The following is a 144,179-nucleotide window of genomic DNA, read 5'->3' as shown; positions in this document are numbered from 1 at the left end:
ATAGAAATAAACAGTGACAAAAACAAAGACAACAAAAAAGGAAGAGAGAAAAACAAAGACAGGGAGAAAAAAGAGAGAACTAAAGATAATTAAAGAAGGCCGCCCCGCGCTACAGAGAAATATAGAGAAATAGAAAAACAGGCTGCCCAGCGAGCGGCGACGGGACCGAGCTTCGATGTGCCAAGCTCTGCGCGGCTTAGTGCAAACTACTCGCATTTTTTTATTCATAGCCGCGATCGCCTTATGTGACAGAGTGACGGAAGGACAGTTTTCTTGTTGAGTCGGCATAGAAATGCTCAGGCATTAGAAAAACCTAAAAGACACGAATGAAATAGCCCAATGCACCGGCCGCCAGCCCCTGAAAACAGTTTCAAGTGCAGGGAACCCACGAATGTGCCGAAGTACACGGGACGCAGTGCTTTCGCGAGAGACCGAGACCCCTGGTTTGTCACAACGAACGGGGACTTGCTGGACCTTCATTACATTTCACTTTTTGTCTACAATTCTCTTGTCTTAGCACTACTGATTTCTGTAGCTTTGTACTTTATATATACACTCCAGGCACTTGTGCAAAATTATAAAGTATGTTTATTCATCACATGTTTGACATCGCATATTGTTTCCTCACATTCAGGAATCTCAAGTCACTTCACAGACTAAACTGCAAAAGCTTTTGTTGCTCCCTTTGGGCACTCCTCATTTTGGTTAGACTTCACGAGCAAGCGGAGCAGCGTGAGCAGACAAAACATACTCCCTCTCATTAAAGATAATCGCGCCATACGTTGACTGGAAATGAAGCTATCCTTGGCTTTCGTAGCGAGGGCGTTGAAAACGGCTTTATTAAATTCGAAACCACTCTATGACCAGCTCATACAGCGCAGTAGACAGCTTCTGCTCGGCAAGGTAAGAATACTTTGCTTATAGATCTGCTCATGCAGTTAAGGACTTCTCATATGCATAGGTACACAACTTACAGCGTTTCTCATTCAACATCACAGGGCTTATTTTTATCGAAGCATCCATGGAGCTGGCGCTTCGCTCAAGTTCCGTTTCCTTAGGTGTACCAGGTATATACACCTACAATTAATGGAATCTTGCTGAACCTGACGTAGTTCCGCGCGAGCTGCGGCGCCATCTTGTTGGATGTCTTATAGTCAGGGTGTCGGAACAAAATGTTTTTCGTTTTGGTTTTAGTTTCGTTCCACCGCAAAAAGTTCCGTTTCGTTTCTGTTCCGGAACGAAAAAAAAAATGTTCCGTAACGGTTCGTAACGGTTTTTTTTGTATGCAAAAATTTGAAGTTAAGGTAACCATATAATCAACATTGCATTTGTGATGTAGTTACTTGTGATGTAGCGGAAGTAACTGTACCACGAATTTCTACCAACTAGCACAAACCAGTATTATTAAGTCATAGTATTTATTTTCTCAAAAGACAAATACGAATTTTTTAGCGGGTTCAAGGCTTTGTGTCAAGGGATTGAGCACGATCTCAGAAGCAGCACGTGATTGAGTGTACTATCTGTTGTGTGAGACCGCTGTTCTGATAAAAAGATCGCCAGGCCTGCGCGGAACACGCGTATAGTCACAACGAAAGCTGGAAGAGCGGACTTTGTAGAGCCCGTTGGAGAGTCTCTTGGGCAATAATACAAGTAAACATGCAAGGTACCTACTGCGCCATAAATCATCCCAATTTTTCTGAAGTAGAGAAGTTCCCACTATGCCATTTTTCGTCATTCTTCGGAGTCTCGTGGTACACGCTACACATCTGTAAGGCATTATGTGCACTTTGTGCTATGACTGATGATGATAAAGAATTATGGCTGAGCACTTTGCAGTGGGTCGGAAGAAGTGTTGCAGAATGGGCGCCTCCATTCCATTTCAATTCCATTGCGGGGAATTAGAACTTGCCCCAATTCCATTCTTTTCAATTCCTCGGAATGAAAAAATTAGCTCATTCGCACTCTGGGAGTGGCCGGGCAGTTCAATTCCATTCCTGTGTTTCCTCAACGTAGGAAAGGCATCTTGATAGTTTTATCGAGTTAAGAATGAACGCCCCATAAACCTGATGTCATCAGATGCATTAAGAACTGCAAAAGTACGCAAAACACGTTACCAAGGTCGAGGCATAGTAGCTTGGTGACATATCTCGTGCAGTAGAACCACTCTAAATTCCCATAGGGGCAGTTCTCCTGCAACCTGTAGTGCATGGTCAGCATGTTTGAACGAATAGTGGTGTTTTAATATTGTTTATGCTTAAATGTGTTAATGTTAAAATGACGACATAGCGTAGTTTTATGCTGACGAAAGATGTATTCAAGAAGACTAAGCAGTTCTGCCACGCGTCTGGAGCGGTCGTGAATATGGAGAAAACTAAGATTTGGTTAATGGGGAATCAGACCCTCTAGATCTGCTGGTATTAGTTGGAACGGTGCACCGCTCGGGCACCTTGTGCCTTTGTATCGAATACGGAACACTGGGTCGCACTGCTCGTTAGCACTCACGCTTGTCAAGCGCGCCTCGCAAGTATGGATGTGTGAGGAGAACTTTCTGTGTTCGCCGTGCGCAGGTGTGCAATGTCTTCCTTGTCGCAAAGGTTACTTACGTGCGTCAGGTACCAAGCAGCTCGTGAAATAGAGATCAGGCTGTGCATAGTGTATTCGCCACTTTCGTGTGGGGGTATCGATGTGAACCAACGCGCAGGGGTAATTTGTTTCTCCCTTCGGTATCTGCTGGGATAATGCATTTCTTTGTACACTAATTTACGCCTTGGTTTCTAGTAGGCACGCTGCTTATAAATGTACCGTGCTTGTAATCAGCCAAGCTATTTTAAAAATACTGCTTTATTGTTAATTTCGAGGCTCTGACTTACTAATGTTTGAAGTTTGAAAAAGAGCACGTAGATGAAAACGTGCTCTATTTTCGGAAAAAGACGTAATTCCATTCCCATTCCATTCCGGGCAAAAGGCGCTTAATTCCATTCCCCATTCCATTCCCCCAAGCGTTGTCCCCATTCCATTCAGGGGTCGCGATACTGTGGAATGATTCCGGAGTCATTCGAATTCTGATGGGGCAACTCCGCAACACTGGTGGGAAGCATTAAACAACACACTCTTTGCGCTATTAGCATTGTGTGATGACCGGTTGTTTATTTTACTCTTCTGCCACGCTATATTACATATGTTAACACGATTCCTTGCCCGACATGACGCCTGTATCGAGTATTTTTTGCGATGGAGTTACAAGCACCAGCGTGGCACTGTGGTGGAAGACCCGACTGCCACGCAGAGGGCGCCGGTGGAAATCCCATCCTATCCTAGAAATTTGTTTCTAATTTATTTATGTTTTCATCACACGATAGCGGTCACGGACACCGGCGGCGGCGGCGGCGGACAACTATGGCGCCTAAATCAGCTGTTGTGCTCTCATAACAGCTTTCGCTGTAACAAACTTCAGCGCCGACAATGCCCTCTCTATGCTGGTCTGCGTGACAGGCGCGCAGAAGTCCACTTGCGTTAATATAAACATCTCTGCTTGCCACTGGTTTCGTTTTTCGCACAATTTCAGCATATTTTTTATTTGGAATTCCTGCCTGAGGCACGCGCTAGTACTGTACCCTGAGATATGCTCACATTGCATGAGCTCAGTTGCAACGGGTTGCGAAGTTTTCTCGTGAACCGAAAAACGATTGAAAAAATTTCGGTTTCACTCCGGAACGAAATAATAGATAAAGTTTCGGTTACGTTTTCGTTCCGGTCGAAAATATCGTTTTTTTTTTCGTTTTTCGTTCTCGGTTTTCGTTCCGTTCCGACACCCTGCTTATAGTGCGCTTCACGCGCACCTCTGAACACAGCAGCGCCCCTATAGTGGTCGCCACTGCATTTAGTGCGCTTCGCGGGCGCCTCACTGGTACGGCACTCGTCACACTCTTCCTTGCGATTAGCCCCAACGGCTCTCGCCCTTCTCTTTTTTCTTGCGCTCGCTCTGGTGAACGTGCGAAGGTGCAATATTGTAGCGAGTAGGCTTCCTGCTAGCAGAACCCATGGACCGCTTCTGATCGGAGATCATACATTCCGTGAGATTGGGGCGCCGTCGTAAGTGAAAGGCCATGTAAACTTTATAACTATGATAATTAACGGCCGCTCTACCTGCCATACGGCAATCTTACGACAGTCATAAATGCGGAGCAAGAGGTCCCTGGTTCGATTCCGTGCTTCGGAAGCATTTTTCTGAATTATTTTTCTTTGGGGCTTTTATATATATATACATACTTATACATACACGGTGCATGACGGCGGCGACGGCGACGGCAAAATCCAGCCGAGACTGTCCATATAATTGCTATCGCAATAAAAGAAGGCATGCGAATGAAAAATTTCCCGGTGTGGTTCTGCGTGCAGCTCGGCGCTTTTTTGCCGGCAAATTGCCCTTGAATATGGAGTTTATATTGCCACGTGCGTTTCTTTATCACTTTTGCTATATTCGGTTTTCGGCCACAAAGACTGCCAGCAACGCTCAGCGCGAACCGCGCCTCATTGTTCGAGAACCTTCACGATCATTGTAGATCGTTTTGTTAAGATTGCGCGCAAGACGCGCACACTCGAGCTTATTCTAGAAATTGCACGATAGCCAGCGATAACGCTGGAATATTCGACGGCACATGTTTAAATGCCGACGCGCTTCACCGCTGGTTAGTTGATCGACGGTCGACGCTCTGTACGCCGCTATCCGTGCATACAGTGTGTATTGCTGTAAATTACCTTTCCGTTTCCCGGCCACAAGTTTGCCAAATAAACAGTTCCATGTTGAAAACGCCGACTGCTGTCTTCGTCGACGTCACGACCACGTGACAATATGGTCGTTTTCTGTTTTCAAATCTACTGTTGACGCTGCACGGTATACTTTTGGTGTGTAGCAAGCTTGTGCGATTGCGAGTTTACGCTAGATACTGTCTAGAGATCGCGCGGCAGACTGTCACTTCTACGGGTGAGCCGATGATAGTCGACGTTTTTATGAGCCCACTAGAGAAACATCCTGCGCTAGCGTCGCGCACGGAGACCTTAGGTGGCCTCGTCTATATCTGGTGGTGCAACTTGAGAAACCTCGCGACAAGGGAAAGAGTTCAATCAATCTGCGCATACCTAAAGCCGATGCATTCTTACAAAAAGTAGAGCATTACATTAGATGATCGAGATGGGAATTTCAGCAGTATATTCGTTCTCTAAACTTTCAAGCACTCCTAACAGCTTTGTAGTTTCATACAGCTGCCAAAGAAAACGGTGACAGGGCGCTCCGAGGTGTCGGCATCTGTCGAATACCTACACCGTATTCCAGGGACGTTTATGTGTTGCAGCATTGCACACGCGACGCCAACACAGGCCAACACTTTCACGCACGTTTAGCTCGTCGGCGTTTTCTGCGCGGCTGTTGATGAGATGTGCCAACTTTCACTAAGCGAGAGCTGCTTTCCAGCCTAAGTATCCTTTGAGCCCTTCAACGTAGTCGTAAGGAGCAAAAGTACTGCGAAAAATTGAGGCAGCTACGTACTAGTGGTGCGAAGACTGAGGTAACAGCGGAGCTGGTGCGCTTACCCTCCTCTGTTCCCTCCTCCTCATCCTCACTTCCCTTTCCGACCCCTTGCTTTTCAAGGCTATGCTATGCTTGACACTGTACCATCCTCCTCACGCTGACATCGCTCATCTTCACCCTTACCTATCTTTCTCACCCCTCGCTGTACTATGCCATACATGGGCTGTGCAACAATTCACCTTCTCCCCTTCTCCTTTTTCTCCTCCCCATCCTCACTTAAATTTCCCACCCCCTTGCTATGCTATACAATACGATGCCATGCTATGCATTCTTTCACTTTTTCTGTTTATTTCTACCTTTTTTCTTTGTCTCTCTCTCTATTTCTTTCTATCTCTTTTTTTTCTCTGCGTTTCTTTCTGCCTAATTGTTTCCTTTTCTCTCTGTCTTTGTTCTCGTTACCTCGCCCATAGCTACATAATCATATGGTTCTCTTCCTATGCGAAGCGAGGTGCAGCTGTGCCGAATGGTTGCTAGGCAACGCGCGTTTCTGGTCTACGTTATCAGGAAAAACTAATAATAAATGCGCTGCGCAAGTTGCGCGTTCTCACGTCCATGTAGTGCGGCACGAGCGTCTGGGCGTCCGCGAGTCCCAGCAGCGGTGCCAGCACGAGAGGAAGGAATGCGGCCGCCATGCTCGGGAACTCATTGCTCAGCAGCAGCGACAGCGTCAGCGCAATGCAGTAGACGCTCTTCCATTCCTGCATCAGAGTTATGCAATGTGTAGCGATCACGAAATGGCCTCCTTGAAAGTATTATGTGGTACTACAAAAATGCGAAATTCATATGTGACTGGTCTTCTCTGCATGAAGCCGTCCTGAAGTCATACTCACATGTCCGCGGCCTTCACGTCGTCTTAGTGCGTAACTGAGCGAACAATTGGCACAGGCGAGAAAGACAGCAAGCACGGGGCACAGCTCGCACAACGCAAAGCGGGGGTGCAGTTCCGTTACACTCTAGCGCCGTAGCTCGTGCTGCTATGGCTTCCGACAAGGCGAACCATTTTCTTCCTTTCCACTCATGCAAGCACGACCACCTAGCACATTGAACTAATAAATCCTTGAAAGGCTCAGTTGGTGGAACCTCGCGCGTCGGCGTAGTTTGGACGCAACAGATGGAAGTGCTCCGTCTGCTACTACTGCTAAATGAAATGCACCAGCAGAGACAAAGCGCCACCGCCCCTGCCTGAAAATCCTGTTCGGCTCTGATTTCGCGTTAACCGTCTGGTAATTATGAATGAATTGTCCAATCGTTTCTAAGTAAACGGCTTCTTGCTAATCTTCAGCTTGCCTCTTGAAACTTAGTATGGTTACGGCATTTAATCAATGATTATATACTCACGAAAACCTCCAGCACGAATTTAGCCCACCGTATATGGTCTCAGCACACTTCTTGCATGGTTACGGATAAAGAAATGCACACGACACGTCGGCAATATTGGCGCTATGAACGTAAGGTTTGGTACCAGAGACGCGCCGAGGCGCAACGCCGTGGTTTATGTCGTGCTTTGTTTCTCTAATCCCCAATGATTGATTGTTTCCGACTCTGTTTCCCTGCCCGCAGTCATAGCACGGAACCGTCTGAGGGCAAGCTTGTGCAGAGCTCTTTGCACCAACTAATAGCGCGGTAGTTTTGCTTGGCAGAATGTCATTTTTTTTATTCAGGCTATCCAATAAACGAAAATTTAATACATTTTTAAAATTGTTGTCGTTTCAATACGCATGCATGTACCAGAAGGTACATGCATAAAAATATGCAATAACAATGACCATGTCAGGACATGATAGGTATGATATGACACGGCAATAAAGGTATCACATGCGTGTCATGTGATACATGATTGACATAAAAGACAATATGCCATCGCAGTCGCTTCTTTGGCTGGAATATCTCATGAGGTAACAAACGTGTCATGTCGTACATGCTGTGATATGTACCGCAATTTATAAGCAAGAAGCGAACACGGCTTCGCTACCAGTTGACTAGTGTTGTCTGAGTGATGGCTTTTATGTGCTAACGTTAGCCGTTGTGCGCTGATTTGGCTAGCATTGGTATGCCGGAGTAGAGCACTGCACGGGCCCGGGCCGACCCGAAAGCCCGGGCCGGGCCGGGCCGGGCCGTCCGCAGCGTTTTCCGGTGGGCCCGGGCTGGGCTCGGGCTTGAAAGTGCGGGCCTGGGCCGGGCCCGGGATTGAGGCTACGGGTCGGGCCGGATTCGATCCCGCTCATTAAAAGGCTTAAGTCGGGCCTTCAAGTACACGCGAACGTTATGCATTGCTTGGTCTAAGGCATTCTGTGCCAAGCTGAAGTGACACATGCAAAGAGCTGGCTCTTAGCAAAGCTGCAAGAAATTTTTTATCAGGGGCCTCTTGTAAAAAATTGAGTAATTAATGTTTCCAACGCGATTGTAGAAAAGAGCATTAAAGATTATGTCCCGGATTTGCTTCTATCCGCTTTTTCGTGTTAGTTGTAAACTTCTTTTCAATACATTTTGTTACAATGTTTTATTTTCACTATACTGTTGTTGTAATGACTTTCCATGTACCATATAGGCAATATTTCATTTACATTCCTTGGTATTACGTGCCAAAACAACGATTTGATTACAAGGCACGCCGTAGTGGGGACCGGAATAATTTCGACTTCCTAAAGATAAGTACGCGGGTGTTCTTGGATTTCACCCCTTCAAAATGCGGCCGCCGTGGCCGCGGGAATCGCACCCACGTCCTAGGACTTAACAGGGAAACAACTCAATCGCTGAGCTACCACCGCGGGCAAAGCAACATTTCAATGCATGTACACACCGGACTTACCGTCCGATCGCCCGCTACAAAGCGCAAGGCATTATTAATAATCTTCATCAACAACTAATATCCTCTAGCGGACCCGCGCCGCGCCAGGTCATGAACACGTGCGCCCTGGATAGGTTTAGTAATGAACGCCCGGGCCCGGGCCCGGCTTGGAACCACGGGGCCGGGCTCGGGCTGGGTTTGGTCATGTACGCCCGGGCCCGCGCCGGGCCTGGGCTTGGAACCACGGGCCCGGGCTGGGCTCGGGCTTCATAAAGCGGGCCCGGGCCGGAAAATCAGGCCCGTGCAGTGCTCTATGCCGGATGCTAATATTTGCTGCCGCTAAATAATGTAGGCTAACTGTCACCTAGTGACCGTTAGTGCTTGCGAATTTTGGATGGTACTCGCCTACTTTCGGCTTGCACTGGATATCTGTGGATAAGTATAAGTGATCACTAGCACTGGCCTGTGTTTTTTAATGGTTGCTAGTGGTGGCTAACAGTTGGCTAACTTCTGCGAACTGTTGGCCAGGGTAAGCTGATTCACAGGGAGTTTGGTTAGCGTTGACTAATGCTCAAGAATTTTGGTTAACACTCGATAACGGCTAACTGGCAGGTATAATGTCGGGCTATAAACTACACTTGTGTCCCAGTGCTAGACTCGCCTTGTTTCATTTGGCTTAAATGCAAACATTGTGCCTTAGCCATCTCTTTGTTGACCGCTTCACAGTCTTAATTGTCTCTTTGCGCTGTGACCGTGAGCGAAACACGGCAGGCAAATAAAGTGGTTAGAAGAGGGCACGATGACGTGTCGTTGTTGCGTCATGAAGTCACAGACTGCCGAGATCTGTGACATCAAATGACGTCACACGATGACGTCATCAATGACATCATCCCTTGGTCGAAGGCGTGGAGGTAGTGCCACACCCTGTGAGATGCGACAAGTTGCGGTGATGGGAAGCGACGCAATCGACAGGGACCGTCGCGGTAACTTAATGCCTCTCTCTAACACTGCTGCTCGCTCTATCTTTGAAGAAGTCTGCTCCCCGATTGTATATATTTATACATTACCAAGTGTGAATCAGGGGTGTTATGCAGGATGGCCCGAGCTTCTCGTGAACACGAGTTTGCTCCCCAAGCTCGCACTGCGGCGGTCACGACAGGAAGACAGTTCGGAGCGCGAGAAAGCAGCGTTGCGAAACACGGCTACAAAAAAATTCGGCAGATCCCACGTACCGTGGGAGTCGATGTTATGCGAAGCGTGCTGCGGGAAGGTGACTGTGGCATAATTTTTTTACTGATCGACACGTCACAAAGCGGCGCTAAAGATTTGTGTAAATTTTATACGCACACATATATGTAGAAGAGCTGCATATGTGTTATATACCCAGTTGTTTACGGTTCTTTAACGCTGCCAACGGCAACGTGGGTATTGCCAACATCAGAAGCGGTAAGCTTATGACGAAGAACGCACGTACGTTTCACGAACCCGTGCTCATGTGTGGAAGAAGTTCTTGACAGTTCTTGAACAAGGTCATCACCACCGTGATCGGTGAGCACAAGCAGCTGGTCATGACTTGTTATAGGATCCGGTCGTGATCGAGGGGACGAGGGGTCCATGTGTAGTGAAGTATGTGATATAGTAGAGCTCTTGGAATTCGTGGATGCCTCGGTCATTTCGTCGACAAATAGTGAGTTGATAGAGCCGGCGACATCTCGGAACCTGAAGCCACCCTTCGCGTTGGTGAGGTCTAGGCCGTCGAGGCTGGTAGGCCTGGATAGTGCTACGTAGACCAACATCAGTGGATGGCGCTTGTATTCGTAGACTACCTGGGCATATGTGGCCTACGTTGCCTAGTCTACAAAGCGGCTGTCAATCAATCTGGCATCATCCTCGGTCAGCATTAGGCCATCGCCCAGCCTCGTAAGAAATGAAAGGACACTGCGTTATTCTGGCGGACGAAGTGCACGTTATGGTGCGGTGATGTGGGTATCATACGTGACTTTCGTTGATGTATTCCTCCGGGGTCGAGCAATGCTTCAATATAGCTTGCTGATCATAGGAACACAAATGTAGTGCTTATTGGACTGCTATAAAAGCGGAGTCAACACTGGAACCACAGACGTTAATCTGATACGACGCCTGTACTGTAGGAGTACACATCGTAGGAGTATCATGTAGTGCTCATTGCTTTCTTGTAAAATTAGATAGCAAGCACCACAACCACAATTGACGGTTTACCAATATTACGCTTGCGTAGTCTGTTTTCGCAAACAGCTTATAGACCTGGCGTGGCTCAGTGGTAGAATACCTGATTGCCACGCAGAATGCTTGGGTTCGATTCCTGCTGGGTTCCTAATTTTTATCATTTCCATTCGACAAGTCAACGCTGCCGTTGTTGGTTTTTCTTAACGCTCTCGCATTTAAGTTACCAATGTCTGTTCTCGCCGTTCCTGGGTACATATAAACTGTCAATCACCTGTGGCGCATACCCGTACACCGCGGCCCGTGGCAAACGGGTATGTGCCACACGTGTCTAGTGGAAAGGGTTTGACGACGTACGCGACAGGATTTCCACGTTATTCATTTCATAACCCGACAATCATATTCGTCAAATCCTCTTACCCTTTTTTGCCACGTTTGGTCCACACAAGGTTAAAGAGGCGATCTTGAGAGCACCCAGACGTAGGCGGCTAGATAGATAGATAGATAGATACGTAGATAGAAATGCTCAAAGTGTCAGAGGTTCGCTAAGAAATGCTTCGCATTTAAAATGCGCCTGTCGTCACAAGCACATGTGCGGCGTTTGCGGCAGTCTTCAAAGAAAGAGCGCGTGCGAACGCGTCAGTGCCGCCACTCAGCCAACATTTCAATAGTGCAGCAACGCCAGTGTCACTGTCGCACTGTATATTTGCCAAGTGAACATCGCGCCTCCCACAGGCGTGTTCGTGGGCGGTTATCCACTATCGGGCAAGATCTTTCGTTCCGCCTGGAACATAGAAATTTCCACTCGAAGGCTCTCGTACAGCTTGTTTCGCTTTAATCTAATATTATGAGTCGAATATTATCTTACATCAAATAATATAAAGTCCCGTCGCGGGTCATAGCTGAATCCCTCAGCCGCTCGCTAGTCTTGCGGCGCGAGTACTGCGCCTGGGCAAGAGCCAACGTGGTGAGCGGGCGCTAGCTTTCCCATGGGCGCCTGTCAAACTATATATATATATATATACTCCACTGAAGCCAAGCTCGCGTGTAAAACACGCGAGCTCGGCTTCAAGTTTGTTGATCTTTGAAAAAAGCACCAGTTTAACTCGTGACTGTCGTAGTGCCAGTGTTACTGTGAAGCATATCATGCTGTGGACGCTAATTAAAGGCTCCTTGCAGTTTCTTACCTGACTGAACGTCAACTCAGTTTGCTTGGTCTGCTCAGTTGGCTTCGCAGTGACGACCGCGTCAGCTAGGTAGCAGTATTCATGGTATTACGTTAGCCCTAATTATTAAGTCTTAATTACCACGGTATTGAATAGACATGTGTAAATTAGAATGGTGCTAATTATCATGACCTTAACTAGCTCAGACTTTAATAGCAAGGTCATAATAATATGGAGCGAATTTGCATAGCCTTAATTATCACGATAAGAATGAGTAATATCTTGATTAGCTCGGTCGCGATGAGCGCGCCTTACTTAGCGCGCCATACAGCATTACTTAACTCGCCTTTAGCATGACACGGCTTCATTAGCGTGGTCTTAATTTGCGTGGTCCTAATTCACATGTTCTTAGCAAGACATGGCTTAATAAGCTCGCTCTCAGGATGACATGGCTTAATTATCTTGGTCATAGCACGTCATGGTTTAATTAACTAGGTATAGCGCCTAGCTAATTAGCTAATCAGCCGGGCGCACGTGTTCGGGGAGCAAGCAGAAGATGAAGAGGACGAAGAGAGGGCGCGGCGACCGAGCAACGCTCTAGAAGGTAGAGGCCGATCATGATGATGATGCATGTGGCCTCTGCGATTAGCTCCGGCTGCACGCTACTGAAAGGCAATCGGCTGGAAGTAATCTGGGAGGCCACGGAACTAATTAATTACTCTAAAGAATATTTAGTGCGGGTATTAAGCGCATGAAAATGAATCTAAGCAGTCCATGCCTCTAAAAAATATTGTTACTAAATATTTGTACACTTTTCTTGCATGGGTGCACTTGTGCACTCAGCTGTAATAACAAACAAATGAAAGAAGATGCCGCTGGTTTAAAGACGGCACCCAACTTTGTCGACCGCACTTGACATGACGCCGCGTTCCGCGGTAACTAATGGTAAGCGGCGCTCGCTGGGGGCTGGATTTGACCTTTTCGTACTTTAATTTCGTTCAAAAGGGAGTGTCGCCAGAGCTCGGAGAGATCCCCCCTTCAAGTGTTAGGAGAAGGGAAGATGCCGCCGAAATACTTCTGACCTGCTCTTGCCTGTGATGTGTGTACATAAGGCACGCTGCGCATGGACAGGCGGCGCTACCAGCGCGGCGGGGTTCAGCGCCTCTGCAGTCGCTTCCGCGTCACTGGGGTGATAACATTCCCCCCGCGTACGGTTCGTACGGTGCAAGTGAGCACACACCGTCTGCACACTTTCCGCTGCAATTGCTCATTGGGTTTCAAAATGTCGAAGCCTTGAATGGACATCATTCAAGGTTAGAATGCTCATCGCTTAAAGCAGCTAATTTAAAAAATGCGCCACGTCCACAATGTTAAACAAGTAACTCAGAGGGCGGATGCAAAATTGCTGAGACCTGTGTGTCTACCGAACGCGGATCAACGTTCCGTCGAAAAATCGTAAAAGTTGAAATAAGGGTATTATTTCCTGAACATGTTGCGCTTTTATCTTGTATGGAAGCTCTCTAGAAACGAATGCGTCCTTAACGGGATTTACCAATGCAGAGCAGACATATAGCCGACAACTGCAAACACGCCGCATCATTTGCCAGTCGTAAGCGAGTCATCCAAAGATACATACGCATGCCGAATATAAGGAAAGAATAACCGAAAACCTCAAATATAGCCTCGCTTGAAAAAAAAAGAACAGAAAAGAAGAGGCTTACTTTTATCATTAGACGTAGTAATGCGCATACAGCCGGAAAAGTAAGTGGCGCACATTCAGCTCGAATGAAAAGATCCGCGAAAGTGTCTAAGCCACCTTCACAGTGGCTATAAAAGATATAATATTATCTTGGGTTTATCATCCCAAAACCACGATATGATTATGAGGGACGCCGTAGTCGAGGGCTCCGGAAATTTCGACCACCTGGGGTTCTTTAACGTGCACCTAATCTAAGTACACGGGGCTCAAGCATATTCGCATTCATCGAAAGTACGCAGGCCGCGGCCGGGATTCGATCCCACGACCTTCGGGTCAGCAGTCGAGCACCATAGGTGACTAGGGGAGGGGGGCGCCCCCTCCCCTAGTCACCTAAGAAGATGAGGGCGCAAAGTCGGCCCCATACATTGACTTAATAGGGAGAAGGCGCCGGGATGAACCTTCGCCCCCCCCCCCCTGAAGGGGACCCTGCGCACGCCTATGGCACTCGGCACTGTTGTGCGAAGGCGGCATTGTCGTGCCGTTAGCTCATGACGTTAGTCTGCAGTGCGCGTCCATTGGTGCAGGCTTGTGTACATAGTGACACGTGTATGTACATGAACGACGATGACGATGGCGAGGTTTCACAGACTCCGGCCAGCGGGACAGTACGTTTCGTAGTGAAAGACGAGGAAGACGCTTTTCTGTTCAGCTGATTGTGAACACGCTGCTTCTCCGTCGCAAGTTGTCCTTCTCGTTTGTTCGCGTTGCACCGCGACAATATGAAATGCCGCAGACTTCTAAAGTTGTATCCGCTTCCGGCCCGAAGAGCACGCACTGCTCCGTATGAAGATATTCAGATCCTGTTTCCATCAATGTCGTATTTTGTCGCCTACAACCCGCCTCCCTAATTGAAAACTGCGGTAAAATAAAAGTAAGAAAGCCGAGCATATAGCCGTAAGTCGCCTTTCCTGCATTATTGTGAAGCAGCGCAGTGACGCCAACTTGAGCTCCGAAATTCGTATCGAAATTACGGTAAATTCCTTAAAAGCTTTATCGAATTATACGATACATCGAGCATATTCTGCGTTTTTTAGCGAGCTCGATATATGCGGATTCCACTGTACTGCCTCACCTCCGACTCGCCGTCTCACAGCTGATCTTGCCATGTAAATTGTCGCATCCGTCATTGTTCCCAGCTATATCCTCCGTCAACAAGCGCATGTGGCTGCCCACGTGGTGTATGGCTTTGTTAGGCGGCGAGAATTCTTTTTTCAACATAAAATTTTCGCGCATGAGTACCTATGGAACTGTACTTTCGGGCACAATATTGGAACTTGTCCAATGCATTGGCTATTGTTCTCTTCCGGGCATCATAGCATTTACCCACGAAGACGCTATTTAAGCGCAGGATCACAATGAAGATTTTGTGTCAAATTTCTCAACAGGAAAGTGAAGAGTTTCTGAGCGATTCAAACTAGGACAGTGAAAAGCTTCTGACAAATTTATAACTAGGAAATCACTTCTCTTGCGTCCACAGTGCCTCTCCCGAAAATGGTCCGACCAGCAGTGCTGAAATTCTGCATTTTTTTTCGTGGGCTCCTTTCGTACCTGCTCACTTATTATTTCCAGTTTATTGTCAATCTCAAAACATTTATTATTAGAGCACATGTATAGATATAACGCAAAAATACGAGACACGGACTAGCAAGAAACAGCAAATTCACTGTCCCCGTTCTCTCGGTACCTTCTTGCGTAATGTTACTTTATGCCGTATCGTAACCAAAATAACCACCATACATTCAACTTTCCTTTTTTCTTTCCTTTCTCTCTTATTTGCAGATAAGTGCCATATTGATTTTGCATAGCATACGTAACAAAATTTGCAGACTACGCGCTCTGTATCACAGGTCAATAGTCTTCATAAAATTCATATCCACCTCCGTTCGCACCAGAGATGTTCCAAAATTTGTCCACGAATCTAACTTGTCCTTGACTACCTCCAGAGGCAAATATGGTGGCTCAATAATTCATTCATGAAAATGGGAACACACGGTGTAATACAATCCAGCGCTTGCACCTAATTTATCGTGACAGAGTAAGCCACGCTCTGCCTGCCCGTCATCCGCAACGGCACCTTCATATTTAATTTTAATTTATTTTTTTCAAAAGACATCGGCACTACACGCACTTCCGATAACACCACTTAAAGAGGATAAAGGGAGCGTTCAGTAGTCATCTCCAAAGCTGTCGTTTATGTATTTTTATTCATTATTCTTTTGTTTGCTCTTGTTGAATATTATGAGGCTTTGCCTGCCAAAACCACTATATGATTCTTAGGCATGCCGTCGTGACACCGAAATAATTTCGACCGTTTGTTCTTCTGTAGCATCCGCTGGACTCTAAGTGCACAGGTGTGCTTCCATTTCGGCCCCAATGAAATGCTGCCGCCGGTACCGAGAATGGCCGTTACCCCGACATTCGACTTGTTTAGCTGTCACGGCAGGTGTCTGCTTTAGTTATGACCCTCATAATTTCTACGCCCGACAGTGTGGCATCAAAGATTGAAACTTTGTGTTCTTTCATTAAAATGAAGTTGAGGGCTAGCGCACCGTCCAGTTATTCCTGAATTTCTACATCTCCTTATCGTCCGTTTATGAATTGTGAACAGACTGCATATTTAACGCAATTCGTGCACGAGATTACATTTTACAGACGAGAGAAACATGAGCATGAAGCTTTAGAACGCTTGTGGTTTTTTCAAACGCTTCACTTATAACGTTTAACAATCTTCCACTAGTGTCTAACCCTCTTTATTGTGTACATTTCGTTCAATCTGTCCCTCTTTGTAATTTTTTTTTGTCCTACGCACCATCTGTTGCTGTCAGAGTTGCCAGTTCCGCTTACAATAAGCGGACTTTGGCTTCCTTTTTCGCTGAGTCGCTTGTAGAATTTCCGAATTGCTTGTCGCTTTTTTGGGCTTATTTGCGTTTTTCCAGCAAATAAAGTCATTTTAGTGATCGTCACGTTCACCAAAAGCGCGTTGTTCGATGACTGAGTACTAGAGCGTTGAAATGAAGCGTACGGTGAGGGAGTAAGCAAGTAACGTTAATCATGCTCTGGCAAACTACCCTGGAGAAGGCATTAAAAAGTAAATATGTGCTCTCTTTTATAGATGCGCACATTTTCGCTGTACAAAATAATTAAAGTAATTTTTCTACTCCCCTTCGTATGTGAGAGACATTTTTTTTACAATAATGAAAAATATTTTCAAGAATAGGAAAATTTAATAAATTTCCGCTTCTTGTGGGCTTCTTCGCAGAACTCGCGCCGCTTTTTTTTAGGGGAGGGGGGGCTTCATTTGCGATGATTATTTGCTTCTTAGCTCGGTAGCATCTGGCAACCCCGGCTGTTGTCATTCTAAAGGGGGCTGTCACACTGTCAAGCTACTCATCGCAGTAGCTTTTGTGGCTGCTTCTTTCTTTCTTTGAAATAATATTAACCTTGAATTGAATAATTTCCAATCGATTGTTTACCGCATCGTATAGCGAGCAAAATCATCGCTAGAGTACCCGGTTCTCTATTTAGGCAATATCTCACAGGACTTGGTTACCTGCCACTCAGAACGGCAAAACAGGGCTGCTTCGCCCGCACAGTGAAAACTGTTTCGATGACGGTGCTATAGCATCGCTCCTGATGATATGGGCCTCGAAGCGCCCGTTCAGTGAATACACGTGCATGCTTATGGTGTCTGACAACGCGCGACGATTTTCGTCAACACACACGCCCCTCGAGGTAGTTAGCGAAAGGGCATGCGACATGGCACTGTTTCACCACCATCAAGTCGCTTGTATAGTTTTTTTAGTCCTTCGGTGCGAGGAAGGCAATTTCAGGCAACAAGTCAAATATATGCAACTGCTATATGTTTATTTTCCTGTAGCGGTCAGCACGTGCATTCTGCTCTGTGGGCGTATGCCCATTTATGTAGACATTTGACCTTGGTGGTGCCCCGACGGCACGTGCTATAGCAAGAGCGCCCAGGTCATGGGTGAACATAGACGATGCACGGCGGCCTTCCAGTAGGCGCAACATTCTCCAACTTTAAAATACCGCCCATTGCACTGCCGAAAAGCGAGTAGGCATCAATGTTTTTCAAAGAAAAAGAAAACGTCGGACAGGCCGTCTCTATTACCGCGAGCGCTCTCAAGCGAAACAAGCTGAATCATCATCATCATCAGCCTGTCTGCGCCCACTGCAGGGCAAAGGCCTCTCCCATGTTCCGCCAATCAACCCGGTCCTGTGCTTTCTGCTGCTACGTTATACCTGCAAACTTAATCTCATCTACCCACCTAATTTTCTGTCTCCCTGCTGAATAGGGCTATTTGATTAGGTATTATGTGTAACCTTATATATCAGAAGAGGGTGGATATTAAGGCCTGTTTGAAAAATTCAGTCATTCCGCGCACTCGCATCGTAAGAGACGCGCAAACAAGAGATTGCGACGCGATCAAAGCACCTCCAAAACCAAATCTTTTCAAATTATGTGGTGATCCACGATAACGATAATGGAGACGTACCAGAATGAAAGAGTCTTTGTCCGTTGTACTTGGTGTGTTTCTGTGTGTGCGAGGGGGGGGGGGAGCACGTTCTATAGCATACGTTGGAAAACATTAACGGATGTAAGCTCCAACAAAGACACGGCACCGCTTTATACACGTAAGTCCAAAGAACAGGCATGCTTCAGAAAGTATTCGGCATGTTATGTTTTACTATGTGATTACTTAGGTGTATTTAAATATGCGGAGTAAAACCACGTCTTTAGAAGGCGCACATGGACTGCGAAAAGTCGTTTCAGTCAGTATTCATAACAGAAGTCATCGCGTGGCATTAAGCTGCCAAAGGGTAGAAAATACTTACGTGATTACTAATGAAACGCCTCTGAAGACTGCACCATAATTTTGATTGTTCATCTAAAAAACCACTACACTGAGAGTGCTTAAGAGTAGCAGCACCTGTTTAGAGTGTCTAAAGAACCTTAAGTTTACAGATAAGAATCTCCTGCTCTCAAACGCAACGAATGATTGACGAATGATTGACGAATTGCAACGAATGATTGACGAGATCGCACAAAAGAAGGTTCGAAAGGCGGCTGAAAATTACTGACAGAGGAGAAAGGAGACCCGGTGCTCACGGGCATGGCTAACAAACACGAATTCATGACGAACGCTCAATCTTTATAATCTGCAACAAAGCGTTTTCTAGGTTTATAAGTAACAACCAGGCGTCATAATAAGGAAAACTCACAGGTCCCTTATGCTATCGCCTAAGACGACTCGAAGACGAAAGCAATCTCCTTTTTCTTCTCAGTCGATGTATTGATCCCCCTCCGAAAGCTTTCTGCACCTAACGTGGCTGGCTTCAGGATGGAAGGAAGTGCAAGCTTTCTGCACCTCATCTTTTTCTTCTCAGTAGAGGTACTTAAAGCCTCAGCAAAGTGAGGTATCGGGCTAGTTGGTATTGCATGATTAAAAAAAACTTACACCATCTCCCGCTAAAGGGGACCATGAGGCGATGCGAAACCGGAGCACTTGCACGATCGCGTTCCGTTGGCGTTCGTTGGGCATGCTACCGACCTCGCGTCGTGGAACGCGAAGAGGGACGCTACGCGCGTCGTATCTTCCATCTAGCCTGGCCGTTAATTCTCACAGGGCGAGCGGGGAACGCGGTCGACAGGCGGGCGAGAGGGGGGCAGCGTAGGAGAGGAGAGAGAAGGGGAGGGGACGCGCATGCGCTCGAGCTCATCGCGGCGTTGCGCAGGAGAGAATTTCGGCATGTCTAGCCCGCGTTTCAGAGGAAGAGTGGAAAGGGGGAGGGAAGAGGGAAAGTGGAGAGGGAATGTGGAGAGGGAAAGTGGAGAGGAAAAGTGGGAGGGAAAGTGGAGATGGGAAGGGGAGAGGGAAAGTGGAGAGGATGAGTGGAGAGGAGGTGTGTGGAGAGGGTATGCGCATCCGCAGTAAGGGTGGTCACGGCGCACACCACCACCACCACCACCGCCGGATTGAGCTCGACCTTAAGATACTTCGCATCTAAAATTTCACCATTTCCCACTAAAGGGAACCATGCGGGGATGCGAAGGAGAGCATGGGTCGACTCAATTCATCACGGGCACCTTGCCCGATGTTAACGCGTCCTTGCATGTGGAGCACACCATGAATTCACTGTAGTTGCTGTTGCTGTTACTAGTCCCGAAATCTTGTTGGAGCACGCCACGTGGGTTCATCGCGCGCCTGCAGAATTTCGTTCCCCGACGCCATCACGTGATTGCTGTGAGAGTGTAAGGGGGAGAGGCCACAGCGTCTTACCCAGCCCCTTACATAGGCCCGAACGCGCTAGTGCCTGCTAAGCCTTGTCTCCGACAATATGAGAATGAATCTTGGAAACACTGCAAAATACCGACGAGTACATTGCCCTCGAAGCTTCAGGACGCGAATATAAAGCAAATAAATGCGTAGGTTTTGAATTTACGGGCCACACAGCGCAGGACGACGACGTGAGAAATTCGAGGCGGAAGGAAACTGCATCCATAGGTGCCGCCATGTTTACTTTTCCGGCGCTGCCGTCTGCCCGTTTTCACTCGCGTGCGCGGAGACTCTATGGGAACGCTGAGCAGACGACGCTACGCGGATGGAGACATACTGAGCAGCGCTGCCATAGGCCACAGCAAGGGGATGGCCATGGAGACGGCAACGGTAGGGGGAGGGCCACGGTGCGGTGGCGCCATGTAGTTTTGATTGAACAAACCAGCTGCGGAAAGTCGTCTATACGAGCGCACAGCTGTGGCGGAGAGAGAGAAACGGGAGAGGAGAAACGAAGCGGAGAGCGCTCACGCCACCTCCTCACGCTCACGCGAGGAGAGGGGGAGAGTTGGCACATGCGCAGTATGGGTGCGGACACCGCAGGACGGACACTACCCTGAGCATAAGATGCTTTTACATCTAAAAAACTGCGCTACATTTGCAGGACAAAAGAGGTTAGCGAGGACACGCTTTACGAAGTAAACACGACAAGCGCAATTTTTGTAGCGCGGTTTTTAACCCTTTGTAGGTCTGCCTATATTTTTGACATGATGATGTAAAAACCGGCTGTGGTACATTGATATAAAATACAAAAAATAGTATAAAACAAATTTCGTCAAAATCAAGCCAGTAGTTTACAAAAAGTGGGACATATATGTCCCATTCGTGAAGGGTGGAGAGGCATTAAGGGTTGGGCACAGCCAGAGCATGTCCAGGCCGTCCATAGGGCCTACGACATCGCGACGGAACTTGGACTTCCAGTCCCATCGTGGGCGGAGCCACCAACTTGATCTGGGGGCCTCCGGCTCCCCAGATTCGAGTTCCTCAGGACTCCAATAAAGTTCTTGTCATGGCATGTCATATATGTCCCCCTGACTCATGAGAGTGCTTTCAAAACGTGGGAAAACATTGTCCCACTGTCTCATGAAGGCACCATCTCGCGATTTCGTCAACGGGTATTTGGGATGGAAACGGACGAAGCAAGTGGCACAGGGTATCATTTCTCTACATGTGCTAAGGAAAGTTGTGTGGACCTCATTTCCAGCAGTAGAACACCACCTGCACCTGCGCCTCATGTGAGCCTTCATAGCGCCGTGGTCTGTTCTTGTAAAGCTTACTTCACCGCATGCACCAACCTTTTTTTGTCCATTTGCCTGTCCTTGCATTGGCTGTCAAAATTTTCGAGCATGGCTGATGTCCCTGAGTATGTGCCTACTTTTCAAGAGTTATATGATATCAAGAAAACTATTTCCACGCACGAATATCCGCAATCACGCTGAGGGATGAGCGTGGAAATTTCGCAGGGAATTGTGTTTCGATGCACTTATTGGTCAAGTGATTGCCCAAACTTATAAAAACAAGTGATGTCTGGAAGGCAAAATAGCCTCTCTGAAAAACCAGAAAAAGAGGCAATTACCCGGCATTTAGCTTGATAGGTTCTTTCTATCTGAAGAAGAGGAAAATTCAGAACCTATGATAAAAAAATTTGCTGAAGTTCAGCGCCATTTTAACACTACTTCCACCCTTTGAAAGCGTGGCGAAAGAATTTTCCTCGAGATTACGATGACTTCGGCAAGACATGAGTGACTTAGCGTTGCGCTAATTGCAACGGGCGATGTGGGAGAAAAATTTTTCTGCAGGTTGAACCACTTGCCCAAGGGCCAGCTGTCTTGAACGGCTGACTAGGTTCATACTTGTGTACATTGTCGATCAAAAAGCAAACATTACGCATATCTGAGGCGCAACATCACTAGGTAAGTATTAGGTGGTGTGTTCCTTTAATAGAAAATGCATACATAAGTAATTCTAAAGACCCTAGTTTCTTAAGCTGCGCTTAAAATGCGACTGCGCTGAAACTTGCCTTCCTCCGTGCCCTCTGCACGAGCTCATTGTTGTGTTTCGGTTTCGGTTCTGTTTTGCACTCTACGAATGCCATGGGTCGCCGCTCTGGCATTCCTGTTTGACCCAGGCGACGTCTATATAAAAGAGTGTGCGGAGAGTACTCGTTGAGTGCAGACGTTTCTTCTGCTTCAGCGCATCGCGCCAAACCGCGTGTTCGGGCTGGCTGGCGTCCCCGCCGGTCTTCGCCTGCTGCTGCGCCGGGACTACCAGCCCGCAACACAGCACTCATGTTTCCCGACGTATTGCCAGATGGCGTCCATATCTCACGCAGCGCCTCTTCTATCGTCTTTAGACGACATTTGCAGCGAAGCATGTAGATGCGCGGCCAATTTTTCTGTATAAGTACTTTCTTAAGCTACATAGGCATGAGTTAACCACTCAACTTCAGCATTACTATTAGCTTACGACGGCTCACGTTGATATTCACTTCTACTCACAGATACTTCAATGCACTAGCGTTCATACGCCAGCTCAATATTTATTGATCAGAGGCGTGCCTTCACCCTCCCTTCCCCACGCAAATTTTTTCTAGAAAGTTCTTGATAAAAATATCTCATGTGAGCCATATCTTTCAATAAAAATGTCCTTACTTGATTGCAAATCACTGATAGCTCGAATGTGAAGGCAGAACGAAATGCGCATTTTACAACACCGATTATGCGAGATATTGGCGTTTAAGTGCATTGACATCCTGATCGCAAAAGCTAATCATACGCTAACGGACTCATCAGTCGACTAACTCAGACTCAGATTGAGACGTGAGTCTGAGCCTGGGTGAGTGCGGTTGAGAAAAAATTGAGTGAGTCTGAGTGCGAGTGAGTTCCATTGAGAAAAAATTCAGTGAATATGAGTCCGAGTGAGTCCGGTTGAGGAGAATTTTGAGTGCGAGTGAGCCCTAAGGACAGACTATATTCCATGAGTGAGTCTGAGTGAGTCTGAGTGATGTCCGCATTTCTTGCCGACCTACGTGCATGAAAGGGCTAAATATTTTTTTTTTCGTGAGGCACCCACTTCGGCCATCATTTGTTGACACATAACTCTGAAACAAAACTCTACATTTCAGAACCGGCGTCCAGATTTCAGTCATTTTGGAGATAGGCATCCACATGTTGGAATTCTGCCGCCAAATACGCTTCAGAAATGGCCCATATATGAGTAATGGAAAATTTATTTCAAATGGCAACGTTAACTGACATTTGGTACGACCTATCCTCACCCCCTTTTTCTTATATTCGTCACTGTCCTTTCCCCTGCAGGAGTAAATTTTCGGGAATGCGGCCCGTTAGCTGGGGTGAGCTTGAGACCCCTGATATAGCGGAACAACACGAAAGTTGAAAGGTTAACAATGTGGGCACAAAAAGTAGGCTGTGCACGTCCATCTAGCGTCACATAACCACTGGAAGCCGTGACGGAACCATGGAAAGAGAAGGTGTCTTTAAAATAATTCCATGTAGCGAGACTTCATGCAGTCCTTTTGTTTAAGTTCTTTCATTTAAGGCCGAAACTTTGAAGTACGTTTCCCCGCTTTGGAGCTCTGTGATCGCTCTTGCGATGATAAGTTAGTGGTACAAGTTTATTACATTGCATTTATTTCTGCGATTACAGAATAACATATGGGATATCAAATAATAACGAATGCAAATAAAGCACAGAATAGCGATATGTTAACCATATAAGCGCCTGGTCTATTCACTACTCGCCTGTTTCAGATAAATCAAGTAGCCCCATCTGCAAGAAGCAAGAAAATTCATTACTTGTCCCTCATAAAGCTTCTCCAAATAGATTGCCCCGCATAAAGAAAAACTTTTTTTTAGATAAAGCGTGAGACGTATATGTATGCACAACGTATGTGGAACTAACCTAAAGTGACACTGAAGATAAAAACGATTTTTGATTATCAGTAAAGTTCCTCTTTTATAATTGCTAAAGCACTACGCTCGCCGCGTCAAGACTCTTGGTAAGTGATGAACAGCACTAAAAGAAGATGCGGGTGACGACGCCACTTTGAAATTTGCGCAGCAGACCCCGTGACGTCATAGATTCTGACAGTCTCTACTACGGTCTACGTAGTTACTAATCGGTAAAAGTGAAGTACACTGACCTGTGAGGGGGCCATGGACTTAACATACCAAGTTTTAGGAGATTTGGTTGAGCAAAAGTCCCCGAAATACGACAAATGCAGTTTCAAATCCGTGATGTCACGCGCGGAGTTGTCATTTAAAAATGGAAGTTTGACCTTGATTTTCTCCAAAATAATAAGCTCATAATGGTAAAATGAATGGCATTCGAGTTCTCAGAATACACTTTATCAGTCTAAACCGATTCAGTGCTTCACTTTAGTGTCTCTTTAAGAACGGAGTAAAGTCCGAGCCCGGCCCCACCCAAGCCCGCCACCTCAAACCCAGGCTCGGCCCTAAGCCCGGAGTCTCAGGCCCGAACCCGGCCCGTGCCCGACGTGAAAACTACTTTACACGGCCCGGCGCGGCCCACGGGCCGGGCCCGGGTTTTCGGGTAGGCCCGAGCCCGCGCAGTGCTTTAGAACTTGCTGCTCCGTGCTCCTTTGTGTAGCGACTAAAATTTGATTACAATGGCGCCGTCGCTTTTCATCACCATGGGTGGGTGCTGCGCTTTCGGAGGCTGGAACAGACTTAGCGATGCAAAAAGCTCCTCGCGACACTGTCCTGTAGGTGAGACGAGTTTCGAAGAAATGCATATGAATGCACCGAACTGAACGGAGATATTCAGGCCAATATCTTCGATTCCAGTCATTTAAGTTATGAGTATCTCAGTGCAGTACGTTTCGAGGTTTGTGCAATTTGCTGCGAATTATGCCATCGTAAACGGGCTAAATTTCACTCAGAACGTCACTGTTTCTCTTTGACGCTGAAACGCAGCTTCTTCGGGACCTTTACTTTCTATCATCAATGCACTGTCTACTTTTTCTGCGCTGCACGGCAAATGGCTCAAAGTCGCGGTTATACTTGGTGCGCCAAACATTGAAAACGCGGACTGACTAATCTACGCGCACGCGCGGGCACGTGCGAGAATTTTGTTTCGGAACTTTAGAAATTCAGCACACTTTTTTTATAACACTATGTCTTGGGAGCGAAATCTCGCCTTTGCATTGCAAATGTGCGACTCTTTTTGTTTCGTAATCGGACTTTACTTCTAATTGTTTTTTTTTAATCTTTATTCCTGACGGTCAGATGGTTGATTCGCGATAGAAAAGTATACCATGTGGCTTTGCACAAGTTGCAGGCCCGATCGAGATACGTGACGGGATCGTCACTAGAAAGCGTTACGAGCCTTGGAGATTCACGTGCTATTTAGCTGCGCGCACTGCTGTAGACGTTGACGCGTTAAAGACATAATAGGGCCAGCGCCCACCATGTGTGCATTCGTGTGTGCTTGGTGCAAAATTTGCACGTAAGCGGTACTGAAGCTGTAACACCACTCCGAAGATTCAGGACAGCTGTCACTCATTCTTTCTGCCAGCTGTCGTGCGTCATACACCCTGCGAATTAATTCATCTGGCAAGATCGACGAAGATTACCTGCGTTTCAGAGGGTTCGCTATGTGGCCTGATGTTAGCGTTCAATCTGAAACGTGTCATTTACATTACAACGATTCAAAACAGGACCAGGTGATATGGGCTCTTTGCAAAAGTTACGTGCTGAATTGTGGCGCACAACCTTCAGACATGTTGCGGGCCACCGTTGCGCTAGTTTAGAAGCTTTAGTTGCGGAATAGTTATGAAAACAGTGGAAAAGTGCAGTTAATAAATTTGTGTAAACCGCCGGAGAGAATAATTGTGCCGTAATTATTGTGCTCGTAGCCAGAATGCAAGCGTGAATGCTTTTAGCGCATCGCCTGGGCGTGCGCGCAGTAACTCAACGAAATGTCGTCTACTACGATGGTAACGCTGGAGCAATGCTGGTGGCGCCGCGGTCGAAGAGGGAAAGCAAAAGGGAGGAGAACCAAGGAGGAAACAAGGCTGAAGGGGAGCGTGCCGCTACTTTACGAAGTCTTAGGGCCTTTCGATGGATGTATGGATGGTATGAGCGTCTCCTTTATAACGGAGCGGTGACATTTGCGCCACCACTCTCGACAACAAAAGTAGAAAAAAGGTCGAGGTAACCGTAGTACCAAAAACATGGTTGATCCCTCCGTCATAGGAATCGGTATAACACCAAAGTAAAATGTGTCCTTAGAGAAGTAACTGAATGATTACTGCGAATTCATATAGAAGAGCTTGCACAATGTCTATTGGTGTGTGGCAGATGTAGCACTGTTTAACGTAGATGCACCCACATTGATGCATGGTGGTGCATTTTTATCCCTACGACTAACATCCGTGATCAATGATTTCGAGAATAAAAAGCTTTGTGGTAGCTGTAGTAGTTAACGGTGAGAGCGAAATCAAAAAAAGCGGTGAGACGGCCAGAAGAGCGTCGCTGATTGGACGCAGAACTTGGACTAAGGTTGCCATCCCGCGGCACGTTAAAGAGTTACTGAACACCACGGCCCGACAAGAGGGAAGTGCAAAGCGCGTAGTGTCTCCCCTGTAGCCCGGCTACAATTTTTCTCAGGGCGAGCGTAAGCAGGCGAGGCAGGCGCGCGTCCCAGAGCTATTTTTGGTATGTATGGATCGTATGAGCGGGGCCGGCGCTTGGGGTAAGGTCGTCACCTCGCGGTGTGTTAAGGCGTTGACAAAATTGCACTTCTCGTATTGGAAACGCGCCGAATGGAACGAACGCGTAGCAATGACGCGTTGCAGGAGCTAATCGCGAAGGCCACGGTCATGATGCAATAATTCACTTTACCGCTCCCAGAGGGCGCCACCACCTCACCGACCAAGGGCACTGTTAGAGGAAAGTGTGAGATATAAAAGGCCCGTTTGTAAAGACTCCAGAGTGTGTGACCGTGGCGCAGTGGATTGCGTGCCCGGCTTGCGTTGTCGAGAACCGAGAGGTCGTGGTTTCCGCTCCCGTTGACGGAATTCTTCTTCCTTTGCCATCTGATATTGCACATTTTCGACGTGATTTCTATGACGGAAATACGTCACTGAAGCCTTCGTTCACCCGGCATAAAACACTTCTGTGCTAAAAACACCTTTTTTTAACACGAAGGTGTTTTATGCCGGGGTCCACCAAGACTTCAGTGACGTATTTCCGTCACGGAAATGACGTCGAAAAAAGGTACACGATCAGATGGCAAAAAAAAAAAGGTTCCGTCACCGGGCATCGAACCCACGACCGCACGGTCCGCAACAACAGATGCCGGGCACGCTATCCATTGCGCCACGGTCACAGACTCTAGAGGCTTTACAAACGCGCCTTTTATATCTACCACTCTCCCGGTCGTCGGGGTGGTGGTGCCCTCTGGGAGTGGTAAAGTAAAGTGATTCGTCATTGCTGCGGCCTTCGCCATTAGCACCTCCAACGTGTTACACGTCCGTCCCATTCGGCCCGTTTTCAATAGTTCAATTTCGTCAATGCCTTAACACACCGCGAGGGGGCGACATTAGTGCAAGCGTCGTAAAAGCGTCTGCCTCGCTCATTGCATCATGCTAATCCAAACCAAAAATAGCTCTGCGACGCGCGCCTGCCTCACCTGGCTGTAACACCGCGTTACCCGCTCACGCGCTCACCCCGAGAAAAATCGCGGCCGGGCTACCGGGCGGCACGACGCGCTTTGCGTTTCCCTCTAGTCCGGCCGTGGTGTTCAATCACACTGTAACATGCCGCGGGATGGCGACCAAGTTCTGCGTCCAATATGCGACGCTCCTCTGGCTATCACACCTCGTTCTCTGATTACGCTTTCACCGTTAACTACTACAGCTACCACAAGGGTTTGTTTAATCACTTAGCATGGACGTTAGTCGTCAGGATGGAGACGTACCACCAATCATCAAAGTGGGTACATCCACGTTAAACGGTGCTATAGCTGCGAGACATCAATATATATTTTGCAAACTCTCTTATATGAATGTACAGTAAAGATTCAGTTACTTCTGTAAGGGCGCGCTTTACTTTCGTGTTATTCCGATTCCTATGACGCAGGGATCAACCATGTTTTTTTTTTTTAAGTTGGCCTAATCATTGTCTACTTCGATTAAATAGACCTTACTATAGGAAAAAAATACAGATCCGCTACCTAGTTCTCTGCCCCTTACGGCAGAATGACATTATTTTCCCATACATTATTTTGTCTTTTCTCTCTACTGCTTGGCCACCAATCCTGTAACCGTACCTTACACTTTTCTGTCGTGGACGTGCTGACCTTTCCATTGCTGTCCCCTAAAACCTAAGGCCTCACGTAGGCTCATGCCCAAATATACACCTGGGTGGATATCCCAACATTCAATCCTTAAATTCCTTAAATTCCTCTCAGCATGTACATTGTGCTTCTTCGTTACTGACTATCGCTTTATAATTACGCGTTCTGAGGCAACCCCTTGCTTCAAACAGTAAAGTGCTGCGCCTTGAATCACCATAAAATGCCTCCCTCCTTATTTCGTTTTCGCCCTTTCGGTAGTTACTCAGAGCCGGTTTTCTTCTTTCCATCGCTGTTATCCAACAAACCCACTCCGCTTCTCTGACTTTTCGCTTAACCTTCTTTGTTGCCATATAGCTACAGTGCCAGCCATATAATTGCTGGTTAGTCTCCTACCATTTTTTTCTCCGCTGTGTGTCAACGCTCTTCCAGTGCAAATACCGGAACACGTTCTCTGCCCATCTACTCTCTTTCATATTTCTTAGCCTTTCTTCGAATCTTATTGCGCTCTGAGCTTCTCTCACCTCAATAGTAGTCCATCCCATATCGCCCTTTACAGCCTCATTTGTCGTCTTCCCGCGAGCGACCAACGCGAGCCGTCCCACATTCCTTTGAGACACATCCTGTCTGGATTGCACCTCTGATTCATGCACACCACCGCATGAAGTGGGTCACTCAGATACACTTATCCTCCCACGCCTCCCTGCGAAACCTTTCTGCACCTTAGCTGGTTTTGCCCTGCCTCAGTGATCGGCCCACCTTTGGCCAAGCCGCGGTGTCATGCAATGACCTCGTCAAGTGACGTCACGCTATGTGATGTCATGACCACATCATAATGACGCAATGACGCCTTCAAAAATTCTGGCAATCTGTGATGCCATGATGATGTGACATGGTGACGTTATGACGTGATCATTTTTTACATCACTCGTATTGACACCGCTGACGCGGGACGTTCACGGTCAATTTTCGTGTTTGACGATGCATGTAAGGCTTTCACCTTAATGATATTTACATAATAGGTTCACATTAGAGCTTGTGTACAAAAAAATTGACCGCGTATCTGCGTGCTTCGCTGCAACTGTCGTCGAAAGACGATAATTTGCCGCCACTTATGTTTTGCCTTGCCTCAGACAGCGCCACCTCTATGTTGAAACGGCTGCATCTGGCTGCCATTTATAAAATAGGGAAGTGCTGCGTGAGATATGGACGCCATCTGGCAGTGGTGTCGGGAATCATGAGCTTGTGCAGAACCCAAGCCCGCTGCCAGGTGGCAGCACCATATCGTCGGCAGAGGGTTTTTCGTGCATAGCGTCGCATTTTCAGTGCAGCCTGAAAAACACTAGGGTCTTTAGAATTACGTATCTATGTATTTTCTAGTAAAGGGGCACACCACCCAATACTTACGTATTGGGTGTTGCGCCACAGATATGCGTAATATTTGCTTTTTGATCGACAATGTTCACAAGTATCAACGCAGCCACCAGTTCAAGATGGCTGGGCGTTCCGCAAGTGCTTAAACTTTGGCCGGGTAGCTGAATCGTGTGACAGACAGACAGAAAGACAGACCAAAATTACTGCGTTCAAGTATCCCAAGAAAGACTATCGTCTTTAAAAACTTGGAGGACGCTTGAGCTTCGATTGCAAGAGTAAAACGCGATAGCGCAATCGGGTCGTGTTCGTGTTGCCCCTCCCTTCCTAGCCTGGCCTCGCTTCTCGGTGGAGACCTAAACCGCGCCGCAAGGAAAGCCAAAGTGCGGACGCCCTTTTCTAAGCCACCCATTGGTTTAGGAATTTCTAAAACCATACATTGGTTTAGGAATGCAGTTTTAGATGATGTGCTATTCATTACGCCTTTGAAGAAGTCTTCCCTGCGTGGGTGCAGTAAAGAAAAAATCGTTTCTTTACTGCATCTCTTCAACGGCTCATACTTATAATGGAGCAAAAGACTCAATAGGCGTGCGCAGGGTTCCTCATAAGGGGGCGGGGGGTGAATGTTCATCGCAGAGCCCCCCTCTAACTACTAAGTCAATGTATGGGGCAGCTTCTGCCCCCCTCCTTTCTTAGGTGGCTAGGGGCGGGTGGCCGCCTCCCCCCCCCCCCCATGCGTGCGCTTATGTGTGGATGGATGCCCGTATTCAAAAACGAAAATGGCTGTGATGAAATAATGTTTGCACGAGAAAATTTCAGCCAATAGCCTGACACTGGACATGCTATTTAGCGAAAGCGGCCGGCCAATGGCACACAATATTTAAGCACGAAAATCTTTGCCCCAGAGGCGTTGTAGAGTTTTAACGCGTACCTGCGATTCCTGGAGCACCATCGGACAGAGGTAGATGGGCAGCAGCAGCACGAGCACCAGGGGCCGGTAGCTACGCTGTGACGAATCGAAGGGGCGCTCGTCCTCAAGGCTGGCGACTGAAAAAGCCAAAGAAGTATAAGAAAAATAAGGCAGTCCTTATGATGTCTCAACGTGAGTAAAAGGCTCCTGCAGGATGTGCAAGGGAAGGGAACGAAACTCACGTTGAAATACAAAAGAATTCATGGTTGGCGATGTGCTACAGGCGCCGTCCTAGTGTTCACACAAAGAGCTCGTGCCTGCTGATACTGCATTGTCATGGCGTGTAGAGGCTGCTTCACGGAAGTTTTACACTAGGGTGCGCAAAGGCTTTGTAGGCCATAGCGTGCGTTTGTTGTCACTGCGCATGTGTCACAGGCTAATCTCTTAGGTGCAGAAGCATTTTCCGAAATTAGCTTGCATGCCGATACAACGCAAAGGCTGCATACCGAATACTCTAATAAAACTTCCCATTTCCCAATATATGATTCAAATGATTCTAATGCGCGCATTACTTACTTTTACTAACGTAAATTGAAATTGAGAACATCATTAGTTGTTTTCTGAGTAGCTTCGGTCAGGGAACTTTCAAGTTTGAAAATATTGGCTGTCTATATAGATAAAAGAAGTCCCTAAACAAATCATTAACTGCATTAGTTATTTTTCAAGGCCGCCAAGTATGAGCAAGTACGAAACTCCCCTTTCCCTAAAGCAACGAATAACAAGAAGAAAGAAACAACTTTAGTTATTTTGCAAATGAATGGAAAATTTTGGTAGAAATCGAACACGGGATCCCCAGTACAGCAGCCTTAATGCCACAGACGCATATGCGTCGAAAGCACGAATACAACTCTCTTGACTATGTCTGGTACAGATAATTTCGGTGTCGTCCGCTAAGGCTTGCCTCATATTCGTAAGGTGGTTTCGGTATATAAAACCCAGAAGTTTTGAGGCGCGAATTTGTTTCCATTTAGTTTATCTTCATCACATAAGTACACTAGTACACAGGACAGGTATTATGGTAAGGATAGCAGCACATATGCAGCTTGATTAGCCCCGCCACGCTCTTGGTATAAAGGCCACAACATGCGACACGCAAGTAGTATGAGTCTTACACACCATTTCAGACCACAATTGAAAAGCGAAGCTGGCACTAAGCCGCGCAAGGCTTCAAACAGGGAAACTGGACGATTCTGAAGGATAACCTGGCTGCTTCTATAGGTTGTTGCTAGGCTTCAGCGAGGTTAGTCACGACACGGATGTCCACGCTCCATGGCCGAGCATTCACATCTCTTATAGATCTACGGGCACGCGTCGTCGTTGGCGTACGGCTTCCATCGCTTTGGGATCTTCTCGCAGCCGCCATTGCCTTTCCCGTTCCCTTGTATGGCAGCTTCGCAGTAGTCGTCCCAGGTCTGTCTTTTGATGTCTTTATTCCAATTATTTCACTCTATTTTTCTTTCTCTCGGTTCTTTTTATGTCTTCCTCTCACTTTCTTAGTGAACCAGTTGTGAGTATTAGGATTTCCTCTTCCTCGCCCTTCTCTTCACCATCACATCTATCCTCCTAACGCTCACTTCCCCTTCCCTCCCCCTTGCTACGCTATACTATACAAGGCTATACTGTGCTCTGCTAGCGTGCCTGGATAGCCGACTGGTTAGGACACTCGCCTTCGGATCGCGGGTTCGAATCCCTCCTCGAGAAGAATTTTTTTCGGCAAGAATTTTTCTCATTCTTTACATCTTTCTTTCAGTCTCTCTGTTTGTTTGTTTGTTTCTTTCTTTCTTTCTTTCTTTCTCGAGACTCTCTGCTATACTCGTTCTCTCGGTTATTACAGGCCACGCTGTAGCGGTGAGTAGTGGGATCTGCCCAAATTCTGTGGCACGTACCCGTTCATGATGATGATAGTTTTCTGATAGACCGCACATTACGGCTAGCTTAAATGGCTTCGCTGTTAAAACACCCAAGGTGTCATATTTATATTAGAGAAGAAAACATTCAAAGAAACGATACTTCGAATACAACTCATCGATACTGCATTTGAACTCCTCTGTTTGCCTTATTTTGTTTAATAAATTGGTAGGCGGTACTGTGGCTGGCAGCTGCGATCTATAATTCTTGTGGCCATGGAGCGTGGCTGCGAATAGCATGTATCGGTAGACGTGCAGAGGGATTTGCAGGTAAGCTTGCTAACATGCATATGTGGCAGCTATTATGGATCAGTCCTGATCTTAATCTCGCTAAGAAGTAATCGTAGGAAGTCTTATTTTTTAAAATTCCCGGCATGTCTTTATGTCCAGACACAATACCTTTTGATAAAGTTGATTCTGCCCATCTGAGGGCTCCATCAAGCGACTCACAGGAATCAGTTCAGGGAACTTAAATATTTTATTCATGTTAACTATAATTCCCGTGTATATCCAGGAGTTCTACGGAGTATATACTGGCAGATGACAACATCCTCGACACAATTTTACGCAGCGTATAGGCGATGCGCAAAGCGCCGACGACGCCATCTGCCGCCACGGCTCGGAAGCGCTGACGGGTCCCGGCGAGCAGCGTTCCCGCGAGCGTCTACGCGAGTGCACGGATGGATGTGCTCGGATGGATGTGATTTAACGACTCTGTCGGGCCTCAGCGATGTCGAAAAATAACTGCTGCGTTGTCGGCTGCTCAAACACACACAAAAAATCGCAGGAGCGCACTTCTACAGGTTTCCGGTGCTATATTTCATGAGCGAGAGCGACGGCGGCGGTGGATTGCGGCTGTACGACGTAGAAAGTAAGCAATCGCGCTTTGTTTACGGCAGTGTTCGACCGATTACCGTGTTTTTATTTCTCCATTTATGTCGCTACGTATTCAGCGAACGCTACTACGTTTACACTTGGTCGCCTCGCCTGCATTGTAGACGCTACGATGCACATGAGGTTGTTATCAGTGACAAGACGCGATGCCTAGGCTCTCTTGAAAAACGAATGGCGCGAAGCGCAATGCCAGAAAATGTGGGGAAGGTGACGGCTCCTTTACAAAAGCGCTGTGGAATCACACGTGTGCTGGACGAAATCGGCTGCATTCTACCTATTGGTGGCACTGGAATGCGATCATCGGTGCAGAATGTTCGCTGTGCGCTTCTGCACCGATGATGACAAGTGTATCGTTTATTAGGGGCGAAGCTCCTAGTCTAACCTTGTCACATCTCCGTTGTCCGGCGTAACAACCTTTGCAAACTGCCTACTACTTCGTCTTTGCAAACATCCCACTACGACCCATCACAGATTCTTTGCAAACTGCCCAACACTTCGTCTTTGCAAACATCCCACTACGATCCATCACCGATCCATTACTTCACCGACCATAAAGCCGTTATACTGAAGGGGGAACGGAAGCCACCTTTGCAAATTGCCCACTACTTCGTCTTTGCAAACATCCCACTACGACCCATCACCAATACATCACTTCACCGACCAATAAGCCGTTATAATGAAGGGGGAACGGAAGCCACGTCTAGCCACCACTTACGATTAATAAAATTTCTTGTATAAATATATACAGTGTTTGTCACGTCTTTGATCATGTACTGGACTATCGCTTTGATTACTGCTGGGCGAAATCACTGAAGATTTTACGGTATAACCATGATTGCTTCAGGAGCTTCGCCCAAACTCTTCATCATTCACCCGTGGATATGCTGTGAATTTTTTTTTTCACAAGTTTATCGTGCTTGTTTCAAAGTTTTACCAGCGCTGACCCTTCGCGTGGCCGCACCTGTGAAATCTATACGCCGGTGCGACAGCGCTCCCTCAAATTCTACTATATAAACACATGGCACGTAAACGAAGCAACTGCGTCGAGAAAAAACGTTGGCTCACGCGTCAACGCATGCAGGCATTATTGATCGCGACGTTATAGCGAAGGCGCTGTACTTACGATGAGCTCCACTTCTTAGGGAAGCTTGTTGACGCTTGTCTGTGGCAAGCACTTGGCGCGTATGCTGACGTATATCGTCGTCCCACACAGCTTTGACATCGGACACATGTCCACTATTATAAAGTGCGGCTCCTTTGCGCATACTATCGCCGCAAAAGTAATTATCTGGGACGCGCACAAGCGGCAAATCGCCGCGCGCAAATGAAGCGTCTGCTACGCGACCGACCAGCGGTTCCAACGGCCGCCGCTACGCGGCTTTCAGTGGCTCCCCTATACACCAGAGCACGCCTGTCTCGCACCCAGGCTGCTGGCGAGCCGAGCGGATACTCTCGCACGCAGACGCCGGGCTGATCGGGGCTGCCAAGGCGCGCTCGGGCTGCACCAAGTAAACAGGGCAAGCTGCAGTTCTGAGGCTTTAAAGTGCGAAAAAGTACCCGTTCACGCCGCTTCAGCGTATAAGAGCTCGTCTGGGCACTACTGCGTCGTCTTTGGATGCCAAAACAAGCTGCGCAACAAGAGGATATTAGCGTTGTCTGCGACGATTACGACGCGCCACGGAAATAGTGCCGGTGCGGTGTTTTCAGCTTCGCCGCGAGTGGATAACTGTGATTCAAGCAAAAAAAACTAGGAGCCGAGTGAAAATGAGTGAGTAAGTACATTAACAGCGTGTATTCTGCAGTGTGATGCCCACCTATTTCATTTTGCGAACCTAATTAGCGTGACACGCAGCTGGGTTGAAGGCAGGCGTGAGCTTTGTGTGGGGGTGCACTTCATACCTTTGAGCGTTTCCTTTGACGAAAATCTAGTGCAAGGTAGTACTTTCAAGCACAAGCAATCAGCATGCTTTGCCACTTTCAACGTAGTATTAAGCTTTAGTGCTTTTGATGGCATCCACGCCTTCGAGAATTCGTCTTCAAAAGTTAATAAATGGCACGGTGCTCCTCAACAGCTGGCCAGAATTTCGTGCTTTCATTTCAGTGTTTGATGTCCCCAAATTTATTTGGACACGAGGCATCCAGCTGCACATAATACATACATTGGCACGTAAGTAAACAGTACTCGCGCCAGTGTCCTTTACGTCGCAGGCGTAGCTAACCGGCTTAACTAAGAGTAGCACAGTTTCGCTCTTAAAGCACCATCGTTACACGAATAAAATAGCGCAGGTAGCTTCCAAAACGGATCGCTGAACGATACTTCAGGTTATACTCTCTGATAGCACGCTTTTGTGAGCAAGACGCTTTATTGTAAGGGCGCCCGTGAAACAAAAATTACGTTCCGCGAAACTACCCGTAAAGCGTACTCTAATTATTACGCGATGCATGCTGAAATGATGAGCTTTCAGAAAACTTTGTGCAAAACTTGTAATATGGGGCAACAAAACATCGTTTCACTCTTTCGCGAGCTGCACTGCAATTACGATTCACGCGTACTACAGCGAGAACGGTTTTTTTACAAATGTAACAGAGTACGTATCTGACGAGATTGCTTCCGCAGCCCTCTCAGCACGTACTGTATACATTGAGGACTTGCATGAGGAAGATGTTCTTGATGTTCCAATAAAATCAGCGAAAATGTCCAGGCTAGAAAAGACGCGAAACACGCTCTCCGACGGGCTGAGTTTCGGAAGTTTCACGTTTGCTCTGTGTAGCGTCTGCTGGCGTGGCAGCCCGCGCGTGTTGTTTGGTCGCGTGTGGGATAGATGGCGCGACGCGCGATGCAAATATGGCGATGCGCATGGAATTCGCTGTGTTCTGGTCCATAGGCGCTGCGCATCGCGGATAGCTATGTCGGTGACAAAACTGTACGCGAAAGGTTTAGTTCATTACTGCAAACTTTATAAATGTGCATGGCGTGGGACATGAAATAAAACTTCGAAAATGCGAACTTGCTTGAGGAAATCAGGAAAGCAGAACGCCTCTCGTTTACTTACCAAATACAAGGTAACAGTATCAGGCAAATGCAAGAACGCGAATGTTGCGCATAATCTGAATTGTGCCTAGCACATCGACACTATTGCACCGAGGCATCTAGGCAATTAGGCCGAAACTATCGGCTTAGAAGTTTACAAATGACTATTTTTAATATACAAGCTTAATTTAGCATTCCAGTGAAGTCTATCTTATGAAGAAGTCGGAAAAAGTAAAACGCCAGGCAATCAGGTAAACAATCGCTTTATGTGAATGTCACTGCTTTGCGCATAATTTCACACATCCTGATTCCGTCTGTTGTTCAGAATATCACCTCAGAGGAACACATCTTCTTTCTTTATTTTAACCGACTGCGAAAACAATGAAGTTTGCAATGAAGAATACCTACAGCGGCCAGACCGGTATTCCAATAGAATCAGCTTCGACAAATGAGTTCGACTAACTATGATAAGGCGTGAAATTTTCAGACGTTATTTTGCCCTAAACGAAATCGTGGAACAGGCTTTCAAATACTAGTCTTAAATGTTTAACGCTGGCGTGTTTTTTCGCCGATTGAATTATTTGCTTAATTCGAACGTTTACTGGTTTTTCTTGGCTCCATCGTGTTTTTGTTGATTTATAACTTGTACGCACCTAATCAGAGTTTTCAGCGTAAACATTTTTGTTTTACAGCTACTTTGAACCTTTCACGTATAAGCCTCAGCAATTTTCACGACGTTGAAAAGTGAAATAATAAATTCAATTGAATTTTCTATACCCTCTATGCTGATGACCATATGAACTACGGATACTACAACCTTATTTCAGATCCCTTCAGCGGCACAGACAGAGCATTCGCCGCATATATGCAACGACAGGCATCTGGTATTTTGCAGATATGGCTTTGGCGAGTAAGGCGCGGCCGACGGGGTACGGGCGCGGTCATCCACTGCTAGGTTGAACGCGCGGCCGGGCTGCCTTGCTCCGCAAAGTACCAGTAGAGCCAAACGGCCTTGCACGAAAGCTAGTACAGTGGCTCTTCTAGGCGCGGCTTTGTATTGTCTTCTACACTGTTCAATCACGCCAGCCTTGCGTTCTCTTGCAACGAATATCACGCGCACAGGTATACAACTGTGTCTACAAAACCAGCTTGTGCATGGTTGGTCGGCGGTGCATACGCCACTTCCAGCAAATAGGATCGCAACATAAAAAACTGTTGGTATCTGACGAGGAATGAGTTGGCTTCTGTTTGATCTGCTGGCGATTAAAATATCATGCAAGCGCCTTTTTTACAACAATAATGTGGTTACTGTCCCCGATGCACTGTATGAGGTCTAGAATGGTGAAGACGCCTGCCTGTACACACCGTACAGCAATTCAAGACTAGCTTCCACACCGCCCCAGTATTTAATCAGAGCAACGCTTGTATTCATGGAAATTCACGCAGGCTAGCTCCGATACGCGGCGACAGTTTCTGTACCACTGGCGCTCTGTGTAGGAGAAGCCATGCGCTCGCAAGTTCACTCTGAGAGTGGACGAGCCTGTACGAGAAGCTGTGACTGGGGTGGTTCGTTGTCGTTGTGCCGGATGGAGGTATGTTAAAGAAAATAAGTCATGCTGTACATGACATGCGTGTCATGATTTTCATGTTAACTCGTGTTATTTATGTTCGTCACACAGTCACGTCGCAAGATACCAATTTTGGTGTACATCAAGCTAGCGAAACGGCCGGCAGCGCACCATGAGCGTGGCATGTAAATCATGCTTTACATGACATGCGTGTCATGATTTTCATGTTATGACTCGTCATTTGTGTTCGTCATACAGTCATGTTACGCCATACCAATTTCGGTGTACATTCGATTAACCAAGCGACCAGGAGAGCACTAAGTCGTAGGCGGATAGATAGATAGATAGATAGATAGATAGATAGATAGATAGATAGATAGATAGATAGATAGATAGATAGATAGATAGATAGATAGATAGATAGATAGATAGATAGATAGATAGATAGATAGATAGATAGATAGATAGATAGATAGATAGATAGATAGATAGATAGACGCTCAAAGTCACACAAGTTCGCTAAGAAATGCTTCGCATTTAAAAATGGTCAAGCATGCGCCAAGCAGGCTGCACAGTCACAGTGAAAGCTCGAAGAGCGGCCTTTCTAGAACTTGTTGTAAACTCACTTGGGGGAACTAATGGCAGTACACTTGCAAGGCACCCGCTACGCCGTAAATCATAATTTTTGTGAAGCAGGGAAGCACCCACTATGCCATTATTCTTCATTGTGCGGAGAAGCATGGCACCCGCTGCATATACGTAGGGCATTATGTGCACTTTGTGCTGTGGCTGATGATTCCTAATTATAGCTGAGCCCTTTCTAACGGCTCGGAAGTATTCAACGACCCACTCGTTGTGTGACGCATTCGCATTGTGTGACGCATTCGCATTCGCATTGTGGGACGCCTGGTTGTTATTTCGCTCTTCAAGCACGCTATATTACAAATGTTAACGCGATTCCTTGCCCGACATGACGCCTTTATAGGGTCTTTTCACGAAGGAGTTTCAAGCGCCGGCGTGGCTCTCTCCCAGAATACTCGACTGCCACGCAGAGGGCCATGTTCAACTCCCATCCGGTACTGAGTATTTTTTTCCTATTTCTTCTTATTACGCGCGATAGCGGTTACCGACACCGGTGGAAGCGGCGGCGGCGGACAACTACGGCGCCAAAATCGGCTGGTGTTTTGATCTCATTATAGCTTTCGCTGTAAATTGAAGGTGGCCGTAATCCTTGAGTTAGTTTACTGGTAGTTGCACTAGTACCTCGGCGTTCGCGTGCCCCGGTGTATTTCTTGGGTTAACATTGCATTTCGTCGCGCTGCCGAAGCGGATCTGAGAGGTGACGTAGAATGAAGCGCGTGATTTAGATCTGCTCCACCAGGTGTCGCAACAATGCCAGCTGCTCACAAGAAACCGTGTGCTCTTTCAATGAACTCATTCGATTGTACTTAAGCTTCAGTATCCTGGCATTTATTTGACCCTTATATAAAGTAAACGTATGCTCCGATATCATAAGTATCCAATACAACTCTTAGCTTGAACCAGAACAATCGATTTCGTAGTAGTTCTATTTTTCGAAGACTTTTTCTGAATATTCGGAAGTAAATAAGTGCTCGACCGCAAGTACTTGGAAGAGAGACAAGACTCAGTCGGTTCTCGTGCAACTAAAAGGTCGTACTGTCCGTCAGAGTACCCATCACAGCAGCGGCAAGTTAAAGGATCGGCACAGGCGTAGATGCGGTGGACTCGGATGTGGTTAAAAGTGCACCTGTTTGAAACTGCCTTCTAAGGAAGGCATTCTCGCAGGAAAATGGGGGACTGCATGAGAATTGAAACTTGAGCTAGTTGGTACGGATTCATCATAATTATTATGCGGACAATCATACACTGGGCAGAGCGGAAGGTGTGTCAATATCCGTCCTAGGGAGCGTGAACGTTCACTGTCAGACACGAAACCATTTTCACTCGCCGCCCATTGCAAACAATGAGGCTGCACACCAGTCTTCGCCGACACTATGATTCTGTCACGTCATAGACAACAGATAGCAAGAGAAGTCATCGAAGCGTTTCACATCCAAAGGAAAAGAGAAACATGCATCAGTCTACCATCTATCGCGCTAAGTGACGCGGAATTTTAATACCTAAGGGGCACCTGCACATGATTACAAAGATTATATCTTTTCTGTTCCTTCTGTACATTACTTTTTTATTAGCATGTTTTTTTCGAATAAAATCAGTTGCGAGTTAGCGCCCGTGTTGTGCACCTTCTTTTATCTGTCCTCGTCCATCAGTGCGCTGCTTAGATCATGATAAATGGGGGACTCGATGAAGGAAAGTCAGAGAGGTTGATCGTCCTCAACACTTTTGAGAAGCCAATACGCGCAAGTTAGCCCGCTGAAACACGTGACAAGTTTCGCCGCGGATTTGTGGGCGCAATCAGTCAGACACGCATCGGCCTCTCACTTAATCCAGGGGCGTAGGCAGAAACTTGTTTCCGGGAGGGGCGGGGGTCTCCTTGACCTGAAGGGTGTCTGGGCAGGCAGATGTGGTAGAGCGACATTTTGTGCTGTATGCCATGGCGAAAAATTCCGGGGAGGGGGAGGGGGGTGCACGGGCCCAGTGTGCCAAGCCCTGGATACGCTATTGTCTCAAGCTGCAATTATATTAACGCTTCATTACATAGTCCTGCGGAATAAATATACATTTTAATTACTGAACTGTAAATAGAGGCAATAGCTTTTCACGCAGCAGGGATTAAGTTATACTGAGAGGAATGAATGCGTCAAACAAGAACGTCTGGACAGAAAATAGAAAATATGGAATCAACGCACGGTACGAAACAAATTGTATACTCTTTATTTCTATGGAACAGTACCGTCATGCTCTCTATTTCGTAAGTTAATTGAAGTTTTTGGACATAAATACCGAAGCATAAAATTGCTGTTATGTACCCGAGCACTCTGAATAAACTACTGTAATAGCCTTTCTGCAGACTGACTAGTTTCGTTTCCTTGGGTGTTTTACTGCGCCATGACATGACACAGAGTGTGGTTACGTGCGAGAAGCACGATCGACGTCTGTCGCGCTCCGTAACGTAGTGCCGACCTATCAGTGGGGAAAACGAACCAGCAAGCCTAAGTACGTCGTCTCTGGGTCTCGATTTGTTGCTAAGAGGCTGACATTTCTACTTATCTTGATTTAGTCGTAATAATGCAGTCGCTGTCAAAAAAGGGGAACGTAACGTCAGTTGAAATGTTACGTACATGCAGCCGTTACTTTCAACCTTTGAACGTTTCAGCCTAGAATCAACCTTCAAAAACCTGCCATCTGTTGTTATTCAGTTTTTCACTGAATATTTAGAATAAGAAATTATTTACCTTGAAGCAAACTTCCGCGGCAGCAAGTTCCATTCGCTATTCGTTACAGAAAACACACCCTTCCCATTACAACGAAACACAATAGGAATGCCCATACGCAGCTGCTTCGTTTGCGGAATGAGATACAACACCGTTACCCACTCTCACACACGCGTTTTTCCTTACCGTGACCTCGAGCTGAATTTTTCTTCCTTTTTTATTGTGCGCTATCCCGTGTTTAGACACATCTTCATTCATTTCGCTCGTATAGATAGCAGCCGGACACAACTGGCAGCGTTTTTCCGTCTTCTGATACGCTTAGTATTCGAGTCGAGTAAGGGCACCGTCATTAGGATTACGAGATGTCGCAATGGCAAGCGCGGCTACACTGATGACGAAAATCGCAAACTTCAACGTCTTCTCTTCATTAATACCGAGCGCATTGTGAAACTTGGCAATTACCTAGGCATTTATTACATACACTAAGAACCTCGGAGAAAAGGTTACGTAGGAGAGAAGTCAGAGGCAAAACAGAGAAGACGCGTCATTTGCTTCGGGCGCTCGTTTTCAAGGTACTGCGAGAACCTACGCTGAGGCAGGAGCTCACGAAACGCAGGATGACAAGCGTGTTCGAATTGATGGGCTATTAGAAAATATATAATAAAAATATGTAGGGTTTAACGTCCCAAAACCTCGATATTATTATTTATTTATTTTTATTTTATTTATTTATTTATTCATACTGTCGATCCCATTAGGGATCTTTACAGGAAGGGCATATTGAATTGTTACATTACAACAATACAAATATTAAAAATTCAGTTACACATAAAGAAAATATTGGCAGTTAACAAAGGCAGACTAGAAGACGTAATAGTACATAATAATAGCACATCCTAATACGAAAAAATAAAAAGTGATCAAAGAGGCATACAAAAAGAAAAACTGGAGTAAAAAAATGCACTGATATAAAAATGGTGAAAAATAAACGAAGTAACAGTGTGTAGATAAACAAAATTATGGGTGAAGTATAACGATAAAATGTTATGATCAAAGAGGCATACAAAGGGAAGACAAAGATGAAGGGCGCCGCAGTTGAGGGCTCGAGAAATTTCGACCACCTGGGGTTCTTTAACGTGCACCTAAATCTAAGTACACGGGCTTCAAACATATTGGCCTCCATTGAAAATGCAGCTGCCGCGGCCGGGATTCGATCCCGCGACCTTCGGGTCAGCAGTGGAGCGCCATAACCACTAGACCACGGTGGCGGGACAGTATTCGTAAAGTGGAAATTCTTAATACACGTTGCGTACCCATGTTCCTTATTGTGTATTCAGGGCAGCACACTTCACACAGCCTGGTTTGATAGGCAAAACGAGCCGGTACGCAAATGACAGGAAGACTCCTCACTAAAGGATAATGTTATGTACTTGGCGGAACGTTGCAGGAAATGTGAGAGTGAGTCAATGTTTACGGCGATGCAGTCGGCGACGAGTATGCGATATCTCAGCCGTGTTCATAATCATCAGCGTGACTACAGCCTGTGCGGGGCAAATATCTCTCCCCTGTTTCGCCAATCAACCCCGTTCTGTGGTTACTACGGCAACGTTATCCCCCAAAACTTCTTACTCTCATCTTTCCATCTAACTTCCTGCCTCCGCCTCGCGCGCTTGTCTTGTCTTGGCATCCAATCCTTTACTCTTAATGACCAGCAGTTATCTTGCCTTCGCGCTACAAGCCCCAATCACGCCTACGGTGCATGCCCTAACCAAGGCTCACGAAAAGGGTTCAACTGAAATTGAGGACGACGAATTGAGGCATGGAAAGGAAAACGACACGTGTAACTTTCAGGGAAAAGTAGAGAGCAGAGTGGGTCAGGGAACAAACGGGTGTTATGGACATCTTAGTCGATTGTAATAAGATCATCATAATTGTTCTGATTACTTGAACTTTGCAAAGGAAGAGGATACGTGCATGTGATCGCAATATATGCACGCCATCTTTAAATGAATCACTTATATAAGTTTTCATTTGTTCTATTAAAGGAGCACTGACACAAAATTTCGAAGGCGAGATAATGAGTGAAATAGATGTATGTGGAGCCGTACACAACGTCTACGAAATATCAAGGGCCAATATAGCCTAGAACATATTTAAAATCAATTTTAAAGTGCATGCCGCGCGACTGAGCGAGATGCGACCGCTTGGCGACGCCGACACCAACGCGGCGGATGTGTAAACAAACCTACGTCACGAGTTTGTGTTGGCTGGTGGCTGGTTGTGCCCACAACTCTTTACAAGCAAATGTTCCATTTCCCCTATTTTTGAGCATTTTCAGGCGCATTTTTTCAAACACCCTGTGTACAAAGTGTGGAGAGTACGCAGATATATTTTTATGCAAGAAGCGGTTCCTGTGAAAATGCCGGTCACGGCACTTGAATTCAAGAGATCATGCAATGCATTACGCGATGTATCGCCCCTGTAATACGCCGCGGAGCACAAAAACAACGAAAACTAGAAAAAGCTCATCCAGTGGATGTGACACGGCCCTTCAGCTTCAGCATCTTCAAAAAAAAAATGTTGAGAGAATATCTTGTGACCGGGCCTGTAGCAAAGAATTTTTTTCGGGTAGCGGGGGCCATTTGCTGAAATCCTTGACTATTTGAGAGAAACACCTATTTTCATTACCCATTTTTGGTAAAAGCACCTGCTTCACCAAAAATTTCGGGGGGGGGGGAGGGGGGCTAGCTCCCCCCCCCCCTCCCATCTGACTACGGGCCTGCTTGTGACTAAGCTCGTTTCATGGCAGCTCACCAAAGCTATTCTTTTTTTCAATTTTTTCTGCTTGCTGTGAAAACGAACCAAATTAAGATTCCTAGGACAAAACAAATGCCTAGACTGCTCGTTTCGATTGCTTGCGTACAGCCCGAATTTGCGATGGCACCCGGTATGGGATTGGCTCGCTCTCCGTTGTATCGAACGTAAATGAACTTATAGAGCAGGCGTTTTGATATTTATACTGTTTTGGAAACGAGAATTGCGCGAATCTGGCTTACCGGGGTGCGAAGGTAGCGCGGTCGGCATGTCCTATCGGCTCGCCGGCTGAGCTTCTTTTACCTGCCGTTTTCCTTTCTTGTTCTACTCCGGGCTGCCCTCACGCGAATTCACAAGGCGATGGTGATGACGATAACATTCCTTCTCATATGGATCGTACCCACACTGGGGGATTGACCAAGAATCATTCGTATCAAATTTTAAATGTTTCTTGTATTAACTAATGATTATAAAGAAAGAAAAGCAAACTTGTAAAGGACAGTAATTATTTACTTGTTCATTCAGATCAGGAAGCTCAATGGATATCCTGAAGAGAAATTCGAATAATGGAATTAAAGTGCAACCCAACCTTTTTGTAAATATTGATTGATTCATTACAACTATGAGAATACTTATAAAAGTAGGAATGTAAGATCGCATTTGTTTTGTTTCGCAAAGGAAAACACAAACAGCATCAATTACATTCGTGTGGCTGAAGCCCAGAGCCGAAGCTCGGAAGTTCAGTGTCCATTATGGAGTCTAAGCCAGAGCTTAGCAAATGTGAAACGAAACCTTTTTCTTTCTAATATAAAGCGGCGACATGGCAAAGCAAAATGCTCTATGTATTCCATTTCTAAACAAAATTGACATACGGGTGTTTTTCCCGTTCATCCTCTTCGATTCAGGAAGTGGGTTGTATGCTCGCATGCATGAAATCCCTTTATAATAAAAATCGGTGGGTTTAACGTCCCCAAACCGCGATATGATTATGAGGGACGCCGTAGTGGAGGGCTCGGGAAATTTTGACCACATGGGGTTTTTTAACACGCACTTAAATCTAAGCACACAGGCCTCAAGCATTTTCGCCTCCATTGAAAATGCGACCGCCGCGGCCGAGATCCGATCCCGCGACCTTCGGGACAGCAGTCGAGCGCCATAACCACTAGACCACCGTGGCTGGTGGCACGAAATCCCGTAGGAAATACGAAGGTGCCTTTATATTTAAATACGTATGTGTCATTCGATACCAAGCATCTCAGCCGTGTCGCTCGGACATCGCAGAGCTTGCTGATAAGACTTGTGCACTTTTGCTGTACCACCAAGAAGCGAAAACAGCGTTCAGTTCAGGAGGACACAAAACGGAAGACGAGGCGCGGCGCTGAGCGAAGTGTTGTTGCTGAGGCACCGCAATAAATATACAGCGCGCACCAAGAAGACAAAATGAGCAGAAGAGAGCCCGAAACCTGGTAGATACACATTACAAGCACAAATCGAGCAGCAAACCATGACTCTCCAGCCCCGGATAGGAAAGGCAGCTTTTCACCTAGAAGGGCTATAGAAGAGGACTGACGCAGCTGTTCTTTAAGTACAGATGCGTCAGTAACTCTTCCACTAGCCCATCTATACACGATATTTCTGGGCTTCAATAATTTCTCGAGTGATTAATCACTGCCTCTGCGCATCGCGCTCATGCTACTCAACAGAGGAGTGGAATCACAATCTCCGGCGGTGCATACGCAGGTGGCCTGAAATACCCACTGACACACTGCACTTGTGCTCTGAGACATCCGCCGGTTTGTGCTACGTGTGTAAACGATTAAACGTTGCCTTCAGCACAAGATACGAACCAGTCGCGATAGTTTGTGTTCAGCGGACAAGCTGTCAGCCCATGAGACTTGCGCGCTCGCACAGACTTGACAAGAGATAGGGATTTGAAGAATGAAAGCCTATCCCTACCCTTCTTCCTATCAGCCTCAAGTTGTGCCATATGTCGAGCGCGTATGAATAGACCGCAAGCTTCTTATCCTTCCTCTTTCGCAGTGTCTACTTAGCACCGAGCAGGGCCTCCACCACTGAGGATAAGAGAAGCATCGGGTATCTAACTTCAACTAGAGGGCGCATGTGCTAAAGAAACTATCTTTCAGCTTGTAACTGACATTGATGAAGCAGCGCTCAAAACAAACACTCCGCTCATATAAAGACGCCATAAACACAAGCCAGCGCTTGCGTTTGGGTTGTCTTCCGTGCGCTTCTTCACCACTCGTCTTCCGTCGTCTTCCATGTGCTTCTTCACCATAATATTAGACACTATGAGAATTCGGAACCCAAGACGCTGGGCCCCCTAGCTGCGTTGGGCAGCCTGCTCTTGCGTTCGGATGATCAGCAGAGTTTGAGAATTGGGACAACGCAGGCAGCGTTGGGTCAAGCGCACGGAGCGCCACGCGTGACGAAATTTAAAATCATGCGAGACACGGGCCATGCTGCGCCGTGGCCTGCGCTGCGTCTGTGTCTTCTCGCTGGTGCCCCAGCACACCTAGGGACCCCACGCTAGCTCTCAATTTTTGCGTCTCGGGTCGACGCGAGCGCAAGAGCCCAACGGTGGCTTGGGTCCTGCGCATGCGCCCTGGCGGCTCGCAAGCTTCTTGGGTCCCCAAGCTCCTTGGGGCCCCAATTCTCAAACTCTCTATTATCACTAGCAAACTAGCCCATCAGGATACATTCGGCTGGTTGCTGCACGATATTTTCACTGGAATTCTTGAAGCAAGAATGGAATAGGCCAACCTTCAAGAGGGCTGCATCAACGGGAATAAGAGGTTCCTTGGTCCGAGGCTCAATGGCCTAGCACGCATGATTACAGTTAGAATATTCTCCTAATTCCCAAACAGAATGAAAGCATTGGCTTGCATTTGGTGGATGATAATCAAGGGTTCGAAAACCATTAAAATTGCAAATCTTCGCGCGGTAAGGCTGCAGTGCTCGCAATCTAGAAATACAAGTAATTGTCGGGGAATCTAAACACCTGCTTCACATTCCTGCCTTGAAATGAACTGCACAACGTTCTTTCATGCGTAACTAGATGAAGGTCACTGAGGACCTGTGTCATAAAGGAACACATACAAAGTAACATTTTTAATGAAAAGTGCACCGTTCGATTTTTCGTAGATCGAACTCAGGTAAGTGGGCAGTCGTTGAATAAAGGCTTTAGTTGTAAGGTGCTGCAAAGTCACTTTTCCTTCTTTTTAAGAAAGCCTAAGATGCCTCATCAAACACGAAAATTGATAATCGGTGTCAGCACGAGTGATGGAAAAATCATCACGTGATGGAGTCATCATGACACCACATATCGCCAACTTTGTGACGTCATTAAGACGTGACATAAAGTGACGTCATGTGATGACGTCATCACATGACATTGTCAAAGGTGGGCCGATCTCAGAGCAAGTACAATACCAAGTGAGTTGCAGCAGATCAATACATCGGCTGAGAAGAAGAAGATGGCTTTCGCCTTAGCCGAGTGGATAAGGGTGCCTGCTGAGTTTCTTGAGTCCGTGTCTTTTAGGGCGCCTTTTCTATTGAGGTAGAAACATTGTGCACGAAAACTGAAGGATAGCTTTTTAAACCGTACGTGCCGTCTGCTGTAGGCTGGATACCCACTGACCCTCTTATGTTAAGTGGCAGAGGCCCTGTTAGGAAGTTAACAGACACGTGAAAGGGACGTTTAAGGATGCGATTATTGCGTTCATTGCCTACGCGCACGGCCTTTCGCAGACCTTAATGAAGATTTCAGACGTTCTCAATTTAGCTCCGCATCACTTGTCAGGCCTATAAATGAGATGGGCGAATGTTTGTCGGCTGCAACGCAAACTATCGCGTCTGGATAACTATATCGTGCTGAGGGCGTCGTTCATTCGATTCCGTTGCCTTTTGGCCGTACACACTGTTGGCTCAGGGCCAGCGGTCGGCCGGAGCCCTCGGAGAGAACGCAGATGCAACAAGAAAACATTGGCGCAGCTACGCACTAGTGGTGTGAAAACAGAGGAAACAGGAGCTGCTGGCCTTCCCCTTCTCCTTTTCCTCCTCCTCGCCATCACAACACTCCTCCTCACCCTCACTTTCATGCCTCCTTGCTATACTCTACTCACCCTGACATCACTTCCCCTTAGAACCACTTCCCTTTCCCACACCTTCGACAAAATATACTACAGATGATATGGTATGCTTTCCGCTTTGCGTTACTGGGCAGAGTTTTCTGCGGTCCCCGGATGCGGCCCTACCTCAAGCTTTAACAGCTCCTCTACTAAAGGGCCGGTAAACAAGCTTGCATGCGAAAAAGCAGCGAAAACTCGTAACAAGGTCGAAGAAGCAGGTACTATCGGCGTCAAATGAAACCCGAACAGCGGCAAGCATTAGCAACGGTATAGTGCGCGCCGTCCAGTCATCACCGTGGACATGCGCAGTGCTGCGCGCCTGCCAAAGGCGATGACTGGACGGTGCGCACTACACCGCTGCTAATGATTGCCGCTGTTCGGGTTTCATTTGACGCCGATAGTACAGTGCTCGTCAAATGAAACCCGAACACCGGCAAGCCTTCGCAGCGGTAAATGCGCGCCGTCCAGTTATCACCATGGACAGGTGCGCATATGCGCAGTGCGGTCAAACCAGATGCGCGCGCCTGTCAATGGTGATGACATGGACGGCACGCACTATGCCATGCGAATGCTTGCCGCTGTTCGGGTTTCATTTGACGAGCACTGTACATTCAGTCACACACCATTGCCCGTACTTAAACCACTTTATTTACACATCAACGTACGCTTAAATTCCCTAACCCGCGCAAGCGCACAACCTAAAACCGAGGCCTATCACCCGCCTGATAATCAGCCACTCCTTGGCAAAAACAGCCACTGGTAATGAGCTGCTCCGGAAATGAAACAGCTACTCTTTCTTGTGTGATATGCGCAAAAGGTTCACTTACGCAAATGTGCCGATTCTTTTTGATGTGGACGCGTGATTATAAGGCAGATGAGAGGCCTAGGTTTTAGCTTGCGCGCTTACGCGGGTTAGGGGGTTTCAGTGTACGTTGATGCGTCACTCAACTCCCTTTACAGCACCTGTCTAATCCTCTTCGTACGCGAAGGGACGTAAGCTTGCCCGCGGGCAACATTACGTTGCACCTACTTTGTCGATTGGCCCTCTGCACTACGAAACCGCGCTTTGGCACTGCGGTGTTTTGGCCGCACATTTAGCGCGCGTCTTCACCGCGCCGCTGTGACACTAGCGACACGTGGAGGAAACCTTTCTCAGTCGTTCGCTGCGTGCCGATGACATATTCGCGTAAGCCCCCCCCCCCCCCCCCCCCCCCCCCGAAATTTTGGTTAAGTATATAGCGTTTTTGCCAAAAATAAATATTAAAAATAAGTGTTTCTTTTCAAATAGTCAAGGTTTTCAGCAATGCCCCCCCCCCCCCCGGAAAAAATTGCTGGCTACGGGCCTGGTGTGTATATATATATATATATATATATATATATATATATATATATATATATATATATATATATATATATATATATATATATATCGACGAAGAAAATAGTGACGGCTAGAAAATAGTGATGTAGAACTATATCGATAGTATCGATAGTTTCTTTGAAACTATCGGTAGTGCAGTCCGTATTGCGATCGGTTATATTACGAGCGATATTACTGCCACCCGTTTTTATTGCTTTGTTTTGATGTATTCGTGTTTAACCCACAAATGCCGTTAGCAATGCTTGACGCAGACTGCGCCGCAATGTTTGAGAAGCTTCACGATTGTTTGGGATCAGTCTATTAAGATTACGCGCCGGACGCGACTACTTCAGTTTATTCGACAGCTTACGCGGTCGCTAGAGATAACGCTGGAATCTTCGATAAGACATCTATAAAAGTTGACGCACTTTACCGCTCGGCAGATTGCTCGACGGCCGACGACTGTTGTGGCGCCTATCAGTGCGCAGCGTGTATCACTTGTATTTTGAGTTTTCATTTTCTGGGCAAAAATAAACAGCTCCGTATTACCCAGTCTTGCGACAGCATTCTTCACCGCCACAACCACGTGACAATACTATCTATAGTGGTGTGAATAATGGTGCTGTTGCTGGCCGGCCATATTGTCCAAACATTTGACAGCCTTCTGTCTGCTTCGCTCAATTTATGAGCAATTTTTGGCGAGAGAAGTAAATTAGTTTGGCAGTGAAAATGGCGGAATATGTTCAACAATAAATTCACATTCAAAAGCAACCAGTTACACCTCACAATTAACAGACTTAGTTCTTGATATTTTGTTTTATTGAAATCATATAATGCAACATAAACTTGAAGCCCTGTAGTTCTACCACATTTAACGGGTTACTTTCCGCGACAACTCAACAGTTTGACCTTATAAGCCTGTGTCAGCAAAGCACTCTACTGAAGAACTCAATCATGTCAACTTTTTTGCCCTTCAGGCTGCTCCTCCGGCAGCACTATGTACAAGGCGCACGGGGAACTAAGTTTATGCTGCAATGAGTTCGCTGTCGATAGTACCATCGACTTTACTATCCATCGCGCTATCAATAGTATTTTTTTACGATCGATAGTTCGATAGTGACTCAGCTATTGATAGTATCGATAGTACCATCGATAGTTCTGCATCAATACTAGATAGTCATGGTTTACTCCTGAGTTCCTCCGTAATACATATCTACCATGCTTTGCAACTGAGCGTAATCAAAAATTATTCAAAATTGTTCTACGTACGTCAATCTTTGAAACTGCAGAGGTTTTGTTTACACGTGTTACTATGAGGCTTCAGAATGTTTTGTGAACGCCTGCCAGCTATGCCATCTGAAAGATATAGAAAATCTTCAAAGTGCACGATTTTTTAGTAAGCAAAATCGCGCTCTGCACGACCAAGACAAATAGTTATGCAGCTTTAAGGAAACTGTAACATTGCAGTAAAATATTTAGGGGCGAAGTATGTCTAAAATCTTTTTGAGAAAAATTGAAAAACCAGAAAACATGAATTATTTCTTTTCTGACTCAACACTTTGTAATGATACGATTCAAGCGAGGACACTTTGTATGCTCCACTTTATAGACCACTTCATTGTTAAGCAACGAAGAAAGTCTCATGAAATATTTTGCTTTTGTTTTGAAGAAGAAAAAAAAATGTTTGAAGTCGGCCCTCGGAACTCACCCACAATTTTTTGGTTGCACTTCGTCGCACAGCACGTAGTCGCTCTTGTAGCTGACAGTGGGCACATGTGGCGTCAAGGTGCGTATTGTATTTTATAGGCTGGTGAGCACTCGAAAGTCTTGTCGCCTTGATGCCGTTATTACAAGAACTGAACTTGCGTCACATTGGGAGCTCGCTTGGTGGGCCCTGTGAGGGCCCACCAAGCGAGCTCCCAATGTGACGCCAAGTCCCCGGGGAACTTATTTCTGTACTGTAGGCACGTAGTCTTATAGGGCCAAGTGCACGACTACTCCACACAGAAAAATGTACGTACATGTACCAAATATATTAACGCCCTTCGTGCGTACATATTTTTATACTAAACCGCGTATAGTCAACACCTTTTCCCTTACCGAAGTTTAATCATCAGCTCTCACTCTGCTATATGTCCAAAATACGATACCAGCGATAGTGAACGAGTCCGTGGTATGCAGCTCAGCGCACACAAATTTACAACCGCAGTAGCCGCAAATCTTCAGCGACGCCCACACACGAGTGTACAGCGCTGCTCCGCCGTTCGCTATTTGCCGACGCCGTAGCTAGTTTTTCTTTTCAACGCCGCACGACGTAAGACACTGCGATAATCAAGCGCATAATGCGTACTCCTGTGAAACTTGTCTTTATTTTATACAGGAGTGAAAAATGCGCCCTCGCTATGCGTGGCATCTTGGCTGTGATGCGATATATAAGCTAGACGGCTTGTAGTAGTGGCGCTTACATCAGTCGTCCCCCCTCCTCCCCCACCTCCCCCGCCTGCCATCAACACGAGAAGCCCGGCAACACCCCCCCCCCCCCTCTTCCCGACAAAGCAAAAAAAGAAAAAAAGATCGTCCGCACTAAACAACACCCGTCTCCCCTTTCATTATATATATATATATATATATATATATATATATATATATATATGTATATATATATATATATATATATATATATATATATATATATATATACTTACTCTTTCAGGTGATTGGCGTTGCGCAGCCATCACTGAAGTGAATAAACCTAGATTAAGGAGAAGCGTGAGCAAGTCGACGACTGTTAATATGAATGACAAGAGAATTACTGGATTTCAGGGTGAATCTTGAATGATTACCGCGCGTGCTAAGTGGCAATCAAGAGTGAACCAAGTGGCTTATGTGTGAATCAACGTACAGTTCTGCGAATCCTCAGCGAAGCAGCGTGCATGAATCCGAACGATGCGTTATAGAAGTGAATTAAGGGTCGCCCTCTCGGAAGACATACTTTCGCCTTTGATCTCTAAAAGGATCCGGTAACTTTTTTTGGCACTAGTGACCTCAATAACAGCGGTAAGCGTTACGCACAGGACGAGAATCTCCCTGGACCTCGACGTATTTGTGGGTTGGCATCGCTCCAATTATGCGCAAATGCTCGGCATCGTCCAGCGGAAGGTCGCGTTTCAGGTACAACGTCTCGCGTATCTGTGACGTCGTTCCTGCGACTCTGTAGACTATAGTTTAAAAGCACGTGCTCAGTTCATGAAGCTGCGGCGACTCCAACCTCATAAACGTTGCAAAACACAACGACGGCCACGCAATAAAATGAGACGAATAAAGGTGCGAGGGGAAGGTCTCGGCAGCAGGATTCACCCGCCCGCCAGCGGACGGCTGATCGGATCGAGCTTTACGTAGAGCAGTCCGGTTCCTATCGCCCTCTCCATCGTTGCCCCTCTCCCCCTTCCTACACGAGTGATGGCCTCAAGGCGCGTCTTCACAGAGCGGCTTGCGCTTCCACAGTTCAAATCGCGAAGGGCGTCCCCGATGCATCGTCAAGCAGTGGCGTCCGCGAAAAAGTAAGCGCAAGGGTCGAGGAGGGCTCATCTCCTCGAGCACTCGGAACAGCCATCGTCACGGCAAGGTCGTCTTGCGTGGCGGCCAAGCTTGTTTGAAAGGAAACGTTGAAAAGGTGCTTTTGGAGCGGCGATTGTTGTGGTAGTGCCGTGTCAGCTGGCTGGAACATGAGCCCACACGTTGGCGGAGACGGTTTGCCGCCGAAATCTGTTTTGGAGCCAAAGAGCGTCGGTACAGAGGTGAGTGAGGAAACTGAAACTAGCGCTCAAGTTTTGTCGTTAGATTGTGAGTGGCAACGCAGGTTTCAACACAGTTGAAACGACGTATAATAGGCGGGATTACAGAGAGTGATATGTCTGTTTTCTTCTACTTGTCTCTTGTTATGTTTCACTGCATCATCTTATAACGTTAGAGAGTGGCAGCGACAGAGACAATGTTTGGTCGGTGATAACTGCACTGATACAAGAGGCGCGATAATTGCCACTGCATAGATTAGTTAGACGCGGTTGATATTCCGCGTATACGTTCACATTTTCATAGAAAGCGCAGGGCTGCCGTACATTTTGGGGAAAGGATAAGTGGCGCATTTTCCCTCGAATGTAATAGGGCCTAGAGGCGTAAGTAATGCGGAAATATGGTTTTCAAGCGCTGATATATTTTATCATCCGGCACCACAAAAAGAGAAACGAATACATTTTCTCTCCATTTTTTATATTGTTTAATTAATACAACGACGCTCGCAGACGCAGCATCAATGACACTAGTGTGAATAAAATTTAGGTGCGGCAACAATAGGTAGTCTAATTTTCCTTATGTCAATTCATGGATTGTTTCAATAATATACCCTGGGGTGGTACGTGCGAAAATCACAATATGATTTCTAGGCAGGCTGAAACAACAGACTTCAGATTGCAGGGGCGTTTTATTTATTAGATGCGAATCATCTTATGGTGGAGCTCAATCCGGTGTGCGGCGTGACCACCCTTACTGCGCATGCGCATACCCTCATCGCTCACCTCCTCTCTACTCCCTCTCTCCACTCCCCCTCTTGCGCGTCTCATTCTCTCCTGCGACGAGTAGGCAGCAGAGACGCATCTGGCGTCTTGACGTGGCACGAGCGGCCGATGGCGGCCTCTGCGTCTGTGTCTATAGACGCGGGGCTCACGTGCTCTCCTTCCCTCGCTGAAGAATCCCACGACCACACCGATGGCATGGAGTGCAGAGAGGCAGACGCACATGTTCTTGCAACTTTGCGGGACTCGAATACCTCGGTCGCCGGCAGTTCCACGCAGCTGGAGCTGGATGTAGGCTGGAAGACAGTGTTGATTCTATGCTAGAGGAAATCACAGGCTCAAGAACGCAAGAAAAAAAATTACACCATCTCCCGCTCAAGCTAATCATCTCCCCGCTGCTTCGTATGCACACATGGTTCCCTTTGTGGGAGACGGTGCCATCTTTTTGTTCTCATCAAAATGCGATCTGTATTTCATCGGGCGACTGAGTATTCACCATAACAGTAATAACAGTTGGGGTTTAACGACCCAAAACCACGGTTTGTCAGTATTTAACAGCTGAGCGCCATAGTTGCTGGGGTATAACGGCGAGTAATTCTAAAGTTCTCTGTATAAACATAACTCCGGCAAGTAGAAAGCAAAGAGAGAACTCGCTAAATTGCCATACACAAGTGCACACTACTGGAAAGCCCGTTCGCTATCTGCTAAAGGAATGTTTCTTTAGAGACTTCGTCTGCAAGCAATCCTAAGATATGTGGAAAGCATCTCGAACGTCACAGTGAACAGACATTTTCAAGATAAATAACGACACGAAAGCGATAAATATCGGTTCAGTGCTGATTCACGCCGAGTTAAATAAAATAGGAATTGTTGCTGTTGACTGTATATGCTTTCTCGCTAACGTTGTGCGGCATGCTGATCAAAATTAAAGCGTAGGCGAAACAAGGTAGCACCTTAGAGTAATATTGCTTCAATTAACTCGATGCGTGACTGACAAAGCGATGATTCCCGAGAGCGCGGCTGACAGAGCTGCCGTTGTAACATCGTTCTCATATAAACTGGACACGGAACAGCCCTTGTCACTCTGCAGAGAGAACACGAGTGTTCATGACTGTGTGGTTTATTACAAGCGTACTTGCGCAGCGCGGGCTGTGCATAGTCGTCAGTAGACACTTTTCATAAATACGCCACCTGGCGGTGGGATTTTCGTCAGTTTCGATTTTGCAAGGAGTTCTGGGATAGAAATCGCCATGTTTAGGTCAAGGGGGTGTGTCCGTATACGTGCGCCCGTGTAAACTGTCCGCGCGTGGTGCCAGCCGGCTGAATCTCAGTCTCCGATAATATTAAATAATATTATCTAGGGTATAACGTCCCAAAACCACAGTATGATTATGAGAAACGCCGTATTGGGGGGTTCCAGAAATTTCGACCACCTGGGGTTCTTTAACGTGCAGCTAAATATCAGTACACGAGGCTCGAACATTTTCGCCTCCATCGAAAGTGCAGCTGCCGCGGCCGGGATTCGATCCCGCGACTTTCGGATAAGCAGTCGAGCGCCATAAACACTAGACCACCGTGGCGGGGTCTCAGTCTTCGATATCCCTACGAAAGAATGACACCGTGCCTTGCTTTGCAAAGACTGTAAAACTGACTTCCACGTCGTAAGAACAGCCCCTAGACCGGATGGAGGAAAAATTTGGCGCGGCTGTTGAACTCCAGGCCATGGATTGGCTGGCGTCCGCCTCCGGGGCAAGGAAAAATGCTCGTCGGAGCTACAAGCTGCTAACGGAGTTAGGTCGACGTTGTAGTAGCATCGCTCACGAAGAAGAGAACGGTGTCCGCCTGAGAAACGAGGCAGGCGCGCGACACAGGAAGTCTCGAGTGGCCAGTGCAGACCTCGTTTTTCTCGTACAGCAGGTGCTTGGAGTTACTTGCAGTAAACAAATAGTTCAACTTTTTACGGCCCCGAATGTGCTTTTTTTTCATTATTAGGTTAAGATAAGCCAGTCGCTACGCCTCAGGCGCAGGCTCGTGCTAAACCCGTACGAGCATTCACAACCGCGAAAACCGAAGGAAACAGACGCCGCAGAGTTATACATTTCGCTGACCGCACTTCTTGCATAGCTTTAACAGCGTTGCACTTGATGCGCGAAACGGCGTATAGTCAGGTCCGCCGAGGCTTCACGACAACTGGAATGCCATCCTCGTCCTTCTGTTCGGCAAAATATATTTCATAGCTTGAATATGCGCGGAACGGAACCAACTCGCCCAACTTCCAATCCTGCTAAAATCTATTTGTTACAGTGGCTTGGCGTCATTACTGCCCTACCGCTCCATCACCATGCCCTGACCCCGCCGACTACATCGACAGGCTACGAGTTTCATCAGGCACATTTCGTAACCCTGAACAAGCAAACCTGCTGCACCCCATATTCCCGCAGAGCTGGCGATGTCGGAAGCCACCGCAACGTGCTTACGATCGTCCATACCGCGTCATCTATCGCGCGGACAAGCATTTTACGTACAAATCCTCAACATGCCTACGTACAAGGCCTAGCGCTTCAACGACCAAATGACACTGAGAGTGTATTGCGCCGAGGTGCAGAACGTGTATTTGTTTACATTGGTAATTTTCAAATGTCCGCGGCTTACTTTTTTCTTCTCTTCGCGGTAGGCTCGTTCGTGACACAAGAGAACACATCTTTTGAGCCATCTTTAGGCACGCGTTTCCGGCACCATTCACAACATGCGAGCTGGCTGCGGCGCTAACGAAACGTCACGCACCAGCAGTTGCAGTCTCGCAGAGTGTCGTCTGCTGTGACCACCCAAGCACGCCGGCTTGTGGTAGCTCGCGTGAAGGGCGCTTGGGGCGCCCTTTTACGAAAAGGATTAGGGTGCCTCGATGTGCTCATCCGGAGGCGCGCGCACATCGAGGCACCCTAAAAAGGGTCTATTGATATTTATTGTCAGCAGGCAGTAGGTTGTACTCGAGCGGTGGCCCTTTGCTATGGCGACAGATGATGATGATTTCACGGATGCTGAAGTGAAAGAATGAGAGTAAACATATTCGCAGCCCAGTGAGAGTTCTTACGACAAAGTAACAGCTGGGGGCATGATGTTCATAAGTTTGTCGCGCGCGTTACGCTGGCGCAGATGGGCACAGAATTAAAGGGTAGGGTATGAAAGCCATGCGTACTCCTTTCTTTCTTCATCCGTGAATGGCGGTCAGCCACAATGAACGCCCTCCCGCACGGCACAAGGGACAGGCCGCAGCATAAACGCTCAGCCGATGAAATGTCCGCATGAGAAACAAGAGGGGGAACATCTTTATCGACGTGTCGTTGTTCGAATGGTATGTGAATCGATCAGACTCGGCATTCGACGTCTCTCTCGCTTACGTGGCCGCGTCATTAGCTGCGTAGTGTCTATTCATGGATGGCCTTGATCACAATGGCGAAATGGAACGCTTACATAGACTACGACACGCGCGATCCCCTGTACCGTGGGCTGTTTTCTTTCAGGCGAGCCTTCTCCTTTTCCTTCGAAACATGCATGCCGCGGAGGCGTCAAGAAAGGTTTGCGGCGCCGAGCTGTGCTCCCGCAAGGGTTGCAGAAAACAGCGCCACTTCCTGCCCCAGGATTCACTTCCCCCAAGAACAGACGCAGATTCAACGGTTTTGTCCTAGAAATAAAAGAATAACCAGAGCAGCAAAAGACGAAAACGTGAGCGTGTTTGCGCCCTCTCGTGGGTGCAAAGGACGGAGTGTGTAACGCTGCGGTGACGTGCAGTCTAGACGCAGCTGCTCTGAGGCGTCTCCGTGCTTGCGCTAAAGGGCTGCACGTGAGGCCTGCGTGCGTATCTGGGAAAGGGTCTCAGTGACCTTAAGGATGGCGCTCGGGCTGGTCGTTTGGCTGCCGATAACGCGAGCGGTGGCCACGCAGTTCTCGCGCTAGGTCATCGTCTTCTTTGTTTCTGATTTTGTTCTCGTGCAATGCACTCCGTCCATGCTTTATGAAAACATATATCTCGTCTTCAGACCGTCACAGGCAGTAACGCGAGAAGTATGCTTGTGCCGGGCGCTGCGTCTTATCGTCGGGAGAATGTAAAAAAGAAAAAGAAAAGAAGAACTTTGTTACACAGCGGACAAACGTATGCCAGGAGTTTGAAAGCTAAAAGACGTGGTCCCCACTTATGCAGCTAATGAATTTGATTAATGGTCAATATGTCATTAATTAATTTCATAGGTAATTACACGATCGCACATATTCCGATCTAGGATATCAAACCGACGACGACACAAGACACATCAACATGGAAAAAAAATTAATTAAGCGCTAGTTTTAAGGTGAAGGCTGTCGAAGTGGTGGTTAAGGTGCGCTGCTGATTCATGCAAGCGTTTTTGAGGCACGGCCCATTTACGTGTTGCACACCAAAATTATTCAACATCGAACGAATCCCGCGGCAACCATCGGAAACAGATACATGGAAACCACTGTCATCCTCACAATTTCTTTCAAGTGAATGGTGACCATTCGAAGCTACTAGCTGCAGTTATTACATTGCAATATGCATGTTAGAATAATTAGTATGTAATTAGCAAATACTGCTCAACATTGAAATATCAAATTCAATTTCTCGTGTGAATGATGCGCACTTTCGAGAATAATTGGTCTCCAATAGAGCGGGCTGCATTGCATGATTCTAAAAAAATATTTTTCCAATAGAAACATCACTCACGTATACATAGATTAAAAACACTATTTCACATTGTAATTTGACATACTTCATTCGGTTCGTATGTCGACATCTACATCAAAAGCAGAGAAGCACTCTTTTGCTTGTGTCCGAAGAATGAAAACCAGCTTAGGCTAAACATCACGTCGATATTTCTGCTTGCAGCTGGTGAATTTGTCATTACATTTAGCTCTGGTAAGACGCCCCCAGAGAGTCGAACGAATGTACTCACGCAGAGCGCGTAATGTGAATACTTGAAGAGCATCGTACATAACAAACACTCGACTTGCTAAGCCATGTAGTAATTGATACATGGCAACAAACTATGACACGCTACGTTAACTAATCATGTGTGGAGTTTACAGTAGCGGTAACAGGCAACCCACTCTCTCAAGCTGATGGCACGCATTCGCTTGCATGGTTTCAAGCAGTGGCGTATGCAGAACTTTTTTTCGGGGGGGGGGGGGGGTGCTCTTTTATCCGGCATTGGGGCTGGGCAGATAAGTCGGTTCGAGTGTCACTCTGTGCTCTGCATCTCATGAGAAAAATTTTTTACAGGGGGGGGGACTCATGCCCCATGTGCTCCCCCTCCCCCCCCCCCCCGGCTACGCCACTGGTTTCAAGGATTCTATACTACTTTTTCCAGTTCTAAGCTGTATGCTGGTGTCAGTTTTTCCATTTTTCCTTTCGCCCTTTCTTAATGCAGTCCGTGTTGGAAGTCATTATTTTGAGAACACGCTGCCTCTGTGTTGGAAACGTGCGAGTACGGTTTTCTGCGTTTTTATTTTGCAGGTTTAGGCCTCTTAATTTTGGTTTGTATTTCCATGCGAAACGTATTTTGCCCTGTGTTTAGACTCGCTGCTCCTGGGTCAATACCTGGTTTACTAATGTGGTTAGCGCTGCAGAAGCTTCGTGTTTTAAATCGACAACGCCATAAGATGATGCAACTATGAACGATTTGACGGATTGAATTATATGGGAGCACAAGTAATATTCCTAAAAAAGCAATGGCCGCATCACGAAAGCTGCTAGAAACCGAGTCAACACTTAACTCGGCTCGCTCGATTTCCCCCCCCCCCTTCCCATGTAACACTTAACCCATTCCCCTTTTCTCGCTTTCATCGCAGCAGCATAAAACGTGAAAAAAAAAGCAGAACAGAAAAAAAAGTTTTGCGGGCTGACGCCCGACCATGACCCTGTCAATCTCTCTGCATCGGAGCGCATCTAGGCTACAGCTGCCGTGCGTTCATCGTTTTAGGTGGTGGTGGTGGTGTTGGTGATGTTGCAGCAGGCGGGGTTAGCCTGGCCTGCATGGCCGGCAATTGTTCCGCCTGAGCATCTCCAGAATTGTAGGGGTATGTCACCAAGTGCCGAACAGCCCAGTGTCTCTCAGGAAAACTATCAAAATTCTTTGCATTAGTTTTCAACAAAACGGGGCTTTTACCACTAACAAATTCTTGAAAAGAAGTGAGTGCTAATTTAGGCAGTATTCATATATTAGGTTGTTTCACTTAGCGTACTGAATGTTCTACTTGCTTCAGGATCAGATAAGAATAGTTAATATTCCAAATTTGGAAACTTCTCTCGTAAGCTTCTGTCCACATTACGTTATCACAGTGCTTGATGAAACATAAAAGTGAAGCGGAGACGGAAGCGCTATTATCGCATTGGCGGTAGGCGTGAGTCACGAAGGGGGCGGGGTGAGGGGGGTTTGACCTTCCTCCGGCAAAATCTTGAACAGGAAGTTTTTGATAAAAATATCTCGTGTGAGGCGTCTCTTTCAATAAAAATGTCCTTACTGAATTGGGACCGTTGATCACTTGTATTTGAAGCTACGATACTAAAACGCGTCAAGTATGGCAACAATTATGTGAGATATTGATGTTAAAGAGCCTTGACACTACGGTCGAAAAAAGTTAATTATACACTAATGGACTCATGAGTCGACTCACTTAGACTCAAACTGAGCCGTGAGTCTGAGTCCTAGTGAGGAATATTTTAGTGAGTTTGAGTCCGAGCAGGCCCGTAGCCATGGGAGGTGCCCTGTAAACACCCCCCCCCCTCCCCTCCGAAATCTTAATGAGCGGAGTGTTTTACTGAAAACAAATAACGAAAAAAGTTATCTTTTCGTCCACTTTACTTTCTTCACATTTATATCCTAATTACTGCAAATAAACCCCCTATACTTTCCTTGGCATTATTGCCTGTTAGTTCTCATTAATGTGTCTAACAAAGAAAAACGAGCACTTTAAAGTCATCTTTCGTTTATATATATATATATATATATATATATATATATATATATATAGAGAGAGAGAGAGAGAGAGAGATAGAGAGAAATTATTCCGTAAAAGAAACAGAGGGCCATTTAAATACGCATAAAAAAGCGAGACAGAAGGCTACTAACTCCGTCAATTTCAAAGCGCATTTACATTTTTCTTTCTTTTATTTTTTATTGAGCTTTTTCACATCACGTTTACATCATGCCTCTGAGATTTGTTAGGTATTTCTGGTCGTGCTTATTTTAACCTGCGTTAGCCATAAATTATTCTCATGAGCATAGCACGCGCGATGTGACCCATTGAGATAAAATGACAACAGAAACAGGCGCGGTGCCAGGGCCGAGTGCTAGGGCTCTAAGTGCAGATGCGTCAGTGCATAAACACCGTTTCAATCATTTTCCTTCTTCTTGGGCAGCCGTCTATAGCCGTAAAACATGCTCTTGCGAAACGCTGTTTGCGCGCCGCTTCGAAATTAGCCGCAATACGCAGGCAGTTGAGTACATACGCGTATGAGTTGCTGGAAGAATGAATTTCACAAGGTCTTGCGTGGTCATTGAGAAAGGGCGCGTGGCTTTCCTGACCGGTCCACTTCAGTTCAAGCACGGTGCTGCTCACACGTAAGTGCAGCTTCTCGTACATGCTTTTGCTGCGTGCGCACGCGGACGATAACAAAACGAATAGTAAACATCTGCTGGATGTGTCCATCAAAGCTCACGGTTACAGTGGCGCCGCTGTTCTGTAATGCGTGACGTGCAGACGTAGACACCTCGACACTTATCTGCATGTTGTCATGGGGAAACGCTGACGGGGAGCTGTATACACTCGGTCCATCAACTTTCACAGTCTTCGTGAATCATGTTCATTTGTTTCGACAAAATTAGAGGCTATTCGATCTCGAAACATGCATTCTCGTTTAAAACAGTTCTAAGGAGGGAAGAACGAAATGACAGTCGTGTTTTGCCTCATTCTTCCCGTGTAGACACGTGAACACAATCTAGTGGTGCACAATGTCATGGTGAAGCCTGCAGTGGATTGCTTCCTTCGATTGAGTCGATTGACTTAAGCATCTCAACTTCTGGCAAGCCTTTCCATCCGTAAACTGTCTGAATATCTCTGGAGTAAACGTTCTCTAAAGAAATATGGTGTATCCCTCCGTCATAGGAATCGGGATAACACGAAAGCCAAACGTGTCCTACCAGAAGAAGTTGAACGTTTATTGTAGATTGATATACGAGAGCTTGCACGATGTCAATGGGCGTTTGGCAGCTATGGCACCGCTTGATGTGTTACCACGTGATGGCACATCTCCAACCCAACAACTACCGTTCATGAACACCATTAAAACTTTGTCGTAGATGTACTATAGTTAACATACACCTTGACAAAGCTTATGGCGAATGCCGCGCAAAAAAGCTTCAGCATGCACATCATAAACACTAGTACTCGACATGCACTTTCTCAAAGCGTCGTCATTTGAGGAATAGAAACCGCAAAGTGTGTGCTCCGTAGTAGACGGTGCCAATTAGAGCACTGCAAGGGCTCGGGACTACCCGAAAACCCGGGCCCGACCCAGCCCACGGGCCGGGCCGTGTAAAGTAGTTTTCACGCGAGCCCGGACCGGGCTCACGTCTGAAGCTCCGGGCTTAGGGCCGGGCCCTGGTTTGAGGTGGCGGGTTCGGGTCGGGCCGGGCTCAGACCTAAAGGGACACTAAAATGAAACAATCGGTTTAGACTAAGTGTACTGTGAGAACTCGAATGTCAGTCATTTTACCATCGTAAGTTTATTAATAGGGGAAAAAATCAGGGCAAAAGTTCTATTTTTAAATTTTGCGCCGACGTCACTGATTTCAAATTTGATTTTTGTCGTATTTTGGGGACATTTGCTCAATCATATTTCCTGAAACGCTAAGGTATCCAGAAACGCGTCCGGAAGTGGCAGAAGGCCCCCTTGGCAGAAAGTACCCTCTGATGTGTCGTCCGAGCCTTACCCTGGCAAGCGCCTTCTTTGCTGGGCAGTAGCGCCAAGCAGGCACCCTTTCTGGCAAGCCGGCTATGCCGGGGGCATTTCTATCCACTCCTGCGTCGCCCTGTCTCTTCCTACGCCTGGCTCTACCGTGCCACCAACCTGTACCTGACCAGCTGGCATGCTGTTCCCTGGCCCTTCCTGCTATGGTCTCGTTCCAACCTTCTGCCCTGCAGCCTCCACCCTGCCTAATCCACCTGGCGGCGTCGGCAGCCGCTCTCGGCGGCTGGTCCGCCCAATCAAGTTTTGGCCAAGGCCCGAGCGTGCTTGCTCCGGCTTCCGTTCCTAGCTGCCAACATCTCCTGAACGGCGAAATTTCGGCGAGACGCCTGCACACGTGTGCAGTCTCGCCTCGTTCATCCTGGGCTGCGGACCTTCTCATGGCAGTGGGCTCGCCTTGGCGGTAGAACTTTTGGTGGAACGTTTGGTGCGACCTAAAGCGACCATGGGCTCATACCACCGGGTGCGTCATCGTCGCCTTTGTGCTGTGTAGCAACATTGTTTGGTCCTGGTGCTCGGGAAGACGACAACACCCTTTTGGACATTGCTCCGTTGGCCAGCCCTCTTGCGGCTGAGCTGACCTTGCCACTTGGCCTCGGACAGCCTCTTTGACAGGCTGGCCTCGGTGTTTAGGAGGGAGGAATGGGGGAATCGACCGCGCCCTCCCCTTTGGCGCCTCATTGCCCAGCTAGCGCTTTTGTTGGCCCCGCGTGGTTCGAGCGCCGGGAACCGTCGTTAATCAGCGACACGGCTACCGTGGCTACACCGCCAGGCCTTCTTGCCTGGTTCTAGCCATGCGTCGGTGTTCCCCGCACGGCGCCACGCGTCAGGACATGTCTGGATAATGCTCGCGGCACACCGGGCTAGCCTACGTCACTGCTCTTCGCCTGTCCTCATTGGCCGCCAGTGACAAACCCCTCTCCCATGAGCTCACTTCTGTCTTGCGTGGGCTCGCCGCGTCAGATGTTCTCACGCCCGCACGAGAGGTTGAGGCGCTGCTCCGGCAGGCGGCTTCTCGTGCGTGCGCTCTACTGCTGCCCTTTGTGCGATAGTCGCAGCGCCGCTGGCAAGCGTACTCGACCGATATTGCGAAGTTTCCCTATACGGCCTGCAAGCCCGGTACTGTTGCACTGTGCTGCATCTTGGGTTATTAAACCCGTGTTCGTTGACAACCTGCCTCGAGTGCCTTTTCTGCACCGTGTCGGAGAGTCCACACGGCGCTGCGGCGGTGGAGAACGTCGCGTACCTTCTTGGTTGCCTCTTAGGGTAAGCTTCTCGCACACACAGCTCCACATACATATGCTTTCATTTTTCGATCCGGTCGCCCGAAACTTTTCGGAAAAGTAGTAGTAGCAGAAATATACCGTGGTAGCCTAAATAAACGACACATTTCAAAATCCAACAGTGGTAATGCAAATTATTTGCGGTGAACGAGTGTCAAATATGGCATGCAGTAGCGAACAATGACGTGGCGTGGTCACTAATGTGGTAGATAAGTAGTTTGAGGAGAAATTGCAGAGAGAAATATAAACCATAAGCGCGTGCAGTTTGAATGTGTGGTGGTACTTACCTCCCATTTTAAAATCTTTGAGGGCAGCGCACACAGGCGTGCGCATGGTTCTCCATCAGGTAGAGGGGCGGGCGAGGGATCAGCGAACCCCCCCCCCCCTTATTAAGTCGTTGAATGGAGCAGGCGTTGCATCCCTCCTCTTAGGTGACTAATGGGGGCGGCCACACCCCTCCCCCCCGTGCGGACGCCTACGGTAGCCAAGCTGATAAAGTCATTCTCCCTGGCTGTTACTGTTATTTTGCAGCGGAGAGAAAAAAAGGTTCGCTGTTTATGTTGAAGAAAAGCAATCAGCGGGCCGACAAAAAATTCGCGCCGTAAGTATTTGCGCCGGTTAAGTGATGCGTGGCCCCCTCCCCCCCCCCTGAAAAATATATGTGCCGCTAGAACGCTCACTGACAAAAGTGTATTATTATTATTATTATTATTCTTATTATTATTATTATTATTATTATTATTATTATTATTATTATTATTATTATTATTATTATTATTATTATTATTTATGGCAAGCATTCGTACAATCATCACTGCCCAGTTAGCAATAGCGATACTATGCACGTATTATCGCTGTATCGGATAAGAACCTGCTTTTCCATGAAACCGCTAATTCGATTACTGGCGAATGCGAAAAACCTTGTCTCAAAAATAAATTAATTATATAGTTAAATCTGTGCTATAAATAGCTCGTTGTACGTGTATATAACTTCGCAAAACGAAAGAGGAGAAATTTTCTGACATCATTGGCCACCTCACAGCGCCGTAAAGTTACATCTCGAAAACTTTGATTATTCGTTTGTACCACGCTTTCACACTGAATATAAATTGCGATTCATTGGATGCAATCGCGCTGAACATTTTTCATGATTATTTTAGCAATGGGATATTTACGCGCACATGAAGGAAGATATGTTCTGTTGTCTAATGCAGGGTGTTTCCAGAAATGTGTCACAAGGGAAAGAGCAATAGTTGCTCATTGCCTTCATAATTAGTTTTTCTGTAGCGGCAGACACGTCAAGATTACTAGATACATCAATTACAGCAATAATTAAAGAAATAAATAACTTTTCAATTAGTGGATAGAGGTGGTCGGCTCAAATGAGACAATTAAAGTCCTTCCTGCGAAGAGCCCTTTGCGGCTTGGAGATATCCAAACAGCGGACTATGGTAATTATTGCGCGGCAATCACATTTCAATAAATCCACCGGCAAAACCGAAACCGAAGCTCGCATGGGCGCCACTAGCAGATGCCGAGAATGATGTCGCTGTTGAAGACAACGATTCCAGCAGTGTTAGTTCTCCATTCCTTAACTTATGTGCGCCAATCACGAGCACATCCCGCGCAGCCAAGCTACAAAGTTCATCGGTGGTTGATATTGTCACGGGTATGGAAAGGTATATTACGGGTATTACGACGCTCGCCCATTCTGCACGCCTTGGAGCAGTATTCCAGTATCGTTCTTCCAGGTTTCGCTTTCGATTTCGGCGGCTAAATTGGCCAGATTTCATTAGTCCGCAATAATTACCAGATGCCGCTTTTTCGGAATCTGGAAGGCGCAATTGGCTCTTTGCAGGACGGACTACAATTCTCCTTGACCCGACGGCACGTCTCCACTAAATGAAAGAAATATTCATTCAATTTCCATAATCACTGCCGTAATTGGTATCTCCAGTCATCTCTAGACGTTTGTGGGTACAGAAAAAAAAGAAGTATTCATGAAGCTACCGAGGAAATATTGCATGTTCTTGATTTTTGAGGATTTTCGGATGCATTTCTTGAGACACCGTGTATATATATATTCGTATATAATGATGTGTAATGACCGTGTTTAATATATAATATTAACTGAATTGAATCAGAAATGCTTTATGTTGGTCTGTTTCATTGCTTCATGACAGCCATTATCTCAATGTGCATGTATATCCCTAGTGAAAAACCAAGTGGCGCGGTCGCAGTGGGATACATGATTATTTGACCAGTGTGGCGCTGGTCACTGGGACACTGGCACATTGCATGCGGCACAGTGGGCGCTTGTGCGCGGCTCAATGGGACACTCGTTACTTGTTCAAAATTGCTTTTGACAATTTTTATCAAGCGCAGATCAACAACGAGCACTGCGACAAAAAAAAGACGAAATGAAAAAAAAAAAAAACAAGCGTGTGGAATTTGAACCCACCACCCCGTCGCATCTCACATTCTGATGCCGGCCGATTACAACTGCACCACACTTGAACTTTTTTTTTCTTTATTACAAGCAATGAAACCGTAGCGCTTAGACTGAAATTTCAAAAATTATGCTTCAGGCATATTTAAACACAAATCGAACACAGGAAACGAGTCTAGAGTGTAAATCCTGCGTATTTTACTTAATTTTTCGTGGAAGATGTTTTTTTTGTTGTTGTTGATCGCGGAGGTTCAGCATTTCTGTCTATCTGTCTTGCTTTCCAGAGACTATGTAGACCAATAAAAAAGATTAGGACATAGGGCAATATCCTGTCCTTTCTCACATCAAGCTACCGAATAATTACAGAGTTAGTTTCAAACTCTTTTTTCAGTGTTGGATGCAGAACATCCCAAAAAGACACTGCATCAACACAATCAATGAAATAATAATGAATCGTTTCGGCTTTTTTGCATAATCTGTGATTTACGTCCCGGTGAACAGAGAATCCCTTACTCCTTGAACATTTCTTTGGCATATTGCGCTGCAGGATGTGAAGCCACCGTCTCCAAAACCCGTAAGCAAGTTACTACGACGGTGGAACTGCTGGGGCCAACTTCCCCGGCATGGCCCCGACAGCGTCCACAGCTGGCTCGTTGCAGGTAAGGGGGCGGGTTGAATTAATGTGAGCATTTATTTCTCCGCTGCCGTAACATAGCGGCAGAAATGACTGCCGATAACTGTCTACATACTTGTCGAATTATTTACTATACAGTTCATAGCGAATCAATTGCCGCGCATGCACTGGGCAAGGAATCTCTCTACACGTATTTCGCCAGACAACGTGTATCCTACAGCAGTAAGTTTCACTTGGTCTCGCTGTCATGCGGCCAGTGGTGCTCTTTGTTTGTGCGTGCTGGGTACATACAACCATGCTTTCGTTCTCGCGATCGTTCTTTCACTGAAGAAAAGTTCTTGGGAGCCTGGCCTCAAAGCTCTTCAGCCCAGAAAGTGATACGCGCCCTTCTGCAATTCTTGAAGACAACTGAATTGAGTGATCGCCTGTAGATACGCTGCACTGCGCGTGTGTGCCGTGAGTTATGCACTGTCACGATTTCTCTATTGCTCTCTTACGCCTGACAAAAATTTGGAGGCACAAAGGAACGAGGACAAAAAAAAAAAGACAGGACTGGTGCCTACTAACAACCGATTGATTGGAAAGAACATTTCATCCCGGGTAACATCAGGCGCATGTGCGATTCACATTGATAATCACAGTAACAGAATGTCCTCGGTCCTCGTTCCTTTGTGCCACCAAGTTTTGTCATACCACGCACCAACTAGCCCAAGTGCCCAAGTGCACCAACTAGCCGCGCTTTAGTCTCTTAAGCCCCCCATTTCCCTGCGCACGTGCACGGCAGCAAAGTTCGACATAGTCTAGTTAAACTCGCCTGCCTTTCCCGGATTCTACCCCCCTCTCTCCATATATGTAAAAAAACATGGCTGATCCCTCCGTCATAGGAATCGGTATAACACGAAAGTGCAACGTGTCTTCACAGAAGTAGTGCTTATTGCGTAGTGATATATGAGAGCTTGTACAATGTCTATTCGTGTTTGGCAGCCATAGAACCGTTTGACGTGGATGCACCCATGTTGACAGCATTTCTCTATCGCGACGACTAACGCCCATGATCATGATTAAACCGTTGTGGTAGCTGACGGTGTGAACATATATTTGGACACAGCGAATCGTGAATCCCGCGTAAGGATGATATCAACAAGCTCATAATCAACACTGGTACCCGGTATGCACTTCTTCAAAGCGTCGTCAATTAAGGAGAGAAACGGCACGGTGTGCGCTTTCTAGTAATGGGTAGCCGACGCCTGTGCTCATGCATACGTAACACACACTGCGCTTCAGCAACACGGGAGGTAGAGGTTCGTAGCCTGAGCCGCAAGCGCGTGCGTCCCGCTGGCCTCTGTCTCGCAGGCCTGCTCTCGCTCCACCAAGGCACGACATTCGCCCGTCGAAATCGCATCCTTTCTGCAATGCATATTGCAGCAGTTTTGTTAGTCCGTGCTCTCGCAATTGAAGCAGTCGGCGGCGGAGAAATCCCGTTCGTGCACGTGGAAGCTGCACTACTCCGATGAGCCGACGCACGCTAACACGAAGCCAAAGGCAAAGAACGTAACATAGACATAACTGCGTCAAGGGTGCCTCGGCGACGCCAGCGCGGCCGCCAGTCTACCTCTCTGGTATCGAGACGTTTTAACCATGACCTCCGATATCGCGTGCGATCTCGGAGTAAGCGCTAGTAAGTGTCGATCGTGAAGCATTACTTCTTGTCACATCTCACAGACGGCGGCACCGACCCGCTCCGCTCGCCGCGAAAGAGATTGTGTGAAAGATATAAGGCGCGTTCGCGCCGTGTCTAGCATTTCCAGAGTTGGCTTAGTCGGTAGGGCGTCGGGCGCTTACCGTCGCGGCCGCAACGTCGTGGGTTCGATTCCCAGCGGGGTATCTTTTTCTTCGTTTTTTCTTTCTCACTCGTTGGCGTCCATTTTATCAACGTCATATCCGTGACGGATGTACTTGGTGGACCCCGGCATAAAACACTTTCGTGTTAAAAATGAAAACTAAAATATTTCGCTTTACCAGCACTATTTTGCAAGGCAAATTTCTTGGAAGGATGGCATCTCTTGGACCACGTGATCGCGTGCCAAAATGCATTGACGCGCCATCTGCCCACGCGGTGCCTGTTGTCGAGAGTACCGCTGAACCAGCTGTGCGCGTGAGTGTGCCATCATATTTGCTGGCTGGCCATGTAGCCTGCCTGTCATAGTTATGGTGCTTGTTGACTTGAAATCACCTGGATGTCACTTCCTCTGCTCCGTCGCATCTGCACCGTTGTTTTACGTAGCAGCTGCGGCTGTGAAGGCTCGAGCGTCCGACACGCATCTCTTTTATTTTCGTTTATTGCGCGGTGCACTGCTTTCTGAGACACCTTTAGATGACTCGCGCAAATTGACTCGTTTCTTTCGGCAGCGTTGTATCATCGCAAAGGGTTCCCATTGTTGCTGTCGCATATCAAAGAGCGATAAATGAAAAAACAAAATAAAGAAAAACCTGGAACATGGTTGAGTTTCGCTTTCAATAGAAGTCGCGGGCTCGCTCAAGGCAGCGCGCGCCTCCAAACCTGACATGCCGTCGGCCCTTTGCGCCATCTTGCGGTTGACATTGAAGCCGCGGAAGAACCTCCGAGGTGTGCGTACCAGCAACGCTAAAAAGTGCATATAAATAACTCGGCGTTAGCACGCTAGAAGATGTATGTCCAGGGGCCGAGCGGCTAAACACATCGCGCCACGGAGCGAGCGATAGCAGGTTTGAATTCCCTAATTCGCACAGAAGTTTTTTTATTATTTATTTATTTGAATCGACCTCGAGTTTCCGCTTGCGCACAACGCTGAATTTTCACTCCCAACCAAAGACGCCGCCGCCGATCCCGACACCGGAATTTCTGCGAAACCAGCTGTGCGCCGTACGCGCGAGCCCGCCTAGCCACAACCGCAAAGTAAAAAAAAAGAACGGTGCAGATGCGACGGAGCAGCGGAACCGACGCCCAGTCGATGTTCAGTCAACGAGCACCGTGACCACGTGAGGCAAAGGTACATGACAGCCAGCAGATACGATGGGAGGCGCATGCGCATCGCTTGTCTAGGGGCCCTCTCGACAGCAGGCACGGCGTCGGCAGATGACACTTCGATTGATTTTGGCACGCGCTCCCGTGGTGTGTATACTTTTGCTCAAGGGTGTACACAAGCTTTTGGCCGAAATTCGAGGACAGGACAAGGAAAATAAGACACACTAGAGCGGACTATCAACACAAGATTCTATGTAGTCTACCTTGGACGATATATTGGATAACAGATAGAGACTCATTCTTTGACTAACCGCATGTGCGTTCGCATCATGTACATATTTTCTTTGTATTTCCCAATAAATTATATGTTGTCTGCTCTATAGTGTTTGCTACGTTCCTTGTCCCATCCCCGCATATTTCACCCAAATAGCAGTTGGCAAATCACAAACGCTTTATAGAAGCAGATGCGCAATTCCTTTTGTGTGATTTAGAAATTCGCTCCTAAGAAGGCGGTGCTAGCATAAACTGTAACGCGACCTCGCTGGACCCGTTCCAGAGCCGCCGTGACTTGCATTGCTGCGTATGATTTGCTGCGGAAACGCTGTGCGGGCGCCTGCTTCTACAGCTACTGAGAGGCGGCACAAGGCACTAACGTATTCGCAGAAGATTTGGCATCTGCTTATTATCGCGCACATTATCGCGCACATAGAAAGAGACTGTGGAGCAGCTTGCCTTTCAACGCTGTTGTAACTCAAGCAAATTCATCGTCTGTATTATACATCTCATTTAGTAATGTTTGTTTGCTCACATCCTCATGAAATACGTCCAATCAGGAAATTCGAGCATTTCTTAGAGGGGAAGAATCAAAGTAATTTTGCAATTTCTTAACTAGTCAACGCACTCTTCCAAGTGTTACAGCGAACGGTGCTGCCTATAATGTACGATATTTCTGCGACATACCAGTAAGGAGGGAACAGCTCGAAGCGCATTCATTATTTGCCACAAGGAGAAAGAAACCCGCTTCCCTGTATAAACTAGTATTTTTGCAGTACAAGAACTGTACACCGTTTGTACTTCCCAAGAGAAAATAAAAATTCATTCGCTGTAGTTTTTAAAGCGCTGAAAATGTGTCTGTCACCAAGCGGTGGGTGACAACCATATGCCAGTCATTTTAACGTATAGTGTAGTAGCGCAAATTCGACGGGGACAAAGAGGACAAGAAGCAAAAAACACGACACTCGCCAGTCGTAGGATTTGATACTAAAAGCTTCGATACGCTCAAGGTAATGCAAGCAGACAGCGCCTGTATAAAATAAAGTCCAGTTTATACCCCCAGCATTTACTTGCCTGGCCTTGCCTATTAATTTTCTTATTGCTTTGGTACTCACTACCATCTACTTCCAGTCTCGTGATATTCATCATCACCATTAGCCTGTCTACACCCACTGCAGGGCAAAGGCCTCTCCCATGTTCCGCCAATCAACCCGGTCCTGTGCTTTCTGCTGCCACGTTATACCTGCAAACTTCTTAATCTCATCTACCCACCTAATTTTCTGTCTCCCCCTCACGCGTTTGCCATCTCTTGGAATCCAGTCAGTTACCCTTAATGACTACCGGTTATCCTGCCGACGTGCTACGTGCCCGGCCCATATCCATTTCTTCTTCTTGATTTCAACTATTATATCCTTAACCCCCCTTTGTTCCCTGACTCACTCTGCTCTCTTCCTCTCTCTTAAGGTTACACCTATCATTTTCCTTTCCATCGCTCGCTGCGTCGTCCTCAATTTAAGTTGAACCCTCTTTGTAAATCTCCAGGTTTCTGCTCCGTAGGTAAGTACCGGTAAGATGCAGCTGTTATACACCTTCCTCTTGAGGGATAGTGGTAGACTGCCATTCATGATTTGATAATGCTTGCCGAATAAGCCCCATCCCATCCTTATTCTTCTAGTTATTTCACTCTCATGGTTCGGCTCCGCGGTTACTACCTGTTCTAAGTAGACGTACTCCTTTACAACTTCCAGTGTCTCGCCATCTATCGCAAAGCGCTGTGCTCTGCTAAGATTGTTCCACATTACTTTAGTTTTATGCATATTAATTTTCAGGCCTACTCTTCTAGTTTCCGTATCCAGTTTAGTAATCATGAGCTGTAATTCGTCTCCCGCGTTACTCACCAATGCAATGTCATCAGCGAATCGCAGGTTACTGAGATACTCTTCATTAACTCTTATCCCTAATTCTTCCAAATCTAGGGCCCTGAAAACTTCCTGTAAACACGCTTTGAAAAGCATTGGAGAGATCGTGTCTCCCTGCCGTACGATCGTGTCTTCCTGCCATAAGAAAGGGGACGTCAAGGGCCTAAAAAATTACAGGCCTATCAGCTTACTATCCGTTGTCTACAAGCTATTTACAAAAGTAATTGCTAACAGAATTAATAAGACATTAGAGTTCAATCGACCAAAGGACCAGGCAAGATTTCGTACAGGCTTCTCAACAATAGACCATATTCATACTATCAATCAGGTGATAGAGAAATGCGCGGGGTACAACCAACCCCTATACATAGCCTTCATAGGTTACGAGAAGGCATTTGATTCGGTGGAGATATCAGCAGTCATGCAGGCACTGCGGAATCGGCAGCAACGAAGCCTATACAAACATAATAGAAGAAATCTACAGCGGATCCACATCCACTATAGTCCTCCATAAAAAAGCGACAAAATCCCAATAAAGAAGGGCGTACGTGACATTATGCCATACCGTGAACCAATAGTCACGTATTCAATATCTCTCAGAAGCCGTATCAAAGAGTCACATAAAAAGAGCCATAATTGCGGCTATTCGTTTTCGAGAGCAAGCTTTGTCAGCTAACAACGTTCCGCGGATGTGACCACAGACGACAACATTGAAGAATTTCGCCGCTGACTTGGAAGGCGTGTACAGTACTGCGTACCATGATTCACTGAAATTTGCTTATGAGATGTGCTCGATATTTGTAATTCACCGCAATAAAATTTTGGGTACGTACTGTGGCCGCTGCCTCCGTTATCCGTGATCCCGCGAGCTGTTGAAAAAGCCGAAGACGACGGCTAAGGGCGAGCGTCAGGTGTGTAAAGTACAGCCTGCTGAACACGCGGTATGATCCGGATTCTGATCCGACGCGCGATGTTAGTGTTCCGGCATGCGGCACGGCACTAACGATTGACCAGCGCGGAAGCTCCGGCCAGATCCAGCTCCGTGACATGTCCACTCGAAGACTTCGTATCGTTGTCAACAAATGCAAGGGAAGCTCCTTTTCACAAGGCGGCTTGTTTTACTAGAACATTGCAGAAAAAAATACATTTGTCATCGATTAACAGATTACGATCGCTCGCCGACAGTGATGGCTCCGCTGATAGTCACCTATAGGAATGGTACATATAGCGAGATGGGCGCCGAGGCTTACGGCAGTTGTTATTGAGCGCAAGATGTTCATAGGAACGCCTATAACTGACAACACAATTATCATTTGTACTCTTATATCGTTTCGTTAAAATATGCATCTAGTTTTCTAGGAAGTCACGATGCGAAGAGCAAACGTGCAGGCGAAGCTAGCCTCTTTGCTTAGAAAGCACGTGTGGCTGATTACCTGCGAAATGACCTTGCATAGCGGTGCTGCAACGGCTGTGCAAATCTATGCACCGCCCCTGGTGCAACTGGCACCTCACTGCAAGGAGCAATCATTGCGGCAACACCGTATGGCAGTTCGGTGCTTCATGGGACTCCCGCGCCAGTCGCCCGTGGCTGCTTCACTGGCGCAGGAACAGGCATAGCCCCTGTCGCTGCTTAAGCTGCGACAGGCGCTGCATCATGTGGACCATCTCCACAAGCCCCCAGGGGTCGCTGCCCTGCTTCGCAGACTGCTGAGCCAACCAGCTTCACGGATGGGACAGATCTGTACCATCTATGAAGAACTGGTGCTCCATGCTCCCTGTCCTATACAGCCCCCTGCACCGCACCAGCAACCTCTGCGCTCGCAGTCGGAGCTGGGCAACCTCAGCAAAGGGCAGACACCGGTGTGCAAGCTCCACCAGTCAGCCGTGGCGAAAATGCACAACAGGCTGCAGGGGCATCTCCTGATGTGCACGGACGGGTCTGTCCGGGACAGCCCCCGCTTGGCCGCGGCTGCCTGTGTCATACCAACGACAGGGACCAACATCCAGTGCCGCCTTCCCTTCCACGCCAGCTCCACTGCAGCTGAATTGGCTGGCCTTCACTTGGCAGCCGACTACCTCGTGTCTACAACACCGCAGCCACCCGTGGCGATCCTCTACGACTCCCGGCCAGCCGTACAAGCGCTGCTGCAGCCAGACCTAGCTGGGATCACCGTGGCGCTGCTGCACGCCAAGATAAGCGCCATGAGATCTCGCGGTGCGCGTCTGTCCCTCCACTGGCTTTCTTCGCACGTTGGGATAGCTCGGAACGAGGAGGCCGGCGCCGCCACAAAGCAGCACACCACGGCGAAACCTCAGTCACCAAGGCGTTAGCCCTGTCGGACTACTTCCGGCAACGAGTGCGGCAGCTGCTACCAGCGCCCCACCCTGACAAGCGGGTGGCAAGTGGTAAGCCACCGCCATCCCTTCCGGAGACTGGCCTGGACAGATGCGAGCGGTGGCTGGTGCTTTCCCTACGGACCGGCAGCGCCTGGTCTGCGGCACGCATGTGCTCCACGGGTCGCTCCTCATCGCGAGCGTGCTGCAGATGCGGTCACGACGAAACGCTGGAGCCCATCATTTGCTCCTGCCATGCTCTGGCTGGTGAACGGTGCGAGATGGTGCGCTGCTATCGCTTGCTAGGTCTCCTTGCGACAATTGTGGAGGACTTCTTCTTTCCCAAACGGTCCAAGATACCAGCTCTGCAAGCCTTCTTCGAGTTATCGGCTGCTGCAGACCTCGCCGTCCTATAGACGGACGCCTTGGCTTCGTGCTCCCGCCTGCGCTGAAAACCTACCCTGTTGTCATCCACTCTCTCCTTATCCCTATCTTTTCTCCTTTTTCAATCATCTTTACTTCCCCATTCCTCTTGCCTAATGGCGCTGAGCTGTGCCCCGCGACGGGAGGCAGAAAATAGCGTCCTTTTGTTTTCTCGTCTTCTGAATAACTCCCTCTCTTGTCTAGTGGCTCCAAATCTTACGATTAATTTGGCACTGGCCTCAGATTTGCAGAAATAGCCCCTCTTTACACAATACTTTTCAAGTAGACAATTGTTGCTCCCGGTAAAGCGCCACCTCATTACTTACGAGGTTCTGGTCATCAATAATTTTCTTGCAGTTCTTCGCTCTCATTGCTCAAAGGTAGCATACGCGAACGTAGACATCCTTCCTCTCACAAGCTAACAACACATATAGTGAACACCAGCTACATTAGCGGAAGCAAGTGAGGCAAACCACACTTGCCCATAAAACCGATCGCGTGCGCTTACACGACCAATGCGCTGTATTCATTTTGCAATTCATTTTGCCAAGTTGCTCAACAGCTTCTCTGGTTGATGAAGTCAACACATGTGTGTGCCAATCGCGTCTTTTTTAAATTTCCCTCGTTCGACCTAACGTAGTTGTTTCAACGCAGGTTGCTGTGCCATGGCGTGCTTTTGTTCTATGGCTGGGAGGCGTTCGTCCGGATTTCTGCTTGTTGCTTTCCTGGACACCTTCCAAGTGAACAGGCGGGAGGCATCGTGGCCCATCATGCTGCTTAGCGCCCTTCTGTGCCTGTCTGGTAAGAAGAGTTAACTGATAACGACGTCAGGAAGCTCTCTAATGTGCGTTTGGATACCATGTGCTGGAGCATGTGAAAAGAATTAGCATTCTGCGACTCTTTTTAAACTAAATCCTCGCCACTTGAGATTGGTTGGCTAATGCTTACCTGGAGAATCAAACCCGAGTCGTCGGCGTGACAAGGAGCTGTTCTACGATGGGACCAGGCCAGTACTTGAAACTACTTCGTAAAAGAACGCTATAAGAATTTTATATAGTGCAAGGAGTCTGCTTAACGCATGTAATGCTGTGTGGAAGAATCGTAGAATCGGACCAGGCGGCAGAACATGTGAAATGTCCAACGAGTGGGCGGTTTAAAGGTGCCCACCCATTACAATGTGTTTAGGTTCGCGTGCCATCTTACGGACGCGTATTGGGTATTTGGTTAATCTGTAAAAAACGAATTAGTGCTTAGAGGGCACCTTGCAAACGTACTTGCAGTAGGCATTCTAGGATAGTTTTATAGAGCCAATTTTAGGCTCACAAGTGTTCCTTTTTCTGTGGCACCGTTGAAGGCCATACGCACGGAGCCCGATTACGCTGCCGCGTTCTACTTCTGATGGCGAAGCTCAAGCGGCCTCCAAGTTTTTAACAGCAGAGCTGTTTAAGCCGGTCGTAATCTGTCCAACGCAAAAAAAAAACACACACACACGCCACGCCGCGATGACGTCACCGCACGTTGCCTAACAACAGGCTGCGCAGCTGTGTGCCTGTTTCACTAGTTAATACACTGCTCCGCCATCAGCCCGCCTGCCTGAACACTGCGCGCAACCACTCAGTCGCGCCAGGCGTGACGTCACGGCCGACGCCGCATGCTCTCCTTCGTTCTCTATAATGACGGCGCGTGGCGGCGGCGCCAGGCGCAAACATGGAGATACCGAAGATGGTTTGCACTGACGATGAGGCAGCCGCTTACCGGGAATCGCGCCGCGCTGCCAAGAGAGACTTCTGGATTCGACTCATTTAAGGTAGGCCACGACGTAGCACGGCCGAAACGGCGAGCAGTAACTGTTCTGGACTCGACTGGAACATGACATCGCTTGGCATGACTTCGTATAACTTAGCATCATTTTATACAGCTTGGCATCACTTCGAATGGCCAGGACTAGCTCGGAACCGATCAGCTCAGCTGTGCCTTTAGCCTTGCGCCACTAGTGCAAGCTACGCCCGGCTTTTTCTGGTTTTCGCACACTGACCGGCCTTGAGATCCAAAGAGTGCTTCGAAGCCATACAGAAGTTTTCTTAATGAAAGTACGCGTGCAACGTGCAATATTAACGAGATATATACTGTTACGCTTCTCTCAGTTTTGAGAAGCCACATCCGCTATACACTACATCGCTGGCGTCGAGAAAATACCATGAGCCGGCGAGAATCCGTTAAACATATGGGCGTACAAATATCGAAAACATTCGAATAACAAATTATATAGTGCTCCATTCCTTCCACTTTTCATACTGAATAGTGAAGTACGTAAATACAAAATTTTCTAATAGTTAAATGCTCCTTTGCTGAATGTGCGATATGTTTTGCCTTAGCCATAAAACATTAACAAAACACTACATTGCTCTAGTGGGAAGCTATATGCAGATAGCAAAGCCAACCATATTCGGCTAGAACGTACGCAGTTACAACAGCCAAGGCGAAAGCTTGAAGAGCCGAGATTATAGCCATTGTAATGCACCGGTTGACTATTACAAACTAGTGTACGTTTAAGGAAGGAAAAATGACGATAAAAGAAATTTTTTTTCGATGGTCTGCTCTTAGGTATAGTAATTATTGATTCAAAAATACACATACAAATTTGCTTCGTGTATGAAACCAAGTAAAGAATTGATCACTTGAATAAAATCTATGGGTATACAATATTTCATGAAAAGTAAGGAACTGAAATAGTTTATACCCATAGACATTATTCAAGTGCTTTGACAAAGGCCCGCATTACCTAACGGCCCTCTATCCAGCGAAGCCGACTGGGGAGTGGCACTCCGATCGCTTGAGGCACAAATCCAGGCAATCCAGAGGGCCCAAGAAAGGGCGGAACATCACGGTGTCCCAGCGCCGATTTGGACGCGGCATGCGGCTTCCGCGGGTCCAGCGACCGCGGTTCCCTGAGGAGTGAAAGCTCCTCAGGATCAAATAAAGTCCATTGTCTGTCTGTCTGTCTGTCTGTCTGTCTGTCTGTCTGTCTGTCTGTCTGTCTGTCTGTCTGTCTGTACGCAATATTTACCTAATCAAGCCCGGTACATATACTGCGGACAGTTTTGGAGCAGTTCAAGTAAAGCACGGGCTGCGACAAGTGTCTAACGGCAGCTGTCCACGAAGGGAAGTCGTGGTTGCAGAACGGTGGTGCTCCAGGCTTTGCTTTGTGTTCTGAAATGAGGATAATCACTCTAAAGATAATATTCTGTTTGCGACCAGAAACTTCAAGTCATTCCAGCGGTATTGATGCCACTCTGAGCCTCGTAAGATACAAGATACCTCATTCAAAAAGCGGCAGGAAGGGGAAGATAGAAGCTTGCGACGAGAAAGTCCGTAAACAGGGATTGTGTGCCCGAGCCGACGTTTCGACAAGTGGACCTGTCTTCTTCAAGGCTGGAACTAATTTGGTGCGTAGTGGATTAGTTCCAGCCTTGAAGAAGACAAGTCCACTTGTCAAAACGTCCGCTCCAGCACCACCCCCTGTTTACGGATTTTTTTCAAGATACTCTACTGTTATTCTGAAAATTCACAAGGAAAGCCAGGAGTTAGCTGGGGTTCAGAAAACAGAGGGATAGGCTTCTGTATTCTCACGATTTTATTAGTCCAACGTAATATCTCACGCAAGAACGTCCTGCTGTGTTGTGCTCATGCGTGTCACCAGCGCGCACTCTTAAGTTTCCTGTTGCTCTTCAGCATACCATTACGTTACCGCTTTATAGCCTGTTGCAAGATTGCCCTAAGGAGATACAGGAGGAAGTGGAACATGTCCAAGGTGCACTGATGTCATCCAAAATATGCGCATGTAACTTTAGGAGTACAGTGAACTGGGTAGTTGGTACTGGTTCCTTATGTTACAGCGCGACAAGAACGAGAGAAAAAAAATTAAGCCACACATACGACAGGACTCAGCGCTGACCATGAAGTGAGATTTTTTATTCAAGAAACGTGTTCATATACGGAGGGCCAAACCTGCGCGCCTGCACACAGTTAACTGCGAACAAATGCTTTCAAAAATTACAAACTTAAAACATTAGGAATGGTTTCCACGTGTCAGTCCCTTTCGCTGCTCATCCGAAGTCCAGAAGCGCTATTTCACTGTCAAGGAGGGTGATAGACGGCCGGCTAATGCACTTGTATTCGTTCCTTTTTAATGTGGAAAGCTTCCAGTATTTCTCTGGATAGGGTATCCTTGTGTTTGTACATAACAGTGGCTTGGTCGAACCGGGGATGACATGCGCTGTCCCCGCAATTTCTGCAGTGCGCCGCCGACTGAGAGCGCATTGTTCATTCACTATCAGTTCGTGATTTTAACTTAAGGTTAACATCAACCAACACAAGACAGCCACTACACTTGAAACTGGATTTAACAGAGAGATGACTACGCTTGAATTATTTCGTTAGATTGGGACGTCCTTAATGTCGAGAAACCGAATTCTCGTTCCTTCAAAATACAAAACTGTAACGTAACCAAACGTGAGAGCTACTGCAGCATGGTATTGCGGGTGACCGACGACTGAGCGTGTGAAAAGTCCGCGAAAGCGGCCTGAACACAGAGCCTCCCATGTCCGGGTGATGCATTCCCGGTAGAAGGTCGCGTTCGTGAAGCTACGGCACGCTTCGGGTGTGTAAAGAAAGAGAGAACGGAGCGACTGTTCGAGCAGGCCGAGCAAAAAGGTTGTGAAATGTGGATCTCTGCCATTTGTGTCGTGAACGAAATGAAAAATATAGGGGAATAATTTGATGGCCAGCATTTACAGGGGCGAACATAAAACCACTGCCGCCCTATCTTGCATTATGACCGATGCCGACTGTTCAGGCCGTTGTACCGTGCTTGGGCACGTCGTGCAGAGTCGTCAAAATAATACAAGGATTGTGACCAGGGCGGCTCGATGTTTTAACGGGGTATCATTAGAGCGCACGCTCGAAGAAGTGCCTCTCTGTTGCAAAATTCGAAAGAAATGTCCCTGTTTTACTGATTTAATTAAGGAACAACTTCGTTAAATCTAGTTTGGTGTCAAGGTACTTTCGTTGATTCGGGTTGATCACTAAATGTAAGCATGCGGGCACAGCTGGGCGATGAAAATTTCTTCTTTAGGTCGGGAACATCGTAAAATCAGGTTTAGTTTGATCGAGTCCTGAGTGTAATTGATTGCAAACCTCTATCTGTCTATTCGCAGGGCTTGTTGGAGGACCTCTGGCACACAGGTTCACGGCGCGACCAGTCCTGATAGCGGGATCAGCACTGTCTGGCATCGGCGCAATGCTCAGCTTCTTTGCTACAAGCATTGACGTCGTTAAAATAACAATCGGAGGGATTCATGGTAAGTCATTCCGTGGGCGTTATCCCGCCCTTTATGGTGATAAAACGACAGACAAGAAGTCACTTTGAGTGAAAGAACGCTATTCATTGCCTTGGCCTACAGTACATTACTCCACTTTATATGGATGTGCTTTCTCTAATCAATTGAGCTCTCTTTACTAATGCCTCGCCTGACAGTTTTCGCTTCATGTGGCTCATAGATCAGTACTAAGCTCTTTTTCAAAGGTTTGCAATATCAAAGCATCTCCTTAGTACTTTATGTTAAGCCGCTGATCAGGAATGTCACTCGAGCCAGCGCTTCGGTAATGACATTTTTACACAGATTTACAAGTGCATTCCTTAGCGATCCTTTTACATTTAAGCCTAGCTCATGCGTGTGAGAGATAGTAAGCTAGGAGTACACAAAACACTCCTAAGAAAAATGCGCAGCTTTCACTAGCAGGCGCAAGGCTGAAACAACAGGGGAGCTAGTGTTGGACCTAATTAGGTTTGGCTAGTATTGTCAAGTTTCGCTCAGAGGCTACGTTTTTGCTAGCAGTATAAATTATGTCTAGAATTGGCTATACTCGCGGAGAACTTTTCTTGGCAATGAAGGAAAGGCTACGAGGGCGCAGCTACTGCACATGTACTGCTCCGCGAAGTAGACCGGTTCGGCGCGCGCTTCGAACTTAGCTTTGGTTCGTGAACCTTCCGTATCTCATGTGACGGTCCTTTGATTATTCGAGCGGCCGCAACAGGCTTCGACAGCCATTTGTTAGTGAAATTCGTCACAAGCCCCCTCGGCGAGTCGTCGGAAAAGCTGGAGGGTGACGAGCGCTCAGCTGAAGACGAAGACGCCATTTTGACCATGAGGTGCGCGTAAAACGTGCGACGTTTTCGCAGGCGCAAAAACGCGAGATGACACTGCATAATGTAAAGCAAACATAAATGTCTCCTTGGTGCGCGCTGACCCTCTTTTCAAACAGAGCCCCATAGAAAATAAAGTAATGTTTTTTTTTTTATTCTAGCGCAGAAAACACGGACGCAGTTGTCGGACTATATTCTTCAGTGGTAGCGCACACGTAGTTCGGCTCTGTAGCCTTCCCTTCATTGCCAAGAAAAGTTGTCCGCGAGTATAGACATGTCACAGGAATTTGGTGGGAACATGTCACTTGGCTAGCTGTTACGTGGTTTATGGTGTGGACATGTCACGTGACTAGCTATTACGCTACGTTAGTGGCGAGACAAAATGGTACGTGATTTTAGTCACGTGACTGATGTTACGCGATTTTTAGTCGCGCGAGTAGCTACATGATGTTACATGATTCTAGTCGCGTCAGTGTTACGTGTTTTGTAGTCAGGTGACTGCATGTTACGGGATTTTAGTGACGTCATTAGATGTTACGTGATGTTTGACACGTGACTACTTATTGCGTGATGCTACGCACTAGTGGTTTCAAGCCTGAAGGGAGTGCAGAGCTTGGCGGCCTTCTCTGTTTCTCTTTATATTTCCATTTCTTTTTTTTATGGCCTCTATATGTTTATTCTTTTTGTCTCTGTTTATTGATATTTTTTCTTTCTCTATATATACATTTCTTTGTCCTTCTCGCTGTTTCTATGTTCCCCTTCTTGCACTTCTTTCTTTCTCTCTCACCATTTATCGCTTTCTTTTTCTTTTTCTGTCTTTATATCGGCCTCTGTCTTACTTTCTCTCTTTTAGCCCTTTCTCTTTCTCTCTTTCTCAAAATGGTATGCTTTACTCTCTTTCCTCCTGCTTTCTGTCCTCCTCACTTGCTTTCCCGCCACCTTGCTGCAATATACTACACAAGCTGCTCTGCTAGCGTACCTGGACAGCCGAACGGGTAGGACGTTTGCCTTCGGATCGTGGGTACGCCGGCTCGATTCCCGCCGCCTCATCATAAATTTTTCGCCGTGATTTTCTCTTTCTTTACATCTTTCTTTCTCTCTCTCTACTCGTTCTCTTCTCTCACCCATCTGGGTTATTGCAGGCCACGCCGGAGACATCGCCGCACGCGTTGTGGGAGCGAAGCAGAAATTGAAAAGGACGCAGAGAGCGCATACCGGTTCATGATTATGTTAATTACTGTTCGCACTACCCGGCGCAACGAAAAGCTTTATAGAGCTCCGCTCTTAAAATAGTGAACTATTCGCTACGGAACACTCGCGGCAGAGCACCGACCACGCGTGAATTTTTGTGCGCTAAATCTGTATTTCGAGGTACAAAAAGCTTGCTTTGCATACTATATGACAAGTTCAAACTTTTCAGCGTTAAAGACAACCTTTCTTGGCTTCGCCATCCTCCCTTTCGATATCGTGGTGATATGAAATACCTACAGACTTCCGTCCAGTTTACACTGACGCTGGATGGGAGACGGAATTCAATAAAAAGTTGTGTAGCTTGCTTTCTCTCGAAACCAGCTGTTCCAGCACCGAAGGTTGACGCTCTAAATATTGGGCCTTGCATTGATTTCTAGTTCTTTGGCTCGACATATTTGGCAGATATATCAATAGCAACTGCTGCCTTGTGGTGCTTCTAACACCGAGCTTGTAAGAAGGGACTAGTTTATAAACCACACGCTTTATTGAGATAATGAATTCAACAACACTATCTGGAAAGCTTGGATGGGTGCCTCTTTTCATTACTTTAATTGTAGTCATCAAGTGATATGCAGCTAAAGCCAAGTACGTTTTTGAAGCAAACACGGAGTTAGAGAACCGTTCGTGATGAGATGTAATGCGCCAATTACATGTGGACACTCGCATTAGCTTGAAGGGGTGCTTCGTCCCTGTAGCCTGTAGCGCCTGAATTCATTTGATAACTTTGTAGAATATATTTCAATGAATTGTGGAAAAGCCATTTGCAATTTATATGACAGCAACATTTAGCCTTGTGTAATATCCATCATGCACAGCGTATGCCGCCGCTTGGCGTCACGCACACAAGACAATCTACAGCATATCCATGTATACAGCAAGGGGGCAGGAAAAGGGAAGTGAGGCTGACGAGGACGAAAAGGAGGTAGGTACACGGCAAAGCATGGCATAGCCATGTATGGCGTTAGCAGGTAAAACCATGTAAATATTGCCATGAATAACAAGGCGGCGGGAAAGGCAAGTGAGGAGGTGGAGGGGTGATGTGGATGGAAACGGGTCAAGGCGTGAGTAAAGCCAACGCCTCCTCTAGAAAGATGCCTGCCGCGTGAGCCGAAAACCTCCTGCCAACCCTTTCCCTCCTTCATCGTTTGTAATGAGGGCAGTAGCTGGCGATCCTTGCGGTGGCCGCTTGCGACACACATTTGCGCATGCGCACATTACCCCCCTCTGGTCACACCACGCCAGCCCCATTGAAAACAATAGGGGAGAACGTGGCGCCATCTCTCGACGAGCGACCACAACTCAAGGCAGGTCGGCTACAATGGGATAGCTAGCGACGCCGCAGGCATGTTCCTAGAGGAGGCGTTGGTAAAGCATAGCAAACCCATGTATGGCGTGACGCAGGCAGGGCCATTACAGTATAGCAGTGTATAGCAAGGAATGGAAAAGGGAAGTGAATGTGAGGAGGAGTGATACGAGACTGAGGAGGATGGAAAGAAGACAGGAAGAGGGTAAAGCATAGCTTAGTCATATATGGCGCTAGGCACGCGGAACCATGTATACCATAGCCGTGTATAGCAAGGGGGCGGGAAGGGAAGTGAAGGTGAGGAGAAGTGATACGAGAGTGTGGAGGATGGAAAGGACGAAGGGAGTGGGTAAAACATAGCATAGTCATGTATGGCGTCACGCAGGCAAAACCACGTATAGCATAGCCGTGTAAAGCAAGGGGTGGGAAAGGGAAGTGATGGTGAGGAGCACAGAAAGAAGGAAATGAGAGTGTAATGCATAACAGTCAGGTAAGGCGTTAGGCAGGCAGGAACAAGTATAGCATAACCGTGTTTACCAAAGGGCAGGAAAAAGAAGTGAAGGTGAGGCGGAAGAAAATGAGGAAGGGAGAGGGTAAAGCATAGCATAATCACGCATGGCATTAGGCAGGCAGGACCATGTATAGCATAGTCCTCTATAGCAAGGGGGTGGGAATGGGTGTGAGGTTTAGGAGGAGGGAAAGTAAAATGGGGGATGGTAAGGCGTAGCATAGCTATGTATGACGTTAGGCTGGCGGAACCATGTATAGCACAGCCATATATATAGCTAGGGGATCGGAAACGGAAGTGAGGGTGAGCAGGAGGAAAACGAGAAAGGGAGAATAAAGCATAGCACAGCCATGCATGGTGTCACGCCGGCACAACCATGTATAGAATAGCCATGTATAGTATGAACGAAAGAAGAGGACGTTTTTTTACAGCTCATATTTCTTTGATAGACGCACACCAGACAAGAAAGCCAAGGAAAGTACAGAGGACGGTATTTTGTAAATGTGAAGAAAGTAAAGTCGACGAACCGATAACTTGCCTTCGGCAGGTATCGAACCTGCGACCTTCGAGCAACGCGTCCGATGCCCTACCGCTGAGCTACATCGGCGATCATCCTCCCGTCCACTTTATGGAGTATACATGTGTATTTTGAACGTAAGAGTGTTAGTCAGCGCCGCTAGTAGCCATGACGACGAGTGTGGAACACTATTTTTATGCCTGCTGGCGTTATGAGGCACGCGATCTTTTTATGAGCTGGCAGCTGACCGCATGATCCTTCGTATACTAGCTGAAGTCATGCAGTTCATGCCAGAACGAGATCCTCGCTGTGAATGATTGAAAGGAGAACTTTTAAAGGCTAATTTTTATTTGCTAGGCACAATATTAATTACAACTAACAGACAAGGAAGCAACGGAAGTATAGAGGATATTTGTAGTAATTATGATGTAAATATGAATAAAGCAAATTGGACGAAAATATAACATGCCGCCGGCAAGGACCGAACATGAGACCTTCCAATAACGCGTCCGATGCTCTACCACTGAGCTACAGCGGCGGTCATCCTCCCGTCCACTTCATGGGGTATACATGTGCATACTGAACGTAGGATTGTTAGTCAGCGCCGCTAGTAGCCATGTCGACGAGTGTGGAACACTCTTTTTCTGCGTGCTGGCGTCACGAAGCACATGATCTTTTAACGAGCTGGCAGCTGACCAATAATCCCTCAGTCGGTTTCGATTTCGCCCTTGAAATTCGATTATGAATATCTCGAACTACTTGCAACTTTTGTGATTTCTAAAATATACGTATGCCATAAATTGACACGCACTACAAACCTGTTATATAAACACCTGCCCTCAAGTCAATAATGAAAAAGTTAATGAGTTTTGGTAAATAATCGCGCGAACGACATTTTCTCTGCATGAAAATATTTCCGCTTCGACATTGAGTTCATGTGTGAAAACGACAGGAGCCTGACTGTCATAGAATTTTTATAAAATGTGTATTGTCTAAAAAACACCCTGTACAGCGCACAACAGGAATGAACCAGTTGTAGTAATGACTATCAACAGGGTATTCACCATTATAGGTCGGCAAATTCACTCATGAGTCGACTCACTCAGACTCAGATCGAGTCGTGAGTGTGAGTCTGAGTGAGCCCGGATGAGTAATATTTTGGTGAGCTTGAGTCCGACGTAGTTCGGTTGAGAAAAATCACAGCGAGTCTGAATACGAGTAAGTCCGGTTGAGGAAAACTTTGGAGAGTCTGAGTCCGAGTGAGCCCTAAGTGCAAAATATATTTCTTGAGCGAGTCTGAGTGAGCTTCACGCTTTTTTGCCGATCTATGGTTCTATCTACAAAATTTCAGCATTACTATCAGCCTTATGTTGACTCATGTTTGTACTCCCGTCGACTCAGACATACGTCAAAGCGCTGGCGTCCATACGCCCGTTCAGTATTTATTATTAAGGGCGTGAGTTACAGAGAGGGGCGGGGCGTAAATCGACCTCCCCCCCCCCCGCGAACTCTTTCACAGGAAGTTCTTGATAAAAATATCTCGTATAAGGCACATCTTTCAATAAAAAATGTCGTTACTGGATTGCAACTACTGATAACTCATATTTGAAGGTACGAGATAAAAAGGCGCCAAGTAGAGCACCAATTATGCAAGATATTGGTGTTAAAGAGCCTCGACACCGTGGTCGACAAAGCGAATTATAAGCTAACGAACTCATGAGTCGACTCACTCAGACTCAGATAGATCCATGAGTCTGAGTGTGAGTGAGTCCGAGTGAATATTATTTTGGTGAGCTTGAGACCGAGTGAGTCCGCCTGAGAAAAGTTTCAGTGATTCTGAGTATGAGTGAGTTTGGATGAGGAAAATTCTGGGGAGTCTGAGTCCAAGTGAGCTTAAGGACAAAATATATTTCACGAGTGAGTCTGAGTAAGCTCCACATTTTTTGCCGACCTCTGTTCACCATACGTAAACTTCAACGGGAGTATCGCAAAAATGAGTGATTTAGTTTGTGCGCTTTCCATGATGTGCAATTGCGGCCGCTTCCACAATATGTTGCGCGAAGAAACCAGATGAGTGGCGACTATACAGCACAGTTAAAACGTACATAATGCATATAACATCATTGACCAGATTTGATCGATATAACGGGACAATGCATTTCTAGTTGCTGCACCCCGGAGCATGGCGATATATTATCGGGTGTAGGTGTACGTTCATAAAAGCTTTTATACTTAAATGTCTAGAACATTCTCGTTTTCTAGGCTTGCGCATTGCTTGTAAGTTTGCACACAAACAATCACAGGAAATTTTGCAGTTTGCTTAAAGCCCCGCATGCATTACGGTTTGAGCAGAAGGTTTGTATAAGTGCATAACGCGGAAAGTTGTAATTATGTCGCTAGGCACAAGCAGAAGATTGTGAAAATGCAGCACCGTGTTTTTCCTTCGTTTTATTTTTTTGCAGCAATCGGAGCGGGCATGGTGTTCGTCGTGTCTCCTACGATCATCAGTGAGCACTTCGTCAAGCACAAAGGCCTCGCCACAGGAGTCTACTTCTTGGGTGCCACCATGGCAGCGTTTGTTTTTCCGAAGTTGCTGGAGTACCTCTATGACAGGTACGGCCTGCACGGCACGCTTCTGATCTTCGGAGCGGTGCTCATGAACGGACTTGCGTTCAGCCTCTTCCCTCGCACTCCACAATGGAGGAAGACCGCTCCCCTCCAACAGAAGAAAGGCAACGCCGAGTCGTCTGAGGAGAATTCCGGATCGTGGCGTCACGGACTTAGCATCTTCAAGTCACCCATTCTCTACCTCTTCATGTATAGTTTCATCGTACAAAGCTTCGGATATGAGTGCTACATCGCCCTTTTCATTGACTTTGCTGTGGATCGAGGGGCTGCCCTGTCCACTGCAGTGACAGTGTACGCCATGGGAGCGATCGCCGAGGCCTTCGCGAGGCTGTCGCTTCCAGCCGCAGTCGACCGCGGACTACTCTCCAATAAGGCACTGCTGGTGATTGTTTTTGCCGGCCAGGGTTTAATACTGCTCATACTGCCCTTCTTGCACAGTCACGGACTCATCTTCGCCGCTTCTGTGGGTACAGCCTGTACGATTGGCGCTGGAATGATCGTGATTCCCGTTACTGTATCCGGCTATTTTGGTGTGGAACGGATGTCGATGGCCTACGGCATCATCGTTGCTTCGGCTGGGATGTTTTCTTTTGGAAAGCCTACAGTCATAGGTAAGTTGCAGGCGACCACAAAGGGCTGCACGGCTGCGCCTTACAGCCGGCAGTGTAGAGCACTAAATGTTTCTTCAACGTTTGTCATATATAATTATACGGGCTTGCTGGTGGCAAAATACATATCCCCGTAAAAATATGACCGGCTAGAGTAGTACTAACTAGTGACTTACGCTACGCCCTTGAGAACTTAATACCGCTGGGGCTCCATTCTCAAAGTGGCATTCTCGGCTACAGCTTCATGGGCGCCTGTCCTATGGTCACCTGTTCGACCCTAATTAGGTTGGCCGCATTTCATTGTGCGAAAAATACATCAACGATCGAGTATTTTGACTAAGGCGCAAGCTAAAGAGGTCAAGTTGACGAAAATTGTTCTGGACTATAACCTTCTGATTATGGTTTTGACGTTTAAAAAATCAAAATTTAAGGTGGGGTGAGGCTTCGTTTGGCAAAACAAAAACTCGCTTTTGAGATCTTGCAATCATCTGATACAGCTTCATTATCTTTCAGGAAATTTATCACAATTGGGTACTCCGGTTTCAAATATAATTTTTGGTACTTTTCTTTGACCCGTTGACAGGAAATGTGGGTGTACTTCTACGTGGTCTCTGCGTTCTTTTTTTCAAAACAGCAGCTTTTTTTTTGGGGGGGGGGGGGGTGGGACTGCTCTACAGCTAAATATTGAAATTCGTTTTCAAACTCTTCTCACCCCAGCTTAAAGGGACCCTGAAAAGGTTTTGACGATTTTGCATAAACGCATTGTTCCGGTAAAGCTAGTCCTAAAAATCATTTGAAGACCGATTTAAGCTCTCTGCATCAGCGCTCTGTAATTTATCACAAGACTTTAAACTTGGGAATCGCTAAAGATCGCGGCGGCTCAGCCGAACCAGTTTTAAACTTCTCGCGCTTTATCACATTCTAATACACGAAGCACCAGCGAATGATCTGATTGGATATGTCCAGTACAGGTCACTGAACCTCCTGTGGGCAGCGAGCGTCGTCTGCCTGTGTTAGAACGTGCTCCGTGTTGACGTGAGCTGAGCGACAGTGTTTATCTCGAGTTTTCTTGGACACAATGAATTGCCCTAGTGGAGTTGTGTACCACATATCTTGCAATTGTTTACTTGTAAAGCTGCGACATCATGTAAGCTTTGTGAGGCATCTGACGAGCGGAGTGGCTTCAACTCGTCGCTGCAATGAGCGTCGCGCTCTCGCTATCCGGTCAACATCACGATCCATGTGTCTTGCGGCTGTAACTTCATCCCTGAAGACACAACCACATTGCCCCGAGTTTACGCTTATCGGTGATCGTTCTCAAATTCTTTTTGTTTGTCCGCATGCCTTTCTAGGCTGTCGGCGTGCAGGAGAATAAAATAAGATCGGCTCGTAGTGTGGTGGCACTTGTCGGATCAGATATCAACCACTCCGTGAGCTTCGTCTCTGTTTCCAGACGGCATTCTGCCAGGCGTACTGGGCCATGGCCTCTGAGATTGCGCGCAACCTGTGGGTGCGCAATCTAGGAGGCCATGACTGGGCGAAGCTCACACCATCGAATGCGCTCGTGAGAGCGCTGCGATTGCCAGCGTGTCTCATGAGTTGAGGAGGCAAGGCGGTGGTGAGGAGAATGGTACAGATATAATTGTCCGTAGCGGCCTTGGTGCTGCGAATGATTTCATGATGCTCACGAAATTAGTGCTGCGAATGATTTCATGATGCTCTAGCCTAAACGCTGACAAACTTCAAAAAACCGTTTCAGGGTCCCTTTAAGTGGTTTATTTTATTCATGAAACATTCTTTCGGCAAGGGACAGGAAACGTTTGAATGATAAATAATGCAACATTGGCCTCTGCGAGAGTATCGCCCACCGCCGCGGTTGAGTGATTACCGAGTTTGCTTGTGGAAAGCAGGGTGCGGATTTCATATCAGTCAGTGACAGCCCGCGAACGTCCGCGTGCCTGTGTTTGCGTTTAAATGACAGCAGATGGCCGAACGTGAACACTTGCCCACTATGGGGCCCTTACATTGTGCAAAAGTTTATGCAAAGCAGTGGCGAAATAACGTAAGTTGGCATCAACGCCATTTCAAGCACAGTTGGGAGCCAGCAAGATTTTCTGCAGAGATCGATAAAACGCCCTTCCTGTTTACCAGAATTCCCCTTTTCTTTCTCAGAAAACGAATAACATCGCCGCATTTGACGCGATTTACTATCGGCACGCCCGGTATTACTCGATGAGCGCACAGGTGTACAGAGAGTGGTTAGTAGGGCGGAGCTATCACAACTAAAGTGGGTGAGGCGGGTTGCGCCTGAGTCTCCGACTGGTTCTGCTTGCCACTGTTTGTCGTGCGGTGGCTTGCAACAAATGCGACAACTTGCAGCAGGACGTCAAAGGTATATATCCTCAGCAAAGATCAGTTCATGCAGCGATGTTGCGACGCGCAAAGGGGGCTCGACGGCGTTATAAACCACCGAAAGGTTATTGTGAAATTGTTGGTCGACACAAAACACACGACAGAAAGAAACTTAGTGGACGGGTTAGGCGCTCACTTAGAACTCAAGTTTAGTGAAAACATTCCGAGAAAGCTGCGTGGGCGCACATGCGTCGTCACAAACTGCGCTTATATGTAATGCACTGAAAAGTTTCTTATATTCTATCACCTTGGCAAATAACACAGTTCTTTATCATTCAGCGCAAAGAGATATGTCAAGCCCTTTGTGACTTGCGCCACCGAGGTCGTTTACAGGATCCCGCTAAGCTGCGGTAAATGGTCGATGTGTTAACGACCGGCTCAGGAATCTCTCGTCGTCTCTAACAGCTGTAGCGAATGGTACGCGCACGTCAAGAGGTGTGGTTGCGCACCGCTGTTTGACTATGCAACAATTATTACAAAACCTAGTGACAGTCTCGGGAGGGCGATTGTCGAGGGTGGCCACACGGTATCAGACATGTGTTTCAGTGTTCCGTCAGTCGCGCTGACGGACAAAGAACTGTGCTATTGGCAAGGTGATAGAATATCAGAAACTTTTCAGTGCGTTACATATGAGCTTAGCTAGCGTCGACGCATGGGCGCCCACTCCGCTTTCTTGGAAATAAACATGAGTTGTAAGTGAGTACCTATCCTGTCCAGCATGTTTCGTTCTGTTCTCTGTTTTGTGTCGCTCAATGGCTTCACAATGATGCATCATTGCAACTGGCCCAGCAGTCGACGCGTCTGCATATAAATAATAGTTAAAGACGAATAAATTCCTTTTTTCCGGCAGCTACGTACGAGTAACCGCTGCTATGATGATCCGTAGGCAGCCGTCTTCTATACCGTATAGAAAAGGGCACGATCAGGACAATGCGTCACTGGGAAGGTTCGACACATAAATGAGATATTTAATACGCAGACGTAATTTCGGTGCCGCCATTTTTCACAGTTTTGTTACGTCGCGGTACATGCGAGTTATCCTCCTGCAGAGTGAGGATTTTTTAACAATGGCGAAGGACTGATCGTGGGGAAGATGCAGTTTCATAATGATTTATTATGTCATATTCTATCTGATCGTTTATAATCAGTTAATATGCGATGAGGCGTTTTCATAGCTTTTCTTACTTCACGTGACGCACGAGCGCTGGGGGCATAACCCAAAATATTTATCCATAGTATCCACAACTAATGAAAATCCGGCAGATCCCATACATTGCGGCATTTGGGTTCATGCGAAGCAGTCACAGAGTAGCAGCCTATGCCGGATTTCTCGCTTTTTTGCCAAGCATTACGAAGTGGATTGACGTCTTTGTGTAAATAGAGTAATTGTGCCGATATCGTGCACTTAACAGGTACGTAGACTACACTGGCGCCTGAAAGGGAGCTTGAAGTCCGACGTAACGTCGGCACTCTCGTTAGAACAGCCTGGTTAGTTTTATCGGGACAAAATGCATGATATGGTGTGATGATGAGCATATCATAAGTCGCGGTCGCCGGCGTATTCGAGCGACGCTTGACTATAGCTAGCTGAGTCGAAACTGTACATATCTCGTATGTACTGCATCGTACAAAACCGGATAGCCAACCTTGCAACGACATTGCCGTTGTCCCGACATGACTCTACGATTATCATACGAAGCAGTTTGAAACACTGGCGTGACATTGCGGTAGAACACTTGACTTCCATGCGGAGTATCTTGGTTCGATTTCAGCTCACCGCGATCTTTCTTTTTGTTTCCATCGGAATTTTTCATCGATTGACAGCGCCGCTGACTGCGGCAACGCATTTTCTGTGATACGGTTTCCTTCATGCTGTCGCGTTAGGATTTCCAAAGTATGTGTTGATATGGGCTGTGGCGCGTAAGTGCATAGCACGGGCAGTGGCATGCGGGTGTGTGCCAAACGTCATGGTGGAAAGGCGGCAGAGGCGGCATGCCATGCCAGAGGCGGCAGAACGTTATTCATGTCATGGCCTGCGAATGGTGTTGGTCATGCACTTATGTTCGCCTATGACAATTTCGATATGTACGAAGTTAAGGAGGCGACTATGACAGCGCCCAGATGTAGGCGACTATATAGATAGATAGATAGATAGATAGATAGATAGATAGATAGATAGATAGATAGATAGATAGATAGATAGACAGATAGATAGACAGATAGATAGATAGATAGATAGATAGATAGATAGATAGATAGATAGATAGATAGATAGATAGATAGATAGATAGATAGATAGATAGATAGGAGCAGACTCGGGATTGTCATGGTGGTTGCGGCATCAGCAGCAGCTCATGCAAGCTTTTCAAGTGGCAGATGAAAAGTAGTGACTACACTGACAAAAAAATGGCCCCACCTCCCCGAAGGGAATCGTGAGAAAATGCGAATGCATTTCTTGCGCCGAGAGAGGGTACCGTTGCCGTCAGACATTCGCCTTCACCAACTTCTGCCATCGCCTTGAGAGGCGCCCAGCCAGCGAACGGTCGAGAGTGAGGCGCGAGCGGACGGGAGAGTGGGGCGCCAGCGTTCTCGGCTTGGCGTTGGCGTTTCACAGCGGCGTCTCGAGCACACATTTCCGGATGTTCTTGAGAGGCGTCCAGCCAGCGAACGGTCGAGAGTGAGGCGCGAGCGGACGGGAGAGTGGGGCGCAGGGAGGAGAGAGAGCGAATGGCGAGAGAAGGAGCGGAGAAGCAGTGCACCTACCCTCTCCTACACTCTCTCGCACCACATGCCCCGGTTGCTAGGGGCGAGGATAAGCGAGCGCGCGCCCGCAGCTGTTGCTATGGGAGATGGAGTGAGAGCGGAGAGATAACACCTGCCGGCGTGCGGACAACGCCAGACGCCTCACATAGCCCGATTAAAAAATGCATTCGCATTTAAAATAATTCGGCGCTTTGGCTGTGCGATGACTCACGCATACGACTGATGCCTGGTGCGATCCAGGCGCTTGAAAGGATGGATGATTAGCGTCATTGCCCACTTATACGGCATGGGCAGCTTTCAAGGGCACATTGACTAGGGCTGCTACGTCAAGCGCTACCAAAACACGCTGCGTAAAAGGGAAATCTAACTTATCTTTGCAACGAAATAAAACAAGTTAGGAGAATCATCAGGGTATACTTATAGAAGTGCCTTTGTTACCAGGTGGTTTCTACAGCATTGCCGTGTAAATGTTTGCGCTTTGTACGGTGCCGTTTATGAATGCAATCGCTGGGAAACCTTGCGGTTATATTCCATGCATAGAACAAATACTGACGCAGAAGGAAATCTCCTCAAGAAGCTGAGGCGATATTTCAGTTCCACAATGATATCTTCGTGCCTTCTAGCTGTGTTGATTTTATTTACCAGCGCCGCCGCCGCGTGTAGCTTATTGGACAGCCATAGCGTTCCAACGCGGTACAATGCAAAATCTAACACAGTGCAAGATATGGTAAATAATATTTCGCGTTCTAATTAAGCACTTTCGCATGTGTATAGACTGCGAACACTGCACATAAAATTATACTAGTAAACATTCCTGACACTTCTCTTACACAGTGCAATCCCGCACTCAGCGTAATGAAGAACAATGAAGAACAAATGGAAGAAAAAGCCGGTACCATGGGGACGCCACCGCTGCATCGTTGACCGCCGTTGACGCGACGTAGCGTTTCACCGCAACCACTGCAACGAGGCGCACGCCGAGGGCTGAATGTTATCTTTTTCATACTACTACTTCGTTCAAATGGGCGTGTCATCAGAGGTCAAAGATACCTCGAGTTTCGCCTACCTCGGGGCTTCCTGCGCACACCATATGGCTAGATACCCGGTCAACCTACTGTATAATGTCACTTTTAGAGAGCAGCTCGTAGGCGCCCGTTCCTGCGTTGAGGGGCGTCGCCGTCGGTGGCGTAACCGATAGACATGAAAAAATGAAATTAGAAAAAATACACAGGATCGAATGGGACTTGAACCCGAACCCTCTGCGTGGCAGCCTAGTATCCTACCACAGAGCCACGCTGGTGCTTGAAACTAATTGGCAAGATCCTACACAGGCAACATGTCGCGCAAGAAAGCGCGTTAACCTATGTAATATAGAGTGGCAGAAGAGTAAAATAACAACCAGTCATCACACCTCAATAAAGTTATTCATCCATCCATCTACCACACAATGCTAACTGTGCAACTAGGGTGTGCTTTAATGCTTCCCACTGACTGCAAAGTGCTCAGCCTTAATTCTTCATTGTCATCAGCCACATCCAGCGTCAACAAAGTGCACATAATACCTTACAGATGTGTAGCGGGTACCTCGCTTATCCACAGAAAGATGAATAATGGCGTAGTGGGTGCTTGCGTATACTTCAGAAAAATATTATTTATGGCGTAGTCAATACCTTGCGGAAAGCCAAAATATCAAACAAAGTTTGCAGTGCCACAACACGAAGCTGCGCTCAGAAATCGCATTACGCAGCATTGTAATCTATGGTGAATTTTTTTTTCAGCCAAACATCAAGACAATCATCTCATCTTAAGAAATAAAGAAAAAAAATAAGCAAACAGATAATGATGAAAATTACTAGAATTATTCCAACTCTCTGGGGTAATTACAAGCAATTCCATAAATATAGCAGGCCTGCAACAGCTGCGCCAATAGCGCCAATTTGATACAATTCCTTATTTTTGCGCAAGCTGAGCCAAAACCGTGAAATTTGTTGAAATGCGCCACGCTGCGCCAAAATGCCCGACCTGCTTCAAAATTTTCTCACTTGCGCAAATTTTTGCGAGAAATGGAGACCGCAATTGTCACCTGTATTGTGGCCATCGTCATCCAATACAGACGCGCAGACCTTAACCCTAACCCTCCCCACCCCCTGCCCGCGAAAGAAAAGCACAAAGTCGCAGTTTCACCGTATAGATATAGCTTGTGCCAATAGGGATATACATTCTCCGTATAGATATATTTTGTGCCAATGTATCTTCCATTCACATAAGAACTTCTGCTCTATGTTCACTCGCAGGCTACTTCAGGGACAGAAAAGGCGCCTACGACGTTCTCTTTCTCATCTGTGGATCGCTTACAGTGCTGGCTGCTCTTACGTGGAGTCTGGTTTTCCTGCTAGAAGTTAGACAAGAAAGAAAGAAGATGTCGAAGGAGTGTGCAGTAGCCGAGAATGGAGTGGAAATCACACACATGTGAATCTAAAATATCGTGACACAGGCAACGGTTGACAAGGAACACTAAAGGGTAACGCGAAGGTGGCATCACAGAAAGCTAAAATAATTAGGAGATTGTGTTGGCAGCGTTAAAAGAGGAGAGTGAAGAGCCAGTTCTGCGACCTTTCTTCTTGTGCATGCAAGCTTTCACAACTTTGGGATTAAATCGCTTGCGCGCGAGTATGTCTGTTGCCCATGGTTGCCTTTGTCTCTAGGTCGGTGGGCCCGTCCGCCTATCCTTCCGCCCACGTCCCCTCTATCTATCTATCTATCTATCTATCTATCTATCTATCTATCTATCTATCTATCTATCTATCTATCTATCTATCTATCTATCTATCTATCTATCTATCTATCTATCTATCTATCTATCTATCTATTGTCTGTCGCTACGCTTCTTTTGCATTGGTACTATGTAATTATAATTTTGACAATGACGGCTTTGTCCGCAGCTCCGGACGAAAGGCGGTGGTTGCCCTTCAGACATGGTCCTGCTCGCGCTGGGCGTAACAACAGCAATGCTTACATGGCTATGCGTAATTAAAACCGACAAAATATATAAAATACAGATAAGGAACAAAGGAGCTGTTAACCTGGTCAACAGTAAGAGGTGGTAGTACTACTTTTTGGCATATGTGAACATAGCATAGTTGCTAGGAAGAAGTGAAGACAAATGCAAAGCAAACAAAGGACACAACACGCATCTCTGCAATACACAGACGCACATTATATATATATATATATATATATATATATATATATATATATATATATATATATATATGACTGTTCACCTCTCTCCTTGCCTGTGCGCCTCCACGACCGCCTCTTTGGGAGGTTGCGAAGACTGTGCGTCCTGTCTGTGAAATTTCTGTTATACAGGACTGACAAACTCGATGTACATGAAAAATTTCTCATTCTATCGAAATTTCGACAGTCATTGTCGTCATGCATTTTGTAGGGTATCAGGCAGTTTCCTTTATGAGCTTCGTGCCCTTTACAGTAGCGGATTTGTTGCTGGCCTCACTCTGCATCAGGAGTGTTTTAACTTTCTTCTAGAGTTACACCTGATAAGCACTTCTCTGTTGTCAGGTGTGTTTCGAAATGTCGGCATTATATCTTGTAATAAAGCTGTATAAGATGTCTTGTTAAAACGCCTTCGTGGTGCTTGTACCACGTTTTTGCGTCACATTTCATTCTTTGCGGTAATATACTTGCAATTGCTGACTTACTACGCTACGTTTTGTTCATAATGTGGTGAGATCTGAACGCTGGAGTCTGCAAATGTGATCAACGCCATCCGGCGCTCTAGTCATGCAGAGAACCTTCAAAGTGTCACGGTTTTGTGTAGTTTGTGAATAAACTTCATATGTATATATATTATTTTTCTTGCTCTTATTATTGGTATTAGTATTACATACATTTTCCTTTAAATATGAGTAAGAAAGAAAAGTGTGGTAGCCGAATTTCATACAAACAAGTTTTCAAGCATACTAAACAGGCGAATCTGTTTTTCACCCAAGCGCACGTTCGTTTGGCTCTGCTTGTTACAGCTGATGACGAATTTTGTTGTGAGTGTGATATATACTTACAGAATATTCGGGATCGCCTTCAAGTTTCCTTCAAGGCTTGATGATCATGCTCTGCTCGTTTTGGCCATCTCTTCCGTCAAGTGTAAAATGTATCTATTTCATGTCCTGTTTTCATAGAATCACTCAAGAGTTCTCTTCCGTTGTTTGTGTAATGTGTGTGGGCCCATAATTAATTACTATATCCCCTGCATCCAGCTTGTTTAGCAGTGTGAATAATAAGTACTGTATCGTATGGGCACTTAACTATAACTTATTCTGATGTTGCCATATACATAATTCTATTAGTTAGGAACTCGTCATTGCTTCTAGTGAGCTGATATCTTTTGCCGTGAAAAATACGTTGGTGAGATCTGCATACATTACGATGTCTTCTTTAATACCTATATCCGCTATATCAATGATATAAAGCAGGAATAATGCTGGCCCGAGTATCGAGCCTTGCGCTACTCTGGTTGTGAACATTTAATCGGCTTCAGGAAACGTTATTGGCTAGAGGAGACATGATTGATTGCTGTCAATTGATACCAATGACGTAAATAATTTGTCATTAGTACTAGTGAAATGACCCTTATTCCATACTGATTGCCTATTGTACATTAATGTATGAGAGCATGCGTAATGTTTATTGGCGTTTGGCAGCTATGGCAACGTTGGACGTGGATGCACCCACGTTGACGCCGAGTGGCACATCTCTATCCTGACGATTAACACCAAAGATCACGATTGTGATCGTTAGCGAATGTGATCACGAAAATCCCGCGCAAAGATGGCATCAGCGATCACGTAACACTGGTACTCGATATGCACTCATTCAAAGTGTCGCCATTTGAGGAGAGAAACGCCAAGGTGTGCGCTCCCAAGTAATAGGGTAACCTACACCTGTCCTTTTGCATATAACGCACAGCGGTTCAGGAAGGCAAGATGCATAGTTCCTATATTCGGGGACAACATTCTGTGGCAATAAAGGGAAAGCTACGGGAGCGGAGTGTCTGCACATGTACTGCTACGCGAAGCAGTCCGGTCTGGCACGCGTCTCGACGCAAACGCTCGACGCTGCTTAGACGCTGCTTAGCACCTTTGCCCGCACCTTTTACCCGCACCTTAGACGCTGCTTAGCGTCTAAGGTGCGGGTAAAAGGCGCGGCATTTTCAGGAACGCAAAAACGCAAAGTGACCACGCATTAAGTAAAAGAAATACAAATATCTCGCTTGTGTGCGCTGCGTTCCATCTCAAAAAGCGACATCTAGAAAATTAAGGAGTATTTTATATATCTCACGCAGAAAATACGGACGCAATTGTGGGACTACATTCATTAGCGGTAGGATACGTTGATTGTGGTTCTGTAGTTTTCCCTTCATTGCCACAGAAAGTTGTCGCCGAGTATAGCTTGAAACCGTGAACGCGGGAAGGCGTTCTGCTTCCCGCTGCACCGAAAGTTCCGAAGCTATCGAAACTACCGAAGTGCATTTGTACATGAGAGCCTGTACAGTGTCTACTTTTGTTTGGCAGATATAGCACCACTTGATGTAGACGCATCTAACTCACGTTGACGCCTAGTGGCATCTCTCTGTACCGACGACTAACGCCCATGATCATGATTTAACCATTGCGGTAGCTGAAGTTCTTAACGTGGACACTGCATATAGTGAATCCCGCGCAAAGACGGCATCAACAAGCGCATAATAAACACTGGTACTCTGTATGCACTCCTTCAAAGCGTCGTGAAATGCGAAGAGAAACGCTACGCGCGTCGCGTCTTCCCTCTATCCTGGCCGTTACTTCTCAAAGGGTGAGCGGGGAACGCAGTGCGACAGCCAGGCTTTAGGGAGCCTACATGGCCGGACATATAGGCTCCCTACCAGGCTTGCCCTAAAGCTGCCACCTCACGGTGTGTTAAAGCGTTGAAGAAAGTAAACCTGTATTGGAAACGCGCCGAATGGGGCGGTCGTAGCAACGGCGCGTTTTTTTTTTCTTTTTTTTAGACTGGTGGCACAGATGTCACAGACCCGTTATAAAGAGGACGCTCATAGCATCCATCCATCAATCCAAGAGCAGTGTGAGAGGAAAGTGTGAAAGATAAAAGGCGCGTTCATGTAGCCTCCGTAATGTGTTTGGCGGTAGCTCAGTGGGCTAAACGCCCTCCAGCCGTCGTCGCGGACCGAGAGGTCATGTATTCGACTCCCGTAACTCTTTCATATAGTCTTTTTTTCTTTGCCATCTGATGGTGTTCAATTTGCTGACATCCTTCCGTGACGGAAATACGTCATGAAAGTCTTGGTGGACCCCGGCATAAAACACTTTCGTGTTAAAAATGGTGTGACAGCCAGAAGAGCGCCACTCATTGGACCATACTTGAAATTAACAGCGCACCAACAAAATGAGCACACTAAAGGGGGACGAACGGTATGTTAGAGAAACGGTATGTTAAAGTGTTAACAAAAAGATTACACCACGGCCGGGCTATAAACGTGAAGGTAAACGCTACACGCGTCGAGTCTGCTCTTTAGTTTCGCCGTGATTCCTAAACTAATCTTAGAGGTCACGGTCATTAGGCAGTACTTCCCTTGACCGATCACAGACAGCGACACCGCCCCTAGTTCGGCTGTGCTAGCCCAATTATCAACGCGTTGGTTGGGAAGAAACGCTACGACTTTGCATGTTTCGAGAGGCGAAGTTTTCGTAAAAATACGTGGTGAAGCACCCTGGGCAAGTCGTGCTGCCAATGATTGCGCACAGCGTACACATTAGAGCTCCGCGAAGTTTTCTGTGGCCACGTAGGTTAGTGAAATGTTAGTGTCTCTCTCTTTGTGTCGACGCTCGCGCTATTTCGCCTGTATATAATATCCGTCCGTGTTTTTATTGTGTATGAAACCCATAACATTATACGCGGTGTGTCGCGTGAGCTCGCGATGTCCTCTTCTGTAGCTGAATAATATCAGGGCCTTCGTAATAAGTAGGGGATACACCGAACGGGCCGCCGAGCTCGGCTTGGCTGAATCTTATCCTGAGCGTTGCGGGCTCAATCTTATCCTGAGCTGATGCATTCCGGCGGTTATTAAACGTGATTGATTGATTGATTGATTGATTGATTGATTGATTGATTGATTGATTGATTGATTGATTGATTGACTATGTGTATATCTACATTAGTGGACCCCAGCTGGCGAAATTTGATCGGCAGCCCCGCTCTCAACGTCGTCCAATTCACCCGTGTGTTGCTTTCATAGTCAGCGCTGCACTGCATGTTTGTTACTTTGTTGACTGGTGGCAGCACACTGCACGAAATGCGTTTTCTGAGCCTGGAACGTGGAGAAGGCGAGGCAGTTCTCGTCGGAGGAAATTCTTTAGATTGATTTTGACCGTGATGTTCAAAGAGAGCCTGCACCTTGACGACGAGGACTTTTCACTGGATAGTGAAGGTTGTGAAATCACCGATAGCGACATCGTCGATGAAGATGCTGCAGCAGCGATTCTCTTTAACGTGCTTTCCTGGTTAACCATCTGTACGGCAAGATTTTCACAATTGTAGGTCCCTTTGACTGCACATGATGTACAACAGTGTTGAGATCAAAATGAAAGCATAATTTTTCTGATCCGATGTACGTGGCGCAAATGTTTTGGCCGCACGCTGCCAACAAGCTCGACGAGCGGAAGCGAAACGTGCAATTGTGTCCACAAGCTGCGCCTCTGAGTTGCCAAATTAACTTCACCATTACCGTAAGAATGGCTTCGTTCTTCAGAATTGTTCGACGTTGCGAAAAGCTTGCGTGTGCATTCGTTTCGTGGTGCTCGTCAAGCCTGTAGCATCCGAGAGAAGTGAACTGTGCACTCCGCGTTTCTCACCACACGAGTAATGATGACGGAGCACCATGCTTAGAAACCATCGTCACGCTAAACATGCGGTCGTGTGCAGCAACGATGGCGTTACTCGCTAGTGGCCTATGACTACGGCAAATCCGACACGCAGGCACGGTACGTATACTTGGAGTGCCGTTCAATTCATATGTTTTCTATAGCGCGCACAGAATTTCGTAAAGTATCATTGATGCGCGGTAACGGAGCCAAACAATAACCTCTAACACCGCGAAAAATAGTCATGTAGCGAGCATTTCGCACTTTCCATTGTTTCGGCTGTAGTGGAGCAGATGCACGAACGAGGATGCGCCTGTGAAAGAGGACGAAAAGACGACCCGCGCTCGGATTGCACGAGAGCCTGTACCGCCTCCGTCAGCCTTGCACTGCGTTGCCGTACGGTCCTTTTTCGTTGCGACCTCGTTGCAACTTCATTACTCCAATAAACCTCATCACATTTGGTGGAGGTGCTGGGTAGTGACTGCGTCAGTCATGTTGTCCGGTGGTCTTTCGGCCAACTTGCGAGAGCGGAGCTCCAGGTCTGTTTGGGGATCTCAGCAACCTCCACCACCTCCAGCCAGCACCACCGGCTGCCCCGTCCCCCTGCCCCGGCTCTACCCGTCAACGAGACCCGCCCATCTTCAGCGGAAGTGGTGAGCACGACGTCGAAGACTGGCTCTCCTTATACGAACGCGTAAGTGCCAGCAACAAGTGGGACGACGCCTCTAAGCTTGGCTACGTTATCTTTTACTTGGCTGACGTCGCTAAACTTTGGTTTACCAACCGCGAATCCGCCATCGCCAACTGGTCAGCCTTCAAGACCCTCGTAACTGAAGCATTTGGCCGACCAGAGGTCCGCAAGCTCCGCGCTGACCAGCGTCTACGCCACCGAGCGCAGCAGCCTGGAGAGACATTTCCCAGTTACATTGAGGATGTGCTAGACCTATGCAGGCGGGTTAACCCATCTATGCCGGAAGACGAGAAGATCAGGCACATCCTCTAGGGTATCGAAGATGGCGCATTCCAGATGTTGCTGGCGAAAAGCCCGACCACTGTGGAAGTCCTCGTCAGCCTGTGCCAGAGTTTTGACGAATTGCGTCGTCAGCGTTCCATCGCCCGGCAAAGTCTCCCATCACCAGATTCGATCTCGGCCGTCGCAGTCGCAAACGGCAACGTTTGCCAGGGCACACTTACCAACCAGATCAAGGACTTCATCAGAGAGGAAGTGGCCCGACAGCTCTCCCTGCTACCTCATAGCGACTCATCCACCGCAAGCCTGCCTCCGACACTGCAGCAGGCCATACGCACCGAAATTTGTGGCGCCCTCCCTGCAGTTCCGGCCCCTTACCCGCGCACTTCCATGCCGTCCCGCCTCTCGAGTTCCGACTACGCACCGCCTGCTCCATCTCAACCTCTCAGCTACGCAGCTGTGGTCGCGCGGCCCCCACCGCATCCAAGCTCCTTATCGGCACCACCCAATCCCGCCTCACCTCCAGTTTACAGGCCCCCACCACACTTCTTCCGTCCATCAGATGCGTGGCGCACTCATGACAACCGCCCTATCTGCTTCGCGTGTGGTATCGCTGGCCATATTGCGCGCGTCTGCCGCCGCCGTCCCACACCTGCGTACGCCTCCTTCGGCACTCCTACCTACGCGCCGCAACATGCCACCACATCTGCATCCGAGCAGAGGCACTCCGACTCGGATCGCCGCTCAGCAAGTGCTCGTTTCCCTTCTCCTCGTCGCCGGTCGCCATCGCCTATGCGTCGTCGCCCACCTTCTGATGAGGGAAACTAATCAGTGCAGTTCCGGAGGCAAGAACTGCAACTTGTGCGCAATTCTCAAGGCCTCCATTTTCGCCGCAAAACGTTATTGATGTCGAAGTTGAGGGAGTCGCCGCACTAGCACTTGTAGATACCGGGGCCGCCGTTTCTGTGATGAACGCGAACTTTTGTCGGAGGCTCAAGAAAGTGACAACATCTCTCTCTGGCATGGTGCTGTCCACGGCTAGCGCGCAACGCATTCATCCCTCAGCTGTGTGTACGGCGCGCGTCGTCATCCAAGACATTATGTACATCGTCGAATTTTTTGTCCTGCGATCTTGCTCTCATGACGTCATCCTGGGTTGGGATTTCCTTTCACGTCATGACGCTATCATCGATTGTTCACGTGCGGAAGTGTCCCTTGTGTCAACATGTGAATTTTCATCTCCCGACCGTTCTCTCCTTCCCTGCAAACTAATCGTTGATGCCGACACCACCTTGCCTCCGGAAGCTTCAGTCCCTGTTACCCTTTCGTGTACTGCTCAACCTGACGCCACCGTCGTGTTTACGCCATCTCCATTGTTTACTGAACGCAAGGGCATCGTTCTCCCATTTGCCATTCTCACAATTGCGTCTGGGTCAACCGTAATGCTGATTACAAACCACTGCAACTACCCCATTGCCTTACTCCATGGTGAAAGTTTAGGATCCGTACAACCTGTCGACCACATCGAGGATCTTGATCTTCCCGATGACACCACATGTTGTCACATCGCCACAATCACTCCCGCATCTCAGCCATCAAGTTCGTCAGCGTTCGACAACGCCATTGACGCAAACCTCTCCCCCTCTCATCGCCGCCAACTTGTTGATCTCCTTAACAAGTTTATCTCTTCTTTCGACTGTCAACAACCTTCGTTAGGCCGCACCACGACTATCAGTCATACTATCGACACCGGCTCCCACTCGCCCCTGCGACAGCGGCCTTACCGCGTTTCCGCCGAAGAGCGCCGCGTCATTACGGAGCAAGTGGATGACATGCTTCAACGTGGAGTGATACAGCCTTCTCAAAGTCCTTGGTCATCACCTGTGGTATTGGTCAAGAAGAAAGATGGCACCATTCGATTTTGCTTTGACTATCGCCGCTTAAACAAGATTACGAAAAAAGACGTCTACCCGCTACCGCGAATAGACGATGCTCTTGACTGTTTACAAGGCGCCGAGTACTTTACATCCTTGGATCTGCGTTCTGGGTATTGGCAGGTGCCCATGGCTGAGTGTGATCGCCCTAAAACAGCCTTTGTAACGCCCGATGGCCTATATGAGTTCAATGTCATGCCATTTGGGCTCTGCAACGCGCCTGCAACATTTGAGCGCATGATCGATACCATCCTTCGAGGCCACAAGTGGAAGACTTGCTTGTGTTACCTGGACGACATAGTAGTCTTTTCAGCAGATTTCCCGACACACCTTGCTCGTCTGCACGAAATTCTCACGTGTCTAACTTCTGCGGGCCTACAACTTAACACCAAGAAGTGCCACTTCGCAGCACGGAAACTAACCATCTTGGGACATGTCATCTCAAAAGACGGCGTTCTTCCGGATCCCGATAAGCTTCGAGCTGTCGCCGAATTCCCAAAGCCCACATCGATGAAAGCCCTCAGAAGTTTTGTCGGCCTCTGCTCCTATTTTCGCCGCTTCGTGCGCAACTTCGCGTCCATCATCGCACCTTTGACGAGTCTGCTTGCCAACAGCAAAGGTATCTCTGCATGGTCACCTGCATGTGATGACGCATTTCGCCAGTTGCGCCGCCTGTTGACCTCACCACCTATCCTTCGTCACTACGACCCCACTGCTCCCACAGAAATTCACACCGATGCAAGTGGCGTCGGTCTTGGTGCAGTTTTGGCACAACGGAAAGGCACCAAAGGTGAATACGTTGTCGCTTATGCAAGTCGTGCTCTCAAGAAGGCTGAATTGAACTACTCCGTGACAGAGAAGGAGTGCTTGGCGATAATCTGGGCATTGACGAAGTTTCGCCCGTACCTTTACGGCCGTCCTTTCGACGTGGTTACAGACCACCACGCTCTCTGTTGGCTTTCCACCTTGAAAGACCCGTCGGGACGCCTGGGCCGTTGGGCACTTCGATTGCAGGAATACGACATTCGTGTCGTATATCGTTCCGGTCGCAAGCATGCGGATGCTGATGCACTCTCCCGCTCGCCAATAACACCAGATGTGGCTTCTCTGTCACCCCTCTCTAACACCTGGTCACCACTCGACACCACTGACATGCTTTCGGAGCAGCGTAAAGACGCATACCTTGCCTTGTTGCTCGACTACCTTGCCGATCCGTCTGCTGTCCCTTCGACGAGAGCGCTACGCCGTCAAGCAGTCCACTTTTCCGTGCGAGACAACATTCTGTACCGCCGCAACTACATGCCAGGTGGTCGGAAGTGGCTCCTTGCTGTCCCTAGTCATATGCGCTCTGACATCTGCTCGAATTTCCATGCAGATCCCCAAAGTGCTCACGGCGGCGTCTTGAAAACCTACGAAAGGCTGCGTCAGCGATATTACTGGCGAGGAATGTATCGCTTTGTGCAGAAATACGTTCAGTCTTGCCCTACATGCCAACAAAGCAAGACACCTCCGCGACACCTTACTGGCACGTTGCAGCCGCTCCCGTGCCCGGCTCGCCCATTTGACCGCGTGGGTATCGACCTCTACGGCCCCCTCCCGTATAGTGGCTCTGGAAACCGGTGGATTATTGTCGGCGTCGATCATCTCACGCGCTACGCTGAGACTGCAGCTCTCCCGGCAGCGACCGCCCGCAAAGTTGCACTTTTCATTCTCCGCAGCTTCATTCTACGCCATGGTGCTCCGCGGGAACTACTCAGTGACAGGGGTCGCGTGTTCTTGTCAGAGGTCATCCAAGCCCTCCTCGCTGAATGCAACGTCATTCACCGGAAATCCACCGCCTACCATCCACAGACAAATGGTCTCACCGAGCGGTTCAACCGCACACTCGGCGACATGTTGAGGATGTATATCTCCTCCGACCACACCAACTGGGACACTGTACTACCTTTTGTTACGTTCGCTTACAACACCGCGACGCAAGCGACTACCGGCTTTTCCCCGTTCTTTCTCTTGTACGGCCGCGAACCTTCCCACCTACTGGACACCATACTCCCGTACCGCCCTGATGCCTCTGAGTGCACTCCAGTTTCTGAAGTCGCCAGATACGCCGAAGACTGCCGTCAGTTGGCTCGTTCCCTTACAGCGGAAGCTCAAGGTCGACAAAAGACGCATCATGACGACGTTCGTCACCCAGCTCCTACGTTTCCTGCTGGCTCCCTTGTTTGGCTTTGGGTACCCCCCCACGTCCCTGGCCTTTCCTCTAAACTTCTGGCGCGGTACCATGGTCCGTACCGTGTCATTGATGCCACCTCGCCAGTGAACTACATCGTCGAGCCCCTCACACAGTCGCCAGATTTGCGCTGTCGAGGGCGCGAGACTGTACACATCGACCGTCTCAAGCCCTACTACGACCCCCTCATTCTACGTACTCCATGAGTCGCCAGGATGGCTACGCTTCACCCCGGGGGTATTGTAGTGGAGCAGATGCACGAACGAGGATGCGCCTGTGAAAGAGGACGAAAAGACGACCCGCGCTCGGATTGCACGAGAGCCTGTACCGCCTCCGTCAGCCTTGCACTGCGTTGCCGTACGGTCCTTTTTCGTTGCGACCTCGTTGCAACTTCATTACTCCAATAAACCTCATCACACGGCAAGTATCTTGGTCTCATCCATTTCAGTGCGGTTCATGACCTTGTAGACGTCCTGGGTGTTGTTCGCGTGATGATATTGCGTATTCACGAGGAAACAGAAACAAAGGCACGTCTACAATACGAGCTTATATATATTTAGGCAAAAACGTTGCGAGACGAACAAGGAAGCAGCGACGAGGCGACTGCCGTAACATGGGCGCGGCCGCTGTGTTCCCAACGCACGTGCTTGGCGCGTAAACAGTGACAATCGGCCAAAGTCAGGGATGCGCTGGCTGTAACTAGACTAAAGTGGTTGCTTGGGCGAGTTGGTACGACATATTGGTGGGAAACCGCGCGAAAGACGAAAGACTAGGCAGAGTTCTCTGCCTGATCTTTCGTCTTTCGCGCTCTTTCCCTCTAATCTATAACTCGAGTTCACCGGACGCATTCGGCGCCAGCACAGTACACACTACACGGTGTCAACGTGTACTTCGAGCATTGAGCACGCTCGCTCGGCGCTGTTGCTATATAGGCCCCCCGCTAGTGAAGGAGCCCGCAGGAAGGAGGGAGCCTGAACGATACAGAGCGACGCTCTCTGGTTGCAGCGGTGGGAGGGGGTGAAAAGTGCGATGAAGTGGTGGAAACGGAGGCGGAAGGTGGGGCGCAATTTGGAATACCACGGGGCAGTGGGTCCTCGAGGATCGCTGCTTGAAGGCGGTTGATAGACACGGTATCATGACGACCGTTCAAATCAAGCCTGTAGAGCTTTTCATGGCGCTTGATGACGCGGTAAGGTATATCGTAAGGGCGCTGCAAAGGCTTTCGGGCTGCGTCGAGGCGTACAAACACGTGTGTCACCGTTTCCAAGCCAGGAGAGATGTAGGTAGAAACACGGTGTTTTACGCGAGTTTGTGGGGCAGAAAGACTGCGCATAGCGGAGCACAGCTGCACCACATACTCGGTTGGGGCAGGGCAAGGCGAGGTAGTTGAAGCATCGAAAAATTATCCAGAAAGGCGGAGCGGTAAACCATAGGTCAGGTCGGCAGGCATACACTAGATGTCTTGCTTTAACATCGTCCTAAGGCTAAGCAAAACAAGTGGCAGGGAAACTGTCCAGTTGACCGTGTCTGGTTGCGCCTTCAAGGATGCTTTCAGTGTCCAGTGAAAACACTCGACGATGCCGTTAGCCTTGGGGTGGTATGCAGTTGTGTGAATCCCCGAACTTCCCAGCAAAACGATAAGCTGCTTGAAAAGAGCAGACTCGAAGTGTCGACCGCGATCAGTAGTGATTGTGTAGGGAACGCCACAGCGTTACACCCAACCCGATACAAAAGCTTTAGCGGTTCGTTTTGTTTCTTATGTCGGGAATGGGAAACGCCTCTAGCCACCGAGTAAAACGGTCAATGCTGTCAGCAGGTAGGTGTTTCCATCCTATGGAGGCCATGGTCCCAGGATGTCCAGATTAACTTTACCGAAACGCTCCGAAGGCCGTGCGAAGGAGCCGTACGGAGGAGCCGTACGTATGACGATAAACCTTGGACTGCAGTGCTGGCACTCCAAACAACTACGGGTCCAAGCGCGAACGTCTTTGTTGATTCCCGGCCAGACAAAACGCTGGGATATAAGATGTTGAGTAGCGCAGATGCCAGGATGAGAGAGGGTATGCAAGGAGCCAAAAACAGCGCGACGGAAATCGCTCGGAACAACTGGTCGAGGGTTCCCGGTAGACATGTCGCACGAGATAGGAATGGTAGATAGGAATGCCGGCGGCAGGTTATCTTTTCGTCCACTTTACTTTCTTCACATTTATATTCTAATTACTACAAATAACACCCCCTATACTTTCCTTGGCATTACTGTCTGTTAGTTCTCATTAGTATTGTGTCTAACAAAGAAAAACGAGCCCTTAAGAGTAATCTTCTTTCCTTCATTCATAGCGAGGGTCTCGTTCTGGCAGACATGATGCCTTCAGGTAGTATGCGAGGGATTATTGGTCAGTTGCCTGCTCGTAAATAGATCACGTGCTACGTGACGCCAAAAAGGCAAAAAAAAGAGTGTTCCACACTCGCCGCCATGGCTGCGACTGGCGCTGACTGACACTCCTAAGTTTCAATCCACATATATACCCCATAAAGTGGACGGGGAGATGACCGCCGCCGTAGCTCAGTGGTAGAGCATCGGACGCGTTATTCGAAGGTCGCAGGTTCGGTCCCTGCCGGCGGCAGGTTATCTTTTCGTCCACTTTACTTTCTTCACATTTATATTCTAATTACTACAAATAACACCCCCTATACTTTCCTTGGCATTACTGTCTGTTAGTTCTCATTAGTATTGTGTCTAACAAAGAAAAACGAGCCCTTAAGAGTAATCTTCTTTCCTTCAGAGATAGGAATGGTGCAGGATGGAAGGGTAACTTCACGAAACTCGAGTGTCCCTGGGGATAGGCGAAGTTTAGCGATTTTTTCGTCTTGTGCTTGCGCGGACGCTTGGGCGCTGAGTCGACAGTTTCCGGCGCTGTGGCGCAAGATACGAAAGCTGTCAGGCGAGAGAGCGCATCGGCTGCAGCATTCGCAGATCCTTGTACATGCCGGACATCGGTTGTGAATTCCGCGATGCAAGCGAGGTGACGACTCTCACGGGGCGAAAACTTGCTGCTTGCCAACTTGATAGCAAACGTCAACGGCTTGTGATCCGTGGCGATGAAAAAACATCGGGCTTCAAGGAAATGCCTGAAGTGGCGCACACCCATATAAGCAGCAAGGAGTTCACGTCCGAAAGTGATGTAGCGGCTTTCTGTGGGTGAGAACTTGCTCGAGAAGAATGCCAACGGCTGCCACGATCTGTGAACGAACTGTTGTAAGGCGGCTCCAACTGCCACATACGACGCGTCGGTCATGAGGCAGAGTGGAGCGTCTGGTGTTGGGTGAACAAGCAAGGTGGCGTCTGCGAGCTCTCTCTTAACTGCCTCAAAGGAGCTTGATGCATTATCAGACCAATGGCAGCACACTTCTTCTTCTTACCCTGGAGCAAGTCAGTAAGGGGCCTAATCAGGTCAGCACAGCGGGGAATGAAACGCCCATAGAAATTGAGCAGTCCCAGACTCCCAGCAACTCGCGCAGTTGACGCAAAGCAGTTGGCTTTTGGAAGTCTCGAACAACTTGCACTTTGGAAGGAAGTGGCCGGATTCCATGACAATCAACGTCGTGTCCGAGAAAGTCAAGTTCAGGCACGCCGAAAGTACACTTGGTTTTGTTGACGATGAGGCCGTACTCGGCAAGGCGTTCGAAGAGCTGTCGAAGATGGGAAAGGTGTTCGTCTGCGTTGCGGCTAAAGATGAGCAGATCATCGACGTACGCAAAGCAGAACGGCAGGCCTCGGGTGACTGTGTCTACATACCGCTGGAACGTTTGAGTGGCGTTACGGATCCCGAAGGGCATCCGCAGATATTAAAAAAGGCCGAAAGGTGTTACGACAGCAGTCTTGGAAATGTCCGAGGGTTCGACAGGTATCTGATGATATGCCTTGGCCAGGTAAATCTTCGAAAAGATGGTTGCTCCATGCATTGGTGCTGTGAAGTACACGATGTTAAGCAGTGGGTAGCAATCAGGAACGGTGGCGTTGTTCAAAGCGCGGTAGTCGCCGCAGGGTCGCCAGACACCTGGGGACTTCTTGGGCACCATGTGTAGCGGGAGAAGCCCAAGGACGTGATGAAGGTCGCACAATGCCAAGCTCGAGCTTGTGATCAAATTCAGCTTGGGCAACCCTGAGTCGATCGGGTGCGAGGCGTCGTGAACGACCATAGACAGATGGCCCTGAGGTAATAATTTGGTGGGTAACATCGTGCTTGACAGGGCGCAGAAAATTGGACGGGCGAAGCAAGCTTGGAAAGTCGTCGAGTAACTGTTCGTACACCGACGAAGGTGGCTTGTTGAGAACTCCGGTGATGCCGGTTGTTGACGCTATGCCTGGCACCGTTAGGTGTGTTTTAGCATCGACAAGGTACCTGCGGGAGATGTCCACGGGCAGGTCGAAACGACGAATGAAGTCCGCTCCGAGATCTAGGTAAGACACGTCCGCTACGAGCAAAACCCAACGGAAAACGGGACGAAGTCCAATGTTCAGCGTGAGCGCGCGCTCACCGTAAGTCGTGATGGTGGTCTTGGCGGCTTGCAGCGTAACTGCATATTGGCGATTCTTCGGGAATGCAGGTGAGGCTGGAACAACGCTAACTTCGGCTCCCGTGTGCGCGAGGAAACGGACCCCAGAGGCTTTGTCCAAAACGAAGAACAAGCAGCTGCTTGCTGGACCGCCACCACTCGCCGCTTCTAGTGGTGAGTCGGAGCGTTTCCCGAGAAAGTGCAGGGGATATGAGCACTTTCGGGCGGCTACACCGAAGGTCCGGTGATACCAACACTCGCCGCGATGCGGAGAACGTGATGAGCGGCGGCGGGAGAGGAGCGGCGGCGTGACGACGATCGAGAGTGCGCAGACAGGGTAGCTGTTTGAGCGGATAGCTGTTCGATCTGGCTGCGAAAGTCGTCGCGTAGGACTCGCAGGTCTGGTGGCGAAGGGCAAGATGCGTCACCTGTGGTGGAAGTGGTCGCGATCGCTGACATGGTTGGGCAGTCGAATTCCATCACGGAGTCGGCAAGCTGCGCGAGCTTTTCCAGCGACAAGTCCGCTGCAGCGGCGAGCACCATGCGGACGGTCGAAGGTAGGCGCTGTAGGAAGAGCTCTCGGAGCAGGTCCTGATCAAACGAGGTGGCCTTGTCACCAAGAAGCTGCTGAAGACGGCGCGAAGCTGTGAAGGCTTACGGTCACCTAGTTGTTCAGCAGAAAGCAGCTGTTGGAGACGCTGCCTCTCTGAAGACGAAGTGCGCTTCAGGAGCTCGGCCGACAACTTCCCATAGGGGTTCGTCTCCGGTGGGGCGCGAATGAGGTCTCCGATTTCGCTGGCGATTTCCGGTGGAAGCGCAGACACCACGTGGTGGGGAGCCGTTACCCAGGCCGTGACAAACTGGATGTTTGCTAGCGCCAGCCAGAGAGACGGATCAGCAGGCCAGAATTGCGGAAACCGAAAAGAAACAGCGGAGACTGCTTGCGTCGCTGCAGGATCGGGGTCTGCTTGTCTGGAGTCGCCGGTGGTTTGCATTGTCGTCGCAGTCAGGAAAAGGATTGTAAAAATTTCGATAGTCCGAGGTCACCAATTTGTAGACGTCGTGGTCGTTGTACGCGTGTTGATATGGTGTATTCACGAGTAAACAGAAACAAAGGCGTGTCTACAATACGAACTTGTACATATTTAAGCTAGAGCGTTGCGAGGCGAACAAGGCAGCAGGGATGAGGCGACTGCCGTGTTTTAGGTGCGGCCGCTGTGTTCCCAACGCACGTGCTTGGCGCGTAAACAGAGACGATCGGCCAAGTTCAGGGATGCGCTGGCTGTAACTCGAGTTCAGCGGACGCATTCGGAGCGAGCACCAGAAACAGTACACGACGTCAACGTGTACTTCGAGCCTTGAGCACGCTCGCTCGGCGCTGTTGCTATAACCTCATCCGGTGAAAGTGGCACAGGCCGTGCGTCCGCACGTCCTATCTGTTCCTATGCTAACAAACGGGTTGACTCTCCTCTGGCACCATATTGAATCGCACAGCGCGCCACCTATAGTTCGTGGGCATTGCGAATAATATTCATTCCTTCGCCGTTAGGGCCAAAGAATGCCCAACAATCGCTCAACTATGTCAAGGCACGTTTCGCTGTCGTGTTGTACCGATTCCTGCGACAGAGCGATCAGCCATGTTTTATTGCTTCGAGCCATACGTTACGAGGTTTATCGTCGTCTTCGTGTAAATGTAGCAGTTGTGCGCATATCGCGCGCTTACCAGCAGGACGAGTACACTGGCGAGTAAAGGGAAGCTCATGGCCGGATGTAACCACGTGGACGCGAGGCCGGCGCTCTGCATTAGAACAGTTTCATAGCCACGAAGGGCACGCTACGGCGCGATGATGTATGTACAGGGTCGACCACATCTAAGCTGAACACCTCATTAGTATTCAAACTGGTAAAACTAGAACGTTTCTTATACTTCACGAGTGCAATGCCCGTTATAGAACGTCTAATCATGGTGTCGACAAACACAGTAATGATTTTCCGAATTATGTATTAAACAACAGCTTCAGTGAGGTCTTGAATACTAATGAGGTGTTCAGCTTAAATGTGGACGACTCTGTACATATCATAAGTAGCGGTCGTAAGCTACTCGCGCTGCTCTTGAGCATAGCTTGCGGAGCCGTATATCTAATGTTCATTAAATTGATATAAAAGCAAATAACGAACACTGGCACGATATCTGGCCTTGTCCTGACATGACGACTGCACAGGGCCTCTTTTCCGAAGCAGTTTAAAGTACTGGCATTGCTCTTTGGCAGAATACTGGGCTGTAATGCCGAATGACTGGGTTCTATCCTCGCTCGAGCCATGGTTTCTATTCTTTGCTTCCATCAGGATACTTCGCCCTTCGATGACGCCAACACCGTCACCACATTTCCAGTGAAACGGGCTCCTTCACGTTGTCGCTTTAAATGTTCCGAAATCTGGTTGGGTAAACATTGGCCGCGTATCTGCGTGCTTCGCTGCAAATGTCGTGTAAAGACGATAGAAGAGGCGCTGTGTGAGATATGGACGCCATCTGGCAATACGTCGGGAAACATGAGTGCTGTGTTGCGTGCTGGTAGTCCTGGCGCAGCAGCAGGCGAAGACCTTTGCAGAGAAACGTCCGCACTCAACGAGTACTCTCCACACACTCTTTTATTTACACATCGCCTGGTTAAAACAGGAACGCCAGAGCGGCGCCCACAACCGGCAGCCTGTAGGCCGCCCACAACGCTGCTTTTTCATTTTTTAAATATTTTTTTCACCTTCTTGGCCTTCTTAAACCTAAAGTTTTTCAACACCAACCCATGGAATTCGTACAGTGCAATACAGAACCGAAACCGAAACACAACAATGAGCTCGTGCGAAGGGCACGGAGGAAGGCAAATTTAAGCGCAGTCCCATTTTCAACAAAGATGAACGCATACCAACTCGCTCAAGCTTCCATTCTTATGCATTTTCAGCGCAGCTTAAGAAACTAGGGTCCTTAAAATTACGTATGTATGCATTTTCTATTAAAGGAACACGCCACCTAATACTTACCTAGTGACGTTGCACATCAGATATGCATGACATTTACTTTTTGATCGACAACGTTCACAAGTATGAACAGCCGTACCAGTTCAAGACGGCTGGCCCTTGGGCAAGTGGTTCAACTTTGGCCGAGTGGCTGAATCGAGGGACGTGCCGACAAACAGAAAGACAGACCAAAATTTCTGCGTTTAAGTTCCCCAAGAAAGACTATCGTCTTTAAAAGACTGTCAATCATGTATGACACATACCTGCAGACCACGGGCCTCGGTATGCGGGTATGTGCCGCACGTGACCGGTCAGTCAGTCAGTCAGTCAGTCAGTCAGTCAGTCAAGAACTTTATTCATCGGTCCTGAGGAGTTGAAGCCGCTGGGGGATTCGGGGGGACACCCTAGCACCTGCCCGGTGGAAAGAATTTCATGACATACGCCACAGGGCAGTCACGTTATTAGAGTTTAAGAACTGGCGACCCAAGACGCTGGGCTCCCAAACTGCGTTGAACAGCCTGCTTTCGCGTTCGGATGATCAGCAGAGTTTCAGAATTGGGCCAACGCACGCAGCGTTGAGTCAAGCGCACGGAGCGCCACGCGTGACGAAATTTAAAATCATGCGAGACGCGGGCCATACTGCGCCGTCGCCCGCGCTGCGTCTGTGTCTTCACGCTGATGACCCAAGACGCCTTGGGGCCCCACGCTAGTTTTCAATTTTTAAGTCTCGGGTTAACGCGAGCGCAAGAGCCCAAGAGTGGCTTAGGTTCTGCGCATGCGCCCTGGCGGCTCGCAAGCTTCTTGGGTCCCCAAGCTTCTTGCGGCCTCAATTCTCAAGCTCTCTATTGAGACGAAATCCTGAAATGCCTCATCCACAGCGGAATTTGACCGTCGTCCTCCGGCGGCGTGGCGGATGAGTGAGGCAAGAAAACATCATCATATGATGACGTCAACGCATGCCGCCATGGCACCACAGATTACCAACTTTTGTGACGTCATCATGACGTCACAAATTTTGGCGTGACGTCAAACATGTGACGTGGCATCACATGATGTCGTCATCACATGATATCGTAGCTTGATCAAAAAGTGGTCAGATCTCGGAGAGAGAGAGAAAAAGGGAGAAAGGAAAGACAGGGAGGTTAACCAGAAGCAGTCTCCGGTTTGCTACCCTGCACGTGGGAAGGGGAAAGGGGATGTAAAAGAATGAAAGAGAAGAAGAAGAGTTTGTGACGACAGCACGCGACAAAATACAACAACAACAATAAAAAACAAACAAACAAAACGAAGTCATAACAGCAGTCCAAGTACTACACAGCAACATCAGTCATTTTTCTTCCATCAGTCATTTTCTTCCATCAGTCACAGTTTGACATTTAGTCTGGTTGCTTGGAGAAACCGCAACAACGCCTTCAGAGCGGCTCGTGCTGAAGACCGGGTAGGCCAGGGCCCTAGGATTTTCTTCTCCGTGAGAGGGCGGTTGTCCAGCTGGCCTAGTGCGGCTGAGAGGGCCGCTCTTTCGGAATTGAAGCGAGTGCACTCACAAAGAAGGTGCGCGACTGTTTCGCTGCACCCGCAGACTTCACATGATCTCGGATCTCGGATCTTCAGATCTCGGAGGCCGTGCAAAACAAAATGAGCTCTGCCTCCGATCCTGGAGGCAATGCAAAACCACGCTAGGTGCCCAAAGCTTTCGGAGGGTGGTGGGGCAGGATCAATACAACGACTGAGAAGAAGAAAAACATGCTTTCGTCTTCGAGTCGTGTTAAGTGAATCCATAAGGGACCCTGTGAGTTTTTCCTTGTCATGACCGCCGAATCGTGTTTGCCATATATTCGTGCGTGTCCTCCTATGCCAGTTTTGGTATATATACCGAGCTAAGGAGACGACCTCAAGAGCTCCAGGACGTAAGCGGGTAGATAGACAGATAGATAGATAGATAGATAGATAGATAGATAGATAGATAGATAGATAGATAGATAGATAGATAGATAGATAGATAGATAGATAGATAGATAGATAGATAGATAGATAGATAAAAACGGCGAAAGTGCCTTTGGTTCGCTAAGAAATGTTTCGCATTGAAAAAGAACTGCAGCACTGCGTGCACAGTACTGAAAGAGCGGCCTTCTGTGATCCGGCAGTTAACTATTTGAGGGCGCTTACTGACATAGGAGATAGTGAATCCATCAGCACACATCTGCTGAGAGTTACTACATCTTAAGCAAACGTAGTACACACGCGAAACAAAAGCAGCTGTCCTTTTCTTGCATTTGCCAAAAAGGGGTCCAGAGGAAATATACCTTCCGGAATCAGACAATATTTAATAAAAGAAAACTCTTCATAATTATTTCGACATCCAGTAAGACAACTTATCTTAGCACGGTTCATGATAACAATGATTGCAGCAATTAATCACCAGTTTCATATACGAAACAGTATCAGTGTGCTAATTCGTGCAGCTTAGAGCAGATGTCAGGTTTCAAGCAGTGACATCCCTTATTTTTCGCCTGGCACTAGGCCTAGGTTGATGAGCGCAAGGATGTCTGTTGCTCGGTGGTTGCTCGCAAACATTTGTGTCATATTTTTACTATTTCGGGGTTCCACCCGTGTGAATAAAACCAGATCATGCCTTGACAGAAGGGTCATTTGCAATATAATAAAGTCAACCAGATACATCTTTCATGAAAACAAAGGAAACTGGCCAACAGGAGTTTTATTGCAGAGTGAAGCATACGCAAAATATCAGGTCAGTGCAAGAACCCCCTTACTGGGCTCACGTGCAGTCTCATTTTGCGAGAAAAGTTAGCGACATTGGTTAGGCTAAAATGCCGCGGCAAAATAACGCCGATGTTGGTATTTGTAATGTAGGTCTGGTCGTCTTTATTATAGTTTGTTGTGACATACCTATTTCTCGGACGATTCTTCATCCTCGTAGTCTGATGTATCCTCGTATGCTGAAGATTCAAACGGGCGAGGGTAGACGCCGATAGCGATGGCCGATGCAGCATGCCGCATCCTCTGAGCTGGAATCAAGGAACAGATAACACACTCATTGTAAGCGGAAAAAAAATGTCTGTCATTGTTATACGACGCGATGCTATGTTCGAAATTCGAAATAACGCAAGCGCGCCATGTGCCACCTATGTGTCTGAAACCTACGTTTTATCTCTACTTTCGCAAGCCCTAGAACACGAGTTCACCAAGCTGAAGATCTGCTTCAACAGGTGTTACATTGGTCGGGTACTCCTTGGTGAAGTGTCCTTTTACGCATGATTTAAATGTGGCGGATGTGTTTTAAACGAAAAAGGGGGAGTGGTCATGGTCTCGTTCTTTTCTTTGGCGCAACAGACAATGAAGCTATGTAAAGCAAGGGGGACATTCATTGTTGGTAATAACTGCAGTATTGTTGTTATAAAGCCCTAAAGGGAATGCAAAGAGGCAAAGCAGCTGGTGAGGATCAGGTAACATCAGACCTGTTGAAAGACGGTGAACAGCTTATGTTAGAGAAACTGGCCACCCTGTATACGAAGTGCCTCTCGACGGGGAGGATACCAGAATCTTGGAAGAATGCCAACATCATCTTGATCCATAAGAAAGGGGACGTCAAGGACCAGAAAAATTACAGGCCCATAAGCTTACTGTCCGTCGTCTACAAGCTATTTACAAAAGTAATTGCTAACAGAATTAATACGACATTAGAGTTCAATCAACCAAGGGACTAGGCAGGATTTCGTACAGGATTCTCAACAATAGACCATATTCATACTATCAATCAGGTGATAGAGAAATGCGCAGAATACAACCAACCCCTATACATAGCCTTCATAGATTACGAGAAGGCATTTGATTCGGTGGAGACATCAGCAGTCATGCAGGCACTGCGGAATCAATGCATCGACGAAGCCTATATAAACATAATGGAAGAAATCTACAGCGGATCCACAGCCACTATAGTCCTCCATAAAGAAAGCGACAGAATCCCAATAAAGAAGGGCGTACGGCAGGGAGACACGATATCTCCAATGTTATTCACCGCGTGTTTACAGGACGTTTTCAGGGCCCTAAATTGGGAACAGTTAGGGATAAGAGTTAATGGAGAGTATCTCAGTAACCTACGATTCGCTGATGACATTGCATTGATGAGTAACGCGGGAGACGAATTACAGCTCATGATTACAGAACTGGATACGGAAAGTAGAAGAGTAGGTCTGAAAATTAATATGCATAAAACTAAAGTAATGTGGAACAATCTTGGCAGAGAACAGCGCTTTGCGATAGGTGGCGAGACACTGGAAGTTGTAAAGGAGTACGTCTACTTAGGACAGGTAGTAACCGCGGAGCCGAACCATGAGAGTGAAATAACTAGAAGAATAAGGATGGGATGGGGCTCATTCGGCAAGCATTATCAAATCATGAATGGTAATCTACCACTATCCCTCAAGAGGAAGGTATATAACAGCTGCATCTTACCGGTACTTACCTACGGAGCAGAAACCTGGAGACTTACAAAGAGGGTTCTACTTAAATTGAGGACGACGCAGCCAGCGATGGAAAGGAAAATGATAGGTGTAACCTTCAGAGACAGGAAGAGAGCAGAGTGGGTCAGGGAACAAACGGGGGTTAAAGACAGCATAGTTGAAATCAAGAAGAAGAAATGGATATGGGCCGTTGCACGTAGCACGTCGGCAGGATAACCGGTGGTCATTAAGGGTAACTGACTGGATTCCAGAGATGGCAAACGCGTGAGGGGAGACAGAAAATTAGGTGGGTAGATGAGATTAAGAAGTTTGCAGGTATAAGGTGGCAGCAGAAAGCACAGGACCGGGTTGATTGGCGGAACATGGGAGAGGCCTTTGCCCTGCAGTGGGCGTAGATAGGCTGATGATGATGATGATGATGATTGTTGTTATGACATAAATAGATGGTAATTAAAGCGGATGAAAAATCAACTTGCCGCGGGTACGAACCAAACCTCCAACCTTCATATCCTGGGAGTGTTGGCAAGGGCCGCTCGCAGCCATGACGGCGAGTGTGCAACACTCTTTTCTTCCGAGCTGCTATGTGACCCTATTACGAGCTGAAATCTGATCAATTAGCCCTCGCGCACTACCGAAAGCATCGAGCGTGCCGGGACGAAATCCTCGCTATGAAAGAATGAAAGAGGGGCTGGTTCGGTTCGTACCTGTGGCAAGTTGATTTTGCATCAATATTACTTCCTTTTCATTCATGTCATATTGCTATGCTGCAGGTTAACGATACAAATAATGACTCTATACCTTCCGCACATTCATTGCCTATTGATTTCATTCGGTGATCTTTCAAAACATTTGGACTTTTGAGCTAAACCGAATGATGGAAACGTGAGTGAGTTGGCGCTTTGGGGTAGACGACTATAGGTGTGGCGGGAGCAAGGAAAGGCGGACATCGACAGACGCTTACGTTGATTTGAATACACTTGTAATTTCTATTAAAGTAATTAAGGAGCCCTATCGAGGCTTTTTGGTGGACTATGATGTGTTAGCTGAGACGTCTTTAGCGTTAATGAGGTTAGGGCAGCAGATTAGGATTACAAAGTGTCGATTAATGGCGGCGGCCAGACAGGAAAAATACGTGGCGACATTGTCACGTTGTTGCGACATTCAAAACTGCAGCAGCGAAGGCGTCAAATGAATATCGAAGTCTTTTAAGACTAACTTCCACCCAGCAAAGCAATTAAACTCAGAATCGAATGATAGCCACGAGCGTAGCGGTCACTCGTGAAAAAGAGAAAAATTGTGGGCAGCTCCACTCTAAGTGCATGCTGGGGAAGTGCAATGTACGCCCTGTTCCTGTGTTTCTCTTCTCGCACCATTTTTTTGCGCCCGCACCTAGGGCCCGGCTCGATACCGGTGTTTCTATTGTGTTTCTCTGGCTGCCACCTTAAAATTTTACTTACGTTGTTGCCGTTTGACTGTTGTGTCGTGATTTCCTATAGCAGGATTGATCAAGCGACGTAGTCGTTCTTCCTCTGCTCGCTTAACCTTTACGGCGGGACGCGCTCTCCGTCGGCACTGCCGTTCCCGGGAAAGCAAGCGCTTATCTTCTCGGCAATCCTCCTCAGCGGCCTGCATGGCTTTAGTATAGCCCCCGTGAGAGAAACATATCGAAAAGTAAAAGAAGGAAGCCCGTTCCACATGTGAATGCCGCGCTTACGCCAATAAAAAATTTAAAAATCAGGGTAAATATCCCAAATAGAAGTTCAGAGAATAAAAATCATTCGGGACCATTAGCGTTATTATGCAACAGCTCCACTAACGTGAAACCTGTGGAGGGGAGAAGCATGCGGTGTGCGCCGGTGTTTCCCACAGGAAAATCGCTGATAATGGGCAATGAGAGACAGAAGAAACATTAGACACAGAGACCCGCAGTCCGCCTTTAGTTCACGTGCACGCTGCGAATCTTTATTGTTCAACCACGCGCAAGAAAAATCTCCCACCGGCACTACAAAGCAGTTCAAGATCCAGTGCCTATTAGCCCCGAGAACGAACACTGGCGGCGAGGCAGTCGCGGCGATGGGACGTCATGGCAAGGACTCGCTTGCTTCGCGGCCGAGGATCGCCTTTTTCTGCGCCCGCCGCGTACCCGCTCTTTCGCGATACGGTGGTGAATACAGCTCATTCTAGCGACGCAAATCTCCCAAAGGAGATTACACTACTAGCGAAAGTTTAGTAAGCTGCAGAAAGTTTGGGTAATATAGCTTATAATGGGCGAATTTCCGTCCGAACGGAAGATTCGCTGTGAAAATGGTGACGCACGAGAGCAAGACATCGTTGTTTTCACCGCATACTCCAAGACATCGGTGCTAAAAAATTTACGCTAATGGTTCTAACTCCATTACAACTTGGCGTAGACTCCACGGATAGAACACGCGTCCCGAAGATTACAAATGAAATTAGGACGTTTTCAATTCACGAACTACATCGCGGCTTATCGTACAAGTTATGTCTGCGTTTGCATATTATCTAGGTGATTTGACGAAATTGCGCTTTCTGCTACAGAATACTTGAGATGAATCTGTCTATCGTAAAGAATCACTGAATATATCCGGTGAATTAAACAAAATAATAGTGTCACGCACACAATGGTTTCGGAAATTCTGAGGTGTTAGTATACTTGGATTATACAAACATTTCTTCTCAACACTCGTCCGGGATTATGTGGCTGTATACCCTGATTTGCATGAGCTGCTGGTATGATCAACCGCAGGATAACAAGCGGTAATGTTAAATTCTCGTGGGAGCACTGCTGATAACAATCGTCTGCAAAACAAACGCCTGAAAGTCGAAATGAGCGTGTTGAACTGTTCCGATGGCACTCTCAGTGACGTGGATCACGTATTAATTGAACGTACTTCGCCTTAATGAGTCAACTATTGGTCTCGCACGTCATGTCCATATAAAGGTTCATGATGCTCAGGGGTATATCAAATGCAAAAAAAAATATGAGCTGGCTATTTAAAGTAGTACTTATATAAGTGTAACGTCGCCGTTGCTACGATGCTGCATTAAGACACAATCTGACGGCAATAAGGAGTATCCGCAATTAACCTCAACTTTTTTATGTTGTTAAATGAAGCCCCAAAATTATTGCGAGAAAAACGTGAAACTAAACAACATGATGAGTGAGCGAGTACACAAGAAAAACAAACACAACTGCGGCAGTATTCTCGGGTGAGCGCTTTCGAGATATCTTGCGAAGCTCAATATTGCATGCGCTTTCGTAATCGTGCGCGAGGCTTGGCACACCGACAAGAACGCTGTCCGCCGATGGCGGATGCGTCCGATGCAAATAACACTCGTGGAGGCGAAGCCATCATATTTTTTAAAAGAATCGCCCGTGAACAACGCAACCTAATAATGTGAATAAGGTGTCTTGCGTTTCAAGACGACGACATGATTGTGAGACACAGACAGACAGACAGACAGACAGACAGACAGACAGACAGACAGACAGACAGACAGACAGACAGACAGACAGACAGACAGACAGACAGACAATGAACTTTAATGTGGTCCTGAGGGGCGACTCGGAAAGCCTCCAGCTGCAGATTAATTTTGACTGCCTCGAATTCTTTAACGTGTTCCTGTATCTAAGCAGAGGAATGTTGCTTTTCACACCCGTCGGAATGCGGCTGCTGTGGTCGGGAATCAGACCCATCCCCGAAGTTAGCAGCGCGACACAACAACAAACCTGATCACCCCTTTCAAAGTGTGCACGACGGCGCGCGGGCAACGTTGGGGACTGTGAAGAAAAAGTGCATCTAACTTTTTGTCGTTTTACTAGGAACATTATCGATGCTGTTTTCGTCATTCATCTGAAGCTTGAGAGCATAGAGTGTCCTAAAATTAACTAGAGGGGACTCTGGCGCTGCGATCGTTCAGCTACCATGGGAATGATGGGTAGTACACAAATTTGCCTAGTCTTCGTGCTTGCGGCTTCAAACGTACTTGTGGCTTTGTTTACTGCTATGTTTTGGTTTTCTTTCGGATAAAAGAATGGACCGTTGTGAACTTCGTGACCAGATTTGAATCGCTGAGCCTAAAGAAGTTAAAGTGGCGAAGTGAAACTGCTGACTTTTGCTGAAATTCCTTTTGCGACAAAGCGGATGCAGCCAACGCTGAGTTAAACGGAGCCTAAAGTACGAAGTTTAGACAAATTTGTGTACTACCCATCATTCCCATGCTGGCTGAAGCGTCATGCGTTGCAGCTCCCATAGACACTAGCGCCAGAGTTCCCTCTAGTAAGTATTGTAGGAAACTCTATGCTTGAGACCGGCAAAAAGCGAACGTAAACAGTGGAACAGCGCACGAAGAAAGCGCGTGATATGCCGGCGCGTCACGGCGGGCGTCGAAGAGTCCTTGCCGTGACGTCATCCACGCCTCCCGCCAGGCGGCGCCACTCCAAGTTCTCGGGGCTAATATATACGCAGTGGCCTGGGAACGGTTGTGCAGCGCGAGCAGTCGGTTTGTTCAATCAAGACACTCGCTAGCAGACGCTGTTTTCTCTCGCGGGCGAGGGCGTGTTCTCGTTCCTTGCGAACAGGTAGTTCAGCGTTCATCGCAGAAAGAACGTCTCCGTATTTGACGCGCGCCGTTCGCTCTCTCTCGCCACGCGTTGAGCTGAGGCGGTGGCGCCCTCTGTTGCGCTCAAGCAAATGGACAGGACACAACGATGCGCGCGGCGACAGAACACGAAAATGCCCGCCTACACGCCGACACCCGAAAGTGCTTCGCCCCTAAAAAGCGAGATAGAAAGCGAGATAACACAGGTGGAGGGTAAGCAAGTAGCGCCAATGACCTAGGATAATAAGCTTATGGCACTGTATGTTATGGGGAATGGTACCTAATTTAAGCCGAATATGTCCCTCGACCAGCCGGCGCCTTCCTATTGGCTGCTGCGTGGGAGCGCCCCTTGCGGCTAAACCCTCCGAATGTTTTCTATACTGGGATGGTGATGCTAGAATTGTTTCTCTCCACACAGTAGAATCTCGTAATTTCTTGCTGTTTCGAACTAAAGCTGTGTCAAAGCAGCTTCTTACAGTTGTTAGAAAAATGCGCGCAATTTGTTCTAATCCAATTTTTGGAACACCGAAAGGCAGGTTGCTTTTTGTCGTCATCAACGGAACTGTTCTGCATGATTGAAAGCGTTTGTTTAGGTTGGTTTTGCTGCCAAACTTTCCATTTATTTGTTTAGTACGCACATGCGTGACCTACAGTAATAACTGAATGCGATCATATTGGTTCTTTTAATATCACGGTTAATTACACGATCTTTTGGCGCCTCAAAAAATAACTCAGCAATTGTTGAAACAGGGAAGTTCACGTTAAAGAAGTACCCAGTTATCTCTGCACTTTGTTAACTATAGTTGAGGACAATGACCACTTAATACGTCACAGCAGTGATTCGCAAAAAAAAAAATAAATTGCGACTCATGTAGGGTTCTCCAAACACTTAATAGCGTTCTGAAAATTTCGCAAAATCTCACGCGTTACGGGAATCGATTTTATACGATGCAGTCAGTGAGAAGCTGCTTATGCAGCACTCTCATGTGAAACATATGCCACATATGCAATAATTTGATATGAAGACCTATAAATCATATATGTTCTCCTATGATCATACGAAATTATTGGAGTGTATGTGCCATATGTGTCTTATGACATCTTTCGATAGGGCGCGAGCAGTCTTCGGAGGTGTATGGACGTCTTTGTGCAACTTCATTATTTTGTGCATGTCGTGGGCTTACTGCGCAAGTTGACCGCACTGTCGTCTAAAGTGTAGGAGAATGACGTAAGTACGGCACTCAACCTGCATCACGTAGGTCTGCAGGATTCGTAGGCGTGCTCCTACTGGGTCGCGTAGCACTGTACTATAAATTGTTGAGCGTAAGTACATGTGTAAGCGTTTGCGTGCTGCATTAAAATCGCCAACATAAAGAAATGGTATGTTTTTTCCTTGCGTAATCTACGCAAATCGTCATAAATTTTCAATGTCAATTTCGCTCTCCTGGCCGTGGTACGCTGTAATGCGCCACACGCGACTGGGGGAAAGCGTTTCATGACGTTCGCAACATCCATAGCATGTCATTCATGTCATCACCTGTCGGCCGTGTTCGTCGCACGCTCACATCTGCCAATTTTTCTATGCGCCAGTATTTACAAAGTTAAGGAGGCGACTACGAGAACACTCAGGCATAGGCGGCTTGACGGACAGACAGACATATGGACGGACGGGCGGACAGACTAGGGCAGGCAGGCAGGCAGGCAGTAAAACAGTAAAACTTGTTTTATTTCTGTGTAACGGCGATATTCTTACGTGACAGACAGACAGGCGGACATTTTTTTCGATGAGTCAGCATAGATATGCCGACGAAATAAAACTGGTCACGTCCAACCGAGCTACCAGCGCGTCATCTCCTAAACTGAGCATCTATGTAATATTTCATTATCCTGAACATTTATTATTTATCCCGCTGTGAAATTTGTAGGCTGAGGAATAGCTTACGTTGTATATTTGGAGATCCCTCTTCGACTGCAAACGGAGAACTCCTCATGATGCGTTCCATGAGACTTTGGACTCATAATATAGCCATCTTCAGCAGAGCAATCCATTGAGGGGCCTTCGCCGTCGTGATAGGCGCCGAACCTGCGATCGAGGTTAAAACATGGATGCACTTGAATATTGTTTGTCTAAGGGTCTGACCCAGATATCGCGAGGCAACAGAGTTGTCACATCGAAAAGACAAACGGTAGCAATAAAAAATCGAGAAAACTGGTAGCCAACCTGAGCGAAAAGCAGTAAAAGTGGTGAAAAATTAGCGACGCTTCTGTTAAAACGTCAACGCTTTCATTTAAACGGCTAGCTGGAACGGGCTTTTGGCGAAAATGTAAATAAGTACAGTATCAATACTTTGAAATCATAACTCCCCGGATTCAAGCATAGCTTGTTAGTCTTAGATATCACATCGGGTGGAATTACGATGCGTATTGCGCTGTTCCGAAAATGGCCCCCTTCAGAGCATCTTTCTGAGAGGACCACAAGTAACAGCTTTTTGGCGATGAGAAACTTAAAGACGATGATTGTACACGCAAAAGTACGATTACCGGCATTCAAGCATAAATTGTAGCGCTTCTTTTCACTAATGTCTCGTGAGATGACAAAATGCGCCCAATCAATATTTTTCAATCGCAGTCCCGAGCGTACATAGGCAGTTTGTTGGACATCCCATTTCTCATCCTATTATACTTGGCGAGGCTAGATCCGCCGGCAACCTACGACATCATCATCATCATTTCTCGAGTTGAGCATCCTCGATGCAGAGTGCAGAGCTCCCTGGATTGTTATGTTTTCTTCACAGTGGAGTACAAGGTAACATACACCAACAGATGGCGGGCAAATCCAGGTTTTTTTTTCGCCTTTCATTTTTACGTTTTGAAATTGTCTTTTTAAAAAAACTTTGAGGGCGCTTGAGCTTTGCCTTCAAGAGTAGAATGTGACGGCGTAATGCGCATCGCCTTCGCAATTTCTAGCGTAGCTTCGGTTCTCGGTGCGTGCCTCAACCGTGCCGTAAGGAAACGAACGACTGTGCGCGTAACAATGGCCGTTTCAAAGTATCCTAGAATGCTTACTGCATGTGCAGTTGTTGAGTGCCCACAACGCCAAAATTATTCCTTCTGCAAATCGGCGATGGGCCCACTACACCTCCGTACGGCAACACGAACCTACACAGCTGTTCACTTTCTTGAGGCTTTTGCTGATGATGGTGATTAATTGTGCGTGAACGCTTTGTAATGGGTGGGCCTTTAAAACACGCACTCGATGTGCAATTCACATGTTTTGGCGCCTGGCGTGAGTCTACGCTTCTGCCAACCAATATTGCAAGCGTTAACGAGACTCCTTCCACTACATGCCATCCATAGGGTGTTTTATTTTATCCCAAGCAGTTTCAATAACCTGCGTGGCTGTGTGGTGGAACCCTTGCTTGCCACGCAGACAGCCTGGGTTCGATTCTCACTCGAACCCAGAAATTTTTATTATTTATTTTATTTGCATTTTTAAAAATTTTTCGGTCACGGACAACATGATTTTCACGCAACAGCGTTAATCTTTTCAGCCCTGAATTTTTTTAATGGGTAGATATTTTTTTCTTGTGGATATTTATTTTTTATCACCTCAAGAGCACGAAAATAATCTTTTCTGAGCATCCCATCAGTGTATGAGAAAAATAGCGATATGTCCTTAATATAGGACACCAGGGCTTAGTGGTTGTGAAGGGAAATATGTGAATTTCGATATTGCTATTTATTTTACTGTGTTTACACCTGAAATTGTTGTGAAGCTAGCATGCCAGCAACCATATATGAGCTACTGCGTCTCAAAGGTCCAAAAACAAGTTTTTGCACTCGTGACACAGTGCTCTTCAATGCACTTGAATGGCCAATATCTAATTATTGGACGCCTTGTAAGATCTAAAATCATAATAAGTTGCCTAATCCTCCTTTGGTGCGCCGCAATTATTGCTGGCCGTTCCTGCATGGGTAAGCTGACAGAACTGCACTTCATCCTCGTTATCTTCAAGCCCTCTCATGCACAATTATTACACTGCAGCAAACATATTCGGATCAATTATGTACAATCTCGCTGTTGGGACCCCCTTGCAAATTAGAAAGAAATGCAGGCTGATTTCCCGAGGAGAATAGCAAGAAATTGGAAGCAGACACACGCGCTACGGCTCGGGTCATCATGCAGTGCATTCAAAGATCTCACAACCACTAAGCCCTGGTGCCCTATATTTAGGACATGAAGATTATTCATTGCAGCGCCCTAAGCGGAAACGTTAGGGAAGGCCCCTTTTGTAAATATGCCGTCAAGCACTTTAGAAACAACAGAGAAAATTACGATAGCTACAGAGAAAATAGTTATTCAGTAAAATGTCATCAAATATTTGCTTGCGGCGTTTGTCGTCTTTTTCTCCTTCCGCCATCTTGTTTTCGACATTGCAGACTTCCGAAGAAGATGATGATACAAAAACTACTACCTATGTTTGCACAGGTGTATTGAGGATACCACAGACACATTTTAGAATTTTTTAGTAATTTATGTCACAATTTATAGCAATTTTTCCTCGTGTCCTTTTTAGAGGACGCAAGGGCCGAAAGGGTTAAAGAGGTTGTTCCGAAGAAATTCTGCTGTCAGCGTCGGTGTCGGTTTCGTTGGGTGTGAGCGAAAAATCATCTCGCCCGAGACCACGGAAAAAGAATAGACAGGAGGCGAAACTCGGCTGCTTTCCGCGCCGCGATAGTGTCACGCCGGAGAGCGGCGACGAATTAGGGTGCCTTGATGCGCGCGCATCGAGGCACTCTACGACGAATTAAAGCCCCTATACCTTTGGAAAAGTACAGCTTTCTCTTGATCTACGCCGCTTCCTCCTCTCCACGCCTCTCATAGGGCGGCTGCAGTCACGTGGTAGCGCGCGCCATGTTGAACGCTCCAACGTGCCATGTGCTGTGTGTTCGCCCCATGTGAAGCGCACGAAGTGTGAAGTGCAGGTGTGCGTCTCGCTCGTTTTGTCGCGATGCCGGGTTGCTGTGCGTTTGGCTGCCATAACCGTGACACCCAAGGAAAAAAGCTTTCTGCCATGCCTCGCGGAAAGAGAATGCAGGTCGTCGCAAAGTCTGGCTCCTCAGAATAGGTCGAGCAAACTTCGAGCCGAGATCGGCGCGGCTTTGTGAAGTATGTGCTCGTGCGTTTTAACTCTTGACAGGCGTCTTGCTTTGGCGTGTGACATATGTGGTGTATTACTTAATGTCACGTGAAATTTTGTGTAATTTGTCATGCACCAAGACAGTCACTTGCTCGAGCTAGTGACTGTCTTGAACACCAGGTGGTCGAAATTTCCAGAGCCCTCAACTACGGCGTGCCTCATAGTCATATCGCGGTTTTGGCGCGTAAAACCTCACATATTAACTCTGAAAGAACGAGTGTCGTGCACTGCAACCCTAGTTGTGTTCCACACATTCTACTAACCTTTTACTGGGATCTGCGGACGGAAGGGCGAAGGCAGAGCGAGCGTCGGAATGAAAGTGCGATAGCAGAAAAAAAAAAAAACCTAGCGCGCAGAATCTATCGGAAGCCGTGCATTTACGTGCAGCTCCTCCATCATACTGTCTAATTTGGCGAACCACTTCTGGGTGACAGTCAGAACTTTCTGCAAATTCGGAACATGAGCGGGGCTTTAGTTGAGCGGACCGCGGCTCATCAGCCTGCGTGTCATCATGAATTATCGCGTCACACATTTAGCGCCTAAGTTTCAAAACGCTAGAAATGGCATATATCACATGTGCTGTACTTTTGCAAAATATCTCGCATTGCAAAAAAAAATACGGCAATAAAAACATGTTTCAGAAAGGTATGCTCGTTGAGTGGGATCTTTAATCGACCTGCAGCCGCTGAAGATGTCCGTTTGAAATTCGACACTTCAATAGAATGGGTGGGTTAATGTCGTTGGCTTTAGCATACTGGTTTTAAATCTTCATTTATTGGTTTAACAACTTCATTTATATTCAGTTAACATACAAGCGTCATGCATACGACAATGGGTGCAAGCTGCTCCGCACAGGCCAAACGTCCCAGAACGGCGTACTGCGAGCACACGTCATTGGGCAGGCAAAGGAGGTAATAATAATGCCTCTGGTTTTACGAGCCAAAACCGCGATATGATTACGAGGCACACCGTAGTGTAGGGCTCCGGCAATTTTGACCGTCTGGTGTTCTTTAACGTGCACTGGCATCGCACTGTGCGCGCGGCCTCTAGCATTTGACCTCTCTCGAATTGCGACCGCCGTGGCCGGGACCGAACACGCGACCTTCGGATCAGCAGGCGAGCGCCGAAACCGCTACATCACCGCGGCGGGCAGGCCGAGGAGAAGTAACATATGTGAAATGTCATGAAGTTTTGATTGAACACCTTCATGGGAATTACAGGCATTGCTGTAGTTATATATGACAGAAATAGTTTGTACGCACGGGAACTATTCCTTCCCAAACGGCGTGGCTTGACATCACAGCTGCCATGTAAATATTGCTTACCGATGCAATAAATAGCGCGTCGTGTTTACAGAATTTTATGTCAACCTTTTTTAAGTAAACCCAGTTACCGATATCCGCGCCAGATACACAGGAAAACGCTACGCTCTGAAAAGAACCGTAAACGTCGTGCAATTTCCTACAAATTGTACATGGCTTGCAGCAGCTCTTCTGGCGCGCTATAAGGGAGTTGGATGGTGCGCACAGCCACACGAACTGAGAAAATGAACGCAGAATTAAAGAGAATCATTACACACAGCCGTATCCGAGACATGGCACGCGGCCACGGCTGGACTAGAAAAGCTGTGGCTAAAGTGGCAGCGCCAGCGCGCAACCGGCCTGAAAGCTTCACGCGTCCACCTGGCGCGTTCGAGGGGGCGCCGCCGTCGCACGCGAAAGACGTGCAGAAGAGGGGAGAGCAGATGGCGGTACTTTTACGAAGTATAGGGGCTTTACGACGAATGTCGTGACAGCGCCACCTGCAGAACCGCGGCCGAACTGCCGCGCCGGAGCGGCAGACGCGGGAGGCGTAGAGACCGCTCTTGTCGTCTGCTTGCGCGCCGCTGCTCGGCGCTTGAGCGCCGCCCTTCCATTAGGTAACTACTGAAACACGACGCCCGACGCTACACGAGACGGAAAATGTTACGGCGACTTTTCGCTAAGCTCGCTGGAGCGCTGTGGCAGGGCGAAAACCGACCGCGACAACTTCACGAAGCTGTCCACAATTATTAGAGTGGTTCGTTTAATTTTTTCACCTTCGCATGCTTTAGCAAACATATCATGTGTGTGAAAGTGGCGCGAAATATACGCTAATGAAGAAAAAAAAACGTGAGTAACGAAGTTTCTTGCATACTTAAACGAAAAAGCAATTCTAACGTGTTGACGCTCTTCAGGCAAGTGTGTTATTTTGAAACTTCGTGATAACGGTTCTTCAATGTCGAGGTTCAAGAAAGCAATATAAAAAGCTGCGAGCGACACTTCATTCTCGATGGAGCTTACCTGCAAGTTTGAATCAGTTTGGAGGTTGTTACGATGTTTGCCGACGACTTCTGAGTCGTAACGTGCACTCTCCACCTTCGCTCGTTTGGCGCTGCTTTTATCGGTAATTTCAGGGATCTTCTGGCCGGTTCTTGGTTTCTTTGTTCGGCACAAGTCAGGTGAAACCTCCTAAAAAATGCCAGGTGCCACTTCGAAGGAGCCACTTTGGCTGGTCGAGGATACCTGAGCAACCGAGCTTAGCGTAGTATTACACCTGCTCATCATTCTTCTGCGAAAGTTCTTTTCGTCGACCAAGTCGCTTGCTGTCAGTTCTCGATCCTTCCTTCCACCCTCTCGGCCATTCTTGCATGCGCTCATGGCCAGATGGAGCATTCAAAGTTCGAACGTTTTCGGCGCAGGACTTGTAAACTTATTGAAAGTTGGGGGCGAGCCATCTACGCCTCATTGTCGATTATTAGCAAATGGTTACAATGCTAACACTTACATCGTAGAGTAGCAGTATCGAAACTGGCGTACTTACGAAGTATTGGTTTTCACTGCTCGAAGCGAGCGGCAGACGTTGCTCTGCTGTTTCGTCGGTTCACGTCTGCCCGAACGTGCTCCGGAAATGTACGCTTTCTTTCTGCTCGCAATAGTTCTCTGTCGCAGTTATCGACATTATTTTATGGTGCATGCTAATGAGATAGAAGAAATGCTTGTGTTTTGTTAAATCGAAGAACTTGCGTGATTTATGTCGAACATATGCGTGATTTCCGGCACGCGCCGCACTACGAATGCAGATCGTCTGCTTTTTGAAGTTTCCCAGTTTCTTTCGTTTTGGCCTGAAAAGCATCTGATCTAAAACACAAATAATAAAACATATTGCCACTAAGATGCTCTACACGCGCCTTATTTCCTGCTGGCGAAATTTTACACGCTTGCGAAAAACTTTGATGGCTGCGTCCCGTAGAGTAGTGCAGTCGGCCAGTGGCAGACGTAGGAGACAAGACACCCGGGCGCCGTCGGAGACCGCGGGCGCGCGCACTCTCTTACCGCGGGGGAAAACATGTTGTTCCTAGCGTCACCGCAAGGCGCGCTGCGCGCACGTACGCCAACCTCCTCTCCCAGGGTGACGTTATTGCGGCGCACGCTTGCGCTGGCTCCGGCTCGGAGTTTCCCCTCCTGTCTTTCTTTCTCCGTGCCCGGGACCGAAAAATTCATGAAGATGCAAATACAATATATAATAAAAATATTGGGTCCGAGTGAGAATCGAACCCAGGCCGTCTGCGTGACAAGCGGGTGCTCTACCACACAGCCACGCCTCCGCTTGGAACTGCGCTTAAAGTAACTTTCATGCTTCAGAAACATACACGTCCTGTATACATGTGTCACAGTACTAGATGTAATATCGGAGAAAAAATTGGGGGGGGGGGGGGGGAGGCGCTTTAGCTTCGCGTTTAAGAGTTGAACACAATAGCAATATCCGGCCCCATCCTCATTGTGCTCTGTTTCGCTTGTCATTATGTTCAGTCGCCCGGTCTCTCTCTCACTCACTCACTCACTCACTCACACACACACACACACACACACACACACACACACACACACACACACACACACACACACACACACACACACACACACACACACACACACACACACAAACGGCCGAATTTAACGCGAACACGAAACGTTGTTTCTAAACTTTGTTCTGCTGGTTTAAAATGCATTACTGTGAATTACATCCTTCAGGAGGGTTTCGCCTTGGCCTTGTTGGTGATTCGTCTTGATGGGAACCGATGCGTAGAAAAGACAGGGTCACAAGGAGGAACATAGATGGACAGACGAAGCGCCAACTACATTGAACTGCATATGCAAACTGCACTGAAGGGGTTGTGTATCGCATTCCGCTGAGATGTAACCGCGTGTATATTGGTCAAACAGGTCGCTGCACAAACGACCGCCTCTGCGAGCATGCGTACAACGTGACAAACAAAACAGCGGGATGGCTGGCCATTCATCGCGAAAAATCTGGTTGCAAACCTGATTATAAAAGTTGCACTGTAATTGCAAAGAGCAAAAGGGAAACAAAACGCCTAATCATTGAAGCTCACGATATCTCATGTCTCAAAGACAAATGCATCAGCGTGCCACCTATCTCTTTATCAGCCAAAGAAATAGCATATCTCACTGGTACTGCACGTGTGTGTTAGATTGTCTTTGCTTCGTATTGCAAAATGAGTGTTGTTTTTTTGGCATATATAAGGTGACATTTCCTGCCAATAAACTGTTGTTAGTTTGCGCTTCGTCTGTCCATCTATGTTCCTTCTTGTGTCCCTGTCTTTTGTGCGCATCGGTTCCCATCAAGGTGAATTACATCCATGCTTCTTTATGCCGTCCTCAAACAAAAAAAATGTGAAAAAATGGCAAACACGGCCCAAATAAAAAAAGTTTGCTACGTTTGATGCGCCTTGGCGCCTTTCCTATTTGAGAAAGAAACTTCTAAACAGTCGAATAGTCACAAACGAGTGCGTCAATAAAGCGCACGCGCGGCCACTTTAAAATGGCAGCGAGACAGAACGGCGCCAGCCGCTCGTCCAAGAAGCGCGACAAAAAAAAAAAAAACAAGTATTCAAAGATGCCGGCGGGGCGCTCCCCGTCACCCACTCGAGCCAGATGTAGAAAACCAGATTAAACGCCCGGCAAAGCCTGGAACGTTCTAGAGGGAAAGCATGACGCGACGCCGAGTGACGTCACCGCGAGTAGAACCGGCGAGAGAAATCTCCCACTTTCCTTAGCCTTGGCTGTGCTATACGCCGAAGAACCCTCCCGACGCTTCTACAACCCGGGGGAGAAAGATTGGATTGGATTGGAACAAACTTTATTTGTGCCTGCAGTTGGGCGCTCGCGCGCCCCGACGAGGGCCTACGTCGTCTTCGGGGTTGCCGTTACTCGGCGCGGGTCTCCGCTCGCCGTTGCCGGCTCGCTGGGTCCCTGCCTTTCGAGCGCCCCGAGGACCTGCTGGACGGCCCAGAGCTGTTGATCCAGGTCGTAGCTCTTCGCGGCTTCCTCGAGCCGCGACGGGATCGTTCTTGATCTCGCTTCCTCTGGGTGTTTGATGCAGTCCCACAAGATGTGCGTGTGATCCGCCGTCTCCCTCCGGCAGACCTTGCACTTGTCGGTCGGGTATGTCTCGGGGTACATGCGATGCATCAGTCCCGGACTCGGTAGCGATCCGGTCTGGAGCTGTCTCAATAGTACCGCCTCCGCTCGACTCAACCGCGGGTGCGGGAGTGGGAAAGTCCTGCGAGCCATGCGGTAGGCTTTTGTGATGTCGTTATAGTCCGTCATGCGGTCCTTGGCTCCGAACCACGTCTGACGGTCTGTCGCCGGGGCGCGGTTAGTTAGCGCTCGCGCCGCTGCGTGTGCCGTCTCGTTGTGATTGGCATTGCGTTCCGACGCGTCACCCGCGTGCGCCGGGAACCACTTAATTCTTACTTTTCTGTCTTGCAGTTTGGCCGCACGCAATACTCGTTCGGCCTCTCTACATACTTGGCCTTTGGCGAAGTTTCGCACCGCCTGTCTCGAGTCACTTAGCACGGTGTGGCAGTCTGGGTCGATGATGGCCAGGGCGATGGCCACCTCCTCCGCTTGTTCCGCTCCAATGCTCTTCACGCTCGCTGCCGTCCTTGTTGCGCCGGTCGACGCCTCGATGACGACCGCTGCGAAAGCGTTCTGTTGGTATTCGGCCGCGTCCACATATCGCGCGTGCTCGTCGTTGGCGTGTAGGTCGATGAGAGCCTTGGCCCTCGCCGCTCTTCTTCCCTTGTTGTAGTCGGGATTCATGTTCTTGGGTATGGGGTCGGTTCTGGTTTGGCGTCGGACCTCTTTGGGGACGGGGAGCTTCGTCTCCGCTTCGTTCGAGTGTCCTATTCCCAGGTCATCCAGTATTTTCCTCCCGGCATTGGTCGTGGACAGCCGCTCCAGTTGAGCGCTCCGTTGTGCTTCGGCTATTTCTTCGAGCGTGTTGTGTATCCCGAGTTGTAAGAGGCGGGTCGTGCTCGTGGACTCAAACAGGCCCAACGCCGTTTTGTACGCTCTTCTGATGATGGCATTGATTTTGTTGCGTTCGTGTTGCAGCCATCTGTGGTAGGCTGCGACGTAAGTGACGTGGCTGATGATAAAGGATTGTACGAGCCTGATTAGGCTCTCCTCTCTCATGCCTGCTTTCCGGGACGTGACTCGTTTGAGGAGTCGCGTCGCGTTGGCCGCCTTCGCTGTAAGACGGGCGATGATGTCGCCGTTTCTTCCGTGCTTCTCGATGACCATGCCTAGGATCCTGATTTTACCGACCTCGGGGATAACGTTGCCGGATTTGGTTATGATTCGGATCTTTTCGTATTCGCGTTTTTTGGTCTTGCCTCTGACGTTGTTGGTAGGTGGGAGTATTAGGAGCTCCGATTTGCTCGGCGAACATATCAGTCCGGTGCCCTCCAACCGGTCTTCTATCGCGTCGACGGCGGTTTGCAGCGCGCACTCAATGTGGGCGTCGCTGCCACCGGTCACCCACAGCGTGATATCGTCCGCGTATATGGTGTGCCTGACGTGTTCGACATCCGCGAGCTTCTCTGCCACTCCGATCATTACCAGGTTGAACAGCATCGGCGAGATGACCGACCCCTGCGGTGTGCCAGTGCTCCCGAGCTTCTTCTCTTGCGTCTGTAGGTCGCCTGCTCGCAGCTCGGCGGTCCTGTCCGTGAGGAAGTCCTTAATGTAGTTGTAGGATCTCTCACCCATGTTGAGATTTGAGACTTGGGACAGGATCGCCGAGTGTTTCACCTTGTCGAAGGCGCTCTGCAGGTCGAGCCCCAGGATTGCCTTGTTGTCGCGTGCGCTGCCATCGCCGTCGATGATTTGGTATTTGAGCTGCAGCATCGCGTCCTGCGTGCTCAGGTGCTGTCTGAAGCCGATTACCGTGGCCGGGTACAGCCCTTCTCGTTCCAGGTAATCTTGCCACCTGTTGAGCAGGACGTGCTCCAGCACCTTGCCCACGCAGGACGTGAGCGAGATGGGCCGGAGGTTGTCCGTGTCCGGTGGCTTCCCCGGCTTGGGAATCAGAATGGTCTTGGCTGTCTTCCACTGCTTCGGCAGCTCGCCCGCTTTCCAGCACTTGTTGAAGTACTTTGCTAGGTTCTCAATGGAGCCGTCGTCGAGGTTCTTCAGCGCCTTGTTCGTGACGAGGTCCGGGCCGGCCGCCGACCGGCTGTTGAGGCCGTGCAGGGCCGCGCGGACTTCCTCGACGTCAATATCGCGATCGAGGTTCGCGTTGGGTTGGCCGCCGTACGGCGCGTGTTGTTCGGTGGGTGTAGTTGGCAGATATTTGTCGTTGATACGCCTGGTGACTTCATCGGCGCCGTGTACCGAGACCGCCCGATGTATGAGCTTGGCGAGTCTGTCCCTTTGGTGTGACTTGGTCTTGGTTTCGTCGAGCAGATGCCGCAGCAGGTTCCACGTCTTCCCGCTGTGCATCTGCCCGTCTGCTGCGTTGCAGATCTCGTTCCACTGTTGCGCGCATAGCACGCGGCAGTGATCTTCGATTGCTCGGTTGAGCTCCGCCACCTGCTTTCTGAGTCTGCGGTTGAGCCGTTGTTTCTTCCATCGATTGAGTATCGACTGTTTGGCCTCGATGAGATGCGCTAGCCGGCTGTCTACTTTGTCTATCTCCGCGTCCGTTTTAATTTCTTTCGTCGCGTCGCGTACGTTCTTGGTGATTTCGGCCGTCCACGAGTCTATGTCTTCGATCTCGTCGTCACCGTCTTCCCTCTGGTTTCTGGTGTGTCGGAAGGCATCCCAGTCTATCCATCTGTGTGTTCTGTTGCTGGTGTCGTTGTGTTCTGGTATGCCGATTTCCACGATGGTGTGGTCACTGCCGAGGTCGGCCCCCGTGTTTCTCCAGGTGATCGCGCCCCGGACGTCGTTCTTGACGAACGTGAGGTCCGGAGTGGTGTCGCGGGACACGGAGTTACCGATTCTCGTCGGATGCGTCGGGTCCGTGATGAGGGTGAACTCGAGTTCCGTGGCGTCTTGGTACAGGTCGCGGCCCTTTGCTGTGTACTTGTTGTAGCCCCAGGCTGGGTTCATCGCGTTGAAGTCACCGCACGCGATCAGCGTGTTGCGGCCCGCCGCGGTGCTGGCTCTGTGCAGTAGTGTCTTGAATCTCTCTTTTCTCTTCGATGGGTTGCTGTAGACGTTCAGCAGAAATATGCTTCCTTTTCTCTTCTTGCCCGGGATGATTTCGGTGAGTGTGTGCTCGATCTTGATAGTGTTGTGGAGCTCGTGTTCGACGAACGTGAGTCCCTTCCTGACCAGGGTGCACAGGCCTCTGCCGTCGGGTGGGCCCTTGTGCACTCTGTAGCCGGGGAGTGACGGTGCGTCGGTGAGTGTCTCTTGTAGTAGTATCACGTCCGGCTTGCGCGCGGCGCGTGCAATGTGCTGCTGGATGACTGCCTTCTTCCTTCCGAAGCCGCGACAGTTCCACTGCCACACAGTTACGCCTGTTGCTGCTGCTGCGTTGGCGGCCATAATTGCGTTGGCGCGTATGCGGTTCCTTGGTTGGGTGGATGTAGCGCGAAAATGGGCGCAAACGTCGGGTGGCTCACGATCGGCTGTAGGGTCCTTTCGATGTAGGCGAATCTGTTTATGTTCTCAGCTTGGTAGTTATCCACTGTTTGTTTCATTGCTGTCACTGCTGCGATGTTCGCCGTGAGTAGCTCTTCGAGTTTGGTGAATCTCGCTTCGAATTTGGCTTCGAGGTTCTCGTTGCGGTCGTTTTCTTTTTGCTTGCGCGGGGCCTCGATGGCTCGCTTCTTCTGTGCCGGTTCCTCTACGGCTGCCTCCTGGTTCTTCGTGCTTGTTTCCTCTGTCTCTCTTGAGCTTGGCGTGGGTCTCTGTGGAGACTCGTTGTTGCATAGCAGCAGCTTACGGATCTCAGCAATCTCTCTCGAGAGGTTGTTAATAGTTGTTCGCAGCGCCGCGTTTTCTTGCCTTAAGGTCTCGTTGGCTTCTCGCACCTTGTTCATATCGTCTTTCTTCGCGGCTTCCGTGATTTTCTGCGCGCTCCTTGTATTGTTCCCTTTCGCTGCGTCGACCCAGCCTACTCGTTCATGTGATGGTGACCTTTTCTTGCTGCTGTCTCTGGATTTTGGCGCGCGATTCTTCGATGGAGTCCTTGACTTTTGCACAGCTGACGGCTTGTCGAGTGGCGGGAAATCGCTTTCCGGCAGCAGCTGGAGTTCGGCCTGTCGCCGTACCCATTGTCGCTTGCGCACAACGTAAGGCATCTTGTATTTTGCCTTGCACGTTCGGTCTCCGGTCGAGTGTTCGCCCCCGCACAGCTTACATTTTGGGGTACAGCTATGGTCTTCCTTGGGGTTCGCGAGCCCGCAGGCCAGGCACGTCTTGATTGTGGGTGTCGGGCACACGTCCTTACGGTGTCCCACTCGGCCGCACTGGTGGCAAACGTCGATCTGTTTCCTGTAGAGGTGGCAAGGTATCAGGGTGACTCCGTATCGGACGAAGTTCGGTACCTTGGGTCCCTGGAACACCACGATCGCGGAGGTCGTGCTGCCGATCCTCTTTGCGCCCACTGCTAGTGGGTTCCTCTCGTTGACAATATTTCTATCGAGCTCTTCGGCGTTCGCGTCGGTGGGGATGCCTTTGATGACGCCTTTTACGGTGTCGTGAGGTGCCGTGCGATATGCGCTGACTTCGTAGAGTTTGCCTTGAATAGAGATTTCATGGATTGTAGCGTACCTTGCTGCGTTGTTTTCGTTCGGTGTACTGACGACCATAATATTCTGTTGCGTGTTGGGGCAGATGGTGTCCGCCGCGCTTTCCTCGCTCGTGATCTTGGCCGCGGCGAGTATGGCCGTGGCGACGGTGGTGGTGCCGGTCTTGACGATGTCCAGTCCCCCTCTGGGTCTGACGACTATCTTGCTCTCTTCCAGCGGCATGGCTGGCATGCGTGCGGCCTTGATGACCGAGGCTCTCACGTTTTTGTTGAATTTCGATTTCGGGCTTGCTTGACTCCCGCCGGATCCGTCGGGCATGCCACTGGCGGGGGCCCGCCGGCGCAGCCTCGACATACGCTCCCCCGCGAGCGTCCATCCGGCCTCGTTGTGGTACTCCTCTGGTGTTATTTCTTCTCCTTGAACTTGAACGCGCATTTCGTTGTCCACGATCACTGTTGTCCGAGCGGACGCCTCCATCTCAGAGCTGACGAGCGGCCGCCACCGAGCAGTACGGCAGACGGCGACCGGCGCGACGGTGCCAGGCCTAGCGCCCGCGGAGCACGCCTAGGCCTAGCAGTCCTTCGCACGGCGGCGGTAGAAGAAGTCCCGAAATTTGACAAAAAAAGCGTACCTCAGGGGTCAGCTGGTATCAGTCGATGCCTCTCGTCATCACGGACACATTGGTGGAGGAAAAAATTTTGGTTCGAGGTACTTGGCACTGCGTAATTGGTCAGCAACGGCGGAGCCGATGCAAACACGTCTGCTCGCCTCGGCGATCGCAGCGCCCTCCTCCGGGGGAGAAAGAATAAAAGCGTGCTCCGACGGGTCAGTGAGGCGGTCGGTCCGGAGATGGTGAAGTTATGATGAGTGTGGCTCCGCCAGCCAAAGAAGACGTGTTTATGATGTTGTGCGGTCAGTCGATCGTCGATCTGGAAGAATCGGATAACGACGCCGTGTCAGCCGTGACAAGTTACGACGACGGAGGGAACTATGCGATCGACGCTGGAATATGCGTGAGTGTTTGCTGGAGGAGAAGCATTCAAGTACCGTCCAAGAATTGCGGACTGGATACGCTGTTTATTACTCAGGACTTTAACTGTTCTTGAATAGTTGTCGCGCACACACGGCCGATACAGCTGAGCATTTGAGAAGTGGCGTTCACAAGTCCAAGGTACGATATGGTGAATATCACAACGGCTTCGCTTCGGCGCCACGCCGCCGCGGGCAATTCGGATCTTCAAGGACTCTCTGCTCGCGTTTTTTGTATTTCTTTCCTAGTATTTTTTTTCTTCGCGCACGCGTGCGTCGTGAACGCGAAGCTTTCTTCTATTTCACTTCGGTAGCGACTCGTCTTGCTTGCTCTTGAGCTGGCGGGCTGCAGTGGGCCGCGGCCGCCAAGGTCAAAGGGCGCTTTCTCGCTCTATCTCGAACGCATACATCACCCGTTCAGAGCGGCCGTTCGAATAGATATTACGAAAACTTAAACTGCGCTTAGGAAGAGACACCAGAGTAGAAGCAGACAGGACGAACGCAGACTAACAACTGATTTTTAGGGGCGAAGCTCCTTAAGGCGGCACCCGTTCGTCCCTCGTAGTCGTCGTCGTCGTAGTAGTAGCAGTAGTAGTAGTCGTAGTCCGTAACAAGTCTTACGCTTTGACCTCCAAGGTGGTGCCGGTGGGAGATTTTTCCTGTGCGTTGTTGAACAATAAAAAATTCGCAGCGTGCGCGTTAAATAAAAGCCGGATTCTTCTGTCTCTCATTCCCCATTAGCAGCCATTGGCATGTTCCAGTAGGAAACATTTATAGAAGTAGAAGTGTAAGTGTTAGCTAAAAGCCGACTTCTTCTGTCTCTCATTCTCATTAACAGCCATTGTTTACCGCCAAGGTAGTGCCTGGTGAGATTTCTCCTGTGCCTGATTAAACAATAAAAATTCTGTTCAAAACGCCGTTGATTGATCAAATAAACCAACGAAAGACGCCAGATGTTTTGTAAAAGCAAAACGAAAGAACGCCAGATGTTTCTAAAGCAAAACGAAAAGACGCCAGCTGCTTAACGAAAGACGCCAGATTTTTCTAAAGCAATGGTTTTCTAAACAATGAAAATTCACAGCGTACATGTAAAATTAAAGTGAGCTGCAAGTCGTCATAACTCATCAAACCTTTAGTATAAACGCGCCCGATCTCACGTCGGTTGGGCAGAATTCACGGAAGATTCACGGTTTACCGATGAACCTCCGCAGCTTTGCCCACTCATCATCATTCACTCCGTGGATATGCTGTGATTTTTTAAATCACATAAACTTCCCTCGTGGAACAATGCGCGTGACAAAAGCACATTCCCCCACCAAGACCCCTATCTACGTAAGAACATCCAGCTCTTTCCTGGAGAGATACACGGATGTATCGCTGACGCATTCATCTAGGCCATGTCTAATTATCCACGAGGCTTCCAGGATTTCACTTGCCCTCTGGCCCTTCGCTAACCCTAACACCTTTGTGCTACTAAAAATGGGCTTGCACTTCTTCGCACATGTGCTACAATGAACAAGCAGATGCTTCCCACTGCCATTCCCTAATGAGTGCGAATGCTCCAATAAGCGCCTATTAATACACCTCCCGGTCTGCCCCACATAGACCATCCCACGGGTCAGGGGAAATTCATACGCCACTTCCGTTCCGCATGGTACATGCACTCGTCTGTGTTTCACGTCAGATCCATCGTTCTTTTTTTACCTTTGTCAGAAATAGCGCACAAAAGCGACAACTTACAAGGCGCTGAAAAAAAATCGCGTCAACCCCGAATCTTCCCGCCACCCTTCTGATGCCATGCGACAGTTTGTGGACATAAGGCATCACTTCAAACTTTCACTTTTCTCTCTTTCCTGCTTCTTTTTCGCCGGCGGCAGCGGTACGGTGGCATGCGACCTTCAAAAGTGTTTCAACTACAGCCTCGAGTAAAGCATGCGGGAAACATACATTACGGAGACGATTAACCTGGTAAGAGAAACTATCTTTGACGTAACGGTGACATGGCTTCGTAAAAGATGATCGCAAGAATGACACCGAAATGCCCCCTCTTCACAAGCTTAGAGTGAGAGGAATGAAATGGCAAAATGGCCTTATTCAAACGTGGCGAGTATGGCCAGCATAGATGTTTACGGTCATTGAAAAACAACCTTAAATCTAAGAACTGCAAAGAAGCATTGTCAGACAATTCAAAGGTAAAACTCAATTTCTCTGCTGTGGATTTAAAAGACACAGGAATGCGCTTCGCTACCTCTTCAAGTTAATCATCAGATTTAGTATTTACAAGTATTAAAAAGTCATCCACATATCTATAGACACGAACAATGCATTCGTCGGCAAGCACCCGAGACAACGAGCAATCTATGTCGGCTAAAACTATCTCAGCGAGCACCGGTGCCACGCACGAACCGAAACATATACCTCGTTCTCGTACATAAAAGTTATACAGGAAACTCGCCATCGTTGAGATAAGGTATGTTTCCAGCAGCTCCAAGAAAGCCCCCACGGAGACGCCAGTCGTGTTCTGGAAGGCCACCACTCCAGAACGTTCAATACAGTTGCGAACTGCCTGGAATAGGGAAACGTACCTTGCGTCAACGATTGTGAACTTCCAGTACAACTTTTATGTACAAAAGCAAGGTATATGTATCCGTTCGTGCCTGGCGCCGGTACTCGCTGAGATATTTTTAGCCGACATAAATTCATGAACGCGCTCCCTTCGTCTTCTTCATCGCTGTCGTCTTTTTCCTTTTCTGCTTGCTCCGTGAACACGTGCGCCGATTTCTCCTGCGCGGGATGCAATAACTCTGATGGGAGAGACGATTACAGGGAGAGAGAAAGAAAGAGAAAAAATTGGCCACGTATCTGCGTGCTTCGCTGCAAACGTCGTCCAAAGACGATAGAGGAGGCGCTGCGTAAGATATGGACGCCATCTGGCAATACGTCGGGAAACATGAGTGCTGTGTTGCGGGCTGGTAGTCCCGGCGCAGCAGCAGGCGAAGACCGGCGGTGACCAACGCGACTGGTGGGGACGCCAACCAGCCCGAACACGCGGTTTGGAGCGATGCGCTGAAGCAGAAGAAACGTCCGCACTCAACGAGTACTCTCCACACACTCTTTTATTTACACGTCGCCTGCGTAAAACAGGAATGCCAGAGCGGCGCCCCATAGCATTTGTACAGTACAATACAGAACCGAAACCGAAACACAACAATGAGCTCGTGCAGAGGGCACAGAGGAAGGCAAGTTTCAGCGCAGTCGCATTTTGAGCGCAGCTTAAGAAAGTAGGGTCTTTGGAATTACGTATGTATGCATTTTCTATTAAAGGAACACACCACCTAATACTTACCTAGTGATGTTGCGCCTCAGATATGCGTGATATTTACTTTTTGATCGACAACGTTCACAAGTATGAACAGCCGTACCAGTTCAAGATGGCTGGCCCTTGGGCAAGTGGTTCAACTTTGGCCGAGTGGCTGAATCGAGTGACGTGCTAACAAACAAAAAGACAGACCAAAATTTCTCCGCTTAAGTATCCCAAGAAAGACTATCGTCTTTAATAACTGTAGAGACAGACAGGAATTGTAGGGGAAAAAAATTCTTCGCGAGGCGAGACTCGAACACGCATACCCACGATCGGAAGGCGACCAGCTCAACCACTTGGCTATCCAGGCACGCTAGCAGATCATAGCATAGCCTTGCATAGTATAATATAGCAACATAGGGGGAAAGGGAAGTGAGGTTGAGGACATATGTGAGGGTGAGGAGGAAGGAAAGGAGCAGGGGAGAGAGTAATGCAAGCGTAGAAAGAGAGAGAAAAAGACAAATGGAGATAACGAAAGGCAGAAATAGAAAGCAAGAGAAAAAGAGAGAGAAAGAAAGAGCAAGCTAGAAATACAGAGAGAGAGAGAACAATAAAGATAGAAAGACCGAGAAAGACAACGAAATATATTGAGAGAGAGAGAAAGAAAGAAAGAAACAGAAATAAATAGAGAAAAAAAATACATACGCAAAATAAAGAGAGAAGAGAGACAAGGTTATACATAGAGAGGACGAAAAAAGAGGAAATTAGCAAAAATGAGCAAAACAGCAACAGCCAGGACTACTTAGGTGCCCATCAACATTGATGTCTCTTTAGCATTGCGCCTCCAGCGCAAATTGCACTAAGTTCTTTTTTTACCCACCATCTAACACAGCTTACCTAGCTTATTTATAGAACAAAAAAACTCCTTCAGCCCAAAACGTTAAGCTGTCTTCTTCACCCGAAGTGGCAGCGCATGTACGTACACATGCTATAACTGCCCTATTGTGGTTTTGGTCCAGACTCTACCTGCGAATATCAAGACCTTTAATCTGCCTCGTAAGACGTAGGCAGCCGGCTTGTA

General features: G+C 47.9%; 2 protein-coding genes across 2 annotated transcripts; one reads left to right on the top strand and one right to left on the bottom strand.

The window, feature by feature from the left end:
- Nucleotides 1-53,121: 53,121 nt before the first annotated feature.
- Nucleotides 53,122-96,933, top strand: LOC119390868 (monocarboxylate transporter 9). The gene is made up of 6 exons (XM_037658577.2): nucleotides 53,122-53,408; nucleotides 67,502-67,613; nucleotides 76,196-76,342; nucleotides 80,758-80,901; nucleotides 87,788-88,564; nucleotides 96,031-96,933. Exons 1-6 carry the CDS (start codon nucleotides 53,337-53,339, stop codon nucleotides 96,207-96,209), a joined length of 1,431 nt encoding a protein of 476 aa, XP_037514505.1. The 5' UTR covers nucleotides 53,122-53,336; the 3' UTR covers nucleotides 96,210-96,933.
- Nucleotides 96,934-133,861: 36,928 nt separating this feature from the next.
- LOC119391804 (uncharacterized) lies at nucleotides 133,862-139,206 on the bottom strand. The gene is made up of 2 exons (XM_049415402.1): nucleotides 137,624-139,206; nucleotides 133,862-137,585 (listed from the first exon to the last, which is right to left on the bottom strand). Exons 1-2 carry the CDS (start codon nucleotides 139,201-139,203, stop codon nucleotides 133,904-133,906), a joined length of 5,262 nt encoding a protein of 1,753 aa, XP_049271359.1. The 5' UTR covers nucleotides 139,204-139,206; the 3' UTR covers nucleotides 133,862-133,903.
- Nucleotides 139,207-144,179: the final 4,973 nt, after the last annotated feature.

The sequence above is a fragment of the Rhipicephalus sanguineus genome, chromosome 4, assembly GCF_013339695.2.
Source record: "Rhipicephalus sanguineus isolate Rsan-2018 chromosome 4, BIME_Rsan_1.4, whole genome shotgun sequence".
NCBI lineage: Eukaryota > Metazoa > Arthropoda > Arachnida > Ixodida > Ixodidae > Rhipicephalus > Rhipicephalus sanguineus.
This window is presented reverse-complemented; position numbering and strand designations above follow the sequence as displayed.

Coding starts and splice junctions, on each gene's coding strand:
- LOC119390868 (XM_037658577.2), top strand. CDS start 53,337: ATGAGCCCACACGTTGGCGGAGACGGTTTGCCGCCGAAATCTGTTTTG. Junction 53,409..67,501: donor CAAAGAGCGTCGGTACAGAG/GTGAGTGAGGAA, acceptor ATTGCGCTGCAG/GATGTGAAGCCACCGTCTCC. Junction 80,902..87,787: donor AACAATCGGAGGGATTCATG/GTAAGTCATTCC, acceptor ATTTTTTTGCAG/CAATCGGAGCGGGCATGGTG.
- LOC119391804 (XM_049415402.1), bottom strand. CDS start 139,203: ATGCGCGTTCAAGTTCAAGGAGAAGAAATAACACCAGAGGAGTACCAC. Junction 137,586..137,623: donor CCGATCGTGAGCCACCCGAC/GTTTGCGCCCAT, acceptor CACCCAACCAAG/GAACCGCATACGCGCCAACG.